Source organism: Cupressus sempervirens, chromosome 11, assembly GCF_028749045.1.
Source record: "Cupressus sempervirens isolate cs-2001-9-10 chromosome 11, ASM2874904v1, whole genome shotgun sequence".
NCBI lineage: Eukaryota > Viridiplantae > Streptophyta > Pinopsida > Cupressales > Cupressaceae > Cupressus > Cupressus sempervirens.
In genome coordinates, this window is record NC_143128.1 from 738,795,092 (window position 1) to 738,921,227 (window position 126,136).

At 34.9% G+C, this 126,136-nt stretch overlaps 2 protein-coding genes across 2 annotated transcripts; one reads left to right on the forward strand and one right to left on the reverse strand.

The window, feature by feature from the left end:
- Window positions 1–61,303: 61,303 nt before the first annotated feature.
- Window positions 61,304–120,786, reverse strand: LOC149531750 (3'(2'),5'-bisphosphate nucleotidase 1-like). The gene is made up of 8 exons (XM_089811898.1): window positions 120,627–120,786; window positions 119,994–120,069; window positions 109,378–109,451; window positions 108,972–109,177; window positions 108,294–108,504; window positions 107,986–108,084; window positions 107,723–107,876; window positions 61,304–61,622 (listed from the first exon to the last, which is right to left on the reverse strand). Exons 1-8 carry the CDS (start codon window positions 120,690–120,692, stop codon window positions 61,447–61,449), a joined length of 1,062 nt encoding a protein of 353 aa, XP_089668024.1. The 5' UTR covers window positions 120,693–120,786; the 3' UTR covers window positions 61,304–61,446.
- On the forward strand, window positions 64,424–66,337 carry LOC149531751 (uncharacterized). Its single transcript, XM_089811897.1, has 4 exons — window positions 64,424–64,854; window positions 64,973–65,196; window positions 65,322–65,509; window positions 65,616–66,337. Exons 1-4 carry the CDS (start codon window positions 64,537–64,539, stop codon window positions 66,230–66,232), a joined length of 1,347 nt encoding a protein of 448 aa, XP_089668023.1. The 5' UTR covers window positions 64,424–64,536; the 3' UTR covers window positions 66,233–66,337.
- Window positions 120,787–126,136: the final 5,350 nt, after the last annotated feature.

Genomic DNA, 126,136 nt, shown 5'->3' on the forward strand with positions numbered 1-126,136 from the left:
CCTCTTGACCTATGGTTATTTTCATAATTTCTTATATTTGGTCTAGCATTTAAAATTCATTGGGTCTATTAGTTACAAACATTTTTGCATAATTTTCATGCTTGGTTTGTTTTGTAAGTAGGTCCTCTTGACCTATGGTTATTTTCATAAGTTCTTATATTTGGTCTAGCATTTAAAATTCATTGGGTCTATTAGTTACAAACATTTTTGCAAAATTTTCATGCTTGTTTTATTTTGTTCCTTCCATGACCGACAGAGTTAAACCTAAGAAGGTGAAATTATCCAAACTATTTGCCTACAAGGAAAGGAAAAACCTAACACACATTGATAAACAATTTGAATACACTATCAAAGACATCAAGAAAGAGGAAGTTGAACAGGATTGTTATGACATAATCTTATACAATGGTAAACTTTGAAATTGGTCTGCTTTCCCTAGAGTAAACTCAAAAAAAAAATCCAATGAGAGAAGGTTGAGTTATTCGCATAGTGACCATATCACCCTCATTTTCCACATGAATTCACTTTCAAAATTTCTAGTCTTTCGTTTGCAAAATTTCCTCTAGAGAGCTTGATCACTTGAACCTTAATCTTTTGGCCTAAGAACATCTTAGTTACAAAACTTTTGAAACTATAACACTAGACGTTTATCTACAAGAAAAAATTTATCATAGTTACACTCACTTTTTTGGGATCACAAGTCCATCGCCAAATAGTGAGTAATCTATTCGATGTCCTATCTTTCCCAAAGATCACTTGTCGATCTTTGGTAGGAGAAAGATTATTTTATCTTATATCATACTTGGTTTTCCAAATCAACAAGGTCTTTTTTTTACATTTAGGTTGTTGGCCCTTTTATCATATAAGGTTCAGTTGTTCTCTCATATTTTCTCTTTCTTCCACAATCTTCCACCCATTGGTTTGGTCACAACTGTATGGTACAAACACAATTCGATAGACTCACATTTAACCCTATGTCATTTTTATTGGAATCACTAAGACAAAAAGAGATGGAGAATCATTTATCTCCATGGTCAACCTCATTGGGGAACACATTTCCCCTAGTACAAACTTTGGTATGCCTAGCTCAGCATCCACACAAGAACCTGAGAATCCTTTTTGAAACACTGCACTAGGGAGTAATTCACATGATGAAAAAGAAGTGTACCAAGATGAAGATTGCATTAACAATAACAATATCCCTAGTGATGTTCAAACATTTCTTGCAGATTCATATAATTTGGAAATGTTGGAAAAATCTATTAGGGCAAACAAGACAAAAATCTTCCTAAACCTAGTTAAAGACGGTGTTAATGTCCCTACGAGTTTTGATGAGAGCACTTTGTTTAGAAAAATTACCAAGGATGGTGCTCCTATGTTTCCAACTTCAAGGATAGCCCAAACATATGGCAAGGAAAAAAAAATGGTGGTGAGAACTAGTTCCATACCTACATCAAGTGCTTCAACACAACCTACATTCCAACTAAGTGTGGAACATATTTAGCAAATCGTTGGTGCTATGCCCAACACTACTACACATGCTAGTATTCCATAGTAAACCTTGATAGGTCCAATTGTAAGATGCTTAAACATTGGGGAAGTACATATACAATAGGTGGAAATCTCAATACAACCGATATATTCCTCTTATTTTCAAATTCCAATGAGTGTGATGAAAATGTTTGTGCCAATTCCAACAACTGAATATTAATACATTGGCCAAAGTGGCACACCACCATCTCATAATATGATTGGGAATCCATACAACTTTGGAGGTGGTCTCGTCAATTCCCAACAATCACAAATGTAACCAAACCAAAATCTAGCCCAATAGTTGCATGAACTTCGAAATTTGGTCCATAACATGAACAAAAAAGGGGTGAAGGACTTCTCTTTTAAGGAAATTTCTCCCTTTCCATTTGAAAAATCTATTAACATGATCTTATTTCCACCAAACTTTGAGATTCCTAAATTTGATAAATACATGGGAGAAACATGTTGTGTCACACATCTCAAAGATTTTTTTCGTCTTATGTCAAGAAGTGGCCTATAGTGAGGATTATCTTAAAAGGCTCTTCACATGAACTCTTGGAGGTCCCGCACTTGAGTGGCTAATGAACTTACCAAGGGTTCCATCACTTCCTTCAATGATTTGATAGGAAAATTTGTAGCACAATATTCTTACAACATTGAACATCATGCCTGATTGAGTGATTTGTGCAACACGAAACAATGAAATGATGAAACATTTACCAATTTTCTACGATGGTGGAGGCATCTTGCTAATCATATACCATAAAAATTGAGGATTCACACCTTGTGGATATATTCATCAAGAATTTAATGTAGATATGTCTTTCCAAATGAAGATGGCTAGTCCTAAAGACTTTGCCACATTAGTCAATAAAGGCAAGAACATTGAAAATGGACTCTTAGACAAGGGTTCCATTAAACATTATAGCTCTTCATTCTCAAACAATGACATGAACAATAATAACAAACCAAAATTTTGGTCTAGAAACAAAGGTGTTACCCACGATGGTGTCACTGATGTCAAAAGTATACAAAACCTTCAAGGTGGAAATAACAACAACAACAACAACTATCATAACCAAGAAAACAACAATTTGAATTGTGACAATCAAAATCAAAATCAAAACAACCAACAACCCCACAATCAAACATAATTCTTTCCCTACAATAACAATAATAATAACTACAATCGCCATTATGATTGAAATTGAATGTTCAATAGCTTTTGTGAACCCTTGGATGCCATATTTTAGAAGTTAGTGGAACACCATTTAATAGTGTTTCCAAACACATGGACCTTTGACAAAAATTAACCCAAATCAAAATGGTATTAGGTAAAAATGAATATTTTAAATACCACTGCATCAAAGGACATGACACAAACAAGTTTATGAAGATCAAAATCTTCATCCAAAATCTTGTTGATGATGGGGAAATTGATATTAAAGGTGGACCACCCTCTAAAAATGCTAAACTGAAGATATTTTAAAAGCCATTTCCTGACCATAGCAATGGAAACAACAATACTAATAATTTCAACCAATCTTCTATGTCTAACACACTACAATATGACTGTTATACTAACCGCATATCAGGATTTGACTCCTTGTGTGGTAAAATAGAAATAAATGCTATATGTGGTTTTGACTCCATGTGTGGCCACATTGAAGAAGTGGACACTCACATAAATACCCTTGTCCTACAAGAAGCCAATTGTGATGCAACCACTTGATGGAGAAGAATTACTTTGCAAGTTGCCACTCCCAATCTCACTAATCCATCAATTCCACATGTGCCTACTATGCCTTCCACTTCACAAAAAATCATTTCTTGTTATGACGTATTATCCTATTTAGGGAAGGCTCCTGCACAAATATCCATTCTAGAGCTTCTCACCACCTCACCTATCTACAAGGAAATTTTGCAGAGTTCTCTTTTAGAGTCTCATGTTCCTAAAAACATTGATGCATCCCAATTCACTGCCATGATTGGAAATCTTGTCATGCAAAAACACCTTGTCTTCACAGACAAAGATTTCCAATGTCCTAATCAACACCACAATTTATCATTCCACATTGAAGTCCTTATATAGTGACATAAAATAAAATGATTCCTTATAGATAATGGATCTAGTTTGAACCTTTGTACATTGAAGATGATCTATTTCTTGGGGCTTCAAAAAGACCTCCTAGAAATCAATAAAAGGATAACAATTAAAGCATATGATGAAAGAGAAAGAGAATCAAAAGGAATTGTCATGCTACCACTAAAAGTTGGGCCGGCTATAATAAATATTGAATGCCATGTCCTAGATTTAGAATTCCCATATAACATCTTACTTGGTCCACCCTGGATACATACACTCAAAGTGGTACCATCTACATATCATAAAAGCTTGAAATTTCCCCACCAAGGAAGAGAGGTCATGATTCCAGGAGATCCTTTACCTTTTTCTTTTTGTAAGAGATTGGAAGGTGCCCCAACAAATTTTTATCCAATTAGTGAGTTTTCTAAGGTTATACCTAGATCTCTCACAATAACAAAATCACCTTCCACAACAATACTTGTGTTATCCAATATTGATTCTAGTTCTTGTAAAGGAAAAGAGAAGGTTGAAGATATTAAGGTCAATATTACAGTGAAGAAGGTTACTTTTTCTGACCAAGGAATGGGAGAGTATAATTTTGAATATGGCTTGTGTGTTGGACAACTACCACTCTCGCCCTGATCCTTTGGAAAACCTTACCAAATACCACCTTCTACAAATAAGGATATTATGCATGTTAACAAGAAAACCTTTGAACTTAGGGGTTCACTTAGTGATGAACACATGGAGTCTAATCTCTTAGATTGGCTATATTTTGATAGAAAATATGATCCTGTGGAATTCCTTAAAGATAAGTATGTCAAGGCTCCTTCCATCATTAAAAACATGGGATATCATAGTACTAGTCTTGGACCTAAAGAAGATGGAATAAGAAAAACCCTTGAGTCTAATAGCTATCCTAAAGGGTGTAGTTTGGACTCCATTAAACCAAAGGTGTTCTTTGTTGACAATTATTGTATGACTGAACCTAATTATGAGATTGAGGAGGAGGAATTCTTTGAAATCCCCTTTCAATACATTGAAGATGACCTAGATAACTACGCCCATGCCATTACCATAGCCGACCTTTCATCTATTGACTTACCCCTCACTAACCCTGACATGGTAGACTGGGACCTTCAAGACACACCACCAGCTCTTGATATTTGTAACTCTAACAAAGTAGTGATGGCACTCTTTAGCCTTAAGAATCTCCAAGATTATGAACATGAGATCCAATACAATGAGGAAGCTTACTTTAGTAGCCAAGTCAACTTTCTTAGTCGCAAAAGTGAAAAAGAAAAGAAAATTAAAAAAATAAAAGAAACATCCCCTAGTGAAAACTCTTTTGGAGCACTTTTGGATGAAGAAAAAGACAAATTAAAGGATGAATCTTCAAGTGAAAACCTCCTAGAGGCACCAGAAGAGGGAGAGACTGACTTTCCATTCAGATCTTTACCACTAGAAAAGTCATATATATTGAATGAGGACACAATTCGAGTTAATTTGGGCATGGTAGATAATCCACAAATCACCTATGTCACAGCTACCTTAAGTCCTGAAGAACAACAAGTGATGACTGAGTTCCTATAGAAAGGAAAAATCAATTTTGCATGGACATACAAAGAAATGCTTGATTTAGAAATAGATTTGGTTGTGCATCACTTAGCATTAGATCCAAAGATTAAACCTGTGAAATAAAAATTGCACAAGATGTATCCCAAGGTAGCACTTTTTGTCAAGGCAGAACTATAGAAAATGCTAGAGGCAAAATTCATCCATCCTATTCATTATCCTAACTAGGTTTCCAACATTGTTCCTATAGGGAAAGCATCTGGGGGCATCCGCATCTATTTAGATTTTTTAGATTTAAATCTTGCATGTCTTAAGGATGATTTTTCACTTCCTAACATAGGCATCATAGTGGATTTGACTATCAAATATGAAATGTTGTCTCTAATGGATGGTTTCTCCACCTATAATTAGATCAAAATTGTAGAAGAAGATCAACATAAAATGGCATTTACTACCCTATGGGGAACCTTTTGTTACCAAGTCATGCCTTTTGGCTTGAAAAATGTTGGTGCCACCTATCAACACACAATGACTACAATCTTCCATGATCTTCTACATGTCATAATGGAGGACTATGTTGATGACATTCTAGGAAAATCTAAGACATGTGATTCCCATATTGATGTGCTCACAACCATTTTTGAAAAGTTGGAGAAATATAAAGTGTGCCTTATATCCAAAGAAGTGTGTTTTTGGGGTCAAATCAAGAAAGTTGTTAGGTTACATAGTGTCAAGAAGAGGTATTGAGGTAGATCCCACCAAAGTAAAAGCCATCATGGAAATTCCTCCACCTACTACATTGAAACAACTTCACAATTTTCAAGGGTGATTATAGTCCATCAGATGGTTTATGTCCTAATCAGCTGATAAGGTTCATCTACTCCAATATTTTCTTTAAAAAGACACTAAGTTTCAATGTTATTTCTTATGTTAGAAAGCATTTAAGAAAGTTAAATTATACTTGGCTAATCCACCAATTCTAGTCCCTCAAATTGCAGGATGACCATTTATTCTATACATTTCTACCACCTCATTTGCCTTAGGTGCTCTTTTGGCACAACTAGATGACAAAGGTAATGAGAAAGCTATATACTATCTCAGTCAAACATTAGCTGGCTATGAGTTGAACTACACTGCTATTGAGCAAGCTTGTTTGGCAGTAGTCTTTTGCACACATAAACTATGCCATTATATGCTTGATCACACTACACATCTCATTGCCAAGATAGATCCCCTCAAGTATTTTCTATCAAAAGCTTCCCTCATTGTTCAAGCTACAAAATGGGTCTTGATTTTAAGTGAATTTGACATTGTCTATAAAGATCACAAGGCCATTAAGGGACAAGTAATTGTAGACCATCTTACTAAAGCTCCCCTTCAAGGAGACCATCATATTATAGCATATTTTTCAAATGACACAATTATTATTGTTACCCCTAGTACACAATGGAAATTATATTTTGATGGTTCCTTCACACAAAAGGGATCGTGGGTAGGAATTTTGTTTGTTGCACCGCAAGGAGACCTTATTCCTAAATCTTATAAAATTTCATTCCCTTGCACAAAAAACATAGCTGAATATGAAGGATTAGTAACAGGGCTCCATCAAGATATCAAATGGAATATTAAGAGCCTACTTGTCTTTGGAGATTCTCAATTGGTCATTAGTCAAGTCACAAATTAATACCAAACAAAGGATGAAAAGTTGTTATCATATTGCTAGATAGTTAAAGATCTTAAACAACACTTCACTGAGATAGTCTTTTAGTAGATACCAAGGACTAATAACAAAGTAGTAGATTTTGTGGCCACCATTTCCTCCATGATCTCCATGCCTCAGTACAGTCCTAAGTGTGAGTTTCTTATTGAGAATCTTTTTCTACCTTCTTATGAGTAACTTGAATCAGAGCTGGTGTGTGAGGTTTTCGGTCTTGAGTCTCCATGGAACTTCAACATTTTTGCCTACCTTCACCACAAAATAATCCCCATATCCCTTTCCACGAACCAAAGCAAAACGTTCATCTGTCGCACTTCCTGATATATTATCCTAGGTGATACACTTTTCTAAAAACACTTCAATGGAACCATTCTCTAATGTCTCAATTCAAATGAAGCTAGAATGGCGTTAGAAGAGATTCACCAAGGAATTTGTGGTACCCATTCTAGTGGCCTTATGTTAGTGAAAAAGCTCCTCAAAATAGGTTACTATTGGCCTACTATGGAGGTGGATGCCTATCATTTTGTGAAATGATGTGTTCCTTGTCAGCAACATGGAGATTTGATACATGCTCCCACCCAAGACCTTCAACCCACCATCACACCATGGCCCTTTTCTCATTGGGGATTCAATCTTATTGGTCAAATATATCCAAATTCTATAAATGGCCGCAAGTATATTATATTTTTCACTAAGTACTTCACAAAGTGGGTCGAGGCTATTCCTTTAACCTACACTACTGAATAACAAGTTTTGTAGTTCATCTTGAACTACATTATCTTTCATTTTGGTATCCTTCAAGACGTCATGACTGATAATGGAACTCCTTTCAAAAATTAGGAAGTTGCTTGCCACATTGTGTAGGAAATTTAGAATTACCCAACATTTTTCCACCAAATACTTTCCTCAAGGCAATGGCCAAGCTGAAGCCACCAATAAAACAATTTTGAAAATTCTAAAGAAAATCATTAACGCAGTCGACTATGACTAGGACCTCCAAATTTCTTCCACCTCCAAATTTCTTCCACCTTTTGGGCCTACCGCACCTCCATCTATACCCCCATAGGAGATAGTCCATTTTCCCTTGTTTATGGTTCTAAAGTTGTCTTATCCATCGAAATTGAGTTCCCTTCCCTTAGAATCTCTCTCAAGAATCTAATGTCTGAAAAAGAATACCGAGTTTCTTGCTTGCAAGAGCTACAACTCCTCGATGAGTGATGCCTCAATGCCTTAAACCACCTCCATATGTATCAAAATTTCCTTCAACTCCAATTTCACAAAAAAATTAGACCTCAAAAATTTGAGGTGGGTGACTTAGTTTTGCAGCATAACATGAGGAACCTCCAGAACCATGAAAAGAAAGGAAAATTTGAAGGTAATTGGCTTGGTCTATTTATCATTACAACCAAATATGGTTTTGGAGCATATTAGATTGCCACTTCAGAGGGAGATCCACTCCCTGAGCTTGTAAATATCCAACACCTTAAGTGGTTATATGCTTGAGTTCTGCAATTCCTACATAATGTTTTCATAGTTCCACAAAACTCCAAAAAAATTTTAAAAAATTAGAAAATCAGAAAACTCCAAAAATATTTGTAAAATGTTCTTGAAGAAAAGACTATAAAGAGGAAAAAGTTCTTGAAAAAGGTTTGTTGATCCATTATCTATAAGGATAATCTCACTTCACCATATTCCACCATTTCATCCCACCTTTGTGCAAAAGTCCTATCTGACTTGTGCTTTTCATGCATCCAATAAAAGACCTCTTGTGTGTGAGGCATCCATTCACTTCCATCTTACAAAAGACCTCTAGTCTGCGAGGTATTTTTCCCATTGAGTGTTTGTCCTAGTCCCATTACACTAAGCTTTTTCCTACAATAATGACTGCAACAGAACCTACACAAAATCACCATCTGAGACTTAACGATTTGAGAAATTGTTCTTTTCACAGCCCTTACCAACAAACATTTGTGACAAAAACATCAGATAAACAAATTTTGATAGGATGAATCCTTCCTGAACATGGCATTACAACCTTACTTTTGAGACTTAACATTCTTGGAAGGAATTGTGGACTAAATGACTACTTGATCATGCAGTCTCTTTTGTTTGATTTCATTTTGTGTGTTAGTAGTAGCCTTTTATGGTGTGCCTTGATCTTCCATATTTTGGTATCACTTCAATGGCTCCAGCTGACTACACGTATCATTTTTGGTATGATATGTTTGTTAGTTTTGAATTATGGTTATGCATTACTCACCAGGGGCAACAGGTTAGCACAATTTCCACCAAAGATCCCTAATAAGACTTTGGGTATGCCTAGACCTCTCCAATGTGTATATGTCATAAGTTCTATCATGACTATGCAAACTACATCTATCATCCTAAAGTATCTATTGTATTGAGAGTCTAGTCCATACAACAGAATCTTGTCATCTATGCTTCTATAACATATGGTGCATAACTCCTTTTGCAAAATCAAACTAGGGTGAGCTCTCCCATATAAACACAACTAAATTCCTTGGTATCATGTAGTTAGGATTCATATAGTATAGGATTTCATTACCCCTACTTGAGACAAAGGTTCTGTTTATTCCCCCCTCCTATGCTAAGCTACTTGATTCCTATGAGTGAAAAGTTTGACACATTTCCATTCATTAGTTTCATTCATATTACATTTTCATATTTCACATTTACAATTTAAGTTTGCATCATTTCACTTTGCATTCATCATTAGTGTATTTGTTGTTATTGATATTTTCATTTAGGGTACATTCATTGTCATATTAATACATTCATTGCATTAGGCATTTCATTCATTATTAGATCTCATTATTCATTAAATTAATCCATTAAGTACATACATTTTAGCCATTACATTTAGTGACATATACATCATGATATATCTCACATAGCATATAGTAAATCCATACATGTAAAATAATAAAATGCATCCATCTCATATATCACCATAGGACCTGCATCATCCACACATTAGTCATCATATATGCAACATAGGAAACATAACATAACACACACCCTACATTATAATTTCAGTAACAACACCATAAATATCACATACATAAGAGACCATCATCCATGTACACATAAGCTCATCGAATCATGTCTTATATATCAAAAATAAGTGCCTTTGTATAGTCTGTATACAAAAGAATCATGTAGTACATTATGCATAATGCATCATCAAAAAACTCATTGCATCTGCATCACTGTGTCAAAAATGAAGGCTCTAGGTCTCATGTGGCTGGTTATGAAGGCCTAGCCCATCCTGTACCCCCTCCTCATGGAGGTTTTCTCTATCCAACCAATGACTTTGATCTCTATCAGCCCCCTATGGTCCATGCGCTCGATGCATCCTAAAAATTTGGTTGACACTGATCTACCAACATGACATCATGATATAATGACCTATAGTAGGTTACCTCTCACATGACTTGTCTGTCATGCTAGTGTACAGTCAGGGCCTCATTCATCATCATCATCATCCCCCCATCCTATACCATATGTTACATGATATCTCACTGGCCATGACACTCATGAACCTGCCTCTACTGAGTCTTCCTCTCTGCCTATAGGGTGGCCACCTCCTGTCACAACGTGTCTAGCTCAGTAGGCTCATCCATCTCGACATGCATGGTAAAGTCACTAAAAACTCTTGCATCTATCCCATCCTATAGCGCTTCCAAAGCCTCCTAGGCACTGTCTACCCTCACTTGCTCCGCATGTATATCCCCCTGTAGATGGGAAACCTCTTTTTGGAGATTTTCCCACGTAGCACTCACTGTCTCTATATCCTCATGCTAATGTGGCCCCTATGGTAGTTGTGGTGCCTATACCTATGGTCACTGTATCTATGGCTCCTACACTAATGGTGGCCCTATTGGTACTGGCCCTCCCCTTTGATAGATTTTGTGCCCTCAAGGACCCCATTGTGCTCCTTACCCTAGGGATGGCACCACTGCTACCTATCCCCCATCTCCTGCCCCATCTCCCTCACCCTATACCTACTCTGTTGCTAGTGGCTCTCCTACTACTATGAGTTGCATTGGATGATGGGTCATCCACCACTATGTATATGCAAGTGTCATCCCTACATCTCCCTAGTCCTATCAATGCACCCAGGACATTAGTTGCACACCATACCATGACATCCTGGCCAATCTCAGAGTGGTCCCATGACCCCATAAACTTTTGTACTCTCGAGATACCACTGGGTATAGAAATCTATTTGGCACGGCATCCTAAACTTGACTCAACTTTCACTACACCCTAGAGGGCATATAACACATCATTATGTGAATGATCTGACTGATCAACCAGTAGTTTGTTTGTGTATAAGGAAGGTAGAGCTAATCCTCTCTATCATCCTCTCCCCCTGCTGGTAATATCACCCCCCATCACTCATTGCTAGCATATGGTGTCTAGTCAAACATGATGGTCTCTTCTAGACATCTCCTCCAAAGTCTAACTAACTCATTCAAGGTCTACTGGATCGATGGCCTATACTGACATGCATAAGGCTTGCCAGGCTATTGGGTCTCTCACCTTGTAATAAGGCATGTCACACTTATGTGCTCCCATGACCACACCATCAGCAATGTCAATCTTGGACCTATAGTCCACTATGTCCTATAGGCATACATGTGTAGATCATGATATAACTCAACTAAGATAGTCTGACCCAAGTAGAATACTACATCATCATCATGTAGAAGAGTGCTCAACACTCGTGTCCAACTGATTGGAAACCCATGCCCAGCATAGTCTAGCACCATCCTCCATATTAGTTAGGCTAGATAGAGATAAATTCATGGTAATCTCTACTCTAATGCCTCCCTCCATGTCAACCACAATCTCTGGATCGGTAGTCATTGTCAGCATCGCCTGAAGCACTCTCGTAGATATGGATTTGTACCCTCCAATACATACTCAAGATATCTCTCATGAATCTGCACTCAAAAAATCTGCCACACATAGAGAAGAGTCATTTTCATCTCTCCAATAGGAAAATGGAAGCTAGAGGTCAGTGTATAGCACCACTCTATCAATGCCTGACGAAGGGCCTATTCTGATACCACTAATGCAGGTATGCTCTAATACCACTGACAAAGGGCCACACCACCCTTACCAAATCACAACCAAGAATGCAACAATATGAAGACAAAGAGATATAAAATGCTTCCCAAGAAATTTTATTAAACTTGAAAATCCTTAGCAATTACAATAACCTTTTTGGAAGATCTCTCAAGATCCAATCCAAGCCCAAGCTAGTCCAGATCCACACTCTAGTAGAAACCTCCAAGATCTCAACTTGTGCTCGCAAGCCACTAAGCAACCTCCTTGTTTCTAAACTGCAATCACTAGCTCTTCTCCAACCTTATCCAAGATCCAAGTGTAAACTACCTCACATTCGGTGCTCTATCTACCCACTCACAACTCCACCATAATCCTACTGTAAACTGCCTCACATTCGGCGCTCTATCCACAGACTTAGGAAAACTCACTCTTCACTTCCTCCTTCTCTTTCACACCTTGAAGCCTTCCAAGCTTTCCAACTTTCACACATTCAAGATTTTCCTTCCAAAGCTTTCACCTTTCCAAGCTTTCCTTCCAAAGCTTCTACTTCTCGAGATTCTCCTTCTCAAGCTTCTACTCCTCGAGCTTCCACTTCTCAAGCTTCTCCTTGAGCTTGATTAGAAATGCTCATATGCCTTGCTTAAATAGGAACTTACCACCCCATGCATGACTTATCCACAACCTTCTAGAATTCCTCCACAACCTTCTACAACTTACATAACCTTCTACAACATCCACAACTTTCTACAATATTCATATCTTTCTACAATTCTACCCACACACCTCGATAAATGGAATGACAACCATTTTTATTTTATTTTTTTCTATTATGCCACCTATGCACCTCAAAAATAGAAATCCTCTTTTCCTTTCTTTTCTCCTTTTTTTCCCTCTTTTTTTAAAAATTATTTCTCCTCTAATTTTTGTCACTTTCTCTCTCCTCCAGATTTTTTATTTTATTTTTTTTCCAATTTTTTTTTTCAATAATTTTCCAATGCAAGATGCTCCTGCATCAGACTCCCCTGGTAGATAGAAAAGTGTATCCCACACTTTGACGCCAAAAAGAAAGATCTACAACCATCTTCATCTTCACCAAAGGTTTCCACCTCAACAGGGACAACAAAACCACCATACAAATCTTCCACATTTGTATCACTCTATCAAACACTAGAATCTCAACCATCCAATCAGCATGCTCACTCCCAGGAACAAACTGAACATAATTCTTCATCAACAAGCCCTCATTCACATAAGCAACTAGTGAATCCACACCAGTAGCAACAAACCCTGCATCAGCAACAACAAACTCCATATCAGCACCAACATGTAGATCTCCGTCAATACATGCCAAACTAGCAATATCATTGCTCACAACAAGATGCTCTACAATACATAACTCACCTCCAACAACAACCGGATCATCCACGACTAAGTACTCTGCAACATACAAGTCACCACCAACATCAACTAGATCATCCACGACCAAATGCTCTATAGTCTCCATGTCAGACTCAACCAATTGATCATGAAAACCAATCTCCATCCCAACATCAGCAAGGTTAGGAATATCTTCAGCAACAACCTCTATTTGCTCTACAGGTTCTGCATCAGGCTCCACAAACTGATCAGCAAAACCATCCTCTTCCACCTTGACCTTCTTAGCTTGATTAGCTTGATTAGCCACTCTAGCATCCAACCGAGCAAACATCTTAGAAAAATTCCTATCCACTATATCATGGATTTTTGCAATCATCTTAGGGTCCAATCCTCTTGGAGCCATCTCCCAAGATCTTCATAAACCCTCTACAACAAATCCTTCCCACACTCCTTGTGACAACAAAATTATTTGCAAGTGAGATCGCAACCTGCCACCTCGCACGAACAATCAAGAACCAAATCACAAGTCTAGGACAATGGATCTACAATCCAAAAGCTCTCTATGATCATGCCTCAACAAGTTCAAACTTTCATCTTTGCATCCATCAATCAATCTGCATGTCCTCCCAAGGTCCTAATGAAAACTGCCTCAGCTTCGACGATCTGTTTACATGCTCAAGAACTCCCACTCTAATAAACTTCACCCAACCAAGGTCCTAGTAAAAACTGCCTCACACTTCGGCGATCTACTTGTACACTTAGGAACTCTTGCTCTGATACCACTAACGAAGGGCCTACTCTGATACCACTAATGCAGGTATGCTCTAATACCACTGACGAAGGGCCACACCACCCTTACCAAATCACAACCAAGAATGCAACAATATGAAGACAAAGAGAGATAAAATGCTTGCCAAGAAATTTTATTAAACTTGAAAATCCTTAGCAATTACAATAACTTTTCTGGAAGATCTCTCAAGATCCAATCCAAGCCCAATCTAGTCCAGATCCACACTCTAGTAGAAACCTCCAAGATCTCAACTTGTGCTCGCAAGCCACCAAGCAACCTCCTTGTTTCTAAACTGCAGTCACTAGCTCTTCTCCAACCTTATCCAAGATCCAAGTGTAAACTACCTCACATTCGGCGCTCTGTCTACACACTCACAACTCCACCATAATCCTGCTGTAAACTATCTCACATTCGGCGCTCTATCCACAGACTCATGAAAACTCACTCTTCACTTTCTCCTTCTCTTTCACACCTTGAAGCCTTCCAAGCTTTCCAACTTTCACGCATTCAAGCTTTTCCTTCCAAAGCTTTCACCTTTCCAAGCTTTCCTTCCAAAGCTTCTACTTCTCGAGATTCTCCTTCTCGAGCTTCTACTCCTCAAGCTTCCACTTCTCAAGCTTCTCCTTGATCTTGATTAGAAATGCTCATATGCCTTGCTTAAATAGGCACTTACCACCCCATGCATGACTTATCCACAACCTTCTAGAATTCCTCCACAACCTTCTACAACTTCCATAACCTTCTACAACATCCACAACTTTCTACAATATTCATATCTTTCTAGAATTCTACCCACACACCTCGATAAATGGAATGAAAACCATTTTTATTTTATTTTTTTCTATTATGCCACCTATGCACCTCAAAAATAGAAATCCTCTTTTCCTTTCTTTTCTCCTTTTTTCCCCTTTTTATTTTTTTTATTATTTCTCCTCTAATTTTCATCACTTTCTCTCTCCTCTAGATTTTTTTTTTTTTCCAATTTTTTTTTTTCAATAATTTTCCCATGCAAGATGCTCCTGCATCAGTGCCAAAAGTTGTGCTGAGTGCACCCTCAGATCAAGCCACTCATGGATGTGTTCTAAACTGGATAGTCTAAAGTGACCCTGCTCTTCCTCCATCAATGTCTCTCCTAGCACCATTGTAGTCAGGCAATGCTCCCATGACCAGAATGTCACCGTCACCATCTGCAACATAGAAATGCAATGGTCAGTATATCATTTATTTTCTACTTTCTTTTCTTTTCTCAGCATGGGGTGTCATACCTTGTTCACCCATGGGTCATTCTCATCGCCTGATTCATCTGATTTGTCCCAATCATCGAAGACACCAATCCATGTAGATTTGGATCAGCAAAGATGCCCCTCCACTTAGATGTGGATAGATGAAGGTGAAAAATCATAGAGATGTTGACTGGCATCTCTGACAGGTACGCAAACATTGGTTTTCTTGTCAGCGACTGCTAGAATGTCATCTGTAGAGACGACAATATCGAGATCATCGTCTTCGACCTCATATCTGCACCTTATTTTCCCCATTTAGTTTTTGCATAGACGATAGGATATAGCCTATGATAGGATGAATCTTGTCATCTCCATAGTACCTTAAGCCTCATTTTATCATCTGTGAAGACAACAGAGTGGAGAACTATCATCTCTACTTGACCCTATTTTCTCCCCATTCAATGTGCAATAAATAATAATATTAATTATGTACTCACAAATTTGACAATTAGGGATGGTTGACTTATCGGTGGACCCATGTTAGCTGACCTTTGGTGCTCCTAGATGAGCTCTCCAAGCTATAGTCTCTCAATCGGATCCATCCTTCGCTCGAGTTCTATGCTCTCTAGGTGTACAAATGACTCTTCCTTGTGCCCCTTAGAGGCTTATATAGGCCATCTGAGGTCCCCTTTTGAGCTTGTACCCTTTCCTTGCCCATGTCAACCCTTTTTTATCCCCAAGTCATGCAAAATGTTCATCTATGTCTTTTTTCCTACCATTTCTTTTCTTCTAAAGTCCTTTTAGCGAAAATTGCACAAAAAATATTTTTTCTCTATTTTTCAAGGGGGCACCCTCCTCCCCTGTCGTCACTATGACACAACTCCTAGCACTCCTATCCTCTCTAGGGCAACCTATATTTTCTTTTCCTTGCTATAATGTCATCCTGATATCACATCAAAGAGGGGCAAAATGTAGACACTTAAAACGTCTCAAACACTATATTAATTCATTTAATATTTCCTTTGACATTATAATTAATTATTTATTTATTTATTATATTTTTCATATTCTTCTACTTATTTAATTAAATTTATTTAATTAAATAGTTTAATTTTCCTAATTTATTTAAATTTAATTTAAATACTCACCCTCTAATGTATTAAATATATTTAATGCATAGTGCTCCATAAATCCCCTTTTGAATAATTTCTAATTTATTTAATTCTCCCTATGCTATTAGATTCTTTAATCTTGTGATTAAGTTAAATCTTATTTAATTTAATCTTAATCCCATTCCAAAACCTAGTCTACACCCATCACTCTCATCCTTCTAAGCCTACCCATTAGTTAATCTCATTTAATTATTCTAAAAACCTTTCTAAATACCTTTTAGCTCCTAAGTGTTTTCTCACATGTGTGAGAAAATCAAGATTTGATAAAGCTTCCATTTTATTATTTTATTCACACCTCTTACACATTTGTCCCCCTTTCCTTTCTCCAAGGTTTCTCACATATGTGTGAGCAAACCTTGAGCCATCACTTTCACTAAAAAGCCTTATGTTGAACTTTTTATGGCTTGTCCCCTTGGTCCATGTGTCTTCCTTGTGGCACCTATGTGGATGCCACCTCCCTAAGGCCTCTCTTAAACCTATAAATAGAGCCCTTGTCTCAAGCATTTTTCATCTCCTCATTTGCATTGTTATCATGCTAGTTTAGAGTTGGAGCTTTCTAGTGATTTTAGTGATTTCATGCATTGTTACTAACCCCTTAGTAGTTCCTAGATTTCATTTCATTTGCATTGTTAACTTAGTTTAATTTCTTACATCCACTTTCATATCTTTTGAGTGCTTTCAAACATGGTTGCTTCCATAGCCATTTCTTGAAGTATTCTCCATTCATCTTACCATAGTCTCATTATCATTGCATATCATTTATCAATCATTGGGATTGATAGTTGTGTTTGGGATAGCACATCCACATCCCTCACACTTAAGCACACCAACAAGGCATCTTATGGGCACACTTATTGAGTTAATTTGAGGTTGCATGAGGACTTTTAATTTTGGTTGTATTAAATTGTGAAACTCAGGCTTGTTTTAGTTGTATTTCAATTTGTTTGTAATCTTTCATATGCACATGTTACAACTAACATTTCTTGTTTACATGTGCTCCCGACATGTTAGGTTTTCTTGCATACACATCCCTATCAATAAAACTCATTGTAGGAGTTCCATAAATCCCTAAAGATTGTTCCCTAGAGGGGGAAGAAGGTAAATTATATTCTAAAGTAGGCTCATAGAAAGGACATATATTAGGAGAAGAATTAACATCAACACTCAACTCATCTCCATAAAGAGAAATATGATGAAGAGATAGATTAAGGTCATCTTCTTGCTCTAATATATCCTTACAAGGTAATTTAAAAGAGGACAAAGCAACATCAGACTCACTAAACAAAGTCTATCTAGGTGTAATACCATGCGATGTTAAGGTAAGAGGAGAATGTTGTGTAATCCTAAAAGTTATAGAAGAATGTTCGAAAAACATTTGAAACAACTTGTGCAACATGATAACAAATAAAGAAATGCATAAAAAATAGATCTGGATATATCTGAATGCATTCAAATGAAATTTATAAGGAAATCAAACACCACAAACATAGTAGGGGCATCTACTTCCACAAAGAAATGTAAATATTTTTGTATTTTTGAATAAATTTTACATTTTTTTTGTATTTTTGAAATATAGATGCAAGAAATCTAATTAGCATGCAAGATTTAACATAAAAGGAAAATCTAACACCAACAATGTAAAAGGAAATCTGACACTACAAAACACAATAGGGCATCAAAAAATACAAAATAAAAGAGGGTAAGCGTGTCGGGCTCACCAAAATGTATAGTGAAAAATATGGTTGATGAATAGGGTTTAGAATAATGCACATGAAAGAGACCCTAAGCCCATATTTTACAAATACATATAGATTCTTATGATATGGAAAGTAAATCTAGATGACTAATATTGAAATGAAGAAATAAAATGTACTTACCTCTAAGAAAGAATCGAATGACAACCCTGTCAAATGATCTCAAAAATTGTAGAATTTTGTACTTTTCAATAAAAACTACGAGATCTTCAAAACCCAAAAATCATTTTCTTTTCTAAGGGTAGTTCAACCTGACCTAGATAGCAAGGTGTAGGTGCACTTCCAGTCCTTCAATTTTTAAACTTCCAAATCAGCCCCATCAAGTAAATCTTTTGTTGGCCTATTTTTCTGATTATGATGTTGTAAGATATGACTTGTGATAAGATAGTGTTTGGAGAATGTATTCAGCATGTAGTCATCTTCATGAGGTTTGCAAGGAAGATTAACTGCTATACTCACCAAAGGTCTCATAGGTTGAAGCCTCTTACACATCTTTATAGATGACGACACACACTTTGCACATACTTTGCAATTATCATGTCTTGATGCAGATAAGAAAATACAGGTAGTGAGATGTTTGGACACAAATGTTACTAAGAACAAATGGAAAAGCATTCCAGACCATTCCTATTTTGAAAATGAAGAGTCAAGGAATCCCAATAGTACCAATATTCATAAGATTGTCACAAACTTTGGGGAATCCTTTGCATTAAACCCATAAAGAACGATACCATTAAAATGGTCAAAGTATTGAAGTTAAAAGAATGGGATTCGAAAAGGTTGAAAATAGATTATCATTAAGAAATGATTAAAGACTTGGATTAGAAAATTTTGGTGACTGAAGGGTCATAGTCAAAAAAGGAGATGTTAAATAGGAATTTGATGGAAGTAAACAGGGTTCTTCTTTTCTGCAAGAGTAGGTATTGCTGGAATAGAGGGGAGATAGTAGTTTATTTCATGTATTTCATTCATGTATTTAGGGGATTTTGTATTCTAATTTTTATAATTGATTTTGCAAAGGGATTGTGAGAAAATAAAGTCTAAGTATTCTTATTTTTGGTGTTCAGTATAAAAAGAAGTTTTATTCTGAATCAGAGCATTTGGTTATTACTTTTCTGATTATAATCAATCGGAGCATGGTTGTATTCAATTTTGAACACTTCATCACATCTTGAGTCAAATGGAGAATGGTTTGTAGATCAAAGTATTTTCAACTATATCTAGTGCAAAGATTGGGATGTTTAATCTTCTTTTCATTTTAGTTTCATTTCATTTACATTTATAGTGTTCATTTTTGCATTACCAATGTTGGAAAGTCATATGAAGTGTGGGTTCTTGGAGTTGGCTAGGTTTAAGGGTTGAATTCACTGCCTGAGTTAGTTCAGTCTGGGGCTAGCCTGGTTTTCCCTCTTCCATTCTCAAGTTAAGAATGTACTCAATTAGTTTAGGAACAAAAAAATTCATTGAATATCATTCGATAAGGGAGTTGTACCTTTCAATTCAGAGGAAATCTATCAACTTAATGATAGATTATCCAACTATTGGTATCAGTTCTTTCTTTCAAATTTGGGCATTTGAGAGTTAAATTGAAAATAATAAATTTGTTTACCAACACGGGGCACAATTGTGCCCCAAAAAGTTGATCTTGACTTGCACTACTTCAACAAAATTTATGTTTGTGAATTCTACAAGTTTGACGAAAAGGGAATCCAAATCTATACTTTAATTTGTTGTTCCACACTTGTACCTACAAGGAAAATGGTTTTGTTTGTTGGATGGGTGTTTGCCTTAGTCAAATCCTAGTTTGGAATTAACCTTGAAATTGAATTACAATATGAATAAACAAAGTAAATGGAACTATTCACCTTGCTTATGTTGAAATCCTTGTGGAGGATTCAAATTTTTTGAATCCACAAGTATGGATACTCCAAATGAATGTAGAAATGTATGTAGGATATCTCAAAATGGAATTATATCTTCAACACCAATCTTGAATGGATCTTGGATTAGGAAGAGGCTTGAATAGAAATGGATGAATCTTCAACAAGAGGGCTCCATAGAGCTTGAATCCTTCAATGGCTACTAATGGATCTCCTTGATGAATTGAATGCTTGAAGATGGATGCTTTCTTGAACTTGATAATTTGTGAATGCTTGATCATGAAAGAGTATAACTACATCTAATCTTCTTATGCCTTGTTATCTTAAGTCTTAGAGAAAATGAGAGGAGGAAGCTTCCTTATATAGATATCTAGGGCACAAACTTCTAGAGAAGGCTAACATGGGAACATTAAATCCCAATTAACATTAACACCTAGAAATGGACATAGATTAAATGAAATTTAAGAGTTTACCATTTTAGAGACCAAAAAAGTTCACCTGAAAGTGGGAAAACAATTCTTTCTGAAACCCAAGATCCAAAAATCATGGAACCTTGAAATTTGGACCTTAGATCAGGGATGAGGTCGACCCTGCCCTAGGTTAGGGTCAAGTTCATCCTTGACCTAGGTCAAGGTTGAGGTTGACCTTGACCTAAAAGGTCATCCTTGACCCTAAGGTCAAAAATCTCAAGATCTTAATCCAAAATGCTAGAAAAGTGCAAAAAGAAAGTGGAAAGGGGGGAAAAATAGCAAAAAAAGCAAGATCCAATTCAAAGACCCATTCAAGGCACTTGACATAACCCCAAACCACTTACTGGGAGGGCTAAACACTCTTAACATGGAAGTGCTTCAGTTTTAATATGGAAGAGTTATATTTTCATCTCATTTCAAATTTAAATCATTGAATGTTCAATGATAGAAAGAAATAATTAGTCCAAATGGTCAAGTAATTTTGCACATTGTTGATTTAATCTTTGGTTGATGTTGTGATTTTTTGAATCTCCAAATTTTCTTCCTTTTCTCAACTTTAATATGGGGTTTTCTTTATGTTTATCGTTGTCTTCATACATATCGTAATCATGTTCTATTCAAAAAAAATTTATTTTATAAATGAGTGTATTTGAGGGTTTTTGGATGATAAGTTGTAGGAAATGTTATCAAACAAGCAAATAATAGGAGGAAATGGGAACTGAAAATTTGGGGTTTCTGTGGGTTTCAAAAATATTTGAGGATATGTAATAGGAAACTTAATATGTTGATTGTTGTATGTATTGATGTAAGGTTTTTAGCAATCTAAGGTTTCTAAAGATTTACACATTATTACATTTGTATTTACCAATAAACCTAGTTTCAAAATATTGCATGTAATGCGATAGAAAAAAATAATTAGATGAAATGGTAAAGAAATTGTTTACATTGTTGATTCAATCATATATTTGACTTATTGCTTGTAATGATACTCTTGTGATGTTTCTATTGATTTTCCTATGCTCATAGTTGTATGTTTCAACCTTTCCACCTTCAAATGATTGCATGTAATGTGATAGAAAGAAACAATTAGAGGAAATGGTAAAAAAATAGTGTAAATTATCAATTTAATTGCTACTTGGTGTTGTAGTATTTGTGAATCTCCACATTTTCTTGCACTCTTCATTTAAAATATGGGGGTTTCTATATTCATTATTGTTTTCCATGTACTATTTTTTTTTAAAACTTTAGCATCCACTCATGCTTTTCGCCACCACCTTTGCAATTATTACCTTACATGTGACCTTTCTTAATTTGCCATTCCTTTTTTGGACACCTTGAATATACTAATTTGAATACCTATGTTTGATTGCACTACCTCATTCAAGTAACTACTTGCATTATTAAGTTGTTATCAATGTATGCATTTCGTAGTTCCATTGACTGTGTACATTGTTAAGTTGACATTGACTAGTTGAATTGTTAATTTGATATTGATTGTATGCATTGTAAAGTTGACATAAATTGTATAATTTGTTAAGTTGGAATTGACTCTATGCATTCCTCAAGGTATCATTACATGTATGTATTATTTAGTTTGCACTGAGTGTATGCATATGTATAAGAATGTATCTATTCTTCAACTGGCATGCATTACATGCATTACTCTTTTTTTCAATCTATTTTTTATTAAGTAAAAAATGTTTTGATGGGGCCCTGAAACCCATCACAATCAAATTTTACATGATATTTGAAACCCAACATAGATGAAATGTACACTATAGATATTCAACAAAAAATACTAGTAAAAACTAGCCAAAGGCCACTAGAAAGACAAAAAAATAGGAAGATGGGAAGAGAATAGCATGAGCTACAAATATTTACCCAAAAGAGAAAAGAAGGATCCAAAAAGATCCACTAGAGAATAGGGATAAATAAGGGACTACCTCCCAACCACATAGCATAGCCAAAATCTTTACACACAATTTGTTTAGCAATATGAAAATATTTATTTTTAACACTAGATGAATCCTTAAGGGAGAGAAAAATTCTCTGTACCCAATCTCCCAACTTAATCCCCTTCCACCTCAAAAGAAATAGAGTCTATCTCAAAAGGAATGTGAGGAGAAATGGAATCCACATATAAAGCATCTTCAGAACCTCCCCACTAATCCACCAAGGTCGAGGGCTAGGAATACCACCAACAATAGCTACAACATAGAATATCACCACCTTAAAAGATGATACCTCCACCTCTATATGAAGTAAGTATTGAAGAAATATAAGCCATGCATTAAACTTGAGAACCTCTAGATGGATCCAAAAAAGGCCACCAGAGCAGATTTTCCTCTATAGAAGTCATCGAGAGAAGAAAAAGAGAGAGTTTAGAAACTTCTAAAATATAAAAACACTTAGCACCATTCTATATTAGGGGGGAAAAATCCCCCACTAAACCTTTTACTTAACCAAAAACAAAACAGAGCCATAGAGATCCCTTGAAAAATTCCATCATCATCCTGACAAAAAACTAGAGGAACCAAGTTAAGAATCTCGAAAAAGATCATCTCCAAAATCAAAACTATGACAGATCCACAACCAATGAGGGGCATCATTACCATAGATGAACAACATAACTAGATCCCTCCAAGAGGGTACCCAAAAGAAATTCCAACCATAGAAAAGTCTTGGAACTAAAACAAAATAGATCCCATCTCATAAGGGGATGAAGGATCAGAATTAGAAAATCAAAAGGATTTCCAAATCTCAAGGACAAGTAGAATAGGTAAAAAAAAAACTACCTACCAATAAAGATTCATAGAGCTTCTAAATTAATTATGTAAAAACACCAAACACTCTCTTAAGACTCAACTCAGACCACATTCTAGGAGAAATCAAATCAAGGGACTAGTCTAGGAAAATTCCCCATTGTGTAGAGAGAGGAACCACTCCAAAAGACTTCCCACCATTAAATGGTGGCTCCATATCCTTCCTCATCCCACAAAAACCTTTCTTAGTTTCAAACCATCCACTAACATTGATGTCACAATAGTTGGAAAAGACCTTATGCCCGACCAAATCACAACATCCTCCCTCAACATAGAGAAGGCCACAAAATGAGAGAGCTATCCAAGGGGGATCAAACTCATCCCACCACCATTCAGCTCAATATAAATAGATACCTCGAAGACAACACCCACACAAGAAACCTAAGCTCCAAAGAAGTTTCCAAAAGATAACTAAAGACAAATAGACCCCCTAGCAATAACATATGACTACCAATCCATAGTAAATGAACCACACTCTAGATGATCTAGGAGGATAAAGAACAATAAAGGCCCTCTATTCATCTTAAACATCCACTTTTGACTCCTCTCCATCACCATTATAGGATCCCTCTAGTTTTCAATATTTTACTTTTTATTCTTCACCTAACATTATTTCCATAACAAGTTTACATTTTCTTAATGTGCACATACTTGTTAGGTCCACTAGGCTAAGATATTTTTTGGCTACAATGGTTAGAAATTAATGGTTCAAATGATCTATCGGGTTTAGCTCTACATTGCTTGTTTAGATCTTTGTTCTGCTCAGACTACTTTTGATCTCTTTCTTCAGATCTTTGTCTAGATGATTCACTTCTCTTTTACTTTGCACTTAACTCTACTTTGATCTTCTCTCTGCCCATCTTAATTCTTCTTGCTTCTTTAAGCTTCAACAATTTCACACTTTGATCTTCTTTCTCCAACAACTTAATCAGTAACCAAAAATGTTCTCAACTACTCCTTAAATAGTAATCTCTCTGCTCCAAGATTCTTCCAAATTTTATCCCTTAACCACAATCATCAAAATACAATGTATTTAAACATTGAGAAAATATAACTTTCATATAACTTTGTTCTTATCCTTATCCTTCTTCAATCTCCATCATCAAATCTTCATTGTATTTTTCCAATCATAGATCTTGTAACAAACTTTGACTTTATCCTTCAAATCTTGAACATTCTTTATTTTCACCAAAATTTAGCCTCGGATTCCAAAAATTGTTCTTCCAATTATTACTTAGTGAACATAAAATTTCACTTAGGTAGTACATAACTCAATCAATACTAAACTTACTCAACTAACATTGATCTTTAACTTTCTTTTCCAACTGCTCAATGACAACTCTAGTTGCTCGGTGAACATTGTCTTCCTTCTTTCATTGTGTCATTCAGTGTAGCTTGTATAGCTCATCACATTACAAGATTACATGATTGTAAAAAAAAAACCAATAATACATTATCATTGTCCAACTAATTCAAGTGTCAATTACATACCATACTTATTAACTCTATCATCAATAATAATTTCTTCAAATCCTCTTCATTAATCAAATGATATGGCACTCTACTAAATTATAATAATGTCTAATAAACTAATAATTGACATCAATGACAAAATAATAATTGATATGACATCTATTTTACATACATTCATAGCATTCTCAGTTACATCATCAGGTGGGGCTAACAATCTCCCCCTTTGGCATTGATATGATAACACATAACATATAATTTTACATTACATAAGATAATTAAATGTATGCATTAACAACAATAAAAAATAATTCAACTCTAGGTTCCCATTTTGATTCGCTACAACAAATTTCATCATCAGGTGTACTCAGTTTGAATCTCTAGAAGTAAAAATCTTCAACATTTATCCCCCTTTTCCTATCCATCCTTACTAATTCTCTCCATCTTATATAGATTTTATCATTTTGTTTCTCATAGGTTTCTCTCTATTTAGTCATTCACTCCTCCTTCGATAGTAATGTGAAAGGTAACTATAAGTTTCAACATAAATCTTATAAATCCTTGTATGTATCCTTGTACCTTACATGTACTATTTACATAAATTTCATCACAATCATTCTCACAACTTCGAGAAACTCCTAAAGAGTGAACTCTTGCATCAAATCCACAAAGATATTTCTATTTATCCATGAATTGATGCAACATGCATTTTCACTTAGTGAATTTTGGATAGAGAAAGGACCACCAAATTACCTCTTAGATACTCAAAAGAATCCTTAGGCAATGACTTAGTAAATATCTGCAATTTTCTCTTTAGACTTCACATATTCAAGCCTAACATGTTTATCTTGTACTTTCTCCCTCAAGTAGTGATACTAGATTGATAAATGCTTTGTCTTTGCATGCATCATCAAATTCTTTGATATATTATTTGCACTAGTGTTATCACAACAAATAGTAGTAGGCTCGATTATCTCTTCTTGCATTGTTTCTTTCCATTGCTTAATCTATACAATGTTTGAAAAATTGATTGCAGCAACAACATACTCAACTTCAACGATAGATTACAAAATGTAGCTATGTTTCTTTATTATCCATGTAATCAATCTTTCTCCTGAAAAGAAAGCTCCACCACTTGTGATTGTTCTATCATCACATTACCAGCCTAATCTACGTCAGTATAGACTTGAAGAGTAAATACATCCTCTTGTTTATATCATAGTCCATAATCTTCAGTTCCTTTTAGATATCTAAATATCATCTTGACAATAGTCATGTGTGTTTCCTTTGGATTAGATGAAAACCTTGTAACAATTAGAATAGCATGTGCAATATTTGATCTACTTTGTACAACATGTTTTAGTTTAAGAATAATTTAAATATATTATATTTCATTTACCTCTACATTAGTATCTTCCTTTGATAATTTCACTCCAATCATCATACGTGTGTCAACTTGATGTTGTTAAAGGTAGCAGAATCCCCGCAGGAGATGTCCTAGCCCTCAGAAAATAACTACACAGTGGAAGAATAAGAATAACTCATAAATTTAGATCAAAGCAATATTTTCATAATAGAATAATCAGATTTACATCCAACATTCCCAACTATAAGGCCTTCTAGATTATGGCCAAATACATCAGCAAATACAATAAGAAATTTGCAAGACCTTATAAGATCCAAACTCTAGCTAACCCAGACCCAAAATCTAGTAGAAAATCCCCCAAAAGAATCTAAACTTGTGCTCACAAGAAACCAAGAAACCTTATTGTTTTCCAAGCCCACACTTAGCTACTAGCTCTATTGGACTTTTCTCCTCTTAGCTACTCCATGCTGAACTAACTCCCCATCATCACTCAAGATAGCACAAGACCCTCTAATTATACTAAACCAACCCATAGTTGACCTAGTTAGTTATAAATAATAAACCCTCAAGCCACAAGTCGACTTGGCAGCAAACATTAAATACATGAAATAAAAAAACACTAGGGGCAAGCCCCAAGTTTACAATGTATAACTAACTCATAAGACTAATAAGAGACATGCCCTTAGATGTACGTCCATGTGTCATTTAACAATCCAAATCTAAGAGTGCACATGAAAACTCCCTTTGATTGAAGCTCACGAAGACAATCTCCATAGTCTACCCATAAAATTTTAAAAAATTACCAAAAACCACCAAAAAGGCTCTAACTCCAACATGATAGCTCCAATAATTATGTACACTTAGGATAAGGTTCCCCAATATGTCTGAAACACATCCCCAACTGAATGAACCATAGGTCCACAAATACATGCCCAATATTCTTGCATATAGGAATGCTAACCACCCCACAATTCTCTTTCATCAAACACCCTAGGTATGAAGAAAATATGTTCTTAACAACTAGAAGAACATCTTCTAGGGTTAAACACATAAACTCCAAACTAGTTCTTTACATGCATGTCCTCCAACTTATCAACTTGCACACTCTTACCTTTTTTCCACTTCTATAACTCCCTTCTTGCAACTATCATCTTCACAACTATCTTTGGTGTGCAACAAGTCTATATTCCATGCTAATCTCTAACCCTTCAAGAATCCTATAACTCAACTCACCTCTAAAAATACAGGTTCCTCCTACCAATCTCTTGTTGACCTTATGGTCAAATAATTTTTCTATTGGTGACTTAACACTTAGTTTTTTACATTGCTACTGAGCTCCATATGCAAAAAGAAGAGTCTCTTGAGCTTCACGTTGTCTATCGACCATCTAAGATAGAATGTAGTATAAGTCATGTTTCACATTTTCTATCAAGCTAGTCATTCAAATTTTAGTATTTTTTGAGCTTTATAATTTCTATCAAGCTTTTCAAAGTCTACATAGTTCATTAGTGCAAACCATACATGATATAGTGTTAATTGGGCTCTTTAGTGTTACCCAAGCTAATAAGTGTTCTCAAGCTAGCAGTATTAACAAAGTAAATGAAGGTAGTGTTGACTGAACCATTCAGTGTCTACTGAGTTCCTCAGTATTCATTGAGTCATCCAATGCTAACTGAGTTCTTGTTACTCCAAGTGATCAATGTGGATTGGGCATCAATGTCAAATGAATGCCAGATTTTGCTGAGTTAATAATGTTGTCAAGTGTTAGGATATCGCTCGAGTTGTCTTCAGAACCAAAGCTGACTTAGTGAAGATTATTTGAATTAGGTGTTATAGCCGACTCCATAAGGTAATTTATTGGATTGGTATATATATGTAATATATTTTTGCATACTCAATGTAACATAGATTTAAATCAAGCAAGTAGTATGAGTGTGAATTAAAGAGGCTGCAAGAAGTATAAGAAAAAGTAGAGTCTTATCTATCACATTCAAGTGATCATTGTATTTCAAAGGAATCTCATTCAACAAACTGAGATGCACATCTAAGATCATCTATTTGTTCATCCTAACAGGTGTATCAGCCAAATCCTCTAACAAGGTGGACTTAACAATCTTTTCAAATCTCCTAACAGAGTACATACTTCATTGTATGTTGTAAATCCTTTCACAAGATGGACCTAATAGTCCTTATTGCTCCTAACAGGGAAGATCACCAGAAGTGATCAACTGTAAGCTTTAATAGGATAACTTTATATTGCAGTAATAAAGCTTGTGGGTATCATCCCCATCCCAATTTTACTTTCTATTTATAAGGTTTTTGGGTTACCAAATATTGTGTAAAGTGTTATGAATTTTTTATTGTTTCAGTGTTTCATGCATGCAATTAGATCAGATTATATTGTGAAGGTTTAAGTGGTGAATAGAAGTTAAAGTTTTATTAGCTCCTGATCCACCCCCTCCCCCTCTCAGTAACCTAGACTATACTACATTTCCAACAATTGGTAACAGAACATTAGTTCTCACATCAAAATTTTAGTAGCTTGAGAAAAGATCAAAGACGATGGAAGTATATAGACTAGAAAAATCTATTGAAGATGAAAATGTTGATTGACAATTGGCCATGGAACAATTCAAGAAAATAAAGGAGCAATTCTCTCAATCCCCAAAAAGAAGAAAATACCTTGCAACACAAATGGATGACGATCTCTATATTGAAGAAAGAATTGAAGACATTTGTCAAGAAAGAAGTTTAGATGAAGTAAATGCAACAATTATAGATCTAGTTGAAAACAATCTTACTCTTCATGAAGAATTCAAAAATTTGAAAAGAGAACAAGAAATTCAATCAGTCAGAATGTGTGTAGTCATGGAACAAAAGGACAAAGCCAAAGAAGAAATAGAAGAAAAGGACAATGAAATTTAACAACTATCTCTTCAACAAAAAGATTTGATTGATCACCTCAATAATGCAAATCAAGAGCTTACCAACTTGAAGATAGAGAATGAAAAATTGTAGAACAATCACAGCATAGAAAATCAAACCAATGAGAGGATGATAAAATCTCATGAAAGCATGAATCAATTGAATTAGAAAACTCAATTTAGACACAAAGGCAAAGCTGGATTAGGACACACAGAAGAAGGTGAATCATCTCAACAAGGAGCTCAAAAGAACAAAAGGCCTACGTGTAATCATTGTGGAAAGTTAAGGCATACATCAAAGAAGTGATGGATCAATGGTAAATCAAAGTTCACTGGAAAGTGTTACAGTTGCAACAAACCAAGACATAGAGCAAGTGAATGCACAAAGAAACCTAAGTTTGAAAGAAAGTGTTTCAATTGCAACAAAAAAAGGGCACAAAGCCTCAGAATGAAAGACCAAGAAATGGAACCCAATAGAAAAAATTGTTGAAGCTATATTTGGTTGGGATTACAACACATGGTATAGATATCACTATTTTGGTGAGTATGGGCACATTGGAGAAAATTGCATAAAACATTAGACAAGAAAGAGAGACACTACCAAGAGATGATTTGTATGTACAAAACTTGAACATCTTGCCAAGAACTATATGAACTGAGGAAGAGTTGAAGATGAAAAGAAAGAAAAGGATGACAATATCATAAGTCAAATGAGGCAGCAATGGGTAAGGAAATCTCCTAAGGATGCAAATTAGATTAATGAAAGTGTTGACACCCAAGTCAATGAGTTGGGTAACTCAACCATTTCAACCTAGTTATTTATGAAGATTACTAGAACTATGATTCAAAAGGAGTTATCTCGTATCAATTCTAGTCAGTAAGCAAAACATCTATATCAACATTCTAGATGCACAAGGATCACCGAGTTGGAATGATATTTGAACTGATGTCTTAGATCTTACCAAGCATGGTCGAGTTGCAAGACCTAACCAACCTTGGATGCAGATGGAAAGATTGGAGTTCATGCTAAGTTGAAGACTCTGCTAAGTTTGAAATTCCTTTTGAGATTAGAGACTTTACCAAGTTGAAGGTATCTTCTGAGTGGTGAAGACTTAGTCGAGTTGGACACCCTGTCATCGAGCCAACTATTGTATGACACATTAATGGAAATTTTAAGAGTGAATTTTGTTAAAAGGATAAATTGAAGGTTATTGTTTCACTGTGAATTTTTTAGAGCTAAGAATGAACAGTATTCCAGAGCCCTCGAGTGATTCAAAGCAATTTTGTCAAAGTATTTCCTGCATTTGAAGTATTACCAAGTAGTATGGCATCTTCTAGTAGCGAAGTAAAGAAAGCTTCACAAATTTTGGTCTCAGGAGTCGATTGCAAAGCCCCAGGATTCAAATTAAATTTAGCAATTGTAGAAGAACTTGACCCAGCTTGAGCTCAATCACAAATTCCTCCTAAGATATTCCTAATTCATGATATTTGGTAGTATTATCATTGTTCTATCCAAGAATTAGGAACCCTAGAAATGAACTAGGAACATAATGAGTTGTGTGTGGATGGGAATTTGAAACCTGAGCACAAACACTTGGAAACAAAAGGTTTAACACATATCCTGCATATGCCAAGAGACTTCCAAGGAAAGTGGATTAGGTTTATTCTAAGTCAAGTTCACAACATGTTTCTATGGTTGGATCAACCCATTCAAATCACCAAGAAGATGATTCATAGAATCACAGGGTTTTCTATTCTTAACAAGGCAAAGACCACTAAAACCCTAGGTTGGATCAAACTGGCTAAAAGGACTCTTGTCAAATGGTATGGTAGAGGCATGAAGTTAAATGGAGTAACAAACATGGAGATCAAATTTGGCAGCCATATTATTGTACACAAGATCTACAGTTTGAGTCATCTAAATAGAATTTCATGCAAAGCTATTAACCTAACTTATAAATTTGTGAAGAAAAACCTATCTTTCAACCTTGTCGAGCTGCAACTCAATCAACTCAGCAAAAACATGGAGAGCATTCAGTCATCAAAGAATGATTTGTGTAAGTTTGGATCTCTTTTGACCTGCTTGATCTTTTATGTTCAAAAGCTTTTCCCTTAAAGGAAATGTGGCATGGAAGAAGGATACACCCATTGTGTGTCAAATCAATTAATTCATAGCAAAAATGGGAGAAATTTTTGAAGAAATTATGGATGCATATTTTGAAACTTTCAACCTGATAAAATGTAGAGTAGATATAGAATTTTGAAGAAAATAGTGGAAGACTATGAGCAAGATATCTATTTTATGGTGGATTGTGACAAAGTACACATCCAAGTAGTAAGGCTAAGAGTGGCATGGGTTAAGCCTCTAGGATATTAGGTTAAATTTGATGATACAAGAGATATAATTGAGGCTCTTGTGAATGAGCCAGTGGACCCAAAAACCATATTATGGCACCTATGAGGAAGCCAAGGATAGGATTTGATTGGAGATCAAGCTTCCTCAAGCTATGAAGAGAGGAAGGAAATAGATTGAGAATATCTTGAAGGAAACCAAGAAGCCTAGCTCTCCTCTCCTACTGACAGAAGGTAATGGAGATGACATTGAGGAAGAGGAAGGAGAAGTCGAGGAACCTACAGAGGAAGAAGAAACTAAAGAGGAGGAGCCACCCAAGAAGATAGGAAAGGTTATCATAACCAAACCTACAAATTCATCCCCTATTGTATTCACAAGGTGATCTACAAAATCCAGGAAGAAATTGAAATTAGAGGATGAAGATGAAGAAGAAGTAGTAGTCTTTAAGAGGTCTGGCCCTACCTTCCAAGATAGACTAAAAAGAATGAATAATGGAGGAGGCATGGAAGATTTCAAATCCCTAAAATATGAAACAAGAACCAAAGAAGAGCATAATCAAATTGAAGAAGCCCTAGTGGCTAAGATGGAAAAGTGGAAGTACTCTCTAGAGAATCTCACAAAAAAAGTTCCTGATGTTTTACTAAAGGTGATTGTACCACAATGGAATAATGCATCAAACATTTCCAAAGACATCAGAGAAAAAACCTTGAGACAAGTTATGCCAAGTCTATCTGATAAGGAAGTGAAGGAATCATTGAATAAGAATGAAACAAAGCTAACCCCTAAGTTCAATGCATTCCTGATCCTATAAAAGACATTGAATCAATTGTAAAGGCTAATACAACTGCATGGAAGAACATCTATGGTATGCACAAGCCTACTAAGGAGGTTGGGCAAATAGATGTTGAGAAAGATGATGAGGAAATAAATGATGATGAAATTGATAATGTGGATGAAGAGGATTAGACTGCTAGTGGATAGCTCCATAAAATTTAGATTATTCAAGACTCAAACCCAGAGAAGATAGCAATAGAGGTAATGACCTTCCTTCCACTCTCTTCGAGAAAATTATTAGAACAATCTAGCTCAAAGAAGGCCACTACCAAGTCAGTTGAAGTAGAAATTATTTTATCTAGCATCCAATCTATAGTTTGAACTATCCTACCAAGTGCTATGTTGACATCTTCATCTACTGAGCAGCAAGTTCATGTTGTTACAACAGTGGATCAAACTGAGTCACAACCAACATCAGTAAGTTTTCCTATTATAAATACTATTGATATTATTTCTACTATTATTTTTAGTATGGAAAGTGAAATGATAGTTGAGGTTAAGCCTCAATGGATCACTACAATTTTGAAGAAATAAAAGGAAATTATTCTTTAAAGAGACAGAAGCCTCTACTGAAGGAATTGATCTAGAGGAGGAAATTGTAATACTAGATTGGGATCTTTTCAATCTAACTCATGATCAAATGGATACCCTTGGTGAGTTGTGGAAGAAGAGGTAAAAACAAAAAAGTCTTAGAGAGGATAAGAAAAAGAAAAACCAAGTTCTTGAAGATATTAAGAGCATATTTGTTGATGCACTAAATATTGAGGTTGATGAAAGGAAACCAATATTAGATCAGCTTGTTAAAATTGTTCACAAGTATAATGAGGAAGTGAATGGACAATACAAACTTCTTCATAGGGCAAAAAGAAAATTTGAAAATAAAGTTTTGGAGAAGGTAGCTCACAGAATCATTATTGACCAAGTTGAATTGTCTACCATTTTTGTTTCTTTTGAAGATTCTATAAATAATGTTGTTACTTTATTTATAAAGTTAAGTGATACATCAAATTTTACTAAGGAGATAAAAGATAAGTTATCTAAGATAGATGTTGATATAAAGGAAAGTGCACATCAATTGTCACTTGATCCTAGTAGTAGTTTTACACATTTTGTGAAGATCAAATATCTGACAGATCTATAGGCAGAATTATTGAAGGAAGAAGCCATGATAATGGCCACACTAGCAAAACTATAGGGTATGAAACTTCCTAACATGGATGCAATGCAAAAACATATTTCACATACAAAAACATTGGTCCATGAAAACAATTTCTCTATAGTTGATCACATGATGGAACTATCAGCAGAGGTGCAAATAGCTTTGCATAGTTAAAAAGTTTTGCAAGAGAATTGGGACAAGACAATGTTTATCTTTTGAAGGTACATTGTGATTTCCTTTCACATTTTGGCATTACCTTGTAGTTATGCATTTTTGGCATTTGTGTCAAAAAGGGGGAGAATAGTATTATCATACACAAGGGGGAATGTATATATACAAGAAGGAAATATATGTACAGTATGAGAGATATATATTCATGGAAAAAATTATGTTTACAAGAACAATTTTGAAAAATAAAAAAATCAGAGATTACCGAGCAACAACAGCAATAGTAGAAATCAGTCAAAACTAAGTTACAAACTCAGAAATGTTCATAGGGGGATTTTTATATTGATTTTTGAGTATTTAGTATTTTGGTATGATGAGTGTTTTTGTCACTAATGCTAAAGGCGGAGATTGTTGACCTTGTGGTCAAATCATTTTTCTATTAGTGACTTAACACTTACTTAGTTGTTTACATTGCTACTAAGATCCATATACAGAAAGAAGAGTCTCTTGAGCTTCACAGTGTCTATCGAGCATCTGAGAAAGAATGCAGTGTAAGTCATGTTTCACAATTGCTACCAAGCTATTCATTCAAATTATATTGTTTTTCAAGCTTTACAAAAAATTTCAAGCTTCACAGAGTCTACCAAGTTCATCAGTGCAAACTATACAGGATATAGTGTTAACCGAACTCTTTAGTGTTACTCAAGCTAATCAGTGTTACCAAGCTGGAAGTGTTAATAAAGTAAATGAAGGTAGTACTGACCAAGACATTCAATCTCAATCATGTCTACTGAGTTCCTCAGTATTCATCGATTCATCTAATGCTAATCAATTTCTTGCTACTCTGAGTGATCAATGTGGACCGAGCATCAGTGTCAAATGAATATCAAAGTTTTTCAAGTTGACAATGTTGCCGAGTGCCAGAATATCACCCAAGTTGTCCTCAGAACTTGAGTTAGAGTAGTAAGCCAACTTAGTGAAGATTGTTTGCATTAGGTCTTGTAGCCGAATTCATAAGGTAATTTTTTGGATTGGTATATATGTGTAATATATTTTTTCATATCCAATGTAACACAGAAGTGAATCAAGCAAGAAATATGAGTGTGAATTAAGAAGGCTACAAGAAGTATAAGAAAAAGTAGAGTCTTATCTATCATACCCAAGTGACCATTGTATTTCACAGGAATCTGAGATTAGCCACTGATTCATCATAATAGGTGTATCATCCAAATCCTCTAACAAGGTGGACTTAAAAATCTTTTCAAATCTCCTAATAGAGTGCATACTTCATTGTATGTTGTAAATCCTTTCACAAGGTGAACCTAATAGTCCTTATTTCTCCTAATAGGGAAGATCAACGGATGTGAACAATTGTAAGATTTAATAGGCTAACTTTATACTACAGTAATAAAGCTTGTAGGTATCATCCCCATTCTAGTTTTACTTTCTATTTGGAAGGTTTTTGGGTTACCAAATATTGTGTCAAGTGTTATGAATGTTTTATTGCTTTCAGTGTTTCATGCATGCAATTAGATCATATTATATTATGAAGGTTTAATTGGTGAATAGAAGTTAAAGTTTTATTGGTTCCTTTTTCACCCCCTCCCCCTCTCAGTAACCTAGCCTATACTACATTTTCAACATCTCTACATTCTACAAAGGAATTATGGAATGCATCGTGCCACCCTTTTCAATAGTAAACACATTCTTGGCACAATCATGTACTTCACTACAATCATACAACCAAGGTCTTCCAAGTAATTTGTGACAACTACTTATGTCCACAATATAATAGAACACTAGATAAACATATTGCCCAATTTGAGAATTAACAAGACATTACCCCCTCACTACCCAAGCATGTTCATCTTGTAATCTTGTAACCAACTAATCCTATAAGGACAAGGATGTCTCACTCTCTTCAAACCCAATTTATAAACCATTGCCTTAGCAACTAGATTATCAGTACTACCACCATCCACAATCTCATTCCAAAAACTACCAAAATACTTACAAAGAGTCTTGAACAAATTCCTTCTTTGATAAGGTTCCAACAACTTCTTACCAAGCAATAATTGCTGAACCAACAAGTTATCCTCATCATGCTTGGGTTCATTCACTAAATCCACATTTTCATTCACAACAACTCTTTTATCACAAAATTTTCTATTATTATTGGGACATTCAAAATTTGTATTTCCTTGTTCACCATATTTGAAACAAGTACCTTTAAATGCACCTCTATCTATTCTCTTCTTCTATTTAATGAATTTTGGATCATATTCAGCAATCTATGTATACTCCATCTGCATCTCCTTCCCTTTGGAAATATCTTGATGTCTTCTCTTCAACTTCTCTTCTTCCCTCAAAACACACTGATAACCATCCTCAACTAAAGCAATATTCAACATACCAACCTTATCCTGAATATTGGATCTCGGGACATTAATATATCTACCCACCTTTTCTTTAGAAAATTCTCTATGTCTAGATCGAATAGTTAACTTGTAAAACTTTTCAATATAATCCTTCTTAAACAACTCAAGTTAATAATCAGTAGGGATGAACTTAGCCTTCAGTTTTTTCACCATCAATCTCCATCTGGTGGTCTTAATTTCACCTTCTTCTTATCTATCTCTTTGCAAAATTTTCCACCATAAATAAACGTGTCCTCTCAACTTAGTCTATACCAACCTCACTCTAAGTGGATCACTAATTTCCTCTAACTCAAAGTAGTCTTCCAACTCACCAATCCAACTAATCGGGTCTTCAGGATTTGAAGTACCTCAAAAATTAGAGACCTCCATCAAGTGAGCTCCAAATCTATCCAACTAACTAGTTATTTCTTCCACATGTCTCTCCACTCAATTAGTTATGTCTTCTCCACTAGATTTAGAAGCTTCCAAGTCTTCAAAAACTTCTTGATAACCATCTTCAGTACCCATATTTCAAGGTACACTAGCTATAACTCTCATGATCTCAGCAACCATATCATTCTTCATCAACTCCATCTCTAATCTGAAATCTATTTTAACCTTCTCTAAAATCTTAGTCTCCACAATATCACATAGATCTTCAATCGCCCTAGGGTGCGATCTTCTTTGAGTTATCTTCCAATATATTTTTCAAACCCAAAGAGACCAATTCACAAGATCAACCAACACCATGAGATTAACTAGCTCTGATACCACTTGATGCAACATAGGGTAGGAGAATCCCCAAAGGAGATGTCCTAGCCCCCAAAAAATAAGAAAATTATGGAAGAATAACAATAACTCAGATATTTAGATCAAAACAACATCATTTTCATAATAGAATAATCAAATTTACATCCAACATGCCTGACTATAAGGCATTCTAAGTTATGGCCAAATACATCAATAAATATAGTTAGAGTTATGCAAGACCTTGCAAGATCCAAACTCTAGCTATTCTATACCTACAATATGGTAGAAAGATCATAAGAAGAATATAAACTTGTACTCGTAAGCCACCAAGCAACCTTCTTTTTTTCTAAGCCCACACTTATCTACTAGCTCTATTGAACTTTGCTCCTATTAGATACTCTATGTTGAATTGAGTCTCCATCATCACTGAAGACACCACAAGACCCTCTACTTATACTAAACCAAGACACAAATCATCCTAGCAAGTTACATTAAACAAACCCTCAAGCCACAAGTCAAATTAGCAACAAACATTAAATACATGAAATAAAAAAATACACAAGACAAGCCCCAAGTTTACAACGCATAACTAACTCATAAGACCAAATAAGGGTATGCCCTCTTAGACATAGGTCTAGTTGCCATTCAACAATCCAAATCCAAGTTTGCACATGTCAAATCCCTCATATCAAAGCTTGCAAATATGATCTCCAAAGTCTACCAAAAAATAGGAACATGTCACCACTAGCCACCAAAAAGGATCTTACTCCAACACAATAAATCCAATCATTATGCACACTTAGAAAAAAGTTCCCCAATACGTCTCAAATACATCCCCAACTGTGTTAACCATAGGTCCACTAATACGAGCCATGTGCTCCTCTATATAGGATTTCAGACTACCCCAGGATGCTCCCACATCACAATTGGCCTTGACTCATCCATTCCAAAAGTTTTCAATATTTTCTTTACATACTTAGATTGAGTCAAATATATATATCATTCTTTATTTTTTGAACTTGTAATCCAATGAAAATTTTGACCTCATCAAACATAGACATCTCAAATTCCTTTCTCATTTGATCAACAAATGTCTTACATAACATGTCATTTCATCAAAATATAATATCATCAACAGATATTTCAACAATCAACACCATATCATCAGATTCATGATTCAAATACAAATTATTGTTCTCAATTATTCTAGAAAATCCAATCTTAATAAAAAAAGAGTGTAACCTTTCATATCATGCTCTCGGTGCTTGTTTCAATCCATATAATGCCTTGTTCAATTTGCAAACCATGTTGCTCCGATTAGATTCAATGAATCCTTCAAGTTGTTCTAGATAGACTTCTTTTTCAAGTTTTTCATTTAGAAATGCATATTTGACATCCATTTGATATACTTTGAACTTCTTGTGGGTAGCATAGGCCAACGATGTTCTTACTCCTTCCAATCTTTCCATAGGTGCAAAATTATCACCATAATATATTCTTTCTTCTTGTACATGGCCTTTGCAAACTAGTCTTTCTTTATTTCTCACGACTTCTCCATCTTCATTCAACTTATTTCTAAAAATATACTTTGTTCCTATCACATTTTTATATGTAGATATTGATACAAGTGTCCATGTGTTTTTGTTTTTTATCTAATCAACTTATTCATTCATAGAATTTATCCAATCTTCATTTTCAAGTGCATCCTCAACTGTTCTTTATTTAAAATCAGCTATCAAACATGTATTGTCTCTTAACCTACTTTTTGTCAACACTCCAATTCTTTTGTCTCTAATTATTTGTTCAAGTGAATGAATCTTTCTCACATACTTGGATAATATAGGTTTTGATCTCTGATTCTTAGTATTTTCTTCACTCAGTTGAGGTTCAACTTCCTGCTTGGGTTGTACTATTTGGTGCTTGGCTAATGCAGTCTATAACTTGAGTTATAGTATCTGATGCTCAAAATATTTATTTTATATATCTTGAGTAGTGTGTCTAGTGCCTCTTCATACACATGCACAAACTTTTTGCTATCTTCAAGATCCTTTTTTCTTTCTGGATCGTTCTTACCTATAAACTCATCAATTCTCACATTTTCACTTTCAATCATTTTGTTAGTATCCTTGTTCAAACAATTATAAGATTTTGTCTTAGATAAATAGCCAAAGAATGTACCTTTATCTCCTTTTAAATCAAATTTTCCATTTCTTGTGTCTATATGATTATAACACCTACTTGCAAGGATTTTGAAGTAAATTACATTAGATGTATGACCATATTAGAGTTCATAGGGTGTTTTGTTTGTTCCTTCTTCAACTGAACTCATTTGAGAGTATATATAGAAGTGATAATAGATTCTATATAGAAAATTTATGCAACACCTTTTTCAATCATCAATATACTTGCACAATTCACAATTTATTTATTTCTTCTCTCAAAAATTCCATTTAGTTGTGGTGTCCTCAGTGCAGACAATTATCTTTTAATATCATGCTCAACACAAAAGTTAGTGAATTCAATAGATAAACTCACCACATCTATCAAATCTAAAACATTTTAATGATTTACCAATTTCTTTCTCAACACTATCCTTGTACCATTTGAACATATCAAAAGCATGTGATTTCAACTTCATGAACATGGCAATCATCATTCTAGAATAGTCATCAACAAACAAGATAAAATATTTGTCACCATAATAACGTTCTGTAGCAATAGGTCCACACAAGTTAGTATGCACTAGTTCCAAAACATCATTGGAAGTGTCTTTCTTGCTTGAAAAGTTATTTTTTCATCTTACCAATCCAACATTCTTTACACATAGCATTCTTAGGTTTTACAAATTCGGTAAGCCTCTAACTCTTTTCTTTCTATTAACCTTCATCATGTTCTCAAAATTTACATGACACAACCTCTTATGCCACAACCATAAATCCTCCACTTTAGAAAACAAGAATGTCTCAACAGTAAGATCAAGATAAAATAAATTACATTTAGTTTGCATCCCAACTCCAATTAGAATTATTTCATCATCAAAGATCTTAACATGTTTGTTATGAAACTCCAGCTTTTGCCCTAAATTTTTCAAATGAGCAACACTCAAAATATTATACTTTAGTCCTTATTTCCAATAAGAATCATCACATCTGATTTTATCATCCAATATTAATGATCTAGCCTTTCACTAGAAATGGAACATTGTTACCTAACTTAACAGTTCCACCATCATTAAGTTCTTCAAATTTGTCAAACCTACTTATGTCACCAATCATGTGGATTGAGCATCCACTATATATAATCCATGAATCATTCTTTCTAACATGTGAAATAATAATATTTTCACTCCCATACCTCTCTCCATTGGGATCTTCCTTGATAGCAACATATACCATCTCAATTACTTCCTTGTCTTCATCAGTTTTGGATGCAGTGTGCTCTTCTTCAACAATGTAGCATTATTTCTTCCCTTTATCCTTATAATCCTTGTTCTTCCCATACTTGTAATCTTTCTTGTCATTTTGGTCACTCTTACTTTTTTTTAGGACACTTAGCAATAAAATGACCAACTTTATTGCACTTAAAACAAATTAGGGATAGTTTACCTTTGGATTTACCTTTACCTAGTGACAACCTTCTTGCAAGAAATGCTTCAAGTTTATCCAAATCATATTCAAATTTAGAATCACACTCATGTTTACTTTTCTTCTCATTTTTTGAATTCCCAATAGTTAGTGAAGACTTAAAATTATTTCCAAGTCTAAACATACTATTATGATACTTTCTCATTTCAAATGCAGTCAACTAACCAACTAAACTATCAAGTGTCAAAATATTATCAAGTATAGCTCTTATTTTTTAACTAAAGATACTTTTATAGCATAGATAGGAAAAAGAGTTCTAAGAACTTTAGTTACAATTTTATTGTCACTAGTAATTCCTCTAACAGCTTTGATTACACTCACAACCTCCTTGATTTGGTTCACACATTGTGCAACATTCTCACCTTCTTTAATTCTCATGTCAACATACTTTCCTCTCAATTTGTTAGCTTTAGCTCTCAACACATTCGGATCTCCACCATGTACAAGTGCAAATTTGTCCCATATATGTTTAGCATTAGTGTAGCTCTTGATATCATCAAACTTGGCATCAGTGAGGGCAGATGCAATCTCAATCATCGGCCTATTGTGATTCCTCATTTGATCAAAATTAATAGGAGCAATAGGTGCAGTGTATTCATTGTCTAGTCAGTGTGTAACATTACTTCTAATCCCATATATGTAGTGCCTCTCGTGTTTGCAGTTTGTACCTTGTCTATTTTGATTCGAGAGATACTTGATACTCTTATTATATGTACCTTGAGATGCCCTGAGGGTCAGATATTATACTTTCATTCAGTATCATAGATGCTTTACTACTATGTTGTTCAATTTATCATATTTGCATGTTAATGTCATTTTGAGATGATAGTAGATCTATGATGATATCTAATTATCTAGTATTTGGACATACTTTCTTATTATGTTATGTGATGGATTTTATGCTATGGTGATTTACCTCATTCTTGTCTCTTTATAGTTTATGTGAACGTGAGTGATGTAAATGGATTATTAGGTAGTTAATGCATTATTGCTTCGGCTATGATATTATTATGCAATTGCACTTGATCGTGTGTTTTAGTGTGCAGGAATTATATCCCTAGTAGTGGCACATGGAGTTAGTGATTCAGTCATTCATATTTTACCAATGTCATCCCTGTATGGTCGACGTATCCTTATTTTAATTGTTTAAATTAAAACCTTTCCATGATTATTAAATCCAAACTCATCTGCATTATGTGATTAGACTAGTAAGCATGTCTGTGCATTTAGAGGTTCACGTTGTCGTGAAAGGTGTTAGTGATTTTCTGTGATTTTGGGTTTGGGCTTTCAATCTTCTTGAATTTAATTTATGGCCGCTTTGCCTTAGGGGAATTCTTGTTACGAGGAATAACATGTTTTTCATTTGGATTGATTTCTGGAAGCTTTGCCATTAGGAAATCACTTAAAACCCCATAAGAACATGCTTGTTTAAAGAGATATTTTTGGCTCCAAAAAAATTCCCAAAATTGGTGTTAAACAGTTAAATTTTCTTAAGATTACATGGATTTCTTTAAAATTGAAAAAAAGAGGTTCAATTTGCTTATTAGATCAAAATTTGTAGCTTTCACAAGTTATGGCTCTTACATCATTAATTTGAGAGCATTTATAATGCATAAGAAAACTATAGAAAGTGATTACACATGTTGACCAACACCATTATCTGTCCAATGATACACGTCGTAACTATTGTAAAAAACTTTTGGAGGGGTTGACCAAGAGAATTTGTAGCAACCAAGTTAGGAGGATAACTATGATATGATATTTATGTGGCAGATATAAGGTTGTATTTATCATTAAAACATTTTTGAGAACTTGAGCATTCAAATGAGATTGGACAATTCATCATTTTATATATTGCTTCTCTATTTATTAGGTTCTTAGGATTAAGTTTTTGATGTATAATTAAGTCATTAGTATTATTCTAGATTTTAAATTTGGTGGTCTTATATGAAATCTTATTTCTTACATTATATTTTTATGAATATTCTTGTTGATCAATACATTGATTCAAACTTTGGAACTGGGTTTGCCCTCAAAAAATGATTTGAAGATACATCATTGTACTATAGTGAATAATTTTACTATATTTTAAATTCCTTCCAAGTTATTTTAGAATTTCTATTTATATCTCATCTTAGTATTGAAGATTTTGCAATAACGTAGGATTGAGTAAAAGCATGTGTATAAAAGATAATTATTTTAGGGAAGATAAAAATTAAATTAAATTATAGACTAATAGAGGGTGGTGGTGATTATGTGGCTAATAGTTTGAAAGCATTAACATAATAAATTATAATTACAATCCATTGGTGTGAAGATGGAGAAATAAATTTGAGATGTGACCTTTCTATTCTTTGCTAACATATGGAACAACTTGATAATGGCTATTAGAATAGTTCTTCTCCTAGAGAGAGTGAGGTAATCAGTTATTGACTTTGCCAAGGAAGTATTGATTTTTTAGCATAATCTAAATAAATACTAGAAAAAAATAAGTGCATCTCTAAATATTACATAAAATCCAAGCATCCCACAAAGTGCAAGACAATTTGTTAAAAACTAGAACAAGACAAAATACTTTATTCTCAATTTGTCTATTTGTAAACCTTCTCTATAAATAAAGGAGCAAAAGAGAAAAGGGATAAATTTAACTTCGATGTTCCTAAATTGAGTTGTGTGAAATTTTATTACATCAATATTTTATATCACACTTCATGATCCATCATCAAGATGGGAGAGTGCATAAGGAGAAAGTTGATAATTCTTCTATATATATTCAAAAGAGAAATTTTTCATGACCTTAACAATGCACACAAGTGAGGATGAATAGATGGATGACTTTTTTTAAAAATCAGCCCAAATTTTAACTTACAAAATATACAGTCTCTAACTTGCATCTCTGACAGAATTAGTATTTCACTCTATACTACTAAGATGAACCATTAATCTTCAACATGAAAATGTTTTTTTTTTTAAATCTTTCTCTAGTTCCTCCATACATGGATAAAATATCCCAATACGAATTATATGGTGAATAGTTGAATGTTTGTTTACCTACTTGTCTTTGACCAGTGTATGGTGAGAAAGTCTAATTTTTTGGTTTTTATCACACATATGTATTTTTTAGACCATATGTTTTTTTTAGATTTTCTTGTCTCTTGGTTTATTTGGAACTTTAGAAAGTACATAATGTAAATGTGAAAGTGGTTATAAAATTTGATGAACAAAAATTGCAGATAAATTACATAATCAATTGAGACATTATTGATTTTATTCAAACTAATAGAATGACATTAAAAAAAATACCAGACCTAGTACAGGTGTAGAAGACTTTCAAAAAGAAAGATGATAGAAAATTAATTTTTCCACGCCTAATTCTATATCCTTTAGAGGTCATTATGAATTATATTCCATAATTACAAGTCTAATATGCACTAAATTAGACTTCCTAAACCTCGATGTCAACTTCGAAGATGGTAGGACACCTAGAATTCTACAACGGGATGTAATTTTCCACAAAATGAATAAATATGTTGATAAGTGGTTCGATCTACAATTTTCAATATTTTCCCAATTTCAAACAATTCTAGTGATGTGCCACCTAAGGTGATGATATTTATGTCCTAGAGGATGGTACAACTTGAATAGGTGGAAAAATAATGTATAAATGTGTTGACAAGGATACATAGCAAGTGTATATTACTACTTATATGATCGGTGACCACAAACTACCAAACTCCCACTTGGAGACTAATCAAGCTCTACACTAAACATTCTTCCACTTAGATATTGATCATGTAGCATCATCACCACCCCTTAAACTCCGACTGGTCTGATACAATTAGAATTGACTTTTCTCATTTCTACTATGATCAACCTTGAAGACTAATAGAAACCGAGTAGGAAGTCAATTTCTCTTGATTTACTACCTTATTTAGCATATCTACAAAGTTCTTTCTAATATGTATCTTCTCTAGCTTCACCATCCTCTAAAACTAAGGGTATGAAATGATGTCAAAGTTCGATGTGATTGTTCTTAGAGTGAAGGGCTAAGTTCTTTGCAAGATGAATCATACTTTGATTGTCATTATACAACCTACTATTCTCTTATGCACCTCTATTGCCAAGTTATTATATTGCCAATAGTGGTCCTCTTGATATCAATATATTTTGCTAAACTTGAATCAACACAACCTTTTGAAGTGGAATGAGAGCCTCCAAAACATAAGGAATGACTTTTTGTACCTCTCAAATACCTGAGAATCAACTTTATTGTATTCTAATGTCCTTTTTCGAGACTTTTCATATACCTCCTCATAACTCCCACTACATGTGCAATATATGGCCTTGTACATACCATGGCATGCATCATGTTTCCAACCATTTAAGGGATGGAACCATAGACATGTACTCCATCGCCTCTTGTGTCTTGGGACCCATCTTTTTCGACAACTTAAAATGACTATACAATGGTATACTGACTAGTTTTTCATCTTGCATCTAAAATGTGTTTAAAACCTCTATGTAATATGTAAGATCCACCCATCTACCATTTATGTTTATGTTGCTAAACCCTTTTGGGCCACTTTTCATTTGCATATTAGATCTTTAGTGATATTTTATGTTGCTTTAATGTTATTACAATGCCAATGGATGATGTATACTTAAAATGACTATACAATGGTATACTAACTAGTTTTTCATCTTGCATCTAAAATGTGTTTAAAACCTCTATGTAATATGTAAGATCCACCCATCTACCATTTATGTTTATGTTGCTAAACCCTTTTGGGCCACTTTTCATTTGCATATTAGATCTTTAGTGATATTTGATGTTGCTTTAATGTTATTACAATGCCAATGGATGATGTAGAACATTGTGACTTTGATCATCTGATTATATCATGTTAGGTAGATGATAATGATTATTTGCATATTATGATTATATTTATATTTATGATGTTATTGACCCCATACTTGCATGTGTATGGTTGGTATGTATATTTTATATTTCTATTTGAGGTGTATGATGTTGTTGAAGGACAAAGTCGTAGTCACTTGTTTGCAAGATCTACATGATGTGGTAATCCCCACCATTGTTATGTGTATGTATGTGTATTTATGTATGTACATGCTCATCTTTTATGTAGATTGTGGGTATTGGGCATTGACTTCCCTGAATTTCCAAGATGAGTGTGCCCTAATGTATTAAATCTCAATGATAAGAGGGGAAATAACATCCATGTCTAAATCCTAACCTAAGATGTCATTTGTCCTAAAATAATGGACAAGCATCTAGTTGACAACCTTACTCAGATTGTCAAGGTGACATTAATTTGAGAACCCTTGTTTGAGCATACTTATACTATTGCATCTTTTATGTATTTTGATTTGGTTGGATTTTACAATTATAAGAGTTTCAGGTATAAACTTAAGTGTCAATGTCATTTTTAAATGAGGATTAAGTAATACTTGATACGATATTGTGAAACTAAATTATTGGATAACAAGACATGATTGGAATTACCAAGATATCAAATATGATACATGTGCATGCTTTAGTTCATGTTTGTTTGGTTTTGTTTAGTTGTATGTATAGGTAGGATGTCACCCTAGGTGGAAATTGATGTTTTAAACTTATCTTTATGATTTTGTACCTTTACTCATATTATATTGTTGAAGTTCATAATGTTCTTTTATGTCATATATATATATATATATATATATATATATATATATATATGTTTGTATGTATGTATGTTATATATGTACATACATATACATACATACATATATGTGTGTGTGTGTGTATGTACATATATACATATATATATATGTATATATGTACATATATACATATATATATGTATATATGTATATATGTACATATATACATATATACATGTGTGTGTATATATATATGTACATATATACATATATACATATATACATGTATATATATATGTACATACATATATATATATACATATATGTATATACATATATACATATATGTATATACATACATACATATATATATATATACATATATATGTATATATACATATATGTATATACATACATATATATATATATATGTATATATATATATATGTATGTATGTATATACATATATGTATATATACATATATATGTATATATACATATATATGTATATACATATATATATATATGTGTGTGTGTATATACATATATATGTATATGTGTGTGTGTGTGTGTGCACATATACACACACATATATATGTATGTATGTATGTATGTATGTACATATATGTGTATGTATATGCATGTACATATATATATATATGCACATAATGTTCTTTTATGACATTAATTTGAGAACCCTTGTTTGAGCACGCTTATATTGTTGTATCTTTTATGTATTTTGATTTGGTTGAATTTTACGATTATAAGAGTTTCATGTATAAACTTAAGTGTCAATGTCATTTTTAAATGAGGATTAAGTAATACTTGATATGACATTGTGAATCTAAATTATTGGATAACAAGACATTATTGGAATTACCAAGATATCAAATACGATACATGTGCATGCTTTAGTTCATGTTTTTTTGGTTTTGTTTTGTTGTATGTATGGGTAGGATGTCACCCTGGGTGGAAATTGATCTTTTAAACTAATCTTTATGATTTTGTACCTTTTTACTACTCGAGTTATATTGTTGAAGTTCATAACATTTTTTTATGTCACAATTATATGTGTGTGTGTGTGTGTGTGTGTGTGTGTGTACATACACACATACACACATATATATGTACATACATGTGTGTGTGTGTGTGTGTGTGTGTGTGTGCATATATGTGTGTGTGTGTGTACATACATATGTGTATATATATACACATATATATGTACATATATACATATATTCATATGTGCATATATATACACATATATATGTACATATGTGTTAGAGTAAATAATTAATTATTTATTATTTATTATATTTACTTAAGCTTACTTAGGTTAATGCATTTATTTAATATTTAGTATTTAATGCATATAGTGATGAATTGTTGACAATGCGGGAGTTTGTTCCCTTCTAGCATGTTCCACCTTTTGTGGAAGAGTGCTTAGTTGTCAACCTTATCTTCTACCTCCTTCCAACTTATTCTACAAGCTTCTTTGAGGCCTTTATATGCGGTCTCTCTCTCATTGTAAATTCATACAATCACATAGCAATTTCATTTTTCCTATTGTGAAATATTTTCTCTTGCATTATTTTCTTCAAGCTCTTGCTCCTTTGGTCTCTCTTCAGCAAGCGATTTGCATGCAGGTGATCTTGGCAACTACGGAGTTGGATTTCATCAACTCTTATATGGTTTCACAGCCTCCATGTTGCTTCTTGTTTGAAGGATTTTTTTGAAGCTGCAATTCGGAGACACAAACCCTAGTTTGTTTGTGATTTTTTCTTCAATTGGGAGGAAGAGCATTTTTTCAGTATTTGGAGAAAAAGGAGAAAGAGGGTTTGGCATAATAAATCTGATATTTTTTGGGCTTTTTTCTTTATTTTTTGGAGGTGCGACGGCGGAAATTCAAAAAAAATAACTATAGAGGTGATTTTCAAACAACCATATCTCCCTCATACGAACTCATTTTTTCGAGCAATTTTTTTTTTTGGGTAGGATTTTGTGATCTACACATTGGTATAGGTGGTTTGAGATCTCTGTTCTTGAATTTTTTTTGCAACTCGCAATTCCCAATTTTTGCCACTTAAAATGCTTAGTACATGCTCCTCTGGACACATAATCAAGTTCTATTTTTTTTTTAAAGTGTATTTTTTTTGTCTACTTTCCAGATCTGTAATTAGATTAGAAGTTTTGTAGACAAAAATACTACTTTCAGAAATAGGCCCTAAATTGGCTATTGTAATCGCACTAAGTAAAGAGTGCCCAATTTATACATTGTGGGGGGGGGGGGGGGGAGCATTTTCTTTTCTGTAATTTAATTCAAAATAAGACCCTTCTACTTTTGTCTTCTTCTCTCTCAATGGTGGATCCATCTATGACCCGTCTCATGCCACACAACTATCACACTTGGAAGGCACAAATGATAAAAGCTTATCATGTCAGGAGGCTTATGGTCATGTCTAGATGAGAATCAACCTGTTCTCACACGCCCTTTTGAGGTTCTTCGGGATGGGAACAAAATGGATGAGGCCATGGGATTGATTGCACTGAACATTTCAGACAATCTGCTATTCCACTTGGATGGTTTGACCACTCCTCGGGCTTACTGGCTCAAATTTTAGACTTTGTTTGGCACAGTAAATGAATTCTAGGCATTGTAGCTTGATGCAAAGTTGACTTTTTTGACACTTGACAGCTTTCCCACCATTGAGGACTTCTTAATGAAATTCAAATCTTTGCGTACACTTTTGTAGGGATGTGGGAAAACCAAGACAAATTATGAGTGTATCTTTTTTATACACTCAAAGTTGAGGGGACAGTATCAGATCTTCTCTTCTACTTTCTACTCCACTATGGATGCATTGGGTGATAGACACAAGATGCCTTCATTTGAGATATTTTGTGATTGATTAACTCGTGAATAGTCCAAGATCAATCAAATAGATTCACTTTCAGGTTCACAGTCAGAGGCATTGTTTGTCAAGGATACACGGGAGCAGAAGTCGAAGCAGATATCAGTTCCCTCTTCTACTGGTTCGTCATCTTCTAAGAAGAAGGAGAAAAAGAAGACTAAGACTCCTACCTATTCCTATTTTCAGAAAGGATCTCATGATGAGGCACATTGTTTTCAGAAGAGATTTGATGGCTATGAGAAACAAATTGCAGATTTGCAAGCTCTTCAGAAGAAGAACATTATTTCTTCTCCATCCTCTTCTACCTCACAAGGGTTTGCCTTTTAGTCTCCTTCCACATCTTTTCCATCTACATCACATCTTTGAAAGGGTCATGCATTACAGGCTACCATTGCATCTCCTTCACAAGTTCCTTGGATACTAGATTCTGGTGCTTCTCACCATATGACATCCTCTCAAGGTGTCTTCTCTACTCTTGAGGCTTCTCCTATTCCTCATATTCTCATGGCGAATAACACTGCACTACCAGTCTGTGGGAAAGGTTCAGTTCACATCCAGGATGGTGTATTCAATGATGTATTGTATGCTCCATCTTTGTCTACCAACCTTCTCCCAATTTCTCAGATTACACACAATGGATCAAGGAAGATAGTTGAGTTTACTGTTGATTCAGTCTTCATTCGAGATCATGCTATAGGAGGTCTTATTGCTACAAGGGCAGTTGATCCTTCCACTCGTCTCTACACCTTCTTGCACTTTGGTCCACCATCTCCATTGTTGAAGCACACTTCTTCTCTCCCACAGGAGCATCATGTGGTGCAGTCAGGATACTTGAACCTTTGTATTGTTCCTGAGATCCCTATTTTGACTTTCACACCACATCCAGTTGAGGTCTTTTCTCTTCAGTAGGATTATTCTTCTTTTGCTCTACCTAATCCTCCAACTCCATTCATCGAGCCTCTAGGTGTACCTATTGTGAATTCTATAGTAGACATTCATGATAGCGTCATCACACCTGCCTTGGGGATTCCCTTTCAAGATCCTCATACTTTCTCCTTTGGGCATTAGCTAAGCCTTCCAATTTGCCCTCTCATTCAGGGGTTCCCTTGTTATGTGCCCTTGTTCCTTCTACATTGGATTTTCATTGGTTCGATCATTTCTATAGGAACTCCATCATTCTGGGGGGGCTTTGGTGATTATTCTCATGGGGGGGCTAGTTGTACTTATGGTTTTGTGGAAGTTATCCTTGGGGGGTCTTGTTGAGGCCTTCCTTCCTTTCTTCCTTTATTTTTTTAGCATGTTTGTACTTACCTCTTTTTGGAGGCGGGTTTTTCCCATGAGGTTTTCCCTCTTTCTCTGTTTTCAGAGGTTGCATCTCTTTGCATTGGACATGGGTACCTAACATGGCCTCATTTCTGAGACCCATTCTACATTTCATCTTAGTTTTTGTGAGCTTAAGGCATTCCCCTAAGTTGCACTTAAGGGGGGGGTGTTAGAGTAAATAATTTATTATTTATTATTTATTCTATTTACTTAAGCTTACTTAGGTTAATGCATTTATTTAATATTTAGTATTTAATGCATGTAGTGATGAGTTGCTGACAACACAAGAGTTTTTTCCCTTCTAGCATGTTCCACCTTTTTGTGGAAGAGTGTTTAGTTGTCAACCTTATCTTCTACCTCCTTCCAGCTTGTTCTACAAGCCTCCTTGAGGCCTTTATAAGCGATCTCTCTCTCATTGTAAATTCATACATTCACATAGCAATTTCATTTTTCCTATTGTGAAATATTTTCTCTTGCATTATTTTCTTCAAGCTCTTGCTCCTTCGGTTTCTCTTCAGCAAGCTATTTGCATGCAGGTGATCTTGGCGACTACGGAGTTGGATTTCATCAACTCCTACAATATGTACATACATACATACATACATACATACATATATATATTTGAGTGTATCTATGATTTGAAAGATGATATTTTTGGTTTACGTTTCACTCCATTTTTCGAGAGAGATGATATTGATGTTTTTGATCACCATTAATCTTGTGTTATGAGAACTATTAGAATCTGTTACTTGATATTTATTGAGATGTCCATTGTGGGATGGACATTTCATAACCTTGTGTAGGATGAGAAATTCTTTTTTAAACTTGATTACTTTGTTTTGATGGTTTTCATGAATTTATTATTTTTGAGAAGTCTTGTATGGTTTTGGTTCTCCTTTCTCTTTATTTTATTTTCGTTAGAGCATTAGGGTAGGTTATCTAGGAACATAGAGGGGAAGTGACTTCCAATGAGCGTCAAGGCCCTCAAGTGGTATTTAGGATCAATCATTGTAAGGAGCTTAATTAAGTGGTAACTTAATAAATTTATTTAAATAAAATATTAATAAGATAATTGTGTTCCTCACACATGCCTTGAGTGTTGGTGCAAGCTAGGATGGGACTGAGAGAAGATGCTTGAGTGAGGTCTAGCATAATTCATTTTTCTTGTTTGTATGAGAGGATTATTGATACCACATATGGTCACTTAAATGATGAGGACCAAAGAGACTCCTAGGATGAGACTCAAGCGTTTGACATATGTGGTGATACTTCTCTATGTGTGTTCTCCTACATAAATATTTGGTACACTTGATTTGTGGTTTGATCATTTATACCTTATAATCATTTATTACCATTTTATACAATGTACCATTTTCATTAGTCTTGTTTGTTTGGTTGTTTCCTTGAGTGAGGCATGTTGTTATCTCCTTCGCACAATGGGGGTGGACCTGTAGATTCCACGTGGTTAGATGGTAGTGATTCTTGTACAATGAGATCTAATTTTAATGCTCTCATCATTGGATGATCCTTATTGTTGCCTTTATCTTCTTGTTCATTGCTTGGAGACTCTCATAGTGCTCATCATGTTATCATGTATTCTATGATGTATTGGTTTGAGATAACCTTTAGGAGATGTATATGTACTTTTGATTTGCTTTATTATTGTTATCCCTATGAGCGATAGTGCTTTTGACACCACTTCCAGGATACCACGACTAAGATGTCTCTTCTTGACTCCCTGGTCAAGCCGACTGTCCTCTATGGCTCTACTATTTGGGGCCCCTCCCTCTTGGAGTCTAACTAGGCCTCTGTTGAGAGAGTCCAAACTCTTTTCCTTCGGTGCATTATCAGATGTCACCGATTCACACTACACAACATTGTTCTGGCTGAGTTTGGTACTCACCCTTTTAGATTGGGGACCATCTTTGATTTAGTTTGGCTCCTTCATCAGCTCCAAAGCTTTGATGATTCCTCCGACAATCTTTACAAATATTCCTACTTGGCTTATTGTTCCCCTATGGAGGTTGTTGGTTCAGACTCTAGTCATAGGTCTTGTTGTTGGTACACCCAGGTTTCTTCACTCTTGGCCTCGATTGCTATTAGCTTGGATCATCTTCCCCCCTTCCAGTTTTCTCTAGACACTCTTGCCCATCTTCTTCCACCTCAACGAGAGTTGAATGAGCATGTTAGACTTGACATCTACAGACAGTATGTTATCACGACCTGGAGGAATCCCCCAGGTGGACTCCGTCTGTGCATGGCCTTCTATGCTGAGCACTTTCTTGATATTCAAGACGAGATCATCTTACATCCCTGGTACCTCACTCGTCCTTTGACTCACACTCTTTACATCTCCTTGGGATCTTTTAGGGTGGGTTCTCACTAGCTACGTATTTAGAATAATCACCAGATTGGTAGGGAGGAAAACATCTGTTGGCTTTATCACCTTGGGGAGGTTGAGACCGAGTCTCGCTTTATTTTTCATTGTCCCATTTACTATGAGATTCGAGGGAGATTCTACTATTTATTTAGAGAGTGTCGATCTCTTCCCTCATTCTTCAGATATATTGACTAGCACTGTCTTGAATATCTTCAAGAGACCATGCAGCTTCGCGAGCACACTATACAGTTCCATCCTTGCTCGACATCGACCCCTACACAACTCATCACCTCTTTCTTTAGTCCTTCAGTTCCTACCTGAGGATTGAAGCGACCTCTTTGCACTATTTTGGTTCACACCAGATCTGTGAGACCCCGCAGAGATCACACTCAACAATGTCTCTTTAGTAGACCTCATAGGCAACCTTCTAGAGTACCTGATTGCCCTGATGTCCATCTTTCCATTCTGGACTACTTCTTGCATGTGAGGAGTTATTAGCTATTGTTATTCCTTTTTCTCAGTTATTTTGTTTGTTTTTCTCTCACGTTCTTTCTATGGACACAGTTTGGTGCTCCCTCTGCTAGCGTTTGCCCTTTGTATTGTTTCTAGTCCCTTAGACCCTCATTGGTCTCTTGTTGGACATTAATAAATTTATCTAATCTTATCTTATCTTATGATATGTGTAATGGAAGATGTATTATTGTATATGCCATGATGTATCATTATATATTATGGATTGTACCTTGCTTATATGGATATGATAAGTGTAACTTGATTCCTTCTATGTCATATATATGCATTAGTAATCTCCATGACGTGTTCATTTGATAATGATTAATTAAGAATTAGGAACATTTAATTTGGGTTTTAAAATGAACTTAAGATATATCATGTGATTATGTATGGTTGATCTTAGTAGTTAGATATTATTCCTAAAATTAATTATGTCTTGGAACCCTTATTTTAGTTAACTAAGTTTATGTATATTAGTATTGTATCTTAATCATGTGTTAACATTGAAATATAAACTTATGTTTCTACTTGTCCACTTATGTTTCTGAATGTCCATCTATATTGTTTATGTATGTTTAACAATAAAGAAAAATAAATCATTGCATCAACATAGTGTACACTTTAGTTAATTTGTCATCGGTTTTCTAGAGGGGTGTTACATAATCACTTTAAGACAATGTTGATGCGTGGATTTTCCTATCCCTAGTTATTCTCATACCAAGGAATTATTTTGTTGCACCCAAATCTTTCATAATAAAGGATTATGCTAATTTATGTTTAAGGTCATTTTGTGTTGCTTGTTAGACCCAACAACAAGCATGACATGAACATATAATAACAATATAATATAGCTATCATAATCTGCTCAACCAGCACTATGGCTTCCTGCTCCTATGTATTTACAAAACCAGGCATCCCTGTGGATCTCTCCCAGGTGTTCGCTTCTGCTTTTGTGCTAGCCGCTGAGGTTCTTCCTTCGTCGCCTTCAGGGTCTGCTATGGTGGAAGGTGTCGTTGGGGGGGTTAGGGTTTCCCTCATGCCTTCTCTAGGTGGCGTTTTTCCTCCTCCCGACCCAACTTTTTCAGTTTCGTGTCCACCCAGTGCCTCTACGAGAACCCTTGTTTTGACCTCTCCTATTTGCACTGATGTTGTGGCTAGTGTAGTTACTGCGGATTCCCCTCCTGTGGTTTTTGTTGTTGGTCCGCGGGGTAGGGTTTCCTCCTATGCTGATGTGGCTGCCCTTGAGGCCAGCTTGCATGGCATTGCTCCTCTCGTGGGTCTCTCTTTTGGGCATTCTCGTCCTCGAGAGGCCTCTTCGGTGAGTGTCTCTAGCCCAGCAAGGGTTGTTTTAGATCAAGATATTGTTGATGAAATTTTTAGTATGACGAAGGATTTCTCTGCCCTAGCTATTGTTTTTCGATTCTGGGGTTTTTGGCCCTCTCTTTCTGATCTCCATGCTTGGATCTCCAAGCATTGGGAACCAATCTTAGACAATGGTGTTCAGATCTTCCCGAATGCTAAAGGATTCTTCATTGTCAAGTTTGCAACTGCTAAAGACAGGAAGACTATTCTGTGTGATGGTTTCTCATGGCAAGATCGTTTCCCACTCATGGCCAAACTGTGGCATATGGATTTTGACCCACTCACAGAGTCCTTCAACAAGGTCCCCATTTGGGTTAGGCTTCTGAATCTCCCTATGCACCTCTGGCTTGACTCTGTTTTGGAATTAGTGGGGAATGCTATTGGAAATTTTTTATATGTGGACTCGGGTCCTTCTGATGTTCTCCATTCGATGTGTGCACGAATCCTTGTTGAGTTGGATGTCTCAAAGGGCCTCCCAAAGAACATTTTCTTGGCCTCCTCGTGGGGCTCTTGGACCCAAACTCTGGATTACGAAGGTGTCCCCTTTCGCTGTAGGATTTGTTATATGACAGGTCACATGGCTACTCGTTGCTCTACTGTGAAAGTCCAAGCTGAGGCGACCTCCTTCCTGGTGGCCAGGGGCCTCCTCCGAATATTATATGGTGCATAAGTCTCTAGATGTGTTCCCAAATCCTGAGGATGGTTCTCCGCCTATGGCTAGCTCTCCCTCGAATGAAGCTTCTTTGGGGCCTTTGGTCACTATGGATGTCTGGCCTTCGGGTTTGGACCCTATCCCTCCTCCTGTCTCAGATTTGGCTACTCTTCCTAGTCCTGGTGGCGACCTGTCTTCTTCAGTTTCTCCTAGGGAGATTGATCTGTTGGTTGCTTCTGCTTTCCCTAGCCTCCTCTCTTCTTCTGGGGCTTGGCTTGGTGAGGCAGAAAGGGTGGAGGATGGATGGACTGTTGTAAAACGAAAGAAATCTAAGCCCTATATTCCTCCACTAGATTTGATTCTTAGGTCGGGCAAGGGAGGCTCTAAATTAAAGGGCAAATCGTGAGCTCCCTCGTTGTGCCTGGCTTTTGGAGGTGGAGCCCACTGTTGGGTTCTTTGGCTCGTATTCGGACGTTTTGATTTTGTTGGTGACAGACTTTTCTGCCACCATTAATCAGATCCTTCTTAGTCTGTTGTATCTTTGTCACAATGCTTATTGAAAATCCTAAGCTTTGTACAGGGTTTCAGGCACCCTTCAAAACCTGTTTTCCTTAATCAAAAACAATATAATATAGCTATCACTATCCAATCTCTTGAAATAAACCCAATGATTAGAATGGCATTTGTTGCAACCTTGTTCAACCATAAAGCTCCCAAATTTCAAATACAATTTTTGGAGTGCTCTTTTTAGCCTATACAAGCTCTTCTTCAACCTACACACTGAGACCTCCTTGCCTTTGACCTCATATCCTTGTGGTTGTTCATATAAATATATTCCTCTAAATCTCCATGGAAAAATATATCTTGACTTACAATTGTTCCAGATGCAAGTCTTATATAGCCACATGACTTAGAATAGTTCAAATTGAATTCATTTTGATAACAAAAAAAAATAGTTCATCAAAATCAATACATTTTTTTCTATGCAAATCCTTTCACCACAAATCTAGCTTTTATCTTTTCTTACCTCAATGTTCTTATGTTAGCCTGTAAACCTATTTGGAGGCAATGTTTTTTTACCTTCACTCAATTCAATGAACTCTCTAGTTTGATTTTGTATCAATGAATCCATCTCCTCTTTCATTTTTTCTTCCCATTTCTTTATGGTTTTCGTAACAATGAATCCATCTCCTCTTTCATTCTTTGCTCCCACTTCTTTCTAGTTTCAACCTACATTTCTTTTGCATAACTTTTTGGTTCACCAAAATCAGTCAATAATACATAACATAAGGAGAATGTTATTCAAGAGGTTTTCTCATCCTACAAGATCTTCTCACTAGAGTTTAAGGAAACCATTTTGATTCCTAATTGTTCAACATTTTTTGGCATTATTGGGACTATGTTTACTGGGATTTCATCAAGCACAATGGGTTTTGTGTGTTCCTCTTTTTACTTCCTTCCATGTATTAGATCCTTGAATATGATATGACATCTCTACTTCTAATGATTTTGTGATTCTCAAAATCCTATGACTATAACCCATGTCTTTAAGTCTGTACCCAATAAAAGTACACTTCTTTGATTTTTCCTCAAGCCTTAATTGGTTTTCTATATCAATATGGACAAATGTTTTACAACAAAAAAATTCAAGAATTAGTTTACCTTTTTGTTTGTCCATGCCTCCTTTGGAATACCACCAACCAATGAACTTGGAGGCCCTCTGCCTATCAACTAAATCTTCCCAAAAATGCAAAGGCAACCTTGCATGTAATCTCATACTTCTTACATGCTCCATAATAGTTTTGTTCATCCCTTCAAACACCATTTTCTTGTGGGGTTTTAAAAACTATCTTGTCTATGAATCTCATTGTATGAACAATAACTATCAAACTCTCTATTATAGTATTCTACTTCATTATCTAGTCTAAGATAGTTTAAGTTATTTCCTGTCTCATTTCTTAAAGACTTAAATACATCATACTTATTGTGAATGAAATAAACTCAAGTTTTCCTAGTTGCATCATCAATAACAGTAATATAATAATAAGATCCTACAAGAGATGCTACTTGGGTTGGTTCCCATACATCAAATTGCACAAGCTCTATACTTTTACTTTTTCCCTTCATTATTCTAAGAAATCTGACTCTCTTCTTTTTTATAACATTGTTCTCACAAAAATCCAAACTAACTTATTTCAAACCTAGCAATATTTTTTTGGAATGGAGAATCTTCATCCCTTTCCCACTCACGTGCCCAAATCAATTGTGCCATAGAGTAGTACATGTTCTTGTGGAAGCTAGGGAGATAGATAATTAGTATTACCAGCACATAAATACAATGTACCTACCTTTGCCCCTTTTGTTACTATGAACAAACCTTTAGTAACCTTCCACAAGCTCTTTGTAAACATGATTGTGCATCCTTCACTTCCTAGATATCCTAATGATATTAAGTTTCTTCTCAAATGAGGAACATTTCTTATGTCTTTCAACAACCACTAATTTCCATTCAATAATTTTATTTGTATACTTCCCTTTCCAACAGTTTTGCATGGTTCATCATCACCTAAATAAACCTATCCAAAATCACCTTGAATTTAGTCAAGAAAATATTTCGATGGGGTGTGGCATGAAAGTAAGCCTCTGAATCTAACATCTACGTATCAGTAGTATTATCCAAAGAAAGAATCAAAGCATATGTAACACATCACTTGCTACATTTACTTCTTTGTTATTTGTTTGTTGTCCATCTCTTAGTTTTACCTTTTGAAACCAACAATCTCCCTTCAAATGACTTTTCTTTCCACAATGTCAACAATCCACATTTACCCTAGATTTGGATATACCCTTTCTAGATTTCCCAAAATTACTTGGGTTTTTTCCTGTTTTCCTTGGTTGACCCCTGCTCTCAACAATCAAAGCACTATCAGATGTTTCACCCATGTTTTTCCATCACATTTCCTTGCTAAGGATAACACCAACATCAGTGTGTTTAAACCAAGGACAAAGATACTTACAATCGTGACAAAGTCATTCTAGCTTTTAAACAATGAGCATAAAATCAAGAAAGACTTAACCTCATCATCAAAAATTACTTTTACAAAACTTGGCTAAATAGTAACTATGTTAAATTCATTCGAGTGATTACTAACCAAACCACCTTCTGGCATCTTCCTATTAAATAATTTTTTCATAAGAAAATACCTCGTTTGGGGTTGAGGATTTCCTATGCAATTTGTACAATGCTTTTATTAGACCATTTGTGGTTTGCTTTACTGTATTGAAAGCCACCGACGATACCAAACACAACCTTATTGCTCCTAGTGTCTTCCTATCAAGAACCTCCCATTGTTCATATGAGGTACTCGTCGATTTCTTTTTTTTCCACCCAATGGCAAGATAAGATCCTTCTGATATAGATATTATTCATTTGTATCTTCCATATTTATTAGTTTTGATTGTTGAACTCCTAATCCTTAAGCTTGCCCTCCTCTACCATTACTCGTACTCAAACCTAATATTTCCTACCAATTCACCGATAAGTATACTGTTGTAATACCAAATATTACGGTTTCAACAAATATGAGCAATAACAATATTAAGATAATGCATAGTAATGTAAAAATCTATTGCAACAACTTGAATCTACAAATTATGATCAATAATATTCAGCTCTCTCAATTCTAGTCTGTTAATACAACACTACAAATGCTCCAAGAATGCCCAATTGACAACTTTGTGTGGATCTTCCTCAATTGCTAAATGGGGTTCCATCCAATTTACTCATTCTTCAAGGATCTTTGCCCTCAAAGAATCAGATTTGATGCTATCATTAGCTCCAACTATCAACTCCATAAATGTTGAAGAAAATAACTTGGTAATTTAAAAATCTAGGCCCAAGTTTTGTTTTAACATTTTCCCTCTCCCTCCAATTCCATCAAACTTTTAAGGTTTTTTTTTTCATTTGTTTGTTAAAATTTATGCCTTCCAAAATAAATTGAACTCCAAGGCATAATTCTCCATTATTAATATGGACTCCTTTTATTTATATAACTTAATACTTTGACTGCCTAGGAGAAAGTACCAAGACATTATCATATTGTATTATAATAATAGTAACTATATAAGTTCATTAATATTATTTTATTTAATCCAATTTAGGAAACATTTCAATGTTTTCTGATTTATTCATAAAATGTTCATCTAACCTCAAAACTAGCATTTGACTAAATCCACCTAATCAAAATTACGGATTATGTATAAATCCTATAGGCCAACTAGCGATTCCTCCTAAAAACAAGAATCCTCCCTCAAAAGTAAGAATTGCAATCAAAGTCTTGAGAATGATCCTGGAAGTCCTTGATGTATACCGGTCAACTCTTAATCAATCCCTAAAAATTATAAATTGTAACCGAAGTCTCCATAATGATCTTGGAGGTCCTCTAATTGTGTTTTGGTCAACTAAAATAAGGATCCCTCCTAAAATCAAAAAAATATTGTCTCAAACTACTTAAAATGACACAAAGCCCCTTTAAAGCTCCATGACACTAAGTAAGCCCTTGTTCCATATTGTTGACCTACGAGAATTGGTATGATAGATCAACTCCCTGTCATTTGTTGATTAGTCTAAGGAAGGGATATTACAATGAGTGTGCTTTTAATTGTATTGCCTGATAATATCAATAACAAGAAACATGTCATCTAGTTATTAATTCTCTTAAATGAACACTTTGTTACGGGATAGAAAAAAAGAAGACCCATATAGCTGCAATAGTCCTCATACCAAACTTAATTAAATTAAATGTTCTCTCTTCAAATTGTGTTGTACAAACCTAGAATGCAAGTGTTTCAAGTGATGGTGTTAGCATTAAAGAATTATCATTTGATATGCATTCGCCTATCTAGCCCAAACATTTGTTAATGTAAAAGACACTAATAACATCAACATCTTGAGGTTATTCTTTTAATTATATTTTTGAATTTTTTATTTTGTACATGCCCTAAAATATGTTGAAGGGCACTAGGTTTATTAGTAAAGTCCTTGTGGACACCTAACAATGGTGTTGACTTTATATCTTCTTCAATGCAAATATATATATATAGGAAAAAAGTTTAAATTAAATAAAAAGTCGTGCATTTACATTAAATGTAGAAATTACTCATTTACTTTTGGCCTTTGTGAACATTTCTTACCGATAAATTTGTCAACATAGAAAATTAGCATATCTGGGTTGAACCTAAAGCCTCTTAACATAGAAAGTGAGGTTTTCCATTACCTACACCATACAGGAATAGACACTCACTTGTATGGACCAAGATGTCAATAACATGAAAAATGTCTTCTACGACCTAGCTCTCTCTTTCCCTTCATACATCTGTAACATTCTTTCTGCTAAAACTGATTTATGGGATTCCATATCCTTGAAGTACCATACAGATCCGTGACAGCATTAATAAGCTATAGGAACTCCGAATTCAGCGACCTAAAATTATTTTTTGATGGGTATTCCTCATTCTTAAAGAACACTCAATCCTGTCATGTAAAATTAAGATTTTTATGTAATGTCAAATATTGACTGTTCCTCCCAGCTGAATGGAGTCAAAACCATGACTGCAACATGCCTCAGCTGTATGCTAGCCATCTCCTGATGTGCCCAAGCATGCATTTCCTTATGAGAAAAAAAGTACCCAGAACCTTTAACATCCCCGAGTACTCAAAACATTCCCTATAGGGGATAGGTCAAATTTTGCAGAAGACATGTCCGCAGGGAGCACTGCTTGACAAAGCTCCATAATAAATCAAAGACTTTATTTAAAGTAGATAAAACGAAGAAAAAGAAGTAGCCCGCACATTTCTCAAAGGGCTAAAATGCAAAGATGACAAGAAAAGCAAAACCAATCATCTTGAACAGCTGATAAAAAAGCAATCTTATTTGCATTTTTTCAATTCCTAATTACACTTTCCAATTGCGAAAGACATTATGAAAACAAATGTATTCAAACAGCACAATAACATCAACAAATAAACTAATTTATGTCTACCAAACAAATAAAGTGTGCTATAGGGAACCATCGCTTCCAACACTTTTTTCTTCCACAGCTGTTTTAACCGCATTAAGAAGCAACGGCATCAACATGGGATTAGTTGAAATGATGCCCTTTTCTACGTCCAAGTATCTTCCCTTGGAGAAATCGAGAGATTTCCCAGCAGCATCAACCACATGACCACCTGCCTCTGCAATTCACAGAAATATTTTATATTCAGCAAGATTAAAAGAAAGATGAGAAGCTCGGGGCAAATAAATTTAACCATTTGATTTTTTGTATCTTCGGGATTTTCATTAAAGTCATCCAAAGAAAACAAGCTGAAGTTGAAGCAATCATGTAAGTAGAAAAAAATGTATCCAAATAAAGGTTGTACAAATGCAGGGACTGCATGATCATAGAAGCAATCAGTGATGAAGTGTGATTATATTATACGTCAATATAGCCGTCATGTGCTGCATGTGCCGGTACAGGGAAATATTGAAATGGAAACGAGATCCTTATCCCTCAATCTACAGGAATGGCTGGTTATATAGCTAATAGTTGCATCCACCAAGATAAGCTATAGTTGGTTGGTATTAGAGAAATGCCTACCTTAAAGAAAGTTACATGTGCATTTAATTTTTAAAAGTTAAATTCCAGCATTTGGTAAGATCAGCCAGTAAGAATCAGATTTTCTAAGAGCACCCCAAACTACTTGGATATGTCCATCAGGATAGTGACAACTTCTCAGATTGAGGAATGGCTGGTTATATAGCTAATAGTTGCATCCACCAAGATAAGCTATAGTCGTTTGGTATTAGAGAAATGCCTACCTTAAAGAAAGTTACATGTGCATTTAATTTTTTTAAATTAAATTCCAGCATTTGGTAAGATCAGCCAGTAAGAATCAGATATTCTAGGAGCACTCCAAACTACTTGGATATGTCCATCAGTATAGTGACAACTTCTCGTGGATTGATGTCCTATGCTCTTAAGGTGTTGGTGGAATCATAGATGTGAGTATCGCCGATTAATCGGCGATACGAGATAAAATCGCGATTTTTTGGGGCCGGCGATTTAGTCGCCCCAAAAATCGCGATTTTTTTTTGCAGATTTTTTCCAAAAAAATCGCAGATTAATCGCCTAAAAAATTGCCTAAAAATCGCGATTTTTTTGCAAAAAATCGCTCGCGCCCGGCAGTCACATAAAGTGACGAAAAAACACGTTTTTTTCATTATGTTTTTACATTGCTTAGGGTGTTTTGGAGAGGAGAGGATAGAGAAGGAGTTCTTGGCAAGAAATAGGCAGAATCAAGTGCATTTGGAGGCCTTTTGATTCGATTTCTTCGTTACTAGGTAAGTGATTTGAATCTTTGTTTTTTGTTTTTGCAAGAGATTGTATTTTTTTTTCTTACATGTAAATGGATAAAAATACATTCCTAATTAGTTAGGAATGCATTTGATGAATGTAAGCAAGATTAAATGCATTCATTTGCATTTTTTTCCATTCTAGATCGAATTTATGCTAAAAATTTGCCCTTTCTAAAAAAATTTGAAACCCTAGCAGCTAGTTTGTTTGAATGTTATTTGGATTTCAATTTATTGGTGCTGTTATTGGAATGTTGCTTGAATTCTTTGTTTAACTGTTAATTTTGATCTTGTTATAATTTATTTATAGTTTTTTTTTTAAATTTGTATGTGTAGGCAGCCCGCAGCAGTTTTAAATGGCAGACAAATGGCCATTGACTCCATGCCCCTCAGGCTACATTGGCACCAGGCCAAAGAATGCGAGAGATCAAGCATGGAAATATGCCTATGAAGCACCTGATGAACCAACCAAAGTGATTTGCATTCGATGTGAAAAAGTAATATCCGGGGGCATTTACCGGTTCAAATATCACATCGCAGGGATCTCAAAACATGATACAAATCCTTGTGAGAATACAACAGAAGAAATAAAAAGGTTTGCAAATGCCTTGCTCGCAGCTGGAGAGCAAAAAAAATTGCAAAGAGAGCGGAATAAATTGCATGTCAAGGCAGCCATAGCAGAGACCCAGGGCAGTTTCGTTGATGTTCAGGAGGAGGAGGCAGCCATTGAGAGCATGGCTAGCTCTTATCGTGGGCCGCGTGTCCGCAAACAGGGTGTTTTTTCTTTCACGAGTTCCACTCCCACTCCCACTCCTACACCTCCTAGCACTTCCGCACCATCAGGATCAGCAGGTGCTTCTGGGATAGGGAGCTATTTTGTGACGAGGCACACACCTGGTGCACAACCTTCATTAGAGGCCACTAGATGGAATAAGGAGGTCCATGACCAGTTGGACAATGCACTAGCAGATTTCTGGGTTTTCAACAACCTTCCTATTAGTGTTGTTGACAGTCCCTATTGGGAGGCTTTGGCCACAGGGTTGACAGTTGCAGGAAAGGGGTACAAGTTCCCTTCTCGTTTTGTGTTGGGTGGCAGGTAAGCGAATAATTTTATTACACTCGATTTCCTTTTAATTTTTAACTTTTTACTTAGTTCTAAATTTTAATTAATTTATCTAGAAATTAGAATGTTGATTACTAAAGTCTAAATCAATTTTAAATTACTAAGAATCTAAGACATAACTAAATTTTGTTTTTGTAGGCTTATTGGAAATGCTGTTGAGAGGGCCAAAGCATTTGTTGAGGAACAGAAACAAGAATGGACAAAATTTGGTTGCACCATTCTTTCTGACGGGTGGACGGATGGGAAGAGCAGGACCATAATTAATTTTTTGGCCTGCTGTAATGATAATGTGGTGTTCCTGAAATCAATCGATGCCTCCAACAAGGTAAAAAATGCTCAGACATTAGCATTGATGTTGGAGAATATGGTCTTAGAGATTGGCATTGAAAATGTGGTGCAAATCATCACAGACAATGCTACTACATATGTATCAGCAGGTAAACCGTAATTTTATGTTGCATGTGCATTGTGAATTTCACAACAAGAATTTTTAATAGTTTGATATATTTGAAAAGTTGGAAACTAATTAGTATTTGCTTTTACAATTGGCAGGAAAACTCCTACAGCAGAGGCACCCCACTCTCTCTTGGACCCCGTGTGCAGCACATGTCCTTGACCTTCTTTTGGAGGACATGGGCAAACTTGAGTGGGTCACTCCAATTGTGGAGGATGCAAGGCGGGTGACAAAATACATATACAATCACCCATGGGTCCTTAGCCTGATGAGAGAGCACACTGATGGCAAAGAAATTGTCAGGCCTGCCGTCACAAGGTTTGCAACGATTTTTTTGACATTGCAAAGCATTCTCGATAATTTGGCTTCTTTGAAGCAAATGTTTGTTTCCAAAAAATGGCTTGCTTCCACATTTTCAAAGAAGAGTGAAGGAGAGAATGTTGTGCGGATTGTGTTTGATAAATATTTTGAAGATAAGGCTGATGAAATAGTAAAGGTAACTACAAAACTTTAAGTTTTAGTTTGCACTTTACAACTTTATAACATACTAAGTTTGTAACTCAAGTAAATAATAATTTTGTAACTTGTCAACTAATTTCAAATTTATATTGCAGGTGTCTAAGCCTTTAGTCGGAGTTTTGCGTTTGGTTGATGGAGACCAAACGCCAATGGGTGAACTATATGAGGCCATGGACAAGGCCAAAGAATCTGTCAAAAATTACTACAAGGGGGAAAGCATCAAATATGAACCCATTTGGCAGATCATTGATAGAAGGTGGAATAATCAGCTTCACCAACCCATTCATGCAGCAGGATATTTCCTCAACCCACGTTTTAGGTATACTGTAAGCTCATTCTTACTCAAATTTAAGTTAACAAAGACTTGAGTTCATTTTGCTTTCGTAGGGTGTTGGGTGTGTACTAAAATTGGAAGACTTATTTGTTTTTGGTTTTTGGTTTTAGGGCTGATGGTACATATGCAGATCCTGATGGAGAGGTCATCAGAGGCCTAAGTGAGTGCGTCGAAAAGATGGTAACCAGCGAGGAAACAAGAGATAAAATCATCACTGAGCAGGAGATCTTCACTTCAGCAGGAGGCAAGGTGTTCTCCACTTCTCTCTGCAAGAGAGCAAGGCTTACACAAACCCCAGGTAATACATTTGCAAACTTCTGAATCTCAAATGCTAAATTAATATTTATGTTTCATTTTTTGTTGTCTATTAGTATTTTCTAACTTGTACAATTTTTGTGATGCAGTGGCTTGGTGGACCACTTGGGGTGCAAGCACTCCAAATCTTGCAAAATTTGCTCTCAGAATCCTATCACAGCCTTGTAGCGCATCACATTGTGAGCGCAACTGGAGTTTGTTTGAGGCCATCCACACAAAAAAGAGAAACAGGTTGTCCCAAAAGAGGATGAATGACATGGTCTATGTGCAATATAATCTTAAATTGCGCATGAAAAAGGCGCAACAAGATCCGCCTGGGCCAATCGATTTGGATGAGATAGATCCTTATTATGATTGGACGGCACAAGAGCAGGCTCCCTTATTTACACAGGAGGACATCTCCAATTTGGAGAGGGAGGCCGCGGAGGAGGCTGCGAAGGAGGAAGGGGGTGGAACTGGATATGACATCGATTTGGATGACATCGAGGAGGGCGATGATGAGGATGATGACATTGAGCTTACTGCAGAGGACCTTGACATCTTGCGCGCAGCGAATGTGGAGATACCGACATCTAGTTCTATAGCTACACCATCTCCTGCATTGGCACAGACACAGACACGGGCACAAACCCTGCGGGGTTCTAGTTCTAGAGCTTTACCCTCTCCCGCACTCGCTAGTAAAGTGACTGGGAAGAGGAAGATGTAGTCCTGTATTTGACATTTGTACTTATTTGTAGTCATGTTGATGTGCTTATTTGAACTCTTTACATTTGACACTTTATTTATGAGAATACTTCTCATGTGTTGTGAACTTGTTAGTTGTTAGTAATTTACAACTTGTCACTACTTACTTGTTAGTAATTTACCAATTAATAACTCTTTTTGCATTGATATATATCTAAACATGATTGTTTCTTATGTATTGTTAGTAATTAAGTCATTAGATGCAAAAAAACATTGAATTCTGTAAAAAAATCGCATTTTTTTATTAAAATTTAGTGGTTTTTTAGTTCCCGATTTTTTCCCCGATTTTTTCCCGATTTTTCCCGATTAAACTTTTTCAGGCCTAGGCGATTAATCTCCTCAGGCGATTTTTACATCTATGGGTGGAATTATCAAGAAAATTTACTTGAATTATTTTAATAATTGTTGTATGACCTTGGTATAATTTAAAATGGAAAACAATAAATATATTGAAGCTATCTAAAAACACAGAAGTAATATTTAGTTATCTGAAAAGGAATTTTGTGTTCAAATAAATTAAGTGTCGTTACACTGAGGGTGCCAAAAAATGAGGCTGCAAGGGGATTTTAAGTTATGTTATCAAAGGGGGAAAAAAACAAAAAGCAATTGAAAACAGAAAAAATGATTTTCGAAAAAACAAAAAACTTTTTTCAAAAAAACCAATGAAAAATCAAAAAATGCTTTTACCTAAAATGAAAAAAAATTATTTAGACTAGGATTATATGTCATATGAATAACTTAAGTTAATTCAGATAAATATTATAAGACTTTTTATCAATTTCTTCTAAAAATGATCTTGGTCAAGAGGGAAGTGTATGCAGGCAAAAAGTGGACAATCAAATACAAAGTCAAAGCAGCGACTAAAAAGGAAACTACAGAGAGAAACATACAAAGGAAAAGCTCAAATTGAGTAAATTGAGGAATAATCCTCACAAATTTCATAAATTTTGTAAACAGGGAATGTCCCTATATTAATTTTTGTGTCTTTAATGGACATAAGTCCTCGGTAAAATTGGAGGTTTTGTTGGCTCCTTCCTTCCTTTCAATGCCCGTCTGAATGGAGAAACCATGTATAAACTGTATAAATTAATAATAAAAAGTTTTGGCTTCGGCCTTTTACCAATAAAAAAAAAAGCTTTGAAAAACTATAAAAATAGAAGAGTTTTCAGGGAAGGCATTACATTATTTCCGTAAGTTATTACATTTCTCAACAATGAACACACATTCATCTTCTCCGTTTCCCAAGGATGGAAACCCTTCAAAAAATTGAAGGCTGCAAGAACAAAAACCCTCCAAGTTTTAAGTGTCATTTCATGCAACAATTACCAATGTGCAGCGAAAATTGGTTTGGAGAGGAAACTCTTGTTCCATTTCAAGGGATTTAATGCAGTGTTACAACAGTCTTAACTCACCTCAGACTCAACAAGTTGGTTTTTGACTTGGACTAGACCTCGGTGCTCAAACTCGACAAATTGACAAATCCAAGAAATTCAGATTTTTTAGGGTTCTCAACTTGTTTTATGATCTCTTCAAATCATAAAGACCCAATAATTTCATCAAATAGAAGCTACTTTGATCACATTTTTAAGTATGCATCGATTACGTAGTATAAACACAAATTTTAGCTGAAGGAAATAACAAATTTAGAAATATTGTCAAATGTATACGAAGCTCGTGGAATATGGAATCCATGGCATCAAAACTGAACATATGAGTCTCTGGCTCAAAGGAGCTTGCATTACTCACTCCAACATCACACCAAGTCATGCACTAGTGTTTAAGACAGATCTTGGATAATGATGTAACCATGAAATTTGCTTGTGGCTCAGTGACTAGTGTATATATTCAAGAAAGGAATTTATTATTAAAGTTTTTGTGAAACCTTCAAGTCTTTGTGTTCTGTTGTCAAACTGATTAACAAAGAGGAATGGTTAGATAAAAAGATAAATGGTTATCCTCTAATTTGACCTTAGCTGGGATGCTAATAAATGGGAGTGTTCTATGAATTGTCTTTGTAAGGCATGCGTGATCTACTTTTCCAATATGAAATGTCATTTCTTGTCAATTATGACTTGACTTGTATTCAGCAGTACAATGATAGTAACATACCAGCATTTCTTAGGTCCATCCTTGTATTCTAAACAAGTTGTCCACTGTATGAAACAAGATAATTCTTGATTGTAGCTCTGATTGTGAAGACAAAAAGATCTGCAACATGGAATATGTATTTTATAGATTTTACAATCATGATTCGTCATTGGCATATTGCTTGCTTAGACATAGTTTGATGGGGATTTGGAGCAACACCTGAATGGGGTCAAGGGGCATTGTAATGCCCCTGCCATAAGGGTTCTAAATACATTACAAAAATGCCTCAAAAAAATATCAATGATGAGAAAATCATCTTATTGCTAACACATCATGATTTTCTGGATAAAACCAGCACAATCAGTGGCAACAAGACTGTGATCATGCACTAAGGACAGTGAGTAAAACACAGCAGTAATATGATAAACTGCAAGACTGATGATTAAGAGAACAACATCCCATTTCGCTAAACAAAGTTTAAGAGATAAGTAGCGATTAACAAATAGTTAAGTCGGCGGTTAAGATTGTTCATGAAGAGACGGCACTCCTCAAAGGAAGATGACTTCCTAAAAGGGCACTGCCTTTCAGCAATAAGGAAGGATATAAGAATAGAAGATTTTGGACTGAAAAGGTAATAGAGGAAAAGAAGGAAGTCAATCTATCAATAGAGAAATATCCGATTTCAGAAAGAGCAAAAGTTGGCAGATGTTGATATCGACAAGATGCTTGGTATGATGCATAATAAATAGAACTACTTATATTGTTGATACGTTTATCATGTCTTCAAATTAATATTATTTGGGGATGATAAGTAATTAATATATTGCAAACTATTATATATTTTTGTTCTTGCCATAATTCTTAATGCATGCATAATTACTTATATTAATAAGAATTCCTTTAATGCTTTTATCCAACCAACCATCCCATTATGGAGTGAAGGATGAAATACATGATTAGGAGGGAGTGGGACTGAGTCCCTCATCAAGTACGCCAACCTCTAGGTGGGGCCAAGAGACAAAATGACTTGGACTTCATTCTGTGCTCTTGGGCTTGATTGGAAAGGATGGGCTCCCAATGACATATATAATTCTCGAAGGGAATCCATAGTGTATATTGGTTGTCTGGGAAAGCTTTTAATCAAATACCACATGCACATCATGTAATTTGCAATGGTGATATAAGGATTAGGATTCTCCTTATAATGTTACTGATTATATGATTTCCAATCTTTCATGGATGTTAGACAATCATCATTAATTATATTAGAAACGATAACTAACTTGGTTGCAGAATCTAAATCAAAATTTAGAAGTTAGTAATTTTGCATTTCTTAAATGTACTTCATTCCTTCTCTAAATAATTTGTGATTCTAGAGGAAAATATAGGAATATCTAAATAGGGGACATTGCAGGCAGTGCCCTTGTGTGGGTCTGGGGGCAGCACCCTTAACAGGGCCTAGAGGCAGCCCCTGCCACCAATCCCAAATGAAGACCTTCAAAACCACACCAGTATTCATGGCGCACAGTATTTTGTTTTTTTTGTAAATCCTTGATGGGCATGTCATAAACCAAACGAGTATTGAAAGGTTGTAAGTTTTTTTCATGTAAGTAAAATTGTGAGCTTGGTGAATAATCGGGAGCCGAATCTCCCAAGCTTGCCACGTTTTGGCATGTCTTAGCAAGTCTTGTAACTCTTTCATACAAGAATCATAGTTATGTGAAAAAGTTACAGATTAGTTTTCAGACTCAATGGGTGATGGGTTGTGGTTTGTTCTTTTCAGTATTTTGGGATTTGCGGAGATTCTTGCAGATTTTTTTGGATTCAATGTTTGGCGTGATTTATATATTCCATAAAGTAAAAAGTTGTAATTTGTTCCGTAAATAAGAATTCATGTAATAGCATTTCAATGACCATGCAACATTCAGAATTATAGAAATTAGTTCTACGGGTTATTTCAGGTTGGGATAGATAACTAAAGGTAATAATTAGGGCCTTTTTAGATGTGGTACCGATTGAGAAGCACCAACTTATAAAGTGTAGATATGAAGGTTAGAAGTGTGCAGCCGATTTTCAATATAAAGGAAAACGGGCATCCTGCACATTTGAGTTCATATCAAATTACAATCAGCATATCATAGTCCAATAGCAGCCAGTGATACGGTAAATTGATGATGTTGTGTTAAACAGAGGAGATGAAAGCTCCTTAAATAGATTTACAAAGACAATGTTTCTAAAAGAAACAATTGTGATTTAAAGACGAAAAAATAGAAACTATCTAATAAACTAAAAACAAAGATGAGTATTGAAGAAACATTACAATATTCTAATACCCTCCCTCAGTTGTCATTGTCTAACTAACCGGCATAAGATTATGCATGTCTTGTGGACATAAGTTCTTCAGAACATTTTGTTGTTGCTGAGACCAAGAAGTCATCCAATCTGATATTGGGTAATAAAGGTAACCCCTTTTGCAAATGAGTACAACCCAAAACAAGTTGCAAGATGATTCATTGAGAACTTTTGCAAACGAGCTTTACGACTCAAAACAGACTACAAAAAGCAACATTTTTTTAAGGAGGAAATATAGGACAATCAGACATGATTTTTGAGGTGAAAAATCAATGAAAGGCATACAACAGAGTCAGTGACATGGATCAAAGAATACAATGCTTCGTTTTTGACGAGAAAATGGTAAAGCCTAATAGATAATTTTTGAGGAAAAAATTATCAAAACCCAACAGATAATTTTTGAAGATAAAAATATTAAAACCTAACAAATAATTTTTTAAAGAAAAAATTATGAAAACCACTCAGAAATTTTTTAAGCGAAAAAGTTATGGAAACCTATTAGAAACTGTTTAAAGGAAAAAGTTATGAAAAAAACATTGAAGAAACTTTCATGCGGCAAAACATGAGACTTCACATGGTAAAATAGCACATGCAAGTATATGCAACTCACAAAATGCACATGCAAGTAAATGCAACCTTCAAAAATCAAAGACATTTGCTCCAACCAAGAAATCCTGCAATCAAAGCCCTTGAACAGACTAGCGATTTTTAGTAAAAATCTTGTAAGACAAAACACAAGATTTTCATAAAATACCTCCTACAATTTTTATTTTAAAATATCAAAATAACAAAATTCTAGAAAAAAATCTAGATCAGAAGAGGCTTGAATTTTTCTTTATAAAATCACCAAATTTTATGAAATCCCATCAACCTGCTCTGATACCATATTACGATAAATCAATAATGTATTAAACAAAGAAGATGAAACCTCCTTAAATGGATTCTGATTTACAAAGACAATATTTCTAAAAGAAACAATCGTGATCTAAAGACAAAAACAGAAACTATCAACTAAAAACTAAATACTAAGATGACCATTAAACAACCATTCCAATATTCTAATAGCAAGGAAGTAATATATCAAACTATTTCATCCAAGTACAGCACTTGATCGTCACTTAATACAACATTGAGAATTATACAAATCCGTATTTAGGGTTATTTCAAGTTGGAATTGATCACTAAAGGTAATAAGAAGGACCTTTTTAGACAGCAATTGAAAGCACTGAAATATAGTGTGCAAATATTAAAGTTAGAAATGTGCAGAGAAGAGTTTCAATATAAAGGCATATAAGAGCAATATGCAGATTTAAGTTTACATCAAATTTTAATCAGCATATCATAATCCAATAGCAGCCAGGAGTTAGGGTATCAAACCATTTAATCTGACTACAGCAGTCTATTATCACTCAATACAACATTGAGAATTGCAGAAATTGGTACTTCGGATCATTTCAGAATAGGATTGATCACTGAACGTAATAAGAAGGGCTCTTTTGGACACCAATTGAGCAGCACCAACTTACAAAGTGTACATATTAAGTTAGAAGTGTGCAGATCAGACTTTCAAATATCAACATATCAAAGTCCAATAGCAGAAAGGAAGTAGTATATCAAACTATTTGATCCAACTCCAGCACTCAATTATCAATTAGCTCAATCAGAGTAAATATTTCACCCATTTCAATTTTGCTACCTAACTGTTCAAAAAAATCCTCTCAAATTCAAAATCATACATAAAGGTTCGACAAAATGTTTATATGTGATTGTTGAGGGAAAATAATTATTTATTATCTTTTCTCATTGTAAATTTTATAATTTGTAATTCAAGAGGCTTGTACTGGCAAATAGTTTTTCATTCAGTATAATAGATCATGGATATAGTAGCGTTAGGTAACATTTTAAATTTTGTTCCTTCTCCACCTTGTATGGAATGAACCAGAATTGAGAGAGTTAAATCTGCCACTTTGGCATTTGTGCAAACTTTGTTTGCACTCACTATCAATCTATTTGGCTAGAGCAATTCTATGATAGTTTTAAGCTGTGAGTTGATCCTCTTGTCACCAAAAAAATTTCAAAAACTTGATCCTATCCTCGTTCTTACTCCATTATGGTCACCTTGTGCATTTTGGAGACTAAGAAATAAGAGGGTAGAATTGCGTTGATTGCAAAAAAAAAATGATGATATTTGACTAAAACCTTACGAGGGTTACTGCAGTCATATCAAAGTTGGTGTTCTTGCCAACCTATTAGAAAGCTAAAAATTTGTTACAGATCTTCAGAAGAATGTTTAGAGTTTCAATGATGGTTTATCATTGAAAAAGTTACCACAGGCTTGAATGCATCGCCCTGTTTTGGTGACTGGATACATATTTTTTCAGTGTTCACCATAATATTTTGTATTTCCTATTATTATAAGTTATCACCATAATAATACAACACGGCATCCTTGCCTATGTCCATGGCCATAGAGATAACCCATTGGCATTTATCTTACAACTACAAAAACTTCAACAAAGGTTTCATGACCTAAAAATTTGAAAAAAAATTCCATTAATAAAAATATTATTTCTAAACGAGAAACTAAAAATTAATGAATAAAATTGAGCATCAATTCTCGAATCTTGGTGAACTCATCATCAATTAGCTATGTTACCCAAAGTTTCCAAAATGGTGATGGGAAGGGACAGGATGATTAGTCTTGAGGGCAACAGGGGCTGTCAAAGGTGGCAGCTATATATAAATTAAGGAACTTCAAATATTCATATGATAGCATTAATAAAGCATTCATCATGTACATTATAGATCCTTAATACATAACATTTGTGTTGAATTTGAAGTTCACATGAGAATAGATAACATTTTTCTTAACACCTATGAACCACTTAATTACATACATAATTCACTATCAATATGCTAATGATTCTTAAAATAGTGTACAACTTATATAAATTGCTCAAATGCTGCAAGTTTCACTTTCAACCATAATATAAAAAATACAAAGTTCAATTTTGCTTGCTCTTCATATAGGCGGAGTTGGTGTGTGTGGGTGAGTAGAATTTAAAGTCAGTTTTCTTTATGTAGAAAAGAAAGGATATATTATCCACAAATAAACTCAAATAAGACAACAACACAATCACAAAAGATTTTCTTCAATTTCTGTAGACAACAAAATTACATTGACCCTTTTTAATGCTGGGAAATGCACTGAAATGTACATAAAGAATATGTTAACACTAGACGTCTACCAGCCTTCAAAGGGACTAGAATACTATATTTACAAAAGATGTGATTGCAAAGGACATCATCTTTTAAATAATCAAAAGCATAAAGAATAGATGTGACATTTTTGTGATATTCCCTTTTAAATAAACACAATTAGCTACTGTACCAAACTAAAAGAATAAATCCATGTTTCCTTATTTTTAAAATTTTGTATAGTGATAAATTGAAACATGGCTAATACAGAAACACTAATTTTGGATGGACAAAATCATGTATCATCCATTTTACTACATGTCAAAAATGAAGTTACAAATAATTAAATTCCTTGACGACACCTTGTCAATATCACCTTCATGAACTGTATTCAAATCTGGTTAAATTTTATAAACAGTTAAGAACACATACATGGACTGCAAAATTAAAGTGATATGGGAAAAATTATTTTTTAGGACATTTTCTTAACCTTGTTTTTCTATGGGGATGGCCCATCGTTCCCGGAACAATTAGGGTATGATCATTCCTGGTACAATTAGGGATGTCATATGCGTCCCTGCTCATGCCCCACCCCTTTTCCTTTCTGAGACATCCCCAAGTTTCCAGATGTCATCTGTATTTTTCAAAAATTGGGGGAGGCCTCTCAACATCCTAAAATGTTTCTCAAACAGGGATGCCCCAAAAATGTTGTGGACATCCGAAAATATTTTGGGGACAAATCCCAAGTTTCCCTGTCAAATACTGTGTGTATGGGGTTTACCCCTTCCACACTTCTGCCTAGGAGAAAGTAGTGCCCCTGCAATGCTTTTCAGTTTGATGAACTTTGTAGTGAACCATGTGACCCTTGACTTCATAAGCTCCACTCCTTTGGTGTGCTCTCTCATCACGCCTAAATACCCAAATGTGGCTGTCAATAAATCTTGTCTTGTTTCTTGCACGTCACATCTTTGACTGCACTGTTGACACATAGAATTGTTTCAATGTTGTCGAAAGTTAGATCAGTGTAATACGAAGCACAAGAGGTCCAAAAAATGATGGAATGCCTCTCTTGAAAAACTATCCCTATGGTTTAGTTACAACTTACATTAAGTTTCCACCCTAGCCTCTTGCACAACAAACTCTAAAAAAATCGACTATATTCTATGCGGTCTAAACTTGGGCAAGGCATCTATAAACTTCAAGAAATACTCCAATTATTTTATATGGCTTCCTCAAGAAAAAGCCCAGTAAAATCATGTGGGTTTGGTGTCTCAAGACTTGCAATGACAAGAACCAAATCATTCCAATGTGGACAGATTGACACATTGAATCTTGCCGTCTCTATTAATAAGTTAAGATGTAACAACATTTTTTCTGCCATGTCCTTTTTTGTGTAAGCTATTAGCCAATTACTTTATATGGCTTCCTTAAGCAAAGGCCCCCTAAAATCATGTAGGTTTGTCGTCTTAAGACTTGCATGGGCAAGGAGCAAAGAATCCTAATACGGAATGCTTGATACATTGAATGGTCTGTTATTATTGTAGCAAAACTTGCAACCATCCTTGACTCAAGTGCTTCTCTTGATCCCAAGTGTTACCTTTAAACAAGATTTGTGCAACTAGAACATTCTGGAAGGCTTTGAATCCCTTCAGTGTGAATGAAGAAATGTAGAATCCATAACTCAAAAGAAGATTCTGACATTAAAACAAAATGGGCTCACTCAACTTTCCTCCTCTCAGTTTCCTTCTCATAGCTAGATTGTGGGGTTCCAATTTCTTAATTTCCCTTGCTGCTCCACTTGGTCACTGTTGGTTAACAGATTGTTCTCCTCAAATATTATTTTACTTTTACTCTTGTACCCAAATCACAGTAAACAAATGTTCCCAACAGTTGGGAAATTAGGTTATGCTGCTGAAGCTCCCCTCTGAATTGTAAAGGTAAAGCTCCCTTGTGGTGAATGATATGCAATGAATATGTTTATGTTCCCTATCTAACAGGGGTATGCTCTTAACCCAAGAGCAAGAAAGGTAATAACCAAGTTTCCCATATCCACATAAGAGTCGGGCATGAATTTGCCTACGAATGATTTTACTCCACTCACAACCATGAATGTGCTGAAATTTAACTCACTTCTTTCCTGCCTCTACATGCAACTAACAACACTTCTACATGAATGATTCACACACCGTGATTTATTTACTTTTAAGAATGCAACAAAGCGATGAGAGTAAAGGTAACAGAACCACAGTAATTCTCAGATTACTTGTTGATTATCAAACGTTAAAAAAGATTCTACTCTGTTAAAATCTAACAATCACCCACTTTGATTAACATTCAATCCATCACATTCAAGAAGAAAATAACCACAATTAAAGAGCATCAAATTCTAATAAGATTCTTGAGACTCGCTCAGTTCTCTCCGCAATAGGGGAAGAATGCACACCAAAAATTTGTCAATCCTTCTATTAATTTTCAAAATAGTACATATAGGCCCCATTTCTTTGGCCATTACAAAATTACATTTTTTTGAGAAGCAGAAAGAGAAGAGGAGAGAGACACTTGTCAATTGTAGACAGAGCAATGATTAAAAAGATTAGGAAGTGGAAGCGTCAACATCCCCTTAGCTGGCCTTCTTAGCGTTTGCTTGGCTTGACAGATGAGCTTTCATAGCTGCCAAGATAGTCGCCAAGTTGTCTCCGTCGAGGACAAGCACATTATCCAAACGGATCTTCCAGTATCCATGGTCTCCTCCCAATTTTTATATCGCATCGTATCACACTTGCATCTTCTCTGAAGCCTTAGTCAACATCCCATCCAAGGCGGTTAACTTGTCAGGTTGAGAAACTCGTAAATTGGCAAAATGTAGTGCTTTGTCGATGAAGTCTTCATATGAGGTCTTCATATGTACAATGTCCACGACCTCCACACTCTTGTTGGTAGGGATTCTATATGCAGAACGTTGAGATATTTATAGACTATTTCTTCCTCCTTTTTCATGGTCCCATACACTTTCCTCAGATGTTTCTCGGCCTTGAGTATGTTTTCCCTTTTGAACTCAAGGGATTACATCCAATGTGTAAAGGGCTCCTAGTCGTTCTTCAATATTCCTAGGTTGACTGCATTTTCAACCTTCAAGCTTAAGACTTCTTGTAGTAAGGACATGCATTCCTTATACTTGTTGGTATCTGCCTTCAATGGTTTGAGGTCAGTAAAGATAACCTCTCCTAACTTCAAAACTTCTTTACAAAGGTTGTCGAGCTTCTCAATTATGGGCAATCCTCTCACTTTCATGTCCTCTACTCATCCTTGCCCAATTCGCCCAAAATGTCTCTATTCCTGCAATCTAGCGAGCAAGGCCTTGTTCTCCTCTGCCAATGGGTCAAAAGGCTTGGTGGCAGAAGACTCCCCTGGCATGAGGGCAAGTGGTGTTAACAGTTGTTCGATGTATTTAGACAGCTCTCAGTTACATGCCTTTAGACAAGCCTTTAACACCTTTAGCTCTTCCAACTCCTTTCCACCACCTGCAAGTTCGTGAATTTCCACATTTGTACCGTGGTGTCATGCCTAGGAGTGCCCATGTCATATGTTTGAACATTTAAGTCTGCCGAAGAAAGCTCTGCTATGTTTCCTTCGCCCTAGGCTTAAGCAATCACCATTACCACATTCCCTGTAGCAATATCTCTCTTTAATGCAGCCAGAGTGAGAGATTTCTTGGCCTTTTGAGTTGGTGGTTGTGGCTTCGCCGCTTGGGTGAGCAGGTCCTTGGGAGGAGCGCTCTCCTCTGCCCTCTTTGTCTTCTTCTCTAGAGTGTTCTCCAACCATGACTCTATGGTCACAACATTGAGAGGACTGCAAGGCATCTGCATTGAAGAGCTTCCTCGCCATGTGAGGAGTATTCTTCTGCTTAGAGGAAAAGGGAAAAACAATTGGTTTAGAAAAAATCACAGTAGTAGGAATATTACCTTGATCTTCTTGGCCTTGTGGTGTCTCTTGTGGTTGTGGGCCTCCATCCAGTCCATCATAGGATTAGTTCCTATCAAGTCTGTCTAGATTGATCACTTCCACATTTGTCTCTTTTCCTTTCTCCTCTTCCTGAGTTGTTTCTTTATTCCTTCTATGCTTCCTCGGATGACCCTACATTTGGGGCAAGACCTCTTCCATAGGTATGTTGAATTGGAATGTTCTTCTCTCAGGTTGATCTCCTCGGCCAGCAATCTAGGAAGGCCCTAATGTAGTGGATGTAGCAGTAGCAGAACTAGAGGCAGCAGTCGAGGAGGCTTGCATTATATTGGTGGCCACAATAGAACCTCTAGTTCTTTTCCTTCTTACTCTGGTCCACTCTACCCACATGTATGTTTGCTTCATAATGCCAGCCATTAGCTCATCCAAGGTCTCCGTCATGGGCTCTATAGGTGGGGCAGAGTCAATAGGGGTACCTTTAATCTCTTTTAAATAGGTAGAGGGTTGCATATGCAAACCATCATCTTCAATGCCCTCGACGTCAATGATTACTCCATACATTTTGATTTGTTGTACAGTTAGTCTGGAGTAGAACCTTTCCCTACCATCTAACTCATCTACACAATTCGCCCAATAGTATTCTAGTGCAAGGACATGGCTGAAGCTCAAACCCAATTGCAGATTATTCTTGATGTAGTCAATAGGATCAAACTTCAATCTTATTACCTCATATGAGTCCCGCTTGTACCTTTCACTGAATGCTTTCAACATATTTTTCACGTTGGAATGCTTAGCATAAGAATAGGCCCGAACTTTGATTACGAAAGGGATACCCACCTTTCGTGCATCTACACACAAAGTAAGCGAAAGCAATTTTGCATTGTATCCCGGTCAATCGTGAGTAAGACCTCATTGTCGGCATCTTGTATTGTTGTGTGGCGGGGTCGTAGCAAGCAATGCACTCCAAAATTATCTTTGGGGCTTGAACGGCTACTAAAACCTTGTTGCTTCTACCAAACCACCCTCTTTTAATTTCTTTGTGATAGGGTGGGTCAGGTTCGATCTTAACTTCTTTCGCATGTCCTTCAAATCATAGAATCTGAGCTGGGGTGTCGCTCAAGCTCTTCCACTCACAATCGATCCCATTCAAGTTGTCGTATCCAACAAAAAATAAGGCTATTGCTCTACTATAGAGATCAAGAATTCCCATTTGAGAGTTATGATGGAAAATCTCCTGCAAATCCGTCTTATGAATTTCCTACGTGATCATTGGGTTTGTATTTTCATGCCACACAAATGAATTAATTAGGAATGATCCTTTTTGCTAATGATCAAATTGAACTAAATGCCCAATTGTTAATGGTTGAAAATGACATCAGCATGTCTCGTCCCCTTTATTTCTTGGAAGATCGCATTTCCCATTAGTCTTCATTTTAAAACTAGGAGCTACAGCCTTTATCGTTTTCTGATTCACATCTTTGTAATATGAGTCGGTCATCCATTCAATTAGTGGGAACCTCAAGCACATGTTGCAATTACCATTTAAGTGAGTCGTCTGAACTTGGGGTAGACCCTTTTCCATTTTTTGGGAGCCCTTAATTTCACCACTTTTCTTCTTTGCGAAGATGCAAAGGGGAAGCTTCTCCTTCAAGTAGTATATTTGAGGAATTCCCGAGAAATATTCCTGATCCTTTATCTTGGCTCACTGAAGGCACTATATTGCTCTTGTTTGCGGAATAGAAGCCACCTACTGCTTTCTCAGTCAAAATAGTAACCCGGATGGGGAAAATCACAATTGCAACCACTTGTGAGATCCGACAGACTTGGACTAGTTTCTTATTGGGGGAACATCCCAAGACTTACCCGCCTGCTTAGACAAGTGAACTACTAATATTACCTATGTGCACTAGTTTTTCCCGAAACTTGTATAAGCCGACTGGAGGAGAAGCATGACAAGGGAAATCTCAAAAACCTGCACAATTAAGGGAAAAAGCCCGATGAGAAACAACTTGACACATGCTCCAACTTTGGTGTTAGACTTGAGTTTTAAGATTGGACTCGAAATTTAGCACACTACTATATGGAAAAGGATAGGAGACCAAAATGGGGACAACAATCACACAACTTGACACCTGGTGAACAATTCAACCAAATTGATGTTTAATGTAACTGATACCTTTTATCATATTTCTTATCAACCTTGCAACAAGTAAGGTTATTGTGCCATTACCCACACTTGGTGTGCAATCTTGACATTGAAAGAAAAAAGGAGACAACATAAGCAATAGTGTTTTGAATAGGAAAAAATAGAAAACCTCCAGAAATACCTATCAAACAACACCCATAGATACATACTTCCAATTGCCTTACATACACTTCATGTAACTCATAACTAACAAGCTAAGAAAAAGGTTAGTTATAAAAGCAAATATTTTTAAACAAAATTGACAAAAAATGGTAATTTAATGGGATTCTCACACAAGATACTTGTGTTGCTTTCTATTAAGTTAGTTTGTAGCTCAAAGCAGTGTTACCTGAGCGCGAGGCAACCTTCCAAAGGCTGGTGGCCTCTTGCCTCGGACTCGATTGATTCCCAAGCGAGTTTCCATGGACTCGGCGAGTCCCGCCTAGTCTAACTATGTCGTTAGCCAACAAAAGAAAATCATTTTTTCTCTCAGGGGTAGGAGGATTTATACAAATATTTTCTTTCTTATACTTTCAGTTATATTTGTACAAATATTGTCAGGATGTTTGAGATAGGTTTCAACTTCATAGGATTTAAAATGCAAATTCTAGATTTTGGGGGTTTTCAAAATATTCTAGGCTTAGCCAAATTTCAGGATTCAACATGCCTGCAGTAGTGTTATCTCCCACAACTTGTCTTGGCTATTTGAAGTCCAATTGAAGTTGGAACAAGAACTTTCTAATGATTCTAACTCATTTTCTCACAAATCACTTGATTTCAATTCAGTATTCATAAGCCCTGACAGACTTAGCTCAACCACTTGCTCACACCCAAGACAAGCATTACTTTCCAATAGGCCAAAATTGCTCAAACTCACTCTCAGACTATTTTGCTATGATGTATTTATTTATAGTTGTATAGAAACTATTTACTATTTTGCCTCTTGCCATTGGCATTCCACATGAGAATGCGATTTTGTATCCACTTTGCATTTATATGTATCTAAACCCTACTTGTTTCTTTTGTCTTCTCATTAATTAACTCATTGGATGCATCTTCTCATTGAATTTTGAAGAAACAATATATTTTTAAGTAGGAGATAATTTCCACAGCAAGACAAATTGTGATACTGCTATGAGGATTTAACTGTGTGATTTTGAGTTGAACTCATTGACCCATGTTTCATGGGTCAATGAGTTCGACTCAAAATCACACAATTAAATCCTGATAGCAATATCACAATATATTTTTTATTAAATTTAAGTTGTTTTTTAGATTCTCAAGCTTTTGACCAATTTTTTTTAAAACTGAACAAATTTTCCAGAGTTTTTTTTGGGCTTGGCAAGTTTTTGTCAAGTAAGAGTTTTCCATCTATGCTTGCAAACACAAACAAGAGCCAAAAAAGACTTAAGAGAAGAGTATTGGGGTTTTAAGAAATAAATTAGCAAATCAGTTGGCTCTCATATATTGATTGTTGATTATTTGTGTGACCTTGTTGACTACAACCTTCGCCTTCATCACAAACATATTCTAGGCACCGACACGTTGCCTATTGTATTAGAGAAGGTTGATCCACAAGCAAGGTAGAACACTATGCAAAGTTGTGTATGTGTGCAAAGTAGCTTCTATTTATCTCAATTATTGTGTATTTGATGTTAATTGACTAAATGATGCATGAATAAACTTTAAATCCTTAAAAAAATTGAATTTCTTGGGTTTTTCAATTTACCAAGTCTGAGTCTAAGCCCGATCTTGGCTTGCCGAGTCTGGGGCTTATAACATTGGCTCAAACACACTGAATAATTTTTTTGATGTTTGACTCAACAAACTGCCAATGTGTTTGCCTAATTGGTAGTCTTGATTATTCTGAGTCCTCAAAAGTAGACAGAAAAAATTTCAACAATGAAAGGAAATGCAAAAATGATCGTTCAATTTGCACTCTCTTTTTTAAGAAATACATAATCAATTTTTTTATGTCTTCCAACTTTTGAAGAACAAGTTCTTTTTTAGAAGTGATTTCAACTTTTCTTTAAATACATTTTTGCAATTGCACATGTTATAGAATGACCAAGCCTAAGTTGGCTCTAGACCATGGATTATCATAAACACACATATGGTGCATTGTATTTACTTATACCATAGCAAAGCTTATTGGCCCATGCAAGCATCAAAAGTTTCCTTCTATTGTCATAATATTTTTAGTATCTCACTATATTTAGCTAGATCTAGTTAATGGTCATTTAAGCTTTCTTTCTTATTTTCTCTTTCAGAGCTATTTATAGACGTTGTCCTTTATTAAGACAACCTTGCTTTTTGCTCACACTATGATTAGAGTCTATACACTCTATTTAGGAGTTCATTGTTAATGCAATAATCATTTTGTTTTCTCCGTTCATTTAGTTTTTAACTTCATGGTATCAGAGCAAATTTTCTGATAGCTTATTTTTCTGTAATCCATGATTTCCAAACACGAGGAAAAATAAATAAATAAATATTTTAGGGGAAATTTTGAAACTATTTTTTTCCAACTTTGCAGTCTAGTACGAAACTGGAGCTAGGGTTAATTTGTTGATTCGGGAGCCATCCATGCAATTTTCTCATAAATGTTTTTTTTTTAATTAAGTTCGGCAGTTTCTAGAATATTAAGCCCACGCCTAGTTTGGTGTTGGTGAACATAAAGAAAACAAAACTAGTTTTCTTTTGGTGCCGTGTTAGTAGTCTTCAACAACCAGCAAATTACTTTGCCAGCCTTGCGTATAATCCATAGACAACAGTTTCTCAACAGTCAGCTATTTTAGAGTCTTTTGGCATTATTCTTTGCAAGTGCACATCAGCACCCGATATTTTTTTTTTTCCACCATTTTATTGTTTTGGGATTGTTTTATTTAAACCATAAACCCGATAAGGGTTTTCTAATACTTTCGAAAAAAAATGTTTCTTTTTCCTAATGATTTTTTTGGTATATTAATTAGAATCTAATTTTTTATTTTAGTATTTTCTAGTGTTATCATTTTGCACTTTATTGCAACATCTGCCTTGATTTTTGTGCCTCCATAGGATTGATCAGCAACCTCTATTTTAGTTATGGCATCTTTGACAAACATTATGTTGTAAGGAAGTCAATGGTTTGATGGCCACAACTACAAATCTGGATAAATGGGATGAACACAATCAGGAAGTTGTCATCTTGCTCAAACTTTCAATTGCAGATGATCAACTCCCTCAAGTGCCTTCCAATAAAACAGCTAAAGAAATATGGGACTTTTGAAGGATCTTTATGAGACATCCAACAAGAGTCACACTTTCTAAAGAATCTACTATTTTCTATTATGATGGATGAGACGGCAACTCTCCAAGCTCATATGCTGAAAATAAAGGATCTACATGACCAATTAGAGGCTATTGGCCGCAAGATGGAGGAAGAAGATATGGTAATGCTCACACTGAAAAGCTTGCTCCAATCCTATGAGCACTTCATAGAGACGCTAATATCCCTTCCACTAGTGTTGCCCTAACATTCTCTAATCTCTGCAACAAGCTTCTGCAACAAGATAGATGGAAGCAACAGTTTGGAAGTCATGATTGTTCCTCCTCTTTTGAATAGGTGGCCTTTCCAATGCAAGCCTCAAACAAGAACACAAGTACCTCTCAATTCTCTCAGCAAAAAGGATCAAGTGAACCTCTGGCATCTTCAAAAAAGAAGAGTGTTCAGTGCAATTATTGTAATATGCTTAGACACATGAAGAAAGATTGCAGGAAACGGTTAGCAACCGTGCATTTTCATAGGAAGGGTCCCAGCAAAAGACCCCAACTACTTCATATTCAAAAAAGGAGGTTGCCTCCTAAGCATTCTAATCAGCTCTTATTATGGGAGGTTTTTAATAATTTTTCCTCAAAAATTATCTGGTGGGTTTTCATAATTTTTTCCCTTCAAAAACAAATTCAATTGGGTTTTACTATTTTTCCTCAAAAACATAGTTTCATATTCTTTGATCTGTATCTCGTATTTTATTGGCTTTGACTATTTTTCACCCCAAAAATCATGTTGTAATATGCGAAGCTCGAGTGGGATGTTCTTTCAAGGTTTTTACAGTTGTACTCTCAAAATCATGGTATTTTGCAACTTGTTTTGGGGCATCCTTCTCATCTGCAATAGTTTGGAGGGTTTTGTAATTGTTCTCAATATGTATATCTATTCTCAGGGAAGGACAATTTAGTTATCCAACATCATCAGATTGGGTGTTTTTGTGATGATTTCTGGTCGCCGATTTTATCGATTCTGGTAGGGTCAACGAAAGAGTTTGTGGTAGGCTCTACTCTCACACCAACAAATCATTCTAATAAAGAGGATCACCTTCTCTGTTATTTTCTAGCTACACTTGGTCGTTGAAATTTTGCAAATCCAAGAGGATCTTAGCAACAACAAAATGCTTTGAAGTATTTGTGACTACAAGACATGTATTGTCTTTTGTAGAATAGTTGATAGAATGACCATTAAGGGAGGGTCCATCTCACCATATATAGCTAGTCTAGTTAATGGTCATTTAGGTTTTTTTTTTTAATTTCCTCCTTCAATTCTATTTATAGACGTTTTCTTTATTAAAACAACCTTGCTTTTTGTTCACGCTATAATTAGAATTTTTAAAGTCTATTTAAGAGTTCATTGTTGATGCAATAATGATTCCGTTTTCTTAGCTCATGCAATTTTTTAACAATTTCAGCTAGCAATTGAGCCTTGGCTATGTCATAATAAACCACCTGGATTGCACAAAACCTGAAGCTAATACCAATGCACTTAGCATAGACATTGGATATTATTCCTACTCTTCATTGATAGAGGCACCAAATTAATTCACTGTTATCTACATGTTTTATATATAGTTTTTAACTTTTATGCATATTTTGTCCATGGTGATTAACATAGTACATAGCTAATTGCAATAAAACTAGAGATGAGGACAAATCATGTGCCCATCTTGAACTAAACCCCATCAACCTAGATTGCCGTAGCTATGGATGTTTACTTTAATAATTCTCACATTTTCTACGAAATTTCAAAGGCGTTCAAAAAAACCAACAAGAGCCTAGACAAATATGATGGTGGATTAAGTCTATTAGAGTAATAAGGTGTCTTCAAAGTAATTAAATCATTTTGATTTAATTATTAAGTCACTTATTATCTCTAGTTTTCTTAAGCTAAACTTTAGGCATATAATAATTTATTCTTTTATTAATTATTATCATGCAACCTAGGTTAGTTACCTTTTAAGGTTTTGATCTCCTTCATAAGGATTGATCTCTCTTTGTAACATTCATTCATTCAATACAATTTGCAATTCTTTTTTGCACATCAAGAATGTTTTATCTTCTGCGGATCTCTGAATTTGAGCCTCCATAGCTTTTCTCCTCTCTTCTGTGACAGGTGTTTGCATGCAGTGATTCTTGGGAGTTGTGGATTTAAAAGCTTTCATCAACTTCAACATGGTATCAGAGCTGAATCTGTTGCAACTTGTTCAGGTTTTTTGAAGCTATTGGAAGAATGAGGGTTTGAGTGGATCAGATTTTTGGTTTTAAGGTTTTTATTGCAATAGGATGGTCACTGATTTTTGGTGCACTTTGAGCAAAAATAGACCTCACCGTTGAGCTCGCAAAACCCAAAAATCCCTATTTCCTTATAAAACACTCCCATTTTTGACATAGTTGATAGGTAAGGCAAAAGAATTTGCCCTCGAATTTGGGCACGCTTCCTAAGGCGGTGATTTATTTATTTTCCCAAAAAAATAGGCATTTTTTGAAAAAAAATCAAAAACAAAACTTTTATGTAAAAAAAGTTTCAAGCTTTGCATGATTTTTTTTTAAAAGAAGCGCACAAGGAAAAGGTACATGCATCAGTGCTAATATGGTACCTACATTGGTGCTAACGTCATCAGCTTTTGAGGTGAAAAATGACAGTCTCTTAAACCGTTACTTTTTTTATTTGTTTTGTACTAAAAAGCCTTTGATGGTTTTTTGGCCGTATCTTGGGCATACGGAAGTATTTTTTGACAAATCTTATATCATCGGAAAGCTCTTCTTGAGCCCGTCACAATGGTGCAAGTTATTTTAGATTTTGGTGTTTTTTGGGTTCTTGCTTATGTAGTCAAATTCAAAGGTTTTATTTTGCACTCTAAGAGACATATCTTATGCATTCGGACTTGTTTTTCGAAAATTTTATATCATTGGAAAGATCTTTATGTACTCTTTCCAACGATGCTAATTATTTTTCCAAATTCTACTCCCCACACACTATTCAGTTTTTTGCATTTTTGCATTCTAGTGGATATCTTGGTTATTTTATTACGAAGTAATTGGAAAATATTTGTTGTTATTAACAGTGATCAAGAGATCAATTTATACAAGAGACTAAACGATGTTTCCTTAAAGAACAATTCTAAAGAATAGAAACATTCTATTCTAGAAACAGAAAGCTAAATATTAGAAACATTCTAATATTTACAGAAGATTACAATAGATAACCATTAGATACTAAACAGAGATAATAGAAACTATCTATACCCTCCCTTAATGGTTAATCTATCCAGAGCATGAAGCTGTTAAAAAGCGTAAAAGGCAAATTTTGTTTGCTCAAGGTGCTCCGCACTGTTCATTGTGGGCTGCAAACTAGATTGCTTAGATAGGGCAGCTAAGCACTTTCGACGTTCAACCTTCATGTGCCCAAACTTGTGGCAATAGCTGCATTGAATATTTTTCTTCCAAGAGCCTTCTAAATCTAGAGGAGGATGTCTGTTGAAAAGACTGCTGATTTGCAGATGAGCATAATACTCCAAAACAAAGCAGAAAAAGCCATGATTTTTAAAGTGAAAAATCAATCAAACCCAACATGATTTTAGTGGCGAAAAATCAATCAAAACCCAACATGATTTTTTAGGTGAAAAATCAATGAAAACCCAACATGATTTCTATGGTGAAAAATTTACCAAACATAACATTACAAAGCATCATTTTCTTTAAGGAAAAATGGTAAAACCCAACAGATAATTTTTGAGGAAAAAACTACAAACCCACGAAGGAACCCCACACAACTTTGCGAATTATAGAATCATAAGTTATTAAGGGAAAATTTATAGAAACCCATATAAAAAAATTTAGGGAAAAAAGTATGAAAACCCATCAGAATTTTTTTATTTTATTTTTAGGAAAAATATTGTGAAAACCCACTAGAATTTTTAAGGGAGGCAAAACACAAGACTTTGCATGGTAAAACAACACATGCAAAAAACATGCAAGTACATGCAACCCTCAAAAAGTAGAGACCCAAAAAATTTAAAAGGTGACAAAGAAGAGAGCTCGAAAAATTCAAAAAGAATATGTTGTCAGTTTCTGAAAATTGAGGCACGAAAATCGAGGCACCCCAAAAAATTTGACAACCCAATTGACCTCTTGAAAAACCCACCAAGAATCTAGAATCAAATAAATTTTTTGAACCTGAAAAATTAGGGTTTTGAACAAAAACAGCCCTACTACAAAAAAAACCACAAAAAATGGTAGAAATTTGCAAAAAAAACAGATGGATCTAAATAGAAATGGATTGCAGAACCAACCCAGAAGTCGACGGATTCAAATCTCTCAAAACGGAAACCCTAGTCGGACTATAGAGAGAGTTGAAAGCAGATATGCATGTAAATAATTTCAAAAATAAATGGCAAATCATTTCAACAAAGAAATTATAACTATTTTCAAAAAAAAATTAGAGTATTGGCTCTAATACCATATTATGAAGTAATTGGAAAATATTTGCTTGTTATTAACAATGATCAAGAGATCAATTTCTACAAGAGACTGAACGATGTTTCCTTAAGAAACAATCGTAAAGAATAGAAACATTTTATTCTAGAAACAGAAAACTAAATATTAGAAACATTCTAATATTTACAGAAGATTACAATAAATTACCATTAGATACTAAACAAAGATAATAGACACCATCTATTATTGTAATATGTTTCAGGTCCAGAGATCGATTTCGTTGCTTCAGATGATTCGTCATGGGTTGTACTAAATGTTGTATCAACCTTATGACTCTTTTGATCTTTGTTGACATCCTTTTGTAGCATTTTTGCAAATGCACTGAGATGAAGTGTCTATTGCATTTTGGGATCTTGCACATCTATGTGCCTTGTTGTACTTGCACTATATTATAAATTGCCTTGGGGGGTTTCATATTGGTCATTTTCGTCATCTTCCTTTGTCATGTGAGTGCTCCTTCCACGACATTAGCCTCACGATGTGTGGATGACACATGTCATTATAGGTGTTTGTACTTCTTTTGCACTCGCAATGTTCCTAGTTCTTCTTTCTGCAGGAGATATTGCATTCAGTTTGTTAAGGAATATGGATTGGTGATAGAGAAAATATCTTTTATTTTCTGTCTAGATGATAACTTCGGACTTTATCTGTGTAATGTATATTCTTCTTTTCAGTATATCATTTAATATTGCTGATTGACAATTTCAGATTTGACTAAGAGATTAATATATATCAGACAATATATATTTAGAACCGTATATTGTAATCCCTTAATAGCCAATGATGATAAGCTTTGTTTACTATTATAATATTGAATATGAATACGATCAAATGCTTGCAGAGATTATGAGATTTTCATTGTTATTGATCTCATACTGCAGTGAACACCGATAGTATATGTATGAAGGTGACGGGTTATGTCCTCATAGGGACATGACCCTTACGTGGCTTATGCACCATATGGTCATGACCCTACGTGAACATAATCAATGGTCATGTTTAGTAAACTCAATAACCACCAATAATATGCACAACATTTGGTGAATAGAACTTATCATGCTCAACAAACATGATTAGAGATAATATGGGTATCAAACATGCTTTTTCCCATGTCTTCGATACTATTAACTATGATGCCCAATTATCGAGTGAGTATAAGATCATTCAACATCTACTTTTAAGCAAACTGAGATATATATAAATATTATATTGCTCATTGTGGTATATATATATATAATGAAGCTATATTCTTAACACTACCTCTTAGCAAAAGAGGATGCATATCTCATAGTGATGTTTAATTACATTTACATCAACTTTGTAATGCTTATTAACAAAATACTTTTAAACCTCAAAGAGATTAGTTATTTGATCTCCGGCACTCCAGGACAACAACTAAATGAAGTTTGTCAGATAACAAACTTGATCTTATGAGCAATGGTAAAGTTGTTATTATCATAGGTATTGCATTCTCTGAGGTATAACATATATGATTCAGTCACTGTTCATCTTGATTCCTTAAATATCATGACATCTAATCATTTTGGGACAACAAATGTAGTCAGGCCTAATAATGGATCAAACACCCCGAAACAATAATCTTAGTATCATGATTTCCGGCACAATCTGGGACAGCAACTTAATCTAGTCGATCATGATAACAAATTCAACCACAACAATTTCGGTATCATGATTTTTGGCACAATCCGGGACAACAACTTACTGTAGTCAGTCATGATAAATTAGCTATCATGAATTTCAGCACATCCCTGGACAATAAGTTATCGTAGTCTATTATGATAGCAAGTCAAGCTATTGTTAAGGTCGTGACCTTACAATAGCGACCTTACACATACATTATATGAAAGATCGTCACCTTTCGTGACATTAAGCACAAATGAGATTAGCAATATTTAAAAATATTCACGAATGTATCAAATTACATATGACTGAGATTCAATCTCAGAAATTTCAATTACAATTTAGTCATACCAAGTTTACCTCTAAAGTACTCCACTTTCAACTTTGCAAGAGGCTTGGTGAATATGTCGGCACTTTGCTCTTCAATGGTGATGTAAACCAATTTGATAGCATCTTTTTCTACCATATCTCTTATGTAACGGTAAGGGATTTCTATATGCTTGGATCAATTATGAAACATTGGATTTACTAAAAGTTTGATGCAGCTTTGATTATCACAATGGATCACGGTGGGATTCAAGAGCTTCCCAAATAGTCCAACAAGTAACTTCCTTAAACAAACTGCTTCACGAGCTCCCATGGAAGCATCTATATATTTAGCTTCAATGGAACTCAGAGCAACTGTTGAGTGTTTCCTACTAAATCAAAATATCATAGCCGATCCAAGGCTGAAACAACACCCTATAGTGCTTTTATGATCTATGGAACTGCCTGCCCAGTCGGAATCAAAATAACCTTGAAGTTTTATCTCAACATTCTCATACTTCGGCCCAAGTCCAATAGTACCACGCAAGTATCTCAGAATATGCTTAGCAGCCATTAGATGAATCTTCTTAGGTTCGCACATAAACTCACTTAACACATTAGTAGCATAACAAATATCAAGAAGAGTGTTAAGTACATAAGCAATCCAATAATTTGTCTATAGTATGTAGGATCTGTAGGTTTTGAATCTACTGCTTCACTTTTAAGCTTATGAAGATTTGTTTCCATTGGAGTAGATAATTGTTTACAATCCATCATTCCAAATTTCATCAAGATATCAGTGGTGTATTTTCCTTGATTTAGAAAGATATAATTTTTCATTTTCCATTCTTCTCAACCCAGAAAATAGTGCAAAAGACCTAGATCCTTCATATCAAATTCAGCCACATGATCTTGTTTGCATTTTGCAATAAGATGATGTTCCCCTATTATCAATAAGTCATCAACATAGAGAACTAGTATTACCATGTCACCATCCAATATTTTGAAGTATATGTTAGGATCTGGTTCATTTTTGGAATATCCTAGTTTGGAAAGATAATTGTCTATCCTTTCATACGATAAACTGGGAGCTCGCTTAAGGCCATAGAGAGCTTTCTTCAGTTTACACACATGGAGATTCCTATCATGTGTAGCAAAACCTTCAAGTTGTTCTATATATACTTCTTCCTCAATATCATCAATCAAGAGGGCGGTCTTTACGTCCATTTGATGTATCTCCACCCTTTACATGTTGCAATGGCTATAATGGTTCTTACAGAAGTATATCGTGCAACTGGAGCAAATGTCTCTTCGTAATCAATTCCAGCCTTTTGAGAAAAGCCCCTAGCAACAAATCTGGCTTTAAGTTTTTCAATTCTGTCATCTGGTGCATATTTGATTTTGAATAACCACTTTGAGGAGACAACTAATTTGTCTTTTGGTCTAGGTACAATGTCCTAGACATCATTCTTTAAGATAAATTGATATTCCTCACTCATTGCATCTTTCCAAGCTTGACATGTTAAAATCTCTTCAACATTTGATGGTTCAGATTTTGTAAGCTCAGTCATGAGTGCAACATAGCATGACTGACTTCTTGTTTTCTTACTCTCTCTTAAGATTTCATCACATTCTACAATATTTTCTTCAATCATCTTTCTTGGCCACAATGGCCTTTTCTTGAGGTTAGAAATTTCATTATTCTCAAGGTTAGATGATGAAAAGATTCATGATCGTCTATGATGTTCTCCCTCTAATTCTCAGTTATAGGATTTTCATCTAGTTATGTAATTTGATCATCTTTTGTACTGAGAGTTTTTAAGCAACATCTTTAAATTTGACATCTCTACTAATTTCAATAGACCTTTGTCCTAAAATATAGACTCTGTATCCTTTAGCGGTTTCACTATAGCCTACTTGTTATTGAAATAATGTCAGTCAGAGACTGCAAATTATACATGTATGTGTGTGTATGTCTTACATACACTCACATAAATATATAATCGCAGTATGATACTGCATCTGAAATCTAATTGAGCACTTCACATCAAACTATGATAAAATTTGTACATATATATTTGCATTTGATTCCTTACATAATGCTCTTGTGATCGATCATATATCTCTCTCTTATGTATAACATAAACAAGTCACAAATTAGTTAGTACTAACTAGCTACTCTGATCCTGTAGGAAATCAGATTAGCTAGTTAATACTAACTAATTCATATTGAAATCCTGTGACTATTGATATTGAAGGATCGTGACCTTTCTATGAAGGCATTCATTGGAATCATATATATGCACACTGATGCCTGAAGTATTGACATCGAAATTAATAAATGTTCAATACCTTCAACTGCAGATCAATACATATTATTGTTCACTATCGTTTGTATACCATCTGATATTATATTCCTTCCATATTGCATTCGCAATACTCTGTGATTAAATATATTGCAGATTGAGTCACAGGATTAACATATTGCATATCTATTGTCAAAGATTGTTATATTGCAGATCTAAGATCAGAGATCCTCCGTATTGCAGTTTGAGCTTTCACATACAAGACAGATCAGTCAATCTAAAAGTATTATATAGAACACATTACTCAGCATTTGAAGAAGGTACATATTGCTCTCCTACATTCAAGAATAAGCACAAATTGGTCAGTAAATTGTGATTAAATTTAAAAGATACTACAATCTGATAAAAGTTTGATTCATTTACATGGTATCAAAGCACATGGTTATATAACAAACAAAAATTAAACTTGAGTATTCAGACTGCATACTTTTAAGTTTTAACATATAAAATTCATATTTCAAAATGCAAAGTGCAATAAGACTCGAGGATCATCTTGAGGGAGCAAATAACTTCACAGCTTGGAAGCTACGAATTATGATGGTGTTAGATGAAAACAAAGTAGATTCACTGGTTAAAATTAAAAGTACTGAACCTGAGAACGATCCTGAAAAATCACAATGGATTGAAGAAAACAAAAAGGCTATGAAATTAATAGTGGATTCTGTAAGGAGTCACATTGTGCCTATTTTAGCAAAACAAACTACGGCATGTCTCATGATCAAATCCTTAGAAAATACATTAGAGATAAATAACAGCCGAAGGAATCTTGCACTAAAAACACAACTAAATCACATAAGCATGAACAAAGGTGAATCTATAAATGCTTATTTTATGAAAATTATAGAATTAAGAGATCAATTGTCAAATGTTGGATATGAAATAGACAGTAAAGAATTATCTCTAATAGCACTAAGGGGTCTTCCAAGTTCATGGGAACCATTCAAACAAGGCATTAGTACAAGATCAAAACTTCCTAAACTAGACCGATTGAGATCTGATTGTCTAAAAGAAGAAGCTAAAATATCACCTAAAGGAATCAAACAAAAATCTTTAAATGAAGACATCCAAGTTCTTAATACAAATACGAAGAAGAAAGGAAAGAAGAAGAACTTCAAAAGGAAGAAGAATTTTCATGGGAAAGGAAAATATAGAAAAGAACAATGTTTTAGATGTGAGCAATATGGACACTATGTTGTAAACTGTCTTGACAGAACAAAGAAACAAGCATCTTATGCCCATGTTGGAAAAGTAAATTCACTAGAAGAATTTGAAAAGTTTCTATTTTATTCCGCACTATCAAATCAAGTATCAAACAAATCTTGCACCTGGGTAATTGATAATGGATCATCCAGACGCATTACAAGATTTCGAGAAAATATGGAAACTATGGTAGAAGAAACTGATGAAAAAGTAAACTTCGGAGATGATTCTGCACATCCTATAAAAGGTGTAGGGACCTGTACCATCAAATCAGAATCAAGTGTGGAAATTCAACTAAAGGATGCTCTGTACATACTTGAAATCAAAAAAAATTTAATATCCATTTGAGCTCTTGAAGATAATGGATACAGAATCAAATTTATGAATGGGAAAGTTTTGGCTTGGCATAAATCCACCACATTTAAGAAAGAACTTATAGGGATAAGGCAAGGTTATTCATATAAATTGTGTACCAAACCTAAAAAAGTTCTCATCCTTGAATCATCTGACATAAATGAAATATGGCGCAGAAGACTATGGCACTTGCACTTTTGAGCCCTAAATTCCGTGGATAAATTGGTGACTAGACTACCCAAACTAAAATCCTCGCATAGTGGAACTTGCAAAGGATGTGCTCTAGGGAAAAACCCCAAAGGATCATTCCATTCTAGCACTAGAAAAACCAAAAATGTATTGGAACTAATCCATTCTGATCTTTGGTGACCTATGTCAACACCCTCTAAAGGAGGAGCACTATACTATATAATCTTCATAGATGATTTCTCAAGAAAAGCATGGTTATACTTCTTAAAATACAAAGAATCTAAGGAAGTCCTAAATAGACTCAAAGAGTTCAAAGCACTTATGGAAAACTACTCCGAAAAGAAAGTCAAGACCTTGAGAACTGACTATGGAACAGAGTACACTTCAGAATTGTTTAAAGAATATTGTATTAGTTCAAGAATTAAGAGGGATTCATTGTACCCTACAATCCTCAACAAAATGGAGTAGCTGAAAGGAAAAAGAGAACTATTGTAGAGGCAGCTAAATCCATGATGCTTGATCAAAATCTAGATTCCTCTTTCTGGGCAGAAGCATCTAGGGCAACTATTTATATTCAAAATGGATGTCCATATTCCCATCTTGATAATAAGAATCCTGAAGAGATCTTTATCGGACAGAAACTTGACATAAGTCATTTAAGAATATTTGGCTGCCCGGTGTACATTCATGTACCTAAAGAGAAAAGATTTAAACTAGAACCTTCTGGAAGAAAAGGAATCTTTGTGGGATATAGTGAAACATCAAAAGCATATAGAATATTCATTTCTGGACAAAGGCAAATAGAACTTAGTAGAGATGTTATATTTGAGGAAGATATTGCTTTTAAAAGAGCAAAGAATTATGATGAGCTAGAAAATCACAATCCTACCTTAACCCAAAATGTATGTTCTACTCTTGAAACTCAGTCAGAACATCCTGAAGACACTTCTTATGAAAGTCCACATGAATCAGAAAATTATAACAAGTGTCTTGAAGAGAAACTAAATCCCAACAAAAGGAAACAACCACTTTGGGCTAAGAAAATTTTGAAGGAAGCTGAAAAATTTTCAGCACCTAATGGAACATTTAGAAAAGCCAAAAGACCCCACAAACTAACTTATAATGCATTGATGAGTGGAATTCTTAATTTTGAACCAGCAAATGTTGATCAAGCCCTCAAACAACAAGCCTGGAAGGATGCCATGACAGAAGACAATCACTCCATCTTGAAAAATGATGTTTGGGATATAGTTCCTAGACCTAAGGGGAAATCAGTTATTTCTTCCAAATGGTTGTTCAAAATTAAACACACTATAGATGGTAGCATAGAAAAACACAAAGCACATTTTGTTGCAAGAGAATTCTCACAAATGGAAGGCATTGACTATGAAGAAATGTTTGCACCTATAGCTCGATATACTTATGTTTGAGTTGTTTTAGCTATTGCAGCAGCCAAAGGCTGGAAGGTTTACCAAATGGATGTGCAGACTACATTTCTAAATGGAACAATAGAAGAAAAATTCCATCTAGAACAACCTAAAGGATTTATAGTTCACAATGCAGAAACTTATGTATGCAAACTAAAGAAGGCTCTATATGGACTCAAACAGGCTCCCTGAGCCTAGTATGAAGGAATTAACAAATACCTCATGAGATTAAATTTCTCTAAAAATGTTGTTGATCCAAATCTCTACTATAAATATATCAATGGTGATTATTTTAATTCTTTATGTTGACGACCTTTTACTTATAGGAGAAGATCATCTTATTACACAATGCAAGAGAGATTTAACTTCAGAATTTGAAATAAATGACCTGGGAATTCTTCATTATTTCCTAGGACTGGAAGTATGGCACAAACTTGATGGTATCTTTCTAAATCAAGGAAAATACACTATTGATATACTCAAAAGATTTGGAATGTTGAATTGTAGACCTATGTCTACTCCCATGGAGACAAACTTGCACAAAATAAAGGAAGCTACATCAAAATCCAAGTTTGTTGATCCTACACTCTATAGACAAATTATTGGATCACTTATGTATTTGGTTAATACTCAACTTGACATATGTTATGCTGTAAACATATTGAGTCGGTTCATATGTGAACCTCGTGAGATTCATCTTGTCGCCGCTAGACACATTTTGAGATACCTATAGGGTACTATTGGATACGGCCTCAAATACAAGAACACTGATCTTGAACTATATGGATTCACAGATTCTGATTGGGTTGGCTATATGACAAATCGTAGGAGTACATATGGGTATTATTTCAGTTTAGGATCCGCTATGATCTCTTGGACAAGTAGAAAACAAACCTCCGTTGCACAAAGTTCTATTGAAGCTGAATATATTGCCGCTACATTGGGAATGAGAGAAGCTATATGGCTCAAGAAGTTGATTGTGGGACTATTTGGAAAACCTCTTTTGCCTACTACCAGTCCATGTGATAATCAAAGTAGTATCAAGCTCTCTGAGAATCCAGTATTCCATGATCGGTCCAAGCATATTGAAATTCCTTTCCACTATGTTAGAGATATGGTAGAAAGGAAAGACATTCATCTAGAATATATCAACACTGGTGATCAAACTGCAAAGATTCTCATCAAGCCTCTTTCCAAAGTTAAAGTGGAGCACTTCAAAAAGAAACTTGGTATGATTGAAATGTAATTGAGACTCAATCTCTAAAATTTATTTTATGTATAAAATAATATATATTCAAAGATGTTCAAATGTGTAAACTCTTTTGTCATATGTGTGACTCTATGACTAATGAGCCCTCTACTTGTATACATTACATTAAGATTAAGATCTTTCTGATAATGTATACTTGTATTAACATTGTGAAGTGACGACTTTACAATGTTTCCTATCATGATGGATTTTTCATGTGACGTGATATCCTTTGTAGGCATGATAGTAGGATCTCTTGAAACATGTTGATGAGATATCATGAGACGTGATGTTTTTCAAATCATTATGTTCCTCTTGAGATAATCATGGTGAGACACCATGATATGTTATGGTAGAAATCATGCGACGTGATGTTAGTGCACATACCATAACAAGGAATATATAAAAATCATGTGGCTCGATATTCGTTATACTCCTTGATATCACAAGTGACGTGATATCTAAAATTTATGCTTAGTTGTCTTCCTTAGCTAAGAGGGAGTGTTTTTGAAATAGCGTCAGTCAGAGACTACAAATTATACATGTATGTGTGTATGTCTTACATACACTCACATACATATATAATCGTAGTCTACTACTGCATCTGAAATCTGATCGAGCACTTCACACCAAACTAAGATAAAATCTGTACATGTATATTTGCATTTGATTCCTTACATAATGCTCTTGTGATCGATCATATATATCTCTCTTATGTATAACATAAACAAGTCACAAATTAGTACTAACTAACTAATTTGATCCTGTAGGAAATCAGATTAGCTAGTTAATACTAACTAATTCATTTTGAAATCTCGTGACTATTGATATTAAAGGATTGTGACCCTTCTATGAAGGCGTTCATTGGAATCATATACATGCACACCAATGCCTGAAGTATTGACATCAAAATTAATAAATGTTCAACACCTTCAACTACAGATCAATAAATATTATTGTTCACTATCGTTTGTATACCATCTGATATTATATTCCTTCCATATTGCATTCGCAATACTCTGTGATTAAATATATTGCAGATTGAGTCACGGGATTAACATATTGCATATCTATTGTCAGAGATTGTTATATTGCAGATCGATGATCAAAGATCCTCCGTATTGCAGTTTGAACTTTCACATACAAGATGGATCAGTCAATCTGAAGGTATTATATAGAACACATTACTCAGCATTTGAAGAAGGTACATACTACTCTCCTACCTTCAAGAATAAGCACAAATTGGTTAGTAAACTATGATTAAAGTTTAAAAATACAACAATCTGATAGAAGTTTGATTCCTTTACACGACTAATATCCCTTTCTTCCTGAAGGATTCTAGTTTAGTCAATTTTTCTTTGGGAACATGTATATACATGGGACAAGCAAAGATTCTTAGATGGCTTAAATTTGGTTCATTTCCTGTACAAACTTCTTTAGGTGTTATATTCTCTAAGATTGAATGAGGGCATTTGTTTTGAATGTACACAGTTATATTTGAGGCTTCCACCCAAAATGAGATATGCAGATTTTGATAATGCATCACGGCTTTAGCAGCTTCGATAATGGTATTGTTATTCCTTCCTACGACTCCATTTTGTTGAGGATTATAAGGTATTGTACAGTCCCTCTTAATCCCAACGGAAATGCAGAAATCTTTAAAGTTTTCAGAGATATATTCACCCCTATTATATGATCTTAGAGTCTTTATTTTCTTCCCAGTTTGATTTTCCACTAAGGCTTTAAATTCTTTGAATTTCAATAGTACTTCATTTGATTCTTTAAGTTTTAGAAAATATATCCAAGTTTTCCTAGAGTACTCATCAACAAAGATCATGCAAAACGAAAATCCCAATAATGAGGTTATTGACATTGGACCACACAAATCAATGTAAACTAGTTCTAGTACAACTTTTGACTTGTGTTCACTAGGAGGAAAAGACCCTTCTGAGTTTTTCCCTGGAGCACATCGTTTACAAGTTCCAACATGGTCAAATTTTAGATGGCGTAGTCCTATAGTGATTGTTCCTATAGAAGGTAGGGCTCTAAACCAAAGATGTCCTCATCTTCTATGCCAAATTTCATTAGAGTCTAATACTTCATGACTTAGTGCATGTTTTTGAGCATTACATAATTTATACAAACTACCATCTCTAGATCCTATAGAAATAACATTCTTTATGTTAGAATTTTTAGGCTAGAGTAGAACTTTATCTTCATGGAAGGTGACGTGATATCCTTGATCAAGTAGACCTGAAATAGCAACCAAATTCCTTTTGATACTCGATACAAAAAGAAAATCTTTCAATTGTAATGTAACTCATGTTCTTAACTGGATTCAACAGGTCCCAATTCCTTTCATTGGATAGGTAGAATTGTCTCCGATTGTAACTTCTTCAATTGAGTGTCCTTCAAAGATTTCAAATTTATCCCTAAATCCGCTTATGTGTCGTGATGCTCCACTATCGATTATCCACGTATTTTTGTTTGAAAATAGCTGACCTAATAAGGCTAAGAATAATACAGTATTCTCTACTTCCTTGACTTCAGCTATGGTTGCTTGAGCTTTCTTTCTTTCCGGGCAAAACCTGTGAGTGTGTCCAAATTTATCACATTTGTAGCATTGAATCTTGGAGAAGTCTTTGTTTTTATGATTTTGATTGTCGTTTCCTCTCTTCCTTTTGAACTTCTTTTTCTTCCCTTTGTTGCTTCTATTAGCATGTAGTGCTTGAATCTCTCCCTCTTTTTTTGGACCCATCCCTGTTGTAATTAGTCAAGATTCATCTTGAGTACAACCATTCTTGATTTTATCAAACTTAGTTAGAGTAGGATGAGCACTAACCCCTTGAAAGAAGGATTCACATGTAGTTGGTAACCCTGTAAGAGCCATCAAAGATAATTCTTCATCATTTACAATATTTTCGAGAGTAGAAAGTTGATCTCTTAATTCTGATATCCTCAAGAAATATGATGTTACAGTTTCTCCTTTGATCATCTTGATGTACAGGAGTTGAGTTTTCAAAGTAAGCAATCTACTAGTATTATTGATTTCATATGAGTTTTGAATAGTCATAAACATCTCATATGCGGTTGAAGATTTAGCTATATATGGAGGAATGTGATCTTTTACAAAATCAATTATAACTTACATGGCTTTATCATTGTGTCTTTTCCATGCTATTTTGTCAAGCTCATTTTCAGGCATGGATTTGTTCTCTTCCACATATTGCTCTAATTTGAGTTCTATAAGAACAATCATGACTCGAATTCTCCAGGATATGAAGTTTGAAGCTCTGTCAAGTCTGTCTTCTAGCTTGACTCCGTTCACCATTATTGCTCTTATGTAAATAATTTTAAGAACTTCTAAAGTTGATTTTACAGTTTGTTTTTAATCTCTATCTACCACCCTTGCTCTGATACCATGTTAAGTAATATCGATTAGTGATACAGAAAATATTAACTTTTATTTTCTGTCTAGATGATAACTTTAGATTTTATCTGTGTAATGTATATTCTTCTTTCAGTATATAATTCAATATTACTGATTGACAATTTTAGATTTAACTGAGAGATTAATATATATGAGACAATATATATTCAGAACTATATATTGTAATCCCTTAATAGCCAATGATGATAAAATACTAAGTATGAATATGACCGAATGCTTGTAGAGATTATGAGATTGTCATTGCTATTGATCTCATACCATAGCAAGCACCGATAGTATATGTATGAAGGTGACGGGTTATGTCCTCGTAGGGGCATGACCCTTACGTGGCTTATGCCACGTACGATCATGAGCCTACATGAACATAACCAATGGTCATGTTTAGTAAACTTAGTAATCACTAATAATATGCACACTGTTTGGTGAATAGAACTTATCATGCTTGACAAACATGGTTACAGATAATATAGGTATCGAAAATGCTTTTTCTCATGTCTCCGGTCCTATTAACTATGATGCCCGATTATTGGGTGAGTATAAGAAAATTCAACATTCTGCTTTTAAGCATACTATGATATATATTAATATTATATTGCTCATTGTGGGGTGTGTGTGTGTGTGTTGAATGCTTCAATCGGAATGAAGCTATATTCTTAACAAGTTTTAGTGTTCATGTCTTACCTCTTAGCATTGTAGGTGGGTAATGTTGGTTCTATTGCTTCCTTGGTTTGATGGAGTGATCTATGTATTTAGTATTTGATCCTATGTATTGGGTGATTGAAGTGGTTGGATACCTATGCATTTCAGTGAGATGGATCATTTACCATATGGGCACTCTTCCATTCCTGTTAAGTAACCTGGATCGGTTTCTACAAATGTAATTACACTGCCATTGTTATAGGTATTTTCCAAATGCAGATCTCAATCTCTTATTAATATAAGAGTAGGAGACATGTCTCTATGATTAATCATTATTAGTTAATATATATTAACAATATAAATCACAATATAACATATGAATTATATATAATATATATGTATAATATATTATATATGTGTGTATAATATATTATATATTATATATATAATATAATATAGATTTATAATATTATATATATGTAGTATAATTATAATAAATATATATATATATATATCAACATTGTATCTTACAATTAAATCAATCCAACAGTAGCTAGTTTCTTAACACTCCCTCTTAGCTAGGGAGGATTTGTTATGGAACACAATATGCTTTCAAGCATATGGAGATATATCATTTCAATATGATATTCCTAGAATGGCATATTTATGGATATCAACATAAATCCACCAACACACACATATATATTAACCTATATTACATATGAAATTTGCTTCAATTCACTATGAGGCTAAATTTCTCAACACTCCCTCTTTAGCAAAGAGAGAAATAAATCAATTATAAATCAAGATTTGAACACCACCTTAAGTGTGGTTTATGATAGATTTGAGTTAAGGTGTCCAACAAGATCCGGCCCGAAGAACAAAAAAAATTTGATTTTCATGGTGTCCAGCAAAATCTGGCCTCAAGAACCATGATGAGTTGATTATCAAAGTGTCCGCCTTAAATCCAGCCCGAAGAACCATGATAAGTTGGTCATCAAGGTGTCCGGCTAAATCCGGTCCAAAGAACCATGATAACACTTGCTCTAACATATTTGGTGTTAGGAGATAGATCAACTATTGATAAAGTCGTCACCTTACAATAGTTACCTTCCGGTTGATATGTTCGTTATCATGACTTCCAACACTCTGGGACAAGAACTTAATGAAGTCTGTCATGATAACAAGTCTACCATTTATAAGATCGTCACCTTACAATGGTTACCTTTTGTTTCTATATGTCAATGAAAAATTGTCACCTTTCATTACATATCATATGTGAAATAGTAACCACCATGAACCCACTCAAAGAGTGGTACAAACGCTTCAACCTTAATTTTCTCTCACAGAGAGGAATGCATTACAAAGAGTTTCAATTAGAACTTCTACTCATAGAAAAGATATCATTCACAAAGGAGTGCACCTCTAAATTTTCCCTCTGAACATGATCCTAGGAAGTCATTTCCTTTAGTTACTCCATTAGAAGCTCTCCTCACTCAAGGATGCCTATCGAACTCCCTCTGAATCTGATATCAATCTTTTGACTTTCTAGTGATAAGTCGTTATTTCCTCATGATGTACACATTGGTAGGCCCATAAAGTCACACACATGTATTTTTCAGACACCCTCTGAGTATCAATCTTCTAAGCTTTTGTGTTTCTTTAGATGTGTCATACTCCCTCTTAATGTGGAAGAATTTCATAATCTCAATCTTCAAAAGATGTTTTCTTCAAGAGCCTCACTTTATCCATCTTGATCATCAAGGTCTTTGGAGCTACTATCATTAAATTGAGTCTACACAATATTTGGTAGCATATATAAAGTACCAACCTTCTTTTCTTGTAAGAATATCCTCAACATAAAGGAAAAGATTAAGGCAAATAACTCTTATAGTATGTATAGAATTACAAATAAGAGAGAGACTACAAAGAGTAGATAAATGTAAAAGATACGAATACTTATCTGCACATGAAGAATCAAAAATTGTCTTCTTAAATTATTTGATAATGGAACGTCTCCCCTCTAAATAAGGTTTAAGTAGGAATGGAACATTGACTATTATTCCCCCGCACCGCCCCCCCCCCCCCCCCCCCCACCCACAATGTAAAATTTCCACTCATTCTTATATTGTTGAATAATTTTATCAAATATGACAACTCATTTCTAATTTCCAACTTGCTCTTTTCGTTCATTGAAGGTCCAAACATTCATTTAGCTTAACAGTAGAAGTGAACATGTCCTTTCACTTTCTCAACTTGTCCACAATATACCAATATCTTGATTGAGTATCATTGTGCCACATGAATGAATCTACAACTCATATGTCGAGTTTCATTCATCAAAGAGAGACTCGCAGATGGTTCAAATGAATACTTAAAAGCTTCATTAACATCTCATAAAAACTCAAATTTCCTTTCATCATGCAAAGGTATTTGTTTGATCTTTTGAGTAAACCTATATTATGCACATCTTGCAATCTATGTATTCCAAACTTATACCATTGGTGAATCCATCACAATGTGGTTTACTCCCTCTGAATCAATATGGTCGAGATCACTGAAGGCTGACTGAATCATATTCTCTATCTGTTTCCCTTTCTTTCAAGGTTCCCTCCAATGAGATGTCAAGCTCCCTCTTAATTTTAGTCACCCTCTTCCTACAAGAACATTCTTAGAGGAAAAAATCAAGGTACATAGCTCTTATAGTACAAATAAGAATCGTAAGATTAACCAAGATGTTAGTAATTAACTTGTGTCCATTATTCACAACAACATGAACAATTATAACATCTCTTTCCAAATTAAGATAACACAATACTTAATTTCTATATGTATGTCTTTCCCTTAGATAACATATTCTCCTTGAAATTCAATTTTATATATATATAATTCGATTCATTTCATTTAAAATTCAATAACAATATTAGTAATTCAAAAAAATACTATTATATTTATTATAATATATTATAAATTATATCACTACAATTTTAATACATTCCATATTGTAATGTAAAAGAGAAAACTTAGATAAGATACCCCTCCTTTTATACATATAATAACAATATGAATTAATTTATAATATTCAAAATGACAAACCTGTTACGTCCACCTACCTTGGTGGCAGGTTTCATTGTCCTTTGTGACATCCATGGGATGACATTTAATTAAGTTGCACTTTCCATTCTACTACTTTCATTTCATTGTAGATATAAATAGTACTAGCGATATCGCCTACCTCTATTCCCTTATGGGGTCCACGTTGTGCACTAGTCCTTAGCACTTTACCCACAGTTTGTGATATTTATACAATATTAGGGTTGCACATTACCTATGCTCTTTGACTCCTTGATCACAATATATCCGCTTCAAATGCAAGTACCTAAATTATGATGTGTTCGACACCTTTGATGGAAATCAAGATTTTATTATTTTATTTCATGGCTCGCGAATATAAAGTCACTTGCTTTTAAATATGGTTTTTGCCTTATATATTTTTCTTTCCTAAATTCATTGATGAACGTGTGCTATTAATTTGATGTCTTGAAGAAAGAGTATTGATCTTTTCAAAAAGTATTATAGTCCATTTTCATCGAGACTTGGTAGCAAGTACACGTGTTTTATTTTGTTGTCCAAAATGAATTTTTTTTTCTTAACATATATTTTCCCATGCTGCCCATGCATAGTTTGATGATTAGTGGTGGGACCAGTAACGGTGCATGCTTTATTAAATTTCATTTTTATTCTCTTTCTGATGCCTTTCATATGCAATTTTTCTCCACTTTTTGTACCATCCGCAGACATCAGCATGGACTCTTTTGTTTTACTTATTTTTACTCTATGTTCTTCAAAGTTTCTACCCTCCATTGATTGACGGTGATTCTTAGTTTCATTGTCTTCTTTATCACCAATTATTCTCTTTTTGTGTTTCTTTTACTAATATGCATTTCATTGTTGTGTATCGGTGCTTTCCCTTAGTCTTCACAATGCTTGAAAATCGATAATTTAGTTCTACATTTGATGTATGGAAAATTTCAATGCCTTTATATAATAAAATCTGATGTTTATTCCTTTTATTTTGAAATATATGTATAGAAACATCAGTGCGATCTTATCATTGCAGCTCCCATTTTCCAATATTTTCCTTTAAAATTGCAGAATCATCCCTGTCTGAGACTTACCCTAGATATCCTCCATCAATGTGTCTTCCTATGATCTAAACTTTTTATCACTACACCATGGTGGATTCTCAAAATTGGTAATGTTGAGGAATGTGCTCCCTTGCACCAATTTCATAGATATATAAATGGGAAGAATTAATTACTTATTTTGTGTCCCCATTACTCTTTGCTCGCTAGGAGCATCGTATTACGGTTTCTGATTTTTCAGTAGCAAAAACTTTTGAATCGTAGAAGCGACGACACAGGTCATCTTGTTTTACTTTTATTATGATCAGATTGGCAAGCTCTAATTCCAACAGGATGGTTGGTTCCAAGCTCGAATATTAGTAGTAATGTCCTTTATTTATACTTTCTAAAATATGCCTTAAAATAGTATATTCGTGTTCTATTCTTTGAATTCCCTTGACAGCTTCTTATAAATTTCATGTTATCAAATGTATCAATGGTTTGTGCTTGTGAGTGACATATTCTATATTTCATTTACAGTTTGGCTCTGATACCATGTTAAGTAACATGTATCAGTTTCTACAAATGTAATTACACTGTCATTGTTATAGGTATTTTCCAAATGCAGATCTCAATCTCTTATTGATATAAGAGTAGAAGACACGTCTCATGAAGAGACATGTCACTATGATAAATCATTATTAGTTAATATATAGTAACAATGTAAATCACTATATAACATATGAATTATATATAATACATATATATAATATATTTATAATATTATATATATGCAGTATAATTATAATATTATATATATGATATATATATCAACATTGTATCTTACAATTAAATCAATCTAACTGTAGCTATTTTCTTAACACTCCCTCTTAGTTACGGAGGATTTGTTATGGAACACAACATGCTCTCAAGCATATGGAGATATATCGTCTCAATGTGATATTTCTAGAATGGCATATTTATGGATATCAACATAAATCCATCAACACACACATATATATATTGACATATATTACATATGAAATTTGCTTCAATTCACTATGAGGCTAAATTTCTCGATAATTCCTACTTTTGGAGGCCACAAAGATATTTTCCATCTTCGATTGATCAGCTCTTCAAACTTAACCTTCTCTACCTAATCATACTCTATATAGTGGAGGCTCTCCAATTCAGAAGTTTGCCAATGTTTGCAGCTTTATGCTTCAGTGGTGTTCTTCATGATCACCCTTTTTTTCCCATCTTCTGAGACATTCTTTCCATCTCTTTTTGAAGTAGGGTTTTTCCCATATGGTTCTCTCTATTTCTCATCTTTACAAAGATTTGGTTGTGATTGGATACCTCATAAGGCCTTTTCCTTGGAACCCAAATTTACTTTCAGTAGTAGTTTCTAGGTTTTTAGTTACTCCCTAAGTTTATCTTAAGGGGGGTGTTAAGAGTAATAAAGTGGTTTCTTATTAAATCATTTTGAATTAATCATTGTCACTTATTATCTCTAGTTTTCTTAAGCTAAACTTTAGGCATATTCTTCTATTAATTATTATCATACAACCTAGGTTAGTACCCTTTTAGGGTTTTGATCTCCTTCATAAGGATTGATCGCTCTTTGTAACATTCATTCATTCAATACAATTTGCAATTCTTTTTTGCGCATCAAGAATGTCTCATCTTCTGTGAATCTTTGAATTCGAGCCTCCATAACTTTGCTCCTCTCTTTCTATGGCAGGTGTTTGGATGCAATGATTCTTGGAAGCTGTGGGGTTGAGCTTTCATCAACTTCAACAAAGTCCATAGCTTAATACTATAATAACTATTAGAGATGGTCTGATAAGGAACATGTGAATCCATCCACGGGAATGGGGCTCTAATGCAAGTTCTAGATTTGTTCTCATTCTTTTACAACTGTTTTGGTTAGTAGGAAACATAACTTCAAATTTGTACATAAAATAACCTCCTTTCTGACAAGAGTTGTAATTTTTGCATTGGTCCAATTTATTAGATAAGTTTCCTAAGGTAGGTTCAAGATTTCAATGATGGAACATTAACCTAAAGAAAAAGATACAAAAACAAAGAGCAATAGAGTTCTGGATGACTAAAATCAATATTTGTTTTTGACATCCACTGTATAGTCTGCCACAAATCACCAGCAAAATAGCATCTACAAATTTGTAAGTAAATCAATTTCCCTAATCAAATCCACAGCAATGCCTCCTAAGAGAGATGAAGCATATGTATTTTCAGTCCTTGGGTAAATCACCCCTCTAGACTGATCTACAAATTAATATATCAGGATGTCCTAATAAGTTCTATGTAGTCTTCTTCATCCATTTATGTATTTGAAGTCTCCTGCCTTTAGATATTATAGCTTATCGTGTTGCAGTACTAATTGAGTAGCCATAGACTGCATAGGTCTCAGAATATCTAAACATTGTTTACACACCAATCTTACATAAGTGGTGGATAGTGGAATGTAGTGCAATAGAAACCATTGGTCCTAAGGATATCCTAAATAACAATAGATAATGACCACTGACTACCTGAACTTGATTATCAACATACATCTTAACAATGTCGTTGAAAAGTGTATATTTAATTCAATTCAGTAAAAGTAATCTCAAATGCCTACATCATTTTGAATTCTTTAACTGACATGTACAGTAACGATTGTAATAAATTAATTGATGCAAATATTTACAAGACAAGACGAACAAGAAATAATACTATTACCTTACTTATTTTTTGAGTTTGTTTGTGAAATTTCTATGCAACTTCACTTGCTACCAGAATAAGCAAAACCAGCCTCAAAGAAAGGATTCTTATGAATTTAATCCATGGAAAGAATGAACTAAAAATAAATAGTCTTGAATGGCCAATAAGTGAACAATGCTTTTGAAATTACCTTGGACTACGATGCAACCAGCTGCATGATCCCAAATCTTCTCACGGTAGCCTGGATGTGGAAAGCGGAGATATATTGTTCCATCTCCCCTTGCCATTGCTCCATATTTTGCCTGACTGTCTAATCTGACTGGAGGTGCTTTAACCCCTAGTATCTATATCAAGGATGTCAAGGATATTTTCACAGAAGCAATAACATTAGTCTACAGAATATAGAGTTCATGGTTTATATGAGAAATTCAACTGCAACAGTAAAATAGCAACCTTTGCTATAGCAGCTGATAAGTCATGCCTGGAATGTTTTTGCTCATATGACTCAAAAAAGGATGCTTCCTCGGGATTTTCAATAGCACTTACACATATCTATACAAAAGCAGATCAATTCAACAAAATACGTGTGAGCATTTTGACAGAACTTAACTGAAACATCCTCTGTTAATGCAATCCATCCAGTTAAAAGATTCTTCTAGCAAAGGCTGTTTATATTTTACCGGTCTCCACAGCATTGAAGATAATGAACAAACAATAAACTTTTTGGTAAAACTGAGCTTATAAGTAGATAAATTTCCCACCCTTTTGGGTTTTATTGAACCATCCAGTGATTGCATTAAAGCGCCATCTCCTTTTGTTGCAGAAAAAATACAACCAATATTATCAACTGAGGGGTTAACACTGATGCTAACTGATGTGCAAGGCAAATTTGGGCAGCCTAGGACACCCAAAACAACATTACCCTCATCCAACAACCCCAAGGCTATAGCATATTGATCTCCTCTAAGAAATCTGTAAAATATACTCACATCAATTATAATTATACTACATACAGGTACAGTAGCAGGAAAAAAGAAAGTAATAAGCACTTCACATAAGACGACAATGCACACAAAATTGATAGAAGAAAGCAAACTAACTGAAAGCATCATTGGAAGTAAATTATAATGTTGATAATGTGTAAGGACTATATACAAGACATCAAAGAACTGGCTACTCACAGGTTGAATAAAACAAATTAATCAAGGTCACAGTAATCTCATACAAGTGGAAACATATTTTCCTGGGCAAAAAAGGAAAAATGAACACTAAAAAGACTAGAAGAAAGCAAATGAAAAGTAGACAATCTATTGAAGATTATGATGAACAAACTACAAACATCAACTACATCACTTAAAAAAGAAAACTCTTATGAAACAAAACTACCACCATATCTCAAAAGAAAATTATAACTCCATAGTTACATTCTTGTGACATACCCTTTTGTACCATCAATGGGATCCAAAACCCAGTGCCGACCATTAGGCCCTCCTTCAGATTTACCTTTATCAATGGCTTCAAGTACATCTTCTATAGTCAACGGAGAAATATTATATGTACCATCGAGAGAAATTGTTTGGTTCACAAGTTCAGTGATGCGTTGTGCCACATCATGTGCATCCGTTTTCCGTAAGTCTCCTGAATCCTGAAAGATATATACATTTTTTAGATGTGCATTTTTCAAAATAATGACTTCAAATGTATGCTGAAAAACAAAAGGCCCATTGTATTGAGTAGCCTCAAAGAATTAATTCATGAATTTCACATCATTACAAAGTCAAACGGATATATTGAAAGAAATGTTTCGAACCTATGCGTATATCAGTGAATTTGAAATAGTCTTACCTCTTCTGCAACCATGGAAAAGGAACCTGGGGGAAGTTCTCTTTCAAGTACAAAACTAATTATAGCCTGAGAACCTGAATAAGTCAAAGAAAATAATATGAATAATTTCATTTACAAGAATGAAAGCTATTCAATTAATTTAAAAATTTTCTAGGTAAAAGATGATAATGTGAGACAATGAATTCTTTTAAAATAGAGAATCCTCTGACATAGTCTCCATAAGACATCAGGGAAAATGTATGCACAATAGAAACACATTTCTTCCTTAAATGCAAAAAAAAAATGCAACAAATATTTAAATGCAGTTCTTGCATATAATAAATTTCACTATGAAAAGTAATACTTAAGCCTCTAATGTGATGTCCCCATTTTTCCCAGCATCAGAGTTTCGGGGATTAGCCTATCATTGTGATCCTCGTAGGCTAATTATTGTGAATAGAGATTCTTTTGAGACAGTGGCTTGGCTTGGGAGGGTCTTATCTTCTCCACAATTTAGTAAGCTACAGGTTGGTCTTCGTTTGGCTCGATTGGACTTTGTTTGGGCTTAGTTTTGTGTACTTACTATTTGTGGTAAGTTGGGTGCTGATAGAGATATTTTTGGAAAGTGCATTTGGTCACATGGAGAAATAATAGGTATGACTCCTATTTCAGACAACATATTTAAATGATGACTATATTGAGAGTTGTTATATTTTTAGTGGCCAAATTATTATTAATTTATTAAATGGCGTATTATAAAGTTATATAACTTTATAATTTCACTTAAGTTAAGAGTTGATTTATCATTGGAAAGAGCTATTTATTAATTAGTTAAGCCAAGTCAAGTAAAAAAATCTAATGGAAGCTTCTAATTAATGTTGTGTGGTGAGGCTTCTTGAGTAAAGTTACATTTTGGCAACAAAAAGGGCATTTGGAGGTTATAAATACAAGCCCATTTGTTGAGAATGGATATTTTATTTGCTTTTGTTATCGTTGTGGCTTTTTCCGAGTTCTAATATTTTGTGGCCCTTGCTAAAGTATAAGGGTTGAGTCTGAGAAGTTCTTGGCAATTGTGCGAAGTATACAATTGGCCAAAATTTCGCACTGTATTTGTTGTAGCTAAGGAGAATAATCTTGATTATTATATACTTATTGAAGCATCTGGCTAAAGGTTTGGAGTTTTGGAGCATTGATCCTGTAGCTAAGGTATTGTGGATCAATTTCTTAAGGTTTGCATCTTCCATTTCCGTCATTATTGTTGTTTGGAAGAAAGTGTGTGAAATTCTAAGATGTAATTTGATTCAATGCTGATGTAAATTGAATTGAGAGATAAATATGTAGCTCAGTTTTTTTAAGTTACACGGAATAGTAAATCAAATGCAAATCTATCATTCTCATTGAATTGAGCTTGGTCATCATCAGTGTTGTTCAAAAATTGCCTAATCTTGGCGAATGTGATTTAATCAGCCTTGGAGTTCTTTTCAGTAGTATTGGCATTGTATGCTAAATGTTTTGACGTAATGTCAAAAGTCAGAAATATTAGTATTTGTTAGAGCTATAGCCAGGCAGGTTATTACATATATATATATATATATAAGATGGTCATAGAAGAACACACATATTTAAAATGTTGTGATAAAATTCTTGCAATGTAGTGTATGAGGAAGTGACCTATTGCTACAAGTATGTTACTCCACTGGGGACAACCCACATTTAATCCCCTCCAAGCCACATGCAGTGTGATTGATTACATACTTTCTGAACAAACTGAAAAGAAGTCTACAAATATTCAAAAAATAATAATCTTGCAAAGTCACTAGAGAAAAAATATGATCTAGTTAATTTACAAACCCATGAATTTTTCAATTATTTGTGATTACCCAAATTATAAACATCAAAACAGCTCAACAAACAAAAATATATGTAATTTTATCTTAAATATAAAATTTAATTTTGCATAGGTTTTCAAGCGATGGCTCTGCGAGATGTATCCAATACTGTGGGAATTAGGGTTTCTTCTCACCCTAAATCTATTGGCTCTCACTGTTCACTGGCCATACAGCCCAATCCCAGCTTGTCGAGAAAGGATTTGAAGGTGAATGGATCCGTTTTATTGGAACAAATGCAACGGCATGAGATACACTTTGAATCTGGTGGGACTTTCAGTGTCAAGGGTGTGAATAAATGTGTTTCCATCTTAGTTTTGGGGCGACAGTCAGGGGTTTCCCAGGGGGGTCATTGAATCGAGAGGCCTTCTTGTTTTAGGGCCCTCTAGCATTGCAGAGTCGTGGGAGACAAGCTTGAAGGAAAATGGATGCACATAAAGTTGAGATGCGTGGAGGAATGTTATTGGCGGTTGCATGTTTGGCAGGGATCGATCTGCTAAAATGGGGGGTGTTGGTTGCATGCAGATGAAACTACAATGTCCAGCCTAGAATTAGTTAGGGTTCTAGAAAACACATTCGGAAACTAGGCATGTTCCCGCCTCCACCAAAGCATTGTCAATGAACCTAGACGCTACAGCGGATGAGGAAGGTATCTCATAATCTCTCAATTTTTCAAAGATGAGTCGGATAGTACATTTTAGGGGCTTCTAGCCAAGTCTGTGGTAATTACATAACTAGATCTCTATCAACTAGGAGCTCATCCTCACTAGATGGGTTCAGATATACCGGCTGCAAGGAAGAGAAATATGCTTTGATGTTGAAATCTTGACACCCATTTTTAAACCCCAACTCTGAAGTGTTTGACAAAATTTCAATCTAGGAAGGCTCCCAAATCTGCCCCTTCATTTATGGTTTGATTCTTGCCTAGAGGTAATTGGAGATTCTTTGGGAAAAAATTTATTGGTTGATGAGAAGTTGTCAAATCTATATCACTCAACTTGTGCGCGTATTTTAGTTAAAATGAATATTGTTGAGGGGCTTGTTGCAGAAATTAAGATAATCACCTCTAAAGGTTGTTGGGTCCAAACCTTGGATTATGAAGGAATCTCATTTAGATGCAGGATTTTTTTCAAATTGATTGTATGGCTACACAATGTAACAAAGTGAGAACTCATAAGGATGTTTCATGGTGGAAGAATGTATCTAATAAACACTATACATAGTTGTCAGATTTGTACCTTGGAGGTTGGATCTGGATTCGGATCCGATCTGGATACTAATTCGTGCCTAGATTCGTGTTGATCCAGCCAAGATCCATGTTTCTCCCCTATCTCACGATCCATGCATCCACCCGAATCCACATGGTAAAAACATGGATCATGCCCAAATCAGCATGAATCTTGTAAGGATCTGCATGAATCTGCGAGGATCCAGCACAAATCCACAAGCCAAAGTGTTTTGGAATTGTAAAAACACGGATCGTACCATTAGTAAACTACAATTTGATATAATCTAAAATGAAATGATACAACGCACACGCACACACACACACACACACACACACACTATATATATATATATATATATATATATATATATATATATATATTGATATTCAAACCCACCATTAATAAAATAAAATATGTGACACTGAATATCAATAGCAATTGAATTAATCCAAATCCAACGCAAAGATGATTTAAAATATCACACCAAATTGAAATGTATATTGAATAACTGGGATCCTCATTGGCAGTCAAGCCTAGTCCTAAATATTATTTCTCTTATAATACACACACACACACACACACACACACACACACACACACACACTCACAAACACCCCCGCGAACCCAAATGGGAAAAAAAATTGTCTGAACCCAAAAACCCGAACCCGAATCCGTCCCCAAGCCTAAACCAGCAACTTAGTGTTTTTTTTAGTTGATGTCTCAACTAATTGGAGTTGGTGCTTCAAGGAGGGTTGGTGCTCTCTGTGTATTGGTGCTCACTAATGTAATCTAGGTTGATGCCCAGTTTGTTAATGAAAGTTTTTGTGTGTCCTAGTGTTTTTTACCCAAAAGGATTTTCCACATGAAGTTCATTTTTTGCATCTTGATATTTGATCTCATTATGTTTTATGTGGCTTCATGTTTTTAAAAATTCAAAACACTAATTCACCCCTCCTCTCAATATTTTATGTGTCTTCTTCAACGCATTGTCCTCAAACTAAGATAGCTCCAAGCTCCATGAACAAGGAAGAAGACCGCATCCAAGCTCCAAAACAAAATGCCTTCAGCAAGTTTACATCCACATGTAACAACTGAGATTCCATATGGGTGAATCAATTAATATTGCCAAGAGATGTAAACACCTCTGGTGATAACTATTGATTCTTTCAAACCACTACTTGTGATACCAATCTTTCACACCCAAGCTGAGACCAAACGATCACAAAAAGTATTTGTTTCCTCTTCCATTTTGTGTATGATCATTAGTATTCCTCATGTGAGCTTCCCAAACTAACAGTTGTGCTGCAACAGCAGCCATGTCCAATAAACACCATTGATCAACCCTCCTTGCAGACCACGTCAAGCATTCTACTAGCACTCAAAGAGAGATAATTAAACAACAAATAACAGATAAGGGGCACAATATGAAAAACATCCAGCGATAAGCCTTAGTTGACCAAAAAATCCCACCCTTCGGTGCATACGTTTTCCATGACCAATGCCTTAAATATCCATATTTGGCTCCAACAACAGTTTCCAACAAGAGATATATTTTCCGTCCAAGGGCAATAAAAATAGACTATTATTATCTACAAATAGTCTGAATTTCTCTTCATACTCAAATGTTTGCCAATAATGATGTTCCAATCTTTATCTAAAGCTTCCCTCCATGATTCACTGAAATTTGTTTCGAAAATACTTCACAATTCTCCCAAAAATCTCAATTGGTAAAACTCTGTGAGATCTTGACATAGGGGCTAGGAACCCTTCTCAAACTACACACACAAATCATCTAAAGATTTTACTTAAAATCTGATATAAGTAATTGTCCTAACCCAAAACACATACAAAATACAACTAAAATATGCAAGTGAATGCAGAAAATCAGAAAACCATTTCTAATTGATCTTAAACAGATGTTCATGAAATGAACAAATTACTTAGTAATCATGCAAATGCATTACATGACAGCTTTATTGACTTCAAACAGCACTCCAAAGTCTAAACTAGCTTCTTAACCTTCAACCTGCAACAAGATTCCACATGGCTCCATAGAAAAGCTTCCTACTTCATCTTCAAACCTGCAATTGACAAATTTCTTCCTCCCTTCAAACTTCTGTCCCAAAAATCTGAAAATGGGAATCCTTCAATAAATGTTGAAGCTTTCCTTTTAACCACAATAGTTACAAAAACTCCTATAAGGTAACCTTCCCAAACCAAGAGGGAAATATTCTCACTTTAGAAATTACAGTTAATGCCATTACATGCGTTATCAACTCCACCTCCAAACGTGCCAATAATATCAGCCAACTTGACCACCCACTGCACACAACAAGATCGTAAAAAAGAAACTTCCCAATAGCTCACTCTTGGGCATCCAATTTTGAGTTTATAGCATTAAGGAAAGTATCTTTCTTTTTGCTACTCCAAGGGTATATCCTTGCAGCCTAGCCCAACACTCAACCTTCCTTGCCTTGGCCTTACTTATTACCAAGTTAAAGTTCAGGAAGGGGCAAGCTGGGGTGAGTCTAATCCCCTAGGGGTGTATGTCAAATCACACAACCAACATGCACTAGGTAAATCTGTCCACTGGAATCAAACCTGAGACCAATGGGGAGCAAAACCATGGCCCAAGCTCTACTAAACATGTGGGCTAAGGAAAGTATCTTTGACTCAATGCAAGTTGCAAATTACATTTCCCACACCTAAGAGGGAATATTCCATATTTGCTTCTTGAAAATGACAATTTTAATTTAAAACTTCTATCCACCATGGATGCTCTTGCATCAGACACCACCCAAGGTAATTTGAAATGTTTCATGAGTTGAACTCAAATACATTTCAAGGCCTTACAAAGCGTCCACAACTTTATTTAAACCCTTGGGTTCAACACATGTAAATTACCTCATATTTAGTGATATGTACAAACTACTCCTATCGCACAGCTGCTTCACATTTGGTGATTTGTTTACAAAACCCCTCTCACAACACATGTAAATTGCCTCTGGCAAATTATTTACAAAACCCTCTTATAATGCATGTAAACTGCCTCACGTTAGGCAATATGTTTATAAAACCCCCTTACAATGTTCGCAAATATAATTGGAATTGCCCCCTTCGGTGATCTATTTACAATCACACAAACCTCATCTCCTCAAACCCTCTAAAATGTTCTTCTTACAAGTTGCACAAAGTACAAATGCATGCAACAAAACTCACACGCTCCACCCTCGAGTCCTGGTGTAATTTGCATCCATCAGCATTTCTACCTGCACACAAAAGAAAATCAGCTCTGATACCACTGATGCAGGGACTAGACACCCTACTCAAACCACGTATACAAATCATCTAAAGGTTTGAATTAAAATCTGATATAGGTAATGCTCCTAACCCATAACAAATAGAAAATGCTACTAAAATGTGCAAGTAAATGCAGAAAAATAACAAAGCTCTTCTAATTGATATTATACAGATGTTCGTGTAATGAACAAATTACACAGTAAATATGCAAATGCATTACATGACAGTCTTATCCAGACTAGCTTCTTAACCTTCAACCTACAAAAAGATTCAAAATGATTTCATACAAAAACTTCATTATCTTCATCTTGAAACCTGCAACCGACAAATTTCTTCTTCCCTTCAAACTTCTCTCCCAAAACTCTGAAAATGTGAATCCTTAAACAAATGTTGAAACTTTCCTTTTAACCACAATAGTTACCAAAACTCCTATGTGGTAACTGTTAGACCAAAATTGCCTCCCGCCAAAAAAGAAAATTCAAATAATGATTTGTTTTAACAGTCACCTGGGATTCTCGTGAAATGATTTAACGTTAGTCATATTCTTTGTTTCATGTTATGCCCTTAATATTTTAAGTCGTGACCGTGCGACTCGCATGGTCGCAAGCGGTTGAATGCTGACTAAGGTTAAGGCGGCAAAGATGCGCTTTGCTTTAATTTCGCTCGATCGCATGGTTATGTTGACATACTATGGTTTGAGTTGTGACAGCGCGGCAAAGCAGATCTCCAGTGTCCAAGACATATCCTACACCATTAGATCATTCAAATCTACGACCAGCGCATGATCGCCGCAGATTGAGAGGTGGCTAAGCCTTGAGTTGCAATCGAGCAATTCCCTTGTTTCGCTTAGTCACAAGGGTCAGATAATGATACTAGTTCAAGATGTCGAGGTGGAGATGACCAGTGAATCTCAGTTTCACAGGCAGTAACAATTATTAAGGGAAGGTGGTGGCAAGGATGCAATCATGAGTGATTGAATGCAAGACACAAGGCTTAGACCATTGACAGGGTGGCATAACAATGAGAAATGCTTGGTCCACATAGCAGAGCTTGATGATTAATCCGAGTTGACTAAAATCACGGTCGATTTGGTGGATTGGTGACAGCAGAAGTAGTTCCTTGAATGAAAAATCTAATCTTTCTGATCTCCTACAACCACTTTCATTGATCCCTAGGCCTGATAAGTGCAAAGAAATGCTCCACCGCCATTTATTAATCCACTCATTCAGTCAGAGATTAAATAACCATCACTCCTGACCTCTCAGAGAATTGTTTGGTGTGGAACTGATCCTCTCATGAGCGGATTTACTCAATTGGCACATCTTTCAGCTTCGCAGTAACTATTCTCTAGAGATTTGATTGTAGTAGTTGAATTTTACCTTGTAATAGAAGTTATCTAAGTTATGCCTACACTATAAAGGCAAATTTTGTACTCTTTCTTAGGGTTGGATCTTCTCTGTTTCTTTAGTACTGCCTTGGCATACAAATGTAAATTCCCTATTGCCTCTAAGTTATATGACTTCTTGCCTTATCTCTTTCAACCGTCGTCGTAATGTGTAAATTTGTTTGCCTCTCTTCGACATACTGCAAATATCTGTAATCTGCACCTTGTATCTTTTTGGCCCGTGAATGACAAGAAGTGAAGTATCTTCCTTATGTCACTCATATGGTTGTTTGATCTACGTGTAGTCTACATTTCAAAGCAAAGTTTGAATCCATACATTTTTAGACTGTCATAATAATAGCATTGTACATGTATGGGTAGAGACTGATCTAGACACCCTATTTTGGTGCATTGCCTCTTTAGAGTAGATTAGGTAGTTGCTCTTATGTATTCTTTCTCCCTTTTCTCTTTAAGAATAGTTTAAGTGCATCCTAATAGTAGAGGAAGCCGGCCTTCTTTGGAGATTCAACCTCATAGTTCAAGTCCCACAGCTTGGAGGTTGTTTCCATGTTTCACGAGGCTATCCTTAGGTAAGACTTTGGACAAGGGTGCAAGCTTTTGTGACAACAGTAACCTTCTCAACCAATAGGGAAATATTCTCACCTTAAAAATTGCACTTAATGCCATTCGATGTCTTGTCCACTTCATCTCCAAACATGCCAATAATATTAGTCAACTTGACTACCCACTCTGCACAAAAGGATCTTGAAATAAAGTTGCCCAACAACTCACCCTTGGGCGCCCAATTTTGAATTTATAGCATTAAGGAGTGTATCTTTGACTTAATGCAAGATGTAACTCACATTTCCCACACCCAAGAGGAAATATTCCGTATTTGCTACCTGAAAATGCCAATTTCAAACTAACTTCTATCCACTATAGATGCTCCTACATCAGATCCCTAAGTGAAATCTCAAACTGCTAACTAAGGTAGAATAGTTTCACTCCCGAAGCCAGTACCCATAAGGTTTCCATCCTAGCATTTCCAACTTCAAAAAGCCCTCCAAAATCCAAAGAAAATCGAATAATCCAGGCTTAAAAACATAAGCCTGGAAATCATCTTTTATAATAGAATCTAGATAACTTCAAAAAATACTTTTCTATTTCCCACACATTTAAAAATTAATTTAGCCCCAAGACATAAAGTGGCATTAATAAACTACTTAAGTCACTTTGTAAACTTGTTAATAAATTGAATAATATTATTGATTTTTCTCCTTTAGCTCTCTCATCCTGATGATGGATGTGTGATCCGAAATGTTGATGCAAAAACAGGAACGCAATCTACCTAGAAAACACAGCAAACATCGTAATGGAGGGAGTTCTAGATTTTAGTTAGTTCTAGTAGGTCCATCCCTTATATATGTGATATGAATTGTGGAAAATTACTATCTTCAATTTAAGGAAGTCGCCCTACAAGAATTAACTAGGCTAATTAGCATCTTCTCAATCATTCTGCAAGAAAGGACATTATAAAGTTAGGAAAGATCGAAAAGTACTAAAAATGGACAACCACTAAGACTATCTGTTAACTGCAACAAAATCATGTTTTAAGGAGGAAGGAAACCAAAGAATCAAGAGCTACATGATGTCATTTTCCAAGCCGAGGTAAACAAAATATTGTGCCCTAAATCAATGTGCACAATGTTAAACTTTGCTAAGACAAGATGGTATCTAGCTACAACAAGGATAAAAGCATATCATTTGTTAGGTACATGGATCACAAGGTTCAAATCACTTACTCACATGATTTTATCAAAGTTCTTACAGTACCATATACAGGACTATCAATACAAAAGCCCACATACAGCAATGAAACAAAAGCACAAACAAAACTACGTATTCACACTCTATGTACTGCAAATATTACCAAACCAAAAATGTGCGCAAGGGCAATCAAGGGCTGAAAAAGAATATTTGGGCACAAAAGAATGATGTTGTGTGGAGATTGTTTGTAAGAGGCTGCTTTGTGATTCACAAGCCTCTGATATTATGGTGTTGATTGCAGACTATATGGTTGAGCTGAGCTAGATTAAAATCTACATTGTGAAAAGTTGTCTGATCATTTTCATGAATTTATTACCCTAAAACAGAACAGATTTTATATAAGTCGTTAAACCATCAAACTGTTGTTAAACGCAATCTATACTCAAGCCACACTCAACCACAAGCTCTAAACAGGTATTAACTATGACTCAACTATGCTAGTTGTCTTCGCATTGAATCACTGGGAGGAGGAGGTACTAGTACTCAATACAAATCAGTGAACAATGAAAAATTAAGCAGCCCTGTATTGTATTGTGCTGTACTTCCCTCCACCTCTCTCCCCATAGAGAAAAGAGAAGCATTGGACTAGTAGTTGTCCAAGGCCTCAGCCACCCCAATAATTCAAAGGATAAAAAGAAAAAGTTCAATAAGAATTTCAGAACGCATAAACATTGAATTACAATAAATATGTCAATTAATAAATACACGCAAATAAAAAGGCATTGCGAGTTATTTACTACTTTTGACATATGTAAACAAACCAGTATCGACGCTTTATGCTAATATTGAATGCAAGCGATCTTAGGTTTAGCAAAAATAAACACATTTTCTTAACATTATAACGAAATACATAAATTGCACGCTGATGGCAAAAGTATTGGCTAAACAAAAGTTGATTTCAAGAATTAAATGTAATATGTTATAATGTTAAAAAGAATTCACAAAACAAGTAAGCACATTGACGAGTTTACTCAATTGACGCAGAGTCTGGAGAGAAATCATTCAAGATACCATAATCTGCAACTGTAACAGGAGAATTGTCCAACTTGGATTGAGTATCTGATTGTAAAAGGCTCCTCTGCACTCCCTGAAGATCCATATTATGTCAAAGAAGCAACATACGTAGTCAATATGCTGTCGACACGATTTGTCAAAATTTATAAAGCATTACTGTTAATGATTTCTTTTTTGTTTGCGTTGCTTTCCAATTATTATCGACGCTACAAACATAAACACATAGAATACAAAACTACAAAATCATACATTCACTATCAAATCTCAATAATCAAGTAAATACATACGACTAAGACCTCTCCAAATGATTGTCTTGCAAAGTTTCAAAACGCATTTGAAATGAAAGACAAACATTAAACAAAACTTTCTGATTGCTAGAAGAATGACTAGATTTTGGAATCTATTGATACCAGTCAATTATCAATGGATGATTCAGAAACATCGTATAAATGCTTGCATCGATTCATATAATGCCTAATTAGAAAATTCCCACAATGTGCCTAGAAGAAGAAGGGCAAAACCCGAATATGTATGATAAATTGGACTGCATGACTCTACTTACATATAACTAGAGAATGGGCCCACGATTCAAGATGAATGGAAGGATGAAGCTTTCCGAAGAGAAAATACCTGACAAAGACGAGCTGCCAAAGAAACAGCCTTGATTGCAATAGCCAGATCTTGCTCGTAACCCATCTTCACCCTAATTGTGCTGCTTCTTCTACACCTTTGATTCGATGCCAAAAATGATGGGTAAAGCAGTGGTGTTCTGCTACTACTTGAAGTCCTTGAAAATACGTTTACGCGGTTCGCACCAAATATAGACATAGCCCCCGCTTCTCCAGCATATCTTAAAATTGATGTCCGCATGGGCCGCCTTCGGAAGGCCAACGTCTATGCAGGGTTAGGAATAAATTAAAAAATAATAAAAATAGTACTAGAATTTTCATTTTTAACTCGTTTGTTAGTCTCGCCTAGCCATAGGGGGAGACTACAGTTTTCATGTTCCTATTTCTTGTTAATCTATATTTCGAAAATTGTGTCCAACAATCTTAATCTATTCTCTTCAAAAAAAAATTCTATTAATGTTTCTTTTCTTACATTTATTTTTGTTTAATTATTGATTGTTGTGGTATTTGTTGGTAGTCTTTTGATTTTCTATTTGCAAAAATTCATATTATCACAACTTTATTTAAGCATTAGCTTCTTAGACACGTCTTCTGCATGTGCTTCTACCTGGCACTTGTTTCGGAAGGTGGATGTCCACAAGTGAATTCTTTTCATGACACGTGTTCAACAAGTTCTATTATTTACAATTTATTCGTATCAATCTTAGAGGATCTTAGAGCTTATGTACAAAATGGACGTGTTGAAGATGTAATAAAATTAATTGAGGCACAGTGATTTTGGGCTGAAATGTGTTCAACAAGATGGAGTGAAGCTTGAGGGGTTTACTGATGTAGATTGGGCAGGTAGTACAGTTGACAAGAAGAGCACTTCAAGCTGTAGTTTCAATTTGGGATCAAGAATTGTCTCTTAGTATAGTAGGAAACAAATGTTAGTTGCACAAAGTTATGCAGAGGCTAAGCATATGGCTACCAGTATGGCTACATGTGAGGCTATTTGGCTTCATAAACTTCAAGTTGGGCCCTTTGATCAGAAGCTAGATCCTATAGTCATTTACTGTGATAATCAGATTTGTATCAAACTTTCTAAGAATCCAATGTTTCATGACAACTCCAAGCACATTGAGATCAAGTGCCACTTCATTAGAGATGTGCGGAGAAGGGGATAGTGAAACTCTCGTACATTCCTACAGAAGAACAAATAACAGACATCCTGACAGATGCTTTGGTGAAGAATAAGTTTGTATTTTTTAGGGATAAGCTAAGTGGTGTGCATAACACCTTTCTCACTAAGAAGGAGTGTTGAGTTTTGTTTTTTTGTGTTGCTTAGACGATGGAGTTGCTTTAAAGAAACTTGAGTTGGATGTTTAGAAAAAACTTTAGTTTTTATTCTTTAAATAGGATAATTATGAGTTTGTGAGGTTGCATAAAGCAAGAGTGATTTTATGTGTTTTAAAACCAAAGAAAGCAAGGAAAGTTTTTCACTTGCTTTCTAAGTAAAGCAACTAGGCTCTATAAATGTAAAGTTGTAGTAAACTCCATTGTATTTTAGAAGAGAAAGTTTGTTGTTAGGCTGAATAGAAGATCCAACAATCATAGGGTTTTCCCCAAGCTAGGGTTTCCTGGGTATATATGTGTTATTGTCTAATTGTGTTTGGCTTCTGTTATTTTGCTTCCACTATTTAGCTTTAGTTAATTAACCCAGAGTATTAATTGTTATAAATTAGATAGAGCTTCTTTCTATGAATTTATTGTACAATTGATCTATAACTGGGTTATAAGAAATTAATAAAAGAGCCATAAAATAGGATATTATGACCCCTTTCATCAATAATCATGAAGCTAAAACTTGATAGAGTGCTGCTAGAGAAATACTTGCAAAATATAATATTAAGATTATCATCGAGTAGCAATAAAACATGTGATCCCAACCCAAGAGCCATTATAATATTCCTTTGTAACATCCAAGAAACATCTTTGAGGCAGATGTTGATAATGCGAAGAGCAAAAACCCTGAAAAGCCTTGAGGTGGTAATGTCAAATACATATAATTGGGTCTCATGCTCATTTAGTCAAGAGATCAAACAAAATTAGAGTACAATTTGTCATGTCAAAGAAAGCTTCGAAGAGGTGGTACAAACCACTGAAATGTCATGTAAAAAAGCCAAACTCCTGAAGGAAAAGGTCTGATGAAGAGAAATAAAATATTGATAACCAAAAATATGTTGCCCAATTAAGATCTACTTGAAAGGGCCTTGCTAAAAAGAACTATCATCAATCATCAAAAGGTAGACTAGAACAATGTTGTAAAACAACAACCCATATTACAATAGTAGGGATGCACTTCTAGAGGTGTAAAAATATTGAATCTATATATAGAATTGGCCATGACTAGATAAATCTTAGATAGAATTGGGTAATGGCATAGAAAAGTTAATTTTGTTAAGAACAAATCGCCAACATTCTTGGGAAAAGGTGCAATTTAAGAGGAGGTGATATATTGTTTTCATATCTTGTTCATAAAGCATGTAGTTAAAAGAATTAGAAATGTTTAACCTTTGAAGTCCATCACTAGTTAAATTCGATGTTTTAATGCAAGCCATGCAAAACAACCTACTTTTGGTAAAATAGAGATGTTCTAGCATAACTTAAAGGCTTGTTGTTTATTCTGACTATATTGAAGAGCTAATTAGCCTTGCTTCACAGAGTATTTTCCATCTTTATCTAGGGCCCAAAAGAAGCAATCTGGTTTATTAGACATGAAAACATCTCTCTTGGCTAGTAATTGTTTGAAAGAAGCAACCTAATTTTGGGAAATGAGAAGGGTTGAAGGATCTTTCCAGATGACCTGGCGTGTGAATTCGGAGATAACTAAAACATAATTGGAAAGGGATGATCCCCAAGATTGAATCATTATGGATGAAATGTCCCTCAAAAAGTCAACAATAATTAGGGGCGTGGCCATTCCCAAAGTCGAACAAAATTTTTACACTTTATCCATTGTGCACTTCCTATGTAACGAAAGAGGTAATAACTTCCCAAGAGGCCATCATAAAGTCCCATATAATAGATCATTTTGGCGGGTCAAGGAAAATAATCACCCTAAAGGGTTCTAAGTTATCTAAATACTTCTCTTGCATAAGCCTGCACCATTTGGAAAAGGGCTTATCATACATTTGCCAAACTAGTTTAGCATCAAAGGCCTTATTCTTATTAGAAATGTTATGTAGACCTACACCTCCTTTTTTTCAAGATGTTGTCATGTTAGGAATAGAGACTAATGGATACTAATTTTGTCCTTTCATATTTGTTGACCAAAGAAAGGTTTGAATTAGTTTTTTAATTTGTCCTGGATTCCCTCAAGGTTCCAAAACAAGTCCCAAATCCCAGAAATTAGGTATAATACTCAAGATATAGTCATTTCAATATGGATAAGAGATCCCAAGTGATTGGATGAAGGAAAGGGAGGACTAATTAGGTCTTTCCCCGATTTCACCTACGAGAAAGGAGAAGAAAGGGGGAAAAATAGAAATAAATGATGACCTTACATTAAATGAGTGTTAAATAATCATTAAATTGAGGTGCTTCCAATTTGAGATGGTACATTTAGCCTCCACTTTAGTAATAGTGTGGATCAACTGACACTTGTGGTAAAGTGGACAGAAGAAGAAAAGAGGAATCTAGCGAATCACAATGAGCTAGAATTCACTAAGTCAAAGGGAATAAGCCCCAAAGACCAAGGGTCCTAACTTCACATCCATGTGCAAGGATGAAAAAGCAAAGAAAAAATAAACAAAACAAAAAAAGACAAAACAAGGGGTTAGTACTACAATAAACCCAAATGAACTAGTGAAAGAGACCTCAACTAAAGAAACATCTCACCCACTAATATCATATTTCAAAAGCTATTACAAGAGCATAAATGATGACATAAGAAATGCAAGAGCAACATCATTAGCAACATAGGTCCATGATCTATCTCCACTAGCATGAAAGAAAAAGAGAGAAAAGGGAAAGAAGAGTGATTACCTTGCCCAATAGAGTGCCCACCCTGCTATGAATTACTGAAAGAACCATGTGTAAAAGATGACATTGAATAGTCTAATAGGGTGATAATCTGCTAGTCAACCCACTGAAGTTCCATCTATAGATCAACACCCTTTGTATCACCATGGAAAGTTCATGTAAAGACATGCATTACCCATGTATAGGACTCATCATGAATGTGTTACATATATATGATATTTAGCGAGCTTGTGTGCATTACCCATATATAAGTGTTATCGTGTATGTCTAGATGTTTTACCAATGTGTGGGACTTAGTGAACTTTTACACATTACCCATATACGAGATGTAACATATTTACTTGTCTATGCAAAAGAGAGATGAAGTAAAAATGCATAGATTTGAGAATAACTTTGAAAGCATACCAAGCATTTGGGGTTAAAGTACTCTAAGCCATGCTCAAATTCGTATTCATTACCTGACAAGAGAAAAAAACTAGGTACAAGGAGGGTGTGTATATTCCTCTTGCTTATTGTGTCTAAATACTAGATATGAGAAGGAAGAGAAAGATAATACCTACTTCACACAACAAGGAGATATCCTTAAAGCAAAAATGTGGACTACATTTCTAGTGAAGAACCTTAAATCTTACACTCTAAGAACATAGACAATCGTGAAAAGGATATATCGCTTGTGGAGAGAGGATACTCAAAAAGGAAGAAAATTTAATGAGAAAATGTCTACCTAAGAGGAATGCTTGATTAAGATAACCTCTCCTATAAAGGGAAGAGGGGAAGAAGAACAAGAATGCACCTATTCAACCTACTATATAGGTGGAATAAGAATCCTTGGACAAAGGAGGACAATCTTTGAGCAAGGGAAAGTGTATATAATGGACATAACTTTTGTAACACCCCACCAAGGGATCCAAAGAATTAACCTAAAGTTTCACTAAGTTTGGTAGCTTCTTCCTTTTTTTAAAAATCATGGAAGTAAAAACTATTTACAACTTATACATAGTAACGGAAGCAATAACAACAATTCAATGAAAGTAAACATGACATACCTAACAGGTTACATTCTCTAAGGATCCCTTAACGTTGGATCACATCTAAATTAACTATTAATGATTTCATCTAACATCACATCCCCATGAAATAATAATGATACATCCAACGTACTTAAACAATATACAAGTGTCTTTTTTGTAGTTTACATTTTAGTTTGCTCAATCATCCACTGTACATGTCATAGGGTATGAAAGGCTTAAAAGAATATACATCCGTGTAATTAAAGTACATCATCCTACTAATTCTAGTCCATGATGCAATAACATAAATGAAACCACTTGATACATCATCATAAGAGATAACCATAGATCATCAAACATAATTAACTAAGTGCACGATTCCCCCCAACCGTAAATAACATCATTAGACCATCGTGGGCCCTAGCCATCCCTCCATGTGTAACATTCCAAATCATCGAAGAGATCATTGGTATTATCA

Excerpts from the sequence above, each read along its gene's own strand:
- LOC149531751 (XM_089811897.1), top strand. The coding sequence starts at position 64,537 with ATGGGCAAACTTGAGTGGGTCACTCCAATTGTGGAGGATGCAAGGCGG. Across the intron at positions 65,197-65,321 it reads TTCCTCAACCCACGTTTTAG|GGCTGATGGTACATATGCAG; the intron begins GTATACTGTAAG and ends TTTTGGTTTTAG. Across the intron at positions 65,510-65,615 it reads AAGGCTTACACAAACCCCAG|TGGCTTGGTGGACCACTTGG; the intron begins GTAATACATTTG and ends TTTGTGATGCAG.
- LOC149531750 (XM_089811898.1), bottom strand. The coding sequence starts at position 120,692 with ATGGGTTACGAGCAAGATCTGGCTATTGCAATCAAGGCTGTTTCTTTG. Across the intron at positions 109,178-109,377 it reads TTTCCATGGTTGCAGAAGAG|GATTCAGGAGACTTACGGAA; the intron begins GTAAGACTATTT and ends TATATCTTTCAG. Across the intron at positions 108,505-108,971 it reads CCCATTGATGGTACAAAAGG|ATTTCTTAGAGGAGATCAAT; the intron begins GTATGTCACAAG and ends TATATTTTACAG.